At 38.3% G+C, this 109984-nt stretch overlaps 6 protein-coding genes across 8 annotated transcripts; 2 read left to right on the top strand and 4 right to left on the bottom strand.

Moving 5' to 3' along the window:
* Nucleotides 1–2721: 2721 nt before the first annotated feature.
* Nucleotides 2722–3968, bottom strand: anapc13 (anaphase promoting complex subunit 13). The gene is made up of 2 exons (XM_038293918.1): nt 3725–3968; nt 2722–3471 (listed from the first exon to the last, which is right to left on the bottom strand). The coding sequence occupies exons 1-2, from the start codon at nt 3821–3823 to the stop codon at nt 3346–3348; spliced, it is 225 nt and encodes a 74-aa protein (XP_038149846.1). The 5' UTR covers nt 3824–3968; the 3' UTR covers nt 2722–3345.
* Nucleotides 3969–11194: 7226 nt separating this feature from the next.
* rspry1 (ring finger and SPRY domain containing 1) lies at nt 11195–25801 on the top strand. The gene is made up of 15 exons (XM_038293962.1): nt 11195–11531; nt 12603–13216; nt 15023–15075; nt 16325–16437; nt 16835–16961; nt 17269–17327; nt 17644–17710; nt 18946–19077; nt 19171–19286; nt 19718–19861; nt 19941–20052; nt 20277–20379; nt 22980–23132; nt 23725–23829; nt 23952–25801. The coding sequence occupies exons 2-15, from the start codon at nt 12819–12821 to the stop codon at nt 24046–24048; spliced, it is 1779 nt and encodes a 592-aa protein (XP_038149890.1). The 5' UTR covers nt 11195–11531; nt 12603–12818; the 3' UTR covers nt 24049–25801.
* A 1078-nt stretch (nt 25802–26879) lies between these two features.
* LOC119789168 (ADP-ribosylation factor-like 2 binding protein) lies at nt 26880–30332 on the top strand. 2 transcript variants are annotated; one of them, XM_038293964.1, is made up of 7 exons: nt 26880–27003; nt 27134–27176; nt 28688–28749; nt 28939–29045; nt 29130–29215; nt 29603–29699; nt 29960–30332. In XM_038293964.1, the coding sequence occupies exons 2-7, from the start codon at nt 27148–27150 to the stop codon at nt 30041–30043; spliced, it is 465 nt and encodes a 154-aa protein (XP_038149892.1). In that variant the 5' UTR covers nt 26880–27003; nt 27134–27147; the 3' UTR covers nt 30044–30332. The 2 variants fall into 2 exon arrangements, with proteins under 2 accessions (XP_038149892.1, XP_038149893.1); XM_038293965.1 differs by having other exon boundaries at nt 26882–27003; nt 27137–27176.
* Nucleotides 29578–38876, bottom strand: LOC119789166 (plasmolipin). Its single transcript, XM_038293963.1, has 4 exons — nt 38426–38876; nt 33280–33453; nt 32931–33047; nt 29578–32033 (listed from the first exon to the last, which is right to left on the bottom strand). Exons 1-4 carry the CDS (start codon nt 38588–38590, stop codon nt 31926–31928), a joined length of 564 nt encoding a protein of 187 aa, XP_038149891.1. The 5' UTR covers nt 38591–38876; the 3' UTR covers nt 29578–31925.
* Nucleotides 38877–39876: 1000 nt separating this feature from the next.
* Nucleotides 39877–87320, bottom strand: plcg2 (phospholipase C, gamma 2). The gene is made up of 33 exons (XM_038293961.1): nt 87149–87320; nt 68846–69037; nt 66082–66231; nt 65131–65224; nt 65002–65049; nt 62727–62811; nt 62512–62592; nt 62375–62418; nt 62212–62284; nt 61381–61482; nt 61130–61248; nt 59857–59942; nt 59665–59782; nt 59344–59512; nt 59163–59258; nt 58714–58800; nt 58128–58297; nt 57819–58019; nt 56474–56596; nt 55815–55995; nt 55652–55717; nt 55459–55568; nt 53676–53772; nt 53512–53584; nt 51360–51532; nt 46446–46548; nt 44771–44974; nt 42814–42953; nt 42628–42736; nt 42368–42535; nt 41278–41366; nt 41056–41207; nt 39877–40478 (listed from the first exon to the last, which is right to left on the bottom strand). The coding sequence occupies exons 2-33, from the start codon at nt 69027–69029 to the stop codon at nt 40436–40438; spliced, it is 3738 nt and encodes a 1245-aa protein (XP_038149889.1). The 5' UTR covers nt 69030–69037; nt 87149–87320; the 3' UTR covers nt 39877–40435.
* A 2909-nt stretch (nt 87321–90229) lies between these two features.
* On the bottom strand, nt 90230–101739 carry meak7 (MTOR associated protein, eak-7 homolog). Of its 2 annotated transcripts, XM_038293931.1 has the most exons (9): nt 101584–101737; nt 100203–100372; nt 97392–97646; nt 97162–97306; nt 96874–97085; nt 95434–95620; nt 93634–93752; nt 92614–92793; nt 90230–91957 (listed from the first exon to the last, which is right to left on the bottom strand). In XM_038293931.1, exons 2-9 carry the CDS (start codon nt 100341–100343, stop codon nt 91832–91834), a joined length of 1365 nt encoding a protein of 454 aa, XP_038149859.1. In that variant the 5' UTR covers nt 100344–100372; nt 101584–101737; the 3' UTR covers nt 90230–91831. The 2 variants fall into 2 exon arrangements, with proteins under 2 accessions (XP_038149859.1, XP_038149860.1); XM_038293932.1 differs by lacking the exons at nt 90230–91957; nt 92614–92793; nt 93634–93752 and adding an exon at nt 94548–94915 and having other exon boundaries at nt 101584–101739.
* Between the last annotated feature and the right edge of the window lie 8245 nt (nt 101740–109984).

Raw genomic sequence — 109984 nt, 5'->3', positions numbered from 1 at the left:
AGTCCTACTGTGCACCATAATGATTACTTAAATCTAGTTAGTCATTAAAACGTCAAAATGTATTTATTTATTTTACAATAAACGTCTCATTGTTCGTCACCAGGAAGTTTACACCGTTTAAAACTGCTGGAAAATAAACTTTTAATTTCAAAGATTTTGAACAAAAAATACTGCTACATTTCTGGAATAGGTGACCGAGAACACGTTTATATTTGCGCAAAATATCAGTACCCTTTCTTATACATATTTATTTTTGATAATTTTCAATTTATTTAAAGCTTTGGAAGCTCGTGTTGCCCTTAAAGGCACCATTGTCACACATTTCGGGCTCTTTTGCTTGGGATGAGCTGAGTCATTGCTGGACATGATGACGGAAAGTAAAACACGAAGCATGACAAGACACATTAGCAGAGGACTGAACCAAAACAGACAGAAAAAAAAAAATCTGAAGTAGGCTACTTCTATGATTTCAATACTCTTTGGTTATATTAGTAGCTATATTTTTTTTAGGATGACGTCACTGATTAAAGAAATGTTAATGTTAGCTCATCATTTTGTGGACCTGGAAAGTTTAGAGAAACGTGTTTGAAAATGAAGATATTTCATGGTTATTTTCAAACTGTTTCCAGGACATTTTGAGGATTTAACATCAACTAATAAAATCAGTTAAAGATTTACCACTAAAAGACGCTAAAATGACTCGGACACTATCCCACATCTTGCATGTACTTCTCCATATCCTTCAGACTCTGGGAGAACGCCTCAGAGATCTTCCAGTTTCTTTTTCCTCCCAATATGAAATCCCTCTAAAGTTTCTCTGAATCTTTGCTTGAACTCATTCTGAGACAACTGACCATTGTAGGTTTCAGGTTCAGACCTAGCGGTATTTAAAACTGTTCAACACCCATCCACCTTAAGAAAAACCTCAGCTTCACTCTGAATGAAAGTAATCCCGCAGCATGACGATGCCACCACCATGACTATCTATGGGCTCAGTGATCTTGTTTACTATGTGATTATTCTGGGAGATTTCAGCCAGAAGAGGCTTCATTCTTGAGTTGTCTTCCCTTCAGAAAACTGTCCAGTTTCTCTAAGATACAGCTGTTTTCACTAAATCACATGTGCAGATCTTTGGCTGAAATAAACTGAAATCAATCCAATTACTTGGCGAGTTCACAGATTTATTCAAAATGTTAACATTTGCATCTTGCACTATTCACTTTGACTGAATATTGGTTTGCACTGCCGACTGTTTATTCACAGTACCAATTGTTTACATATACAGTTGCAATAACGTACTTTAACTGTAATATGCAATTACCTTTCACTGCACTTTAATTTAGATAGCTTCTGTCCAAACTTTATTCATTCATTTTATAGTAAAACCCATCAGTATATATGCTATTGCACATAACTGTAAAAACCCTTTTTATAGTAATATCCACCTGTATATTATATTCGGTACATATCCAGTTGTAAATTTAGTTCATAACACTAGTGATCTATATATTATATTCATTATTTATAATGGTATTCATCTCTATACCCATTCAGGAGAAACCAATGTGCTATATTTATGAAGCCATTATTTATCCTGCACTTGCTGCTATGGCACTTCTGGTTAGACCCAAACTGCATTTCGTTACCTTGTACCTGTACGTGTGTAATGACAATAAAGTTGAATCTAATCTAATATAATCTAAACACTTTCTCTCGTCACAGAAAATGATTCAAATGATCAACAAATATCAATAAAACAAAAATCTGTTTTCAATAGTGAGATACCATTTTTTTGCCCCGATACCTGTCTGTGCAGAATTGACCGATACCAATACCATCTGTTTCAAATTGATGTGTGTGTGTATATATGAAGAACTGCATACTACTTTGATGTAAAATTATTGCTATCATGGCTTTATCAAGCTGCTGCCTATCTTTGTGAAGCAGGAAAAAGACTAATACAAAGTGAATCCAGTAGAACTTTTTATTGCCTACCTGGAATGGGTGACAATAGTTGAATAAACTTCGGCTCTCAAAATGGTATCGATGCCCTATTTTGTTGATACTCGCCGATACAAATACCACCATTTTAGTGCAGTATCGGTATCGGTGCAACACTAGTTTTCAACTAATGATTTTATTTAAGACAATGATCAAAACCAAGTCGGTTCCATATGAAAAACCATTGACAACCCAAACTGGACCTGGTCTGCTTTGCTGACAGACCGCAGGGTTTTCTAGGAGGGAGCTGTCAGAAAGTCAGGCCAACATCTCAACCGTGGGTCATTTCTGTCCACTTTCTATCCCGTATTGCTAAATCATGAATTTGACCTTAACTTAGATGTTGTTCCCAGTTCATCTCCAACCACCTGCATGAGTCGTTGTTGACTGATGTTGGTAAATCAGTTTCTATTGGGAAGGTGTGGACTCTAGTTCTCAGGTGTCCAAAGCCTTAGAAATGGATCTGTAACCTTTTTCAGATTGACGGGATGTCAATGACTTCGTTTTTTCTGATGCATAATCCTTTTCTCCACTGTCTAATAGAAAAGAAAAAAAAAACACACCAGATGTCTGCAAGACAAACAGTAACCCACCCAGAGTCAAGGCACCAACACAAACTAGTCCATAGATGACATGACAGCAACCTCTGAAAGGATTACTGGACCAGAAAAAAGACCCATATGTTCAATCTTATGTCAGAAAGATTCATCACACAATGGGAAATATTTGGAGCTTTTATTTTACGTATAACAAAGAAAGAAAACACAAAATTCAGTGTCTCGTAAAATGAAGATGCTGTAAACAGTTCAAGATGGGAACCTCTTGATGTCCAATCAGCTGATTTTTAGAGGTTTCCAAAGTCCTCTTCCAAGATGAAAGTCCTTCCAGACAAATAAACAAGGTCAACCTGCTAGAATGGTCCGATTAAACGGAAGAACAGAAGACAAGCTAGAAAAAGAGGTGTTACGATGAAGACCTGAGGCACCCCACCCACCCTTACACAGTGGTCAGCCTTGGGTCTCCATCCCACTGATGAAGCCCTTATGATGCCCTGCACAGAGAAGGTCCGGGTGAGGAGCTTCAGCAAGTCTGATTTGTGTGAATATGGGACACATCTAAAAGCTGCAGGGCATCGGCTCTACAGGAAGGCTGAGTCTACAGTGACCCCTAGTGGTTGAAACCACGAAGGACATGTAAGCAGCCGTTTACATGAGGGCATTAAATGTAGAAATAAACTCCCCAAAATGTGACCATGCTACAGAAAGATGAAGGACATATAGATGTATTTGTTCTCACAGAGAAAACTATCCCCTCTCTGTCCTAGTGCAGTTCTGGATCGGTTTATCAGCTTCCTGAACTTGGAGTATTTTCATGCAGGCTCTGCAGAGCCAGGTCGGTCCACTTCATCTCCTGCTCTTTAACAGACTCGGTTGAGCCTCCATTGTCCTGCTCAGCCTCCGGCAGCTCGCTCTGGAACACAACAAGAACAAAGAGGTCTTTATATGAGAACATGGATGATCCTCAGCACAGCTCATCAGTTTTACTGGAGCAAATGGGCTCACTGCATGAACCAATAACAGTTAAAACTGACTGCTGCTATAAAGCTCCATATAAAAATCCACATTTTCTCCTTTCTATTCGGTACCTAGATCTGATCCAGAACACCCAGGCATTTAGGAGCCCAGTTTAACCCACTGAGGACATCAGTAAAGCAGCTGTTTACCAGAGGAATGGAGACATCTTCATACGGCAGTCTGTCTTCCCTCCAGGCATCATCGGTGAGATCCAGAACTCGTCCGTCCCGCTGGATTTCACTGTCCATCCCGAGTCCAACCACCGAAGCCGGTCAGAACCGCCCAGAACTTCCAATGAATGTCCTCGTAGTAGCTCAGAGAACAACCGTGGTTGACAGAAAGCTAAAGGCAGCTATTTTCTTCTTCTTCCACTTTGCTTCTTCTTCTTCTATATTTTTTTTGGCGGTTGGCAAAAACGTTAGGTGAGCATTAGCGCCACCAACTGGTAAGGGGTGTGGACCACATGACAAAAAAATAAAATAAAAACACAATATATTCTGTTATACAATTTAATCTGTTTCAAGAACCTAAAATATAACCTGATATCCTCTGCTTCCTGATTCAGTTTGTAGTAAATCAACAATGTCAAGATTCATTTTCATATTACTAAGTTTCCTAATTAACTTGTTTTTCTGACTCAAATATTTTCTACAACTCAAAATGACATGTTCCACTGTCTCACCTTCCCCACATTTCCCTGTCTGATGTTTCCCTATTAAAAATATTCAATTATTCAATCCTGTGTCTCTTTTCCTAAGTCGTGAAGTAATTATCTATTCTCTCCTGTTCCTTTCTGTTCTTCTCATTTGTCCAATTCTCTTTTGGATTTTATAGAACCGCCTTCCTTTCTTTTCTTCTTCCCATAACTTTTGCCACCTCTCTTTTTTTTTTTTTTTAATTAGACCCTTTATTTCTGTTATACTAAAACTAACATTAATATATATCCTTACCTTATTTGTACTCTCCTTAGCCATCCTGTCGACCATTTCATTTCCTTTAATGGTTTGGGCAATTTTTCATACCTGAGTACCTCTCTCAGTTAAAAGTATTGATGGTTATCCAAAAGTGGAACTTAACTTAAATAAAGACTATTTTATTCAATCTTTTAATTTGAGCATTTCATTTTTAGAAATGTATCCTTTCCATCTCAAATATAAAAAAAAAAATATTAGTATGCTGCCTGGAAGTTAGCAAGGAATCGAAATAAATACAAAATAAAATCATGTTATAAACCTATATTTATAAATCTGGAGCTTTTCTGAGTAACTACCTTGTAATAACATTTAAACTTGATGAATTGGGAACAAAATGCGAAAAAAAAGTTATAGTCAGACTGACTTAATTAGTTTTAGTTTATTTAGTTTATTTTTACTGTTCTCTACATCCAGTCTGTGCTTTGTGCTGTGATGTGTTTAGAAGCTAAAGTTGAACTAAAACATATAATAAAAACCTACTTTTTGGTTGATAAAAGCTTTTTTGATTTTTTTAGTTGGGTCCTCAGAAAGCTGTAATCTGGATGAATTGTCTCTGTAAAGTGCCTTGAGATTACATGTGCTGTGAATTGGCGCTATATAAATAAACTAAATTAATTTTTCAGAATTCTTACATTATTCTCAGAATTCTGATTTTTTTTACATCAGATTTCTGACATTATTCTCAGAATTCTGACTTTAATATCAGAATATTCAGAATTAAAACTTTATTTTCAGACTCCTAACATTATCCTCAGAATACTGACATTATTGTCAGAGCTTTTAAAGTAAACACACAAGTCGAGTTTTATTCTCAGATTTCTTACCCTAATCCCAGAATTCTTACTTAATTTAACTTTAATATCAGAATTATTCTTATAGAATACCGGCTACTTGTAATATTCCTACTTTATAAAGATCCTACTACAATAAACATTATTCCAAATGACAGCGATTAGTGATGAACTCAATGCATGTTAAATGAAATTAAGCAAGAAGAAAACCTAAAGAAGTAATTTCTCGAAGTTTGTGTAAAGACGTCCCAGACACAGGGGTGGAGCTAGATGGGGGGCCAGGGGTTGCCATGGCCACCCTTAGCCAATCATTTGCCACCCCTACCATTTATTTCCCTCTAATACAGCCGGTGGCAACAGTAATACTCTCAAGTAGAATATTCAAAACATTTAGATTGTTCATATATTAACAGTTACTTGACAACAAAAACAAAGTGGTTAATTATGCACATCAATATATTAACATTAAAGATGATAAACACAGAATTCAAGCAGAAACAGATCTTGTTTTATGAGGTAAAGAGAAGTTTTCTCTTCTCTGCAAGTCATCTAGGAGTCTTCAGTGAAATCAAAGATAAATAACTATTTTATTAAAAACTTATTAATCAATTTATGTAGCTAATAGTACTTGTAAACAACAATTTTTTTGCAGAACAATTACTGATAAAAGTTGGTAAGTACTAACAATGGAAAAGATGTTCGGCCAAAACCTTTTAGAAAGCACGGATGTTTTAATATATTCATCTATTTGTTAGCAAAGGCTGTGGGAAGATATAGTTTGACTTTATTTAGAAAATATGGATGTTTTGCTCATTAATTCTCCTGTTGGAACTGTGTAGATTGACCGTGATGTTTTGGTGCCTACACTGAAAAAAGTTTAACATGTAACTGTTCATTCAAACTAATGCTTTTCACTCTAAACTAGATAAAATTGTTGATTTGATTGTGTAACTCATTCTTTTTGGATTTTGAGACATCAAGTTTGATTTAACCTGACTAAATACACGTACAAAGAACCCAAAACAAAGTTTTTGATTTCTCTCAATATGTGTATATTTATTCATGCCCTGCAGGTAATGTTTTTTGTTTGAGTCAAATGTCAACTGCGATTTGAATGCATTCCAAGTCCAAGTCCCAGATCATGACAGTGTGGCTCAGTTGCTAGTGCTGCTGCCTTGCAGCAAGGAGGTTGTTGGTTCAATTCTTGGCCTGGGATATTAATGCATGGAGTTTGCATGTTCTCCCTGAGCATGCATGGGCTCTCTCCAGGTACTCCAGCTGACTCCCACAGTCCAAAAACATTACTGATAGGTTAATTGGCTTCTCTAAATTGTATTGCCCTGTGATGGACTGGTAACCTGTCCAGGATGTGTAGGGATTGTAAGATGCGAAATGGAAGTTATTTTGAAGTAAAGTCAAATGATATGTCAAAAATCTAATTTGTTTATATTTAATTTGACTGGTTTCTATACAAACATTAATTATTGTTAATTTAGTTAAAAGTAAGTATATTAGGTTGGTCCAATGTCAATATATTAGTTTGGTTCATCAACTGAAATGTTAAGAAAATCATTTGAAACAGGGCAAAGATTTTAAGTTGTGCAGTATTATTGTTTACATCAACATAATATGATATAAGTGATTAAATTCAGATTCTGTGAAGTCAAATATTTTAGATGTGATATCTGGACACCATTTTTTTAGTTTGAGCAACTTTATACTCTTTCCAGTGTATCTACTTTCAGCCACCCCTCAGTGTACATTGCTTATTGCCTGGCCACCCTCATAAAAAAATTTCTGGCTACGCCTCCACGCAGACTGTCCCTCAACGACTCATTTCTATACGGCCCTGTTTCCATGGAAACTGGTCGCTTCCATTAGGCATCCTGTGTAAAACAAGCGAACCGGCAGGTCAGGGAAACGCGGCTGTTAAGCGGAATTCTTGCAATTGCAGGTAATTACGACGACCTGGTCCCTAGTCCTCCATTCTTTTATAAATATGTATTATTAAAATGAAATAGCAACCAAAGGCAGAAGGTTAGGTTAGGAGCACTTCCGCTTTGAGGCTTTGACGCACTGAGCAACATTAGGGACCCACAGGGCTCTCATGAAAGGCATATTTTGTTTTTTTGGTATGCAATTTCTTTCTCTCCCTTTCTTTTTTGTTTTTGTTTTGAGAAAGTAAAACTTAACTAGTAATCTAGCATCACATATCAAATATCCTGCCAGGGTGATTTGTTGTTTCTCTTGTGGAGGTAATTTAACGTCTCTGGAACAAGCAGTTCTCCTCTAAACCAGGGAGTGGCAGCAGAGATACCACCAGGATCAACCCATTTAATGTGCATATTATGTAGAGCCTAACTTATTTAAACAGAGCCCATGTATAAATATGTGCTTAGCTTCATTAGCAAGGGCCTCATGAAAAATCTGATGTTAATGGATTTATCTGTGAGTTATAGATATTGCGTGCGTTGGTTCATTGGGATCAGCATAGATTGACCCTGAACTGGTTTTGGCATCCATCAGTTTTCAGCCACCCCTCATTGCACATTGGTCCCTGCCTGGTCACCACTATAAACATTTTATGGATGAACTAAAAAAAAAGGAGCATAAGCAACTGATCTGAATGATCGTTGATTCTGCTAAAAAACAAACAAACAAAAAAAAAAGTTATCACACACATACAGACAGTTACAGACAAAACATTTTAATAATTAGATCTTGGATTCTTTCATTATTAAACTGAGCTAATGTCACAAAGAACCACCTCTGGGAAGGAGTTGGATGACAGTGGTCATACCAGCCCTCCAAGCAAAAGTCATACTGCTGTATTTTTTTTTTTTTTAAAGAAAGAAGCTCTCCAATTAATCCGGTTAGGTTATTCTGTTTTTTCTCAACTTTTTTGTGTTGATTTTCTTTATTTGGTTTTCCCTTAACCTGGAGTCAATGATTTACTCACCAGCTACTGGGTGAAACTAAATCTCCCCTCTTAATTCCTATGGTTTTATCATTTTGATTCCGTCCATCCATCCATCCATCCATCCATCCATCCATCCATCCATCCATCCATCCATCCATCCATCCATCCATCCATCCATCCATCCATCCATATCCTCCAGCTTATTCTCAAGGCCTTCACTGCCATTTCTTTCAGCTGTGTTAATAAATAAATAAATAAATCAAATAATGATTAATAAGTAAGGTAAATCTCAAAAAATAGAAATTGTGCATGTTTACCTGTTTAATAAATCAAAAGGAGATCAAAAAAGGTTTGCTTTAAGCCTTTATTTTTTATCTAATTCTTTTAAAGGCACAGCAGAGATGTCAGCCCCTCAGCAGCAGATGGCTGAAAACCAAAGCACGTGCAACAACCCTGGAAACCCAGTTTTCTCCTGCATGATCAACTCGAATTTTAAAGGAGAATCCACAACGATGAAGCTCAAAAGTCTCCTTTTCAAGACAACTTCAAGTGACTACGGGCATCATCCTCCAACCTATGAGAGCTCACCATGTCGGTACTACCCAAGATACCAGACATTTTCTAAGCAGCTGAGCCTTGGAGGAAATTTTCGGGATAATTCCTTTAATACTTCACTGGACCACAGCCGCACCGGCTTAAAACGCACATTCTGAACAAGCCTGGCTCTAATTACAGCCTTTCTCTAATTATAAAGGTGTTGGAGGTGCTAATTCACTGAAATACACTTATTGAACTAAATATGAGGTTATCATAAGTTGTGTTTAATAAAGCTGGAACATAGAGCTGGACATGAACAGTGTGTGGTGTGGTATTCTCCAGGAATAACTTTAGATAGTACTGTCTCTGCCACTGCTAATACATTTATTATGTAATTTTTCCATGGATGATGTGATTAAAGACAAATCAAATTTGACTCTTACAGATTGGGTAAAGGATGTAGTTGTAATTCTGTTCATAACTTCATCTCAAATTTATTTGGTTTTGGAAAAAAATAATAGAAAGCTCCACAGAAATGAAAAAAAAAAATATTCCAAGTCCATGTTCGTCACCAACCTAAATATTTAAACCCAATATGGCAGCATGTTTAGAAAAGATCAACCCTTTTTGTAAATTCATTTAAAATAAAAATTAAAAAAAATACTACACTGATTCCAAATTCTAGGCAGTTGATACATGGAAAAAGAGTCTGATATACACTATATTGCCAAAAGTATTTGCTCACCTGCCTTGACTCACATATGAGCTTAAGTGACATCCCGTTCCTAATCCATAGGGTTCAATATGACGTCGGTCCACCCTTTGCAGCTAGAACAGCTTCAACTCTTCTGGGAAGGCTGTCCACAAGGTTTAGGAGTGTGTTTATGGGAATTTTTGACCATTCTTCCAGAAGCGCATTTGTGAGGTCGCACACTGATGTTGGACGAGAAGGCCTGGCTCTCAGTCTCCGCTCTAATTCATCCCAAAGGTGTTCTATCGGGTTGAGGTCAGGACTCTGTGCAGGCCAGTCAAGTTCATCCACACCAGACTCTGTCATCCATGTCTTTATGGACCTTGCTTTGTGCACTGGTGCACAGTCATGTTGGAAGAGGAAGGGGCCAGCTCCAAACTGTTCCCACAAAGTTGGGAGCATGGAATTGTCCAAAATGTCTTGGTATGCTGAAGCATTCAGAGTTCCTTTCACTGGAACTAAGGAGCCAAGCCCAGCTCCTGAAAAACAACCCCACACCATAATCCCCCCTCCACCAAACTTTACACTTGGCACAATGCAGTCAGACAAGTACCGTTCTCCTGGCAACCGCCAAACCCAGACCCGTCCATCAGATTGCCAGATGGAGAAGCGCGATTCGTCACTCCAGAGAACGCGTCTCCACTGCTCTAGAGTCCAGTGGCGGCGTGCTTTACACCACCGCATCCGACGCTTTGCATTGCACTTGGTGATGTATGGCTTGGATGCAGCTGCTCGACCATGGAAACCCATTCCATGAAGCTCTCTGCGCACTGTTCTTGAGCTAATCTGAAGGCCACATGAAGTTTGGAGGTCTGTAGTGATTGACTCTGCAGAAAGTTGGCGACCTCTTCGCACTATGCGCGTCAGCATCCGCTGACCCCGCTCCGTCAGTTTACGTGGCCTACCACTTCGTGGCTGAGTTGCTGTCGTTCCCAAACACTTCCATTTTCTTATAATACAGCTGACAGTTGACTGTGGAATATTTAGGAGCGAGGAAATTTCACGACTGGATTTGTTGCACAGGTGGCATCCTATCACAGTTCCACGCTGGAATTCACTGAGCTCCTGAGAGCGACCCATTCTTTCACAAATGTTTGTAAAAACAGTCTGCATGCCTAGGTGCTTGAATTTATACACCTGTGGCCATGGAAGTGATTGGAACACCCGATTCCAATAATTTGGATGGGTGAGCAAATACTTTTGGCAATATAGTGTATTTTGGTAAAAATCCATTCAGACATTTATAGAGAAACATGAAGATGAAGACAAAAAAATTAAATAAATGGGCATATGCTAAGGTTAAGGTGAGGTTAAGGTGAGGCTAAGGTTGTCCGATTAAAAGTAATTTGAATGAAAAATGAATGTCATAAAACCATGTTAGGTCATTAAGTCAAATTCATTGTTTGGGTTTTTTTTACACTGCAAAGCAAACCATCCAGCAGGTTCAAGATGCAGCAAATGAGGTTTCAGCACAAAAAACAGGGAAAACAAAAAACATTCTTAAATCAAAGACAGGTTTAACAGGCAGATAATGCAGTTCATGTTGATTAGGAGGAAAAAAGGCAGATCTGAGTAAGAAATTAATAGTATATATAAGAAGTCTTCCTGTATCTTCTCTCCTCCCTCAGCCTCACCTCCAAACTCACAACAGAAGAAGAAGAAGATGACGATGATGATGACCAACCTTTTACTGCTCAAGCTACGCGGAACTTACCAATCAGCTAGCTTAGCCGTGTCTAGTCTCTCCGTTGTTGTGTTATCTAGCCATGTTTGTTTTATATCAGAATATACAGCTGAGGTAGATTAGAGTTAGGAGGTGTAAAAGTGCGACTCTGCCCCAGCGGAGTTTGGTTAATTAGCTTAACTTTACAGTTTCTAACTGCTGTTAAGCTAGGCTAACAGTTAGCAGGCTAGCCACAGGACAACGTAGCTTTTCTGTTAGCTGCTTCGTTGTGGATTCACGTCGTTTCATATTTCACCTCAGTAAGTATACTTTCTTATATTTTGAATTCAATTCCATTGCTGTCACATTTAAAATTAGGAGTTGAACTGAGTTTTACTTGGTTCTACGTTATAGCGTTAGCTAAGGGCTAGCTTAAGTGAAAAAGCTGTTTGTTAACAAATGTGTGATGACAATTGACCATAATGCATATTAAAGACTAACTCAGATACATTATTGGTTTATATTCTGAATGTAAACTATCAATAACAGGAAAAAAATCCTCCAGTATATTTGTAACGATTCGTTTAGTAGTGGGTTTAATGACTTGCATAACATTACATTCTAAATATATTGATAAAGGTAAAACAATTATTTTAGGATATTAATCGCGTTAGCAGCTCAATATTTTTAATTAGTATGTTAACCTAGGGTTTAGATATCGAAACCAGAACACTTTGGGCTACTGCCTTCCATTACGTGTCAACGTTGTTCATTTGTACACATTCGGTCGCAGAAATGCCTCTTAAATTCCTCCTGTGCACGAGATATAATAATATTTAGTGAGTGTATCATCTATATGGGGGGAACCCGATGTTATTGTGGCTTTTCACTGTAAGATGTCACAGCTAACTTGTAAGCCAGAGGTTCTTAGATATATGGATTGCAGATGAATCACAACTTTCTTGGAGTGGACTTTTAATTTCAAAGTACATATGTCTTTCTTCCTCTGTAATCTTTTAAATGATATCGGCTCGGTTATATAGTCTTTAAAACTGATCCACATGAAGGAAATGGACTCCAACCATGTTTATAATTCAGAGATACTTTATTGACTGGCTTCTTGACTACCGTACACTGTTTAGAAAATGATATGATTGTATACATGGCCCAAAGCACTTTAAAAATAGTTAGGGTTAGAAACACTTTCATATTAAAATGTAAAACGATTGAAGGTCAAATACACGTGTAATTAATTTTATATAAAAGCACTTTTATTTATAGGTTTCCCATATCTGTTCTCAATTCATGCAGTTCTTGCAGTATGTTATTATGATCAAATTAACTTATGGAGATTCACATTTCCTTATCTGCTTTTTTTGTTGTTTTTACAGCCAGTCGAGACCAGATTAAGATTTTACCGGAACTTGGACCCATCAATGATGTCTGGAGCTTTTTTCGCTCTCTCATCTGTCTCCAGTTTTTCCACTCAACAAACCATGTGTTGTTAATCCCAAACGAACCTCATCTTGGCAGCAGAATGATACTTGACACTGACCCCACCCAGCCCACAGAGACAAGAGCCCCGAAAACAAAGTTCTGCAAATGATATGATAGTAGCTGCCTGGATCACTTTCTGTGCCTGCAGGAGCCTTGCTCAGGTTGTGCTCCTTCTCTCCTCTTCGAAACCCCTGCCTCCATCCTTGGAGACCCTTGCTAGTGTGGTCTCCAGCTTTGGAACCATGGGTAACAGCTGTGTGTGCAGAGATGACAGCGACTTAGAGGACCACCATCAGGGGTCATCATCACGAGGGACTCTAGCACAAGCCAGACGGGTGGATCACAGCACATCTGTTGGCGTGGATGCTGGAGACAGAAGCAGTCGGCCCAGAGATCCGGTCCGGCCGCCTCGCAGAGGCAGAGGGCCTCATGAGCCAAGACGGAAGAAGCAAAATGTGGATGGTCTGGTGCTGGACACCCTGGCTGTTATCAGGACACTTGTAGACAAGTAAGTCTAGTATGTTATAAAGATGGAAACAGATTTTTCTACTATTTTACGATTTCACTGATTATCTTTTTGTTTTTTCCCTGTATGCCATGCATTTTAAATGCAAATGCTTTCCTTTGGATGAGAATGTCTCTTCAGAGAAAAGAAAATCATCATACACAAAATAATCTAGCAAATGTGTTAATAAAAAAAAGGCCAATTTTCAATTAATAACTTGTGAGCTTATAAAGCATGAATAAACATGGCATTTGTATTCTACCAGCGTTCAGTGACAATAGACCAGAATAGGATGAAGACTTGGTGGCAGCTGTTTTGTTTGCTCTGCCTTGTTGTTATGATTACTTTCTGTAATGATTTAGCAAGATGAGCTAATGTGGAGATGATGAGGCACCGTTCTTCCTTCCTCTCCTGTTTCCTTAATCTGCTGCTGGCTTTCAAGGGGAGTACATTTGCTGGACTCTTATGTTGATCAGCTCCTCTAATCAAACATTTCCTGGGCTGATGGGCCAGTGTATAATCAGGGAGTTAGTTTTTTTTGTTTGAAACCAAACATGAAAAAAAAACACTAGAATTTTTGTTTTTTATTTATTAAACCAAAACGAGAAAACGGATAACAAACCATTAATTCTTTCATTTTGTTGCACAAAACCAAAAAAGGAAAAACAAGCTTTAGATTTCTTTCCCTTTTTTTCCATCTTCTCCATGAAAATCTAAAGGGAGAAAAAATATTCTACAGGAGAGCTTCATCTTTTTCCTGGGAAATAAATGGTTCACTCTGAAAGCAGAAGATGTAGCAACTGAAAATTGAGACGGTCCTCGCTGCGGGACTGAAGGAGTCTCAATTCTGCCCAACCAGCTTCATTTTCACCCACCCCACGTCAATCGCCTCACAGTAACATTTTGAATGCTGGGTGAATATGATCACCAGAGAGTTTACATCCGATGACATCAGATGCCATTGAGATCGGGTTGAAATGGTTTACCTCCTGTTTTGGCAAACTGGCCATCAGCATGTTTGTTTTTTGTTTTGGAGTTTTTGAAAGTATTTATTTTTTTCTATTTTGTAACTCCAGAGCCAGGCTATTTGTCCAAAATATAATAATTGAAATATTTATTTATTTTTTTTTTTTACATTTTTTACCCATTTTCTGGGTAAAAAAACAAAAAAACAACAACAGAAGAGCAATAAACAAAAAGAGCTTCAAAAATACTAGTTCAAAAAAACTCATTACAATGTAATGTAATGAAAAATGAAAATGGGGAATTTGGTTAAAGTAAACAAATGAAGTGGCATAAATCACATTAAGTTGAAAAAGTAAAAGCAAAACACTGCATCGTCCTTACAGGTTTTGGTTTTATTGGTACTGAATCAGTTAGGTTAGAAAGGCATTGAGTTTTGATTGGATCTTGTTTTATACTTTCAATCTTTTTTGTGATGGAAAGTGCTCCAATGCTTCTCTGATATTGAAACGGCAAATTCAGCCTTGAACATAATAACTATTCCCTAAGCGGGTTGAAGTGGAGGTTATTCGGCAGCTGTATTTTTTCTGTGAGCTCTATAGCTACAGTTATGCAGCTGTAGTACATGCAGGTTCCTCCAAACCTCCAGGTTTGCTCCGAATCAGTTCAGTATTAGGGAACTTGTTTAATTGACTGTAACCTGATGAAGTACCTGAATGCAACTGCCGGTTAGATACAGTATAAGGAACGTCTGAATGTTTTTACACAAAAGTCAGCAGGAATGCTGATAGTAATAAGCATTGCTTATATCAACATATTTTATATCATACCTGTTGTTTCTTTCAGTGACCAGGAGCCTCCTTATTCCATGATCACCCTGCATGAAATGGCAGAGACCGGTAAGACAAACAGCCGATTCTCCTCAGCAAATGCAAACAAGGGGCTGCAGACTCAAGTAAAACATGATCTTGAAACATGAATGCTCTGAAATGTGATCAGTAAGGGGGTCAGCATGGTAACTGTAATAAAACGTGTTTTTTTTTTTTTGAAAGCTTACACAGTAAAATGCTGTTTTAAAGTTAGGTTTGACCTGTTGGCAAGAGAGTTCATTAGCTCCTGGATCTCAGCAGAGCTCCAGTAAGTCAACAGGCCCCTTCTGGAGCAAACTGGTATGTAGGTTTAAAGAACCAGCAGTTGTCTTTGCTGAAACCTCTTCATGGGGTGATTTTGACCCATTTTTACTACCTTTAAAGGAAGTTGTCTGAGATGTGGCTGGTGTGGGAAGAGGCAGGGTGAGGAGCAACATGGACATCTAGGTTGTCCACATTGGATGCAAGTCTCCAAAGAACAACAGCCTTCTGTTGCTCTGAATCTTATTTTAATGTCACTAATACAACATGATTACAGTTATTTCTGCTAGTTGACACTTTATGATATGGCCTTATTTTCCTTTTGCTTCTGGTCATTTTCTGCTCGTCTGGTGTGTTTTTTGGATCCTGAATGTTTCTGTTCAGGTTGGGTTTGTTTCTAAGCCCCAGTCCCGTGTTGGTTATTAACTCTGATCCTGTACTGTGAAGCCAGCCTGATGAGGTGCATTGTTGCATTATTCATAAAGGAGATTGTGTTAATTACTGGCTCACGTACTGTTTCCTCAATCATCTTCCATCTGAAATCTTTTATGCTTGAGGAGGAACAATTAGTCTTTTAAATGTAGTTCAGCATAGAAGAAAACTGAACAAGTTTTAATAAATTAGATCCTTTATTATATTAAATGCATCAAGCTAAAACATTTGTAAGGATCTTAAACAACCGTATTTATAAATTTAGTTTACAATCTTAATAAAAAATTGTTATTTACATTATAATTCAGCAAGTCTGTGACTTCTTTTCAATTTGAATATAAATTTTCCTCTGTATTGTATTTTAATTTCCTTTTACCTCTGGTTTTTATCTGTTTTCGTTCTGTTTATTGTTGGTTGTTTTTTCATGTTGTATTTTGGTTTCTTTTATGGCCTTGTGGTTTTGTACTTTGGTCCTTTAGGGCAATAAAGTGTTTGATAAATGAAGCAGATTCTGTAGCCAGGCCCTGTGGATTTCCTTTCATGTGGCATGTTAAATGGGATTAATCCTAACGCTGTCTTCTCTCAGATGACGGTTGGCTCGAGGTGGTTCAGTCTCTGATACGTGTGATCCCATTGGACGATCCTCTTGGTCCTGCAGTTATCACCCTTCTCCTGGATGAGTGTCCTCTTCCTACAAAGGTTTGACCATAACCTTAGAGAATCATAACATAGTCTGAGTCATTCGGCTGTGTTTGAAACTATCACAAAGCTTCTGTCTTAACAGCCGTTGATTTATCTTCGGCTCCTTTTTGAATTGATAATAAACGATGCGTCTTTTCTGTTCTGTGCCATTTCCTTCCTCTTTTCAGTTAGGTCGTCTCGTTTACTAATGAGAGGAGAATAAAGAATCATCCCCTTTTATTGATAGTTTTCTGACCCTTTTCTTCTTTATCCAGAGCTCCCTGATAGATCTTCTAGAAATATTTTTTCCCACTTATTTGTGCTGAAATTTTGAGTCAAAATAATCTTTGTAATGGTCTCTTTGGGCCTTTATGTGCATGAGTGCTTTCAGACTAACTGTATACTCTTTCTCCAGGATGCTCTACAGAAGCTCTCTGACATGTTGAGTCTGAGTGCTTCAGTGGCCCAACAGGATGCTCTTAACCCTGCTAAACACAGAAACACCACGGCTGTACTGGGATGCCTGGCAGAAAAACTTGCAGGTAACGTCAGCAGCATATACAACTCCTGCACTGATTCTGAACATAATGAATTGTTATGCTCTTGGAATAAGAGACTGCAGATTTTTTTTTTTTTTACTTATTTTGCTTAGATTTACATTTTCTGCATTGTAAAGTCACATGTTAGCTTTGGGACTTTTTTCTTAGTACTTATCTTTGTTACTCGGCAATCTTGTGATGCAGAATCAGTTCCTCATGAATTCAGGGAAACAGCAGCAGCTGATCATTAACTCTTAAAACTGTTCTAAGTATTAATAACACCACTGTCCTTTTTTAACCTAACTTTCAGGCCCAGCCAGTATTGGGTTGTTGAGTCCTGGAACCCTGGAGTACCTTCTAGAGAGCTTGGTGAGCACTTCCGGCTGCTTGTGATTTATTACATATAGGAGGTTTGATTGGATGAAACTCCCTGTGAGCATGTGAATCTGCAGTGTGAATTACATGCATGCTGGGTAATCACGTGGGAGCGGTCTGGATGTCAGGCCTTCTCATGATGTTGGAAATAGGTTAGGGTTTTTTTATATTCAGAGGAGTCCTGAAAAGCTGGGAAGATAATTGTTTTAATTGGAGCCTTCATTTCAGTACTCTGAATCTTTGTCATAAAGGAGGTGTTTGTCAGACTGAACATTGTTTATTTTTGACATGTTTTTTTGTCTTCATTCAGAGCGCTGACTCCCACCCAACTGTCATGCTGTTTGCTCTCATCGCTCTGGAGAAGTTCTCTCAGACAAGTAGGTTTACTGTTCGCTCACCATCATCGTTGGTTATTAACATTTCTCATTAAAGGGAACATCATTTTCTTTAGAGCTACAAGCTCAACAGATGGCATGCCCATTTAACCTTCTTCCTCATATTTCTTGCCTCTTTGAGTTTCTTTTGCTTTACTTTTGTCATGATAGGATGTCAAATGTTTAAGAAGAAAACCACACCTTAGCCTTAAAGACTGTGTTCACAAATTAACTTGATAAATTAGCAAAACAACTTATAACAAGAACCCACAGAGAGGCAGATGTCTGCTAAGCAGTAAATGTTACCCCATATAGTGACTTATTCCTAAAGCTAAAACTTGCATATGATCTGGATTCTCATCAAAAAATAAAAGATGGCCCCATGGTACCTCTGTTGATAATTTCATTAAATCCCGTTCATAACTTTTTAGGTAATCCCTCTAACAACCCAACAAAAATGACCGAAAACATAACCTTCTTTGAGGAGGTAACTGCCTCAGAGAAAGAGAGGGAGAAATCCTAACATGATTATTTTTAAGAATTAATTGGAGACTTAAGGTCTGTATCTTTAAGCTGTGCCACCAGAAGTTGCACATTTGAAAGTATGGCTTTTGCGAGCTGTAGGTAATTCAAAAACGGGGACATTTGGTCATGTTATCAGGGTCGCTCATTTTGCAGCTAAAACTTATCATGGTGAAGCTGGGCCGCAGAGTACAGGCTTCCTGTCTGTGCTGTATGTCAGCTGTCATGCAGCCAATGTACTGTGGCTCTTCCTGTTCAGCTTGAATCGCCTGTTCCTGGGAAGCCAGTCAGTGACAAATGCCTTAACCACAGTCTAAAGTGTTGTATCACTGTTGGTGAATAAAATTATTTATTGCCCTAGGGGTGGGAGGTAACGCTAACCCATCGATGACATTCCAGGAAGCAATTTGTTCTGTTTTTCTTCCTGTTTTCTTGATACAAGATATTTAACTGGTTTGTCCGGGTCAGCTTCAGCGTGCTGCTCCATCATGGTGTATCTGGGTTCTACAGTTGCTATGGTCCTGCTTAGCACCACTTTAAATTCTTAGTTTCCAAACATAAACCTAACTGGACTCATGCAGCTACAAGCCTCCTGCAGCATAGTTTGCCTTATTGCTGAGCTATCATTAGCATGTGCACTCTGCTTTGATATGACTTGTTGATCGGAGCATATTGGACTACAGCCTAACAGAACAAAACCATTTTCTTGTTTTCAGGTGAGAACAAACTCACCGTCTCTGAGTCTTCCATCAGCGATCGACTTGCTGTCCTCGAGTCATGGGCCGACCACCCAGACTACCTGAAGAGGCAGGTCGGTTTCTGTTCACAGTGGAGTCTCGACAACCTGTGTGAGTAAACCTTTGCAACTGTTGCAGTCTGGACCTGACTGGTGAGGTACAACGGTACCAGACTGATGGTATTTTCTGGATTCTTCTCTCCAGTCCTAAAAGAGGGTCGTCAGTTCACTTACGAGAAAGTCAACCTCACCAATATCAATGCAATGCTCAACAGCAATGACGTCAGCGAGTATCTCAAGATTTCCCCCACGGGATTAGAGGTTAGTCTGTGTGTGTTCTTTGAAGAGGCTTAGATTAAGGAAAATATTGCGATTTTTATTGATACTGGAATGAAGATGTCAGTTTTTATTCACCCACTCTTCCTCATCATAATGTCCTGACCCATTAAGAAGGAGAATGATGTTCAAATCTAAATCAGCTCTGGACAGAAAAGGCAATTGCTGTTCATGTTATTACATCAGAAATATTATATAATACCAAATCCACGATTTGGTTCCAAGTACTTTGTGATTGCAGTATTGGACAAACTGATATTGATACCTGTGATTATACTGTGTAGCTGAAATATGTAGAGTTCAGCAGCAAAATCTTTGATAAAGCTTGAAGGTTTTTCTCCAAGAATATGAAGAAAAAGCTATCTTTTTTTCTGTTTGGTAATTAATTAAACTTTTTTGCCTTTACTCTTCTGCAGGCACGATGTGACGCCTCTTCTTTTGAGAGTGTGCGTTGTACATTCTGTGTGGATTCAGGAGTTTGGTACTATGAGGTGACGGTGATTACTTCAGGGGTGATGCAGATTGGATGGGCCACCAAAGACAGCAAGTTCCTGAACCATGTACTTCCCCACCAAGTTTTGTCCATATTGTTCTTTTGTGAAGATGCATTTGTATAAGTTATTGTATTTCTTTCCACAGGAAGGTTATGGGATTGGAGATGATGAATATTCATGTGCATATGATGGCTGCAGGCAGCTCATCTGGTACAATGCTCGGAGTAAACCTCATTCTCATCCTTGCTGGAAGGAGGGTATGCACTTAAATTTCTCTCTTTGCAAACTCTCTGATTAAGGATTAACATGGGGGAAAAAAAATCATTTCATAAATGAACATGACATTAAATAGACTTAAAACATTTGGTTGTTAAAATTATATACATGTCTGGATGTTATTCAGCTACTGACTCAGCTCTTATGCTCGGTGAAAACATTGATGCCATGTTTCTGATCTCTGTGCTTCATTTGTTCTACATAGGAGATGCCATTGGGTTCTTGTTGGATCTTAACAAAAAACAAATGATCTTTTATCTTAATGGACACCAGCTGCCGCCAGAGAAACAAGTCTTCACCTCAGCCACGTAAGTTCCTGGCAACTCTTATCTTTCTCAACTCAACTCAACCTTTATTTATAAAGCACATTTAAAACAACCGGGGTTGACCAAAGTGCTGTACATGAATCACAGTTAAAGGACATAAGATAAAAGCTGAAGGCTAAAATACATAAACACATAAAAATAGAATAAGATAAATGTTTCAATTAAAATACATTTTAGAATAAAATAAAATTTAATTTATTGTTTCTCTCAAATTGTACAAAACACAGTGAGGAAAAGGAACTATGAACAGAAGTGTTAATTTGGGAAAAGGGAGGAATTAAATGGATGCTCTCTGCAGTGTTTTTCTTATGATACACCATTGTCTATTTATGATTATGATGTTGAAATAAACTCAGCATTCAAGGAAATGGTGGGACACAGCTATAAAGACATACTACTATTTATTTACAATCAATGCCATATGTCAGCACAAGGTTTAAAGTACGAAGTTCAGAATGGTTAGGTCCACAGATGTTTTGTTTAAATTCCATGGTTACACTTTTAATTGGTTTTGGAGTAATCAATAAATCAGAGTGAAAAAAAAATGTTCTAGCTCCTAACCAAATATTTCTGTGAATGTAAAGATTTTAAAAGGAAAAAAATAATCTGATTAACACACATTAACCAGGGGTTGACGTTAAGGATTTTTTTCCACTTGCCCTTCGGGCAAGTGACTTTCACATTTCATTTGCCCAGAAACAATTTTTACTTGCCCAGTATAATGTTTGATAAATATAGTTCCTAATATTCATTTTTGTATATACATCAATGAAACATGTTTTTGTTTTGTAATGTTTTTTGTAATTCAGTTTTTTTTAAGTCTACAGGTTCCTAGTGTGTATATGCATTCGTCCGATAATGAACTCAAGCCTACATTACCGTGTTAACATGCTTTTTAATCCTTCCTGCACATTCTTTTCAAACTAAACTTTGCTTTAAACTGTTGCGTGCTTGGAAAAATATAAACTGTAATGATAAAAATCTAAAAAATAAAACTTGACAGGTTAAAAACTTTAGATAAATCACAAGACAGAAGTCAATGTCACAAATGAATAACTTTTATTTTAGAGTCACGTTATGTTTATACAAGATAATACTATTATTATAATGTGACCTTTCTAGAGAGTCATTATACATACGGTAGTTATTTTATTCAGGGTTTCCACAGTCTTACATAATTTTAGAATTCCCTGACTTTTAATTGACTCAGGATTAGTTTTTCCTGACAAAATAAATGCAGCAACAAGACAATAATAATAACTTAACAGGTCACCAATTTAACATGTTTAGCTCTATAACATTTAAATGCACCTCTCCAATGTCTAAGAGAAAAAAAATTAATGAACATTATTTAATGTATGACCTGCATCACTGTACAGAAGACTGCCATATTTACTCTGTGCGCATGGCATACAATTATGCCAATTTTCCTAATCCCTGATGGATAATTTTTAATCTGGGTTATCTGGGTGGTGGGTGAAATGGGTGAAGGGTAAAATAGGTGGTGGATGGTGTTACTGTACATACATTTTGCCTTGTAGTTGTTTTTTTAGCCCGCTAAGTAAAAAAAAATTTGAATTTGAAAATCTGATTCACACCAATTCCCGGACAAAAATCACGCCATCTGGCGGAAAATCACGCGAGAATGTGTACAAAACAACAAAAATGGCGGCGGCAACGCTTCTGGGTCATTTTCATCGAATGTCAGTGATTTTAAAGTAATTTTGAGTGATAAATAATTATTTGCCCGGTGGGCAAATGCAATGAAATTTGTACTCTGCCGACAATAAAAACTACTTGCCCCGGGCGAACAGGCAATGGTTAACATCGAGCCCTGTTGAAATAATTCATTCACAAAATCTTTAAATAAATATTTACTTTCAATAAACCACATTTAATTGTTTTCATTTTTTGCAAAGTCTGAGTTGTATTTACTTTTAATAGGTTTTCATAGTAAATGGCTGGTTCTTGTATAGCACTTTATCAAGTCTAAATTCCAAAATGCTTCCCTCACATTCAGTCATTCACCCTGATGGTAGTAAGATACAGACACAGCTGCTCTGGTGTAGATCAACAGAAGTGAGGCTGCCATACAATCTGCACCACCAGCAGGGTAAGGGGGTAGAAGTGTTTTGCCCAGGGACACAAAAATTGACAGTAGTAGGGGCTTGAATGAGCAGCCAGCTCATTATAGACACCTGATCTTTCCTCTTGATTTGGATTTTAATTGGTTTGATTTGGTTTTTGGTTTAAACACTGGGTTTCTGCTCAGAAGTGCTGCCTTCTCTACCTTCAGAGCAAACCACCTTTAATGCTCCTAGTATTTGACTGCATTGTTGAAGTTGTGCAAAGCCTTAACATTGTTTGCAGCCAAACTGTGCAGCAATGCTCAGGGAGGACAGAATACAACCTTACATGGGATTTAACCATTGAGTAATTCTCCCTGTTCTGAGAGCTAGATTGCACACACTGATAGTCATTTGTCTCCTTCAGCCAAAATTACTCCTCAACTCCCAGCATCTTTGCTTTCTCTAGATTCAGCCTATATTTTCTGAAAATGAAACCTTCTGCTTTTCTTCCAGGTCTGGTTTCTTTGCAGCAGCCAGCTTCATGTCGTACCAGCAGTGCGAGTTTAACTTTGGGGCCAAGCCGTTTCATCATCCTCCCTCTGTGAAGTTTAGCACCTTTAATGACTTCGCCTCCCTAAAACCCGGTGAAAAGATCATCCTGCCAAGGTAAGATATAGACATTGTTGCTTGTCTCATCTGGGCCGATGTGACTGCAGAAAACATTACATGCTTTCTATCACCAATTAAATTAAACCTGTCCAAGATCATTGAGAAATATTTGTGTTCATGGAGCTTCGACTCTAGTCCTTTCCTTCTTGTCTGACTTTCATTACGTTTTACTACCTTAGTATATTCCAAAGATATTTTAAGTATATATTATCTTTGTATAAAGCATAGTGATGGCAGCATCGTGATTATGGAACAGAGAAGCTGATCAGAGTTGTAGAAAAGGTGGAAGAATCCTTGACGGTCCTGAAGGAAAACTGATTAGAGGCTGCTGAAGACCTGATTTTTGGGGTGGAGATTCACCTTTTAGCAGGAGAACCATTTGTTAAACTATGAATAATTTTTATTCCAGCTTATAATGATGCTTCACTTTGTGCTATTTTACCATCAAACAATCCAATTGAAGTGGTTTTCGGTTTACACAGGTCAATGGAAGGTTTAGTCCGCAGATTATTTTTGGCCCTGAACTTACATGCGCCGTTGCCATGGAAACATTTGTCCTTATTCATGTGTATAATGTGTCTCCTTCCAGACACCGGCGTCTGGCCTTACTGAAGCAGGTTAGCATCCGAGACAACTGCTGCACGCTGTGTTGTGACGTGATGGCTGATACAGAACTGAGGCCTTGTGGACACGGGTACGTATGCAGACCTAAGCATCAACATGCCGCTATAAAGATCTGTGGCTGCAGCAGGTCCCAGTAATGTCTTTTTTTCAAATTTCATCTCATTTTGTGTCTTTGTCTTGCTTTTCTCTCAGTGGAATGTGCATGGAGTGTGCCTTACAGTTAGAGACGTGCCCCCTGTGTCGCCAGGAAATCCAGACACGAGTCAGACTCATTGCACATGTCTCCTGACAAGCTTCAAGCTCCTCCTCCTGCCAGGAGGAAATATACACAAAGCCTACAATTGCCTCCTCCTTCATTCTCATGAATCCAAGAAGAACGAAGGTGTGGCGGTTTTCTAATGTTGAAAGAACTGTAGGTCTATGTCCTTGGAGGCAGCGGTGAAGGGGACAATAGAAGAAGAAAGGAGGTAGAAGACGTGGAAATCAAACCACAGCTGGATTCCTCCTCACTTTCCTGAATCTCCTCCTGATATTGATCACAGGGATGAACCAGGCGCCTGCAGCTTTCTGCTGTTTTTGTTTTCGTCTTTTTTTTTTCCAGACTAAAAAGGGTTAATGCACGGAGCAGAGATTGTGTAATTCAATTACATAAATAACCAACTTCTCATTTACTGTAAATTTATCCAGAAATAATCCCCAGTCGTTTCTCTTGGACTCCACTTCTATTTAACCCCAGCAGTATATTGCACGTGACGCCAGTTTTAAGGGCTGGCCAGCAGAGGAGAAAGCATCCTTTAGTACAGTATTAAATCTAAGGTACAAGTAAATTAATTTCATGGATATGCTAAATATTGTGCTCTAAAGGTAGCATTTTATTATTTTCCAGCTCCTGTTGTACTTCTGTCTTTATGGATCGTATGCCCAAAAAACCGATTTATTTGGCTTAGTATCAGACTTTTGCCTTTGACGGATTATATTTTTAAATTCAGTTTAATGAATTGTTTAAAATCTGTCCAAAAGAAAGAAATGTCACGTAGTTTGTTAGATCTGAGGGATTTTCCTGATCCTGATGCTTCTGGTGTTTTCTTGTAAGCTCAGATGTGTACCCTGAAACTATAAGGGCCTCGATTCTGTAGAAACCGAGTGGGCTGTTCAGCTTTCACTGAGATCAAATGTCCGTAAAAGTGGTTATTTAGCTTCTCTGTGAGGATCGAATTCGTGTTTGTGATTGATAACATGTTTGTGCGTTCAGCAGGCAGTTTGCAGTCCTCGAGATGCGGTCTGTCTTCTCACCATAAATACAGTTTGTTGTTATTGTTGCTTAAAGCAAAACTAAAAGATCAGAATTTTCCCTCCCTTCCGCCTGACAGGGCCCTCCTGAAACATCATCCAAGATCTTAAGTGGAGTAAAGAAATCCAGATTGGATTATGGCAATCTTGTGTATTTCATAGGAAAACTGTTCTTTCATGCACAGCCCTAGGCAGGGTTTCTCTTCTACAAAACTCCAGATGTCTCTCGTATCGCTGTCAAGTAAACAACGTCCTTCATTTCCCTCTGTGCTCTAAACATGGCGGTTTTCAGTTTGTCTATCTTCTGCATACTTGATTCTTCTCTGGGTTTACTGAACTGATTTCAAAACGGGTTTCTAAATTATTGGACAGCCGAATGTCATTCAGGAAAAGAGAGAAAAAAAAAAAACTCACTAGCATTTCAGATAATACTAAATCACTTAAATTATTGTTAAACAAGACCCTGCGGAGCCCAAAAAGTAAAGAAATTTGAAAATATCCTGGGAAGAAGATGGAGAACTGATGGGTTTCAGAAGAGGGGTCGACATTTGTTTTTCCTGGAGCACCTTAAACGTGAATACGGAAGAGAAGGAGCCTTTTGTGGTTGGAAACCAAGTTCAGGATTGTAATTATTTGTGACTTGTATTTAAAATGTTTATAAAGGAATTATGATCTGGGGTTCCCAAAGATGTGATTTATTAAGAAATTGTTGTTTCTTGATTGATATTTGTAATAAATGTATGTTAGTGTGATCTCTTTGTATGATTGCCTCGGATGTCTGATGGTGTGCATAATTCTGAAAGGTTTCTCTCAATGATGGTGTTATTTTCTATAATGCTTTTTTTTTTTTTCTTTTTTTTTTTATCATCTTAAATATCAATTTATCCTAAATAAGACTGATTCAGTTTTGCAGTTCAGTGGTGATAACTGGTGTCCTGCAGAAGCCCATTTCTCATACAAAGGAATCATACCTGATTTTACTTTCACTATCACAAATACCTAAAGTAGGAGGGGTTTAGTACATATTGTATTAATACACACCGCTGCATCTTAGATCATTAAACTTGGAAATCCTTTATTTTGGTAATTCTCAAAAAGTTTATAGATTATATAGATTTATCCCAGCTGCTCACATTTCAGTTTAATTTTGATTTTATGGATGGTTCTTAATGAAAACCCTAAATACAGATTTTAAGTAGATTTAAACACACCAACAACTAGAACAAATTAATCATTTGGTATCCCACAGTGGGAAGATTCAGGCGTTTTTAGGATAATAAGACATGTTGGTTAAAAAATGCAGTGTATTAATCAGATATTGTGTACTCTGATTAACTCAGATCAAAAGCTTTTTATTCAGAAAGAAATCTGGATCTGCAGAACATTAAGATTATTATCTCCAGAATCTGCTTTTAGTTCTGGGTAAATATGCATAACTGAAAACCTCAGCCCCCTTCACTGAGTTTAGACCGCCCACAAGCTCCTATCTTTTCTTGTGTGATTGGCTGTCACTGTCACTCATGAAAGCTCACTTTACAGACATTTGATTCGCCTGAATCGGGTCTGTGATTGGAAGGTCAAACACGCTGAAGTTAGTTATATTAAAATATACTTAGCAGATATGGTTCTGAAGCGGTCTCTAAATAATTTTATCATTGTGGGCTTTTTGTTAACTGAATGCTATATTCCTGAAAAAAATTAACGCTCATATTTTATTGTGTCGATTTATTGTGAGTATCGCTTTTTAAAATAAAATAAAATATAAAAAACGACGAAAATTACACAGGAACTAAAAAGCGAGCAGACCAAGTTCTACCCGGTGGCATTTAAAGACGCACAAAATGTCGCTGTTACCCTGGCAACACGATTCCAAAGCTGTTGATGATCAACCGTTCAAACGATTTATTCAAATAAGCATCCGGGAAACAAGAGTTTTCATCTCAAACAGTTTAAGGTTTGTGTTTCTAACTAACATCTGAACATTAGCACCTTCCAGATGTTTGAAAGTAGATGGAAAAGTTTCGGTTTGTAGATTTATTCACCAACGATTTGTCTGTTTCTGCCCAATTATTTGAACGATTAAGAAGAACCGGTTCATATGGAGGAAGAACTGTTTGCTCCGTCAAGGTGAGCTGGGCCTTGGATTTCTGAGAAAATGAGACTGAACAGAACCAGGAGATCAGTGCACCAAACGTCCTTTCAGACACTTTTGTTTATATCCCAGAGTTCTTAAGTTTCTCTGAGAATCAACGAGTTGTTAAAACTTTATAATTTTTAATATAATTTAATATTTAATTTAATTATAATATTTAATTTCATATAAATATTAAAGTTAATTTATTATGACATCCAGCAAGCTTTGACGTCTGTTTATCCATCCAATCATTCATTTTTGTACCAAGTGCATTTTGTAAGTCTTACCGCTGTAGAAATATGCACAAAGTTTTTCATTCAGTCTTATTAATAAAAAATAAAATACAAAAATAGATAAAAAAAAAATAAATTAATGTTCTTGAATCACTGCAGAAGTTATGGCTCATAGCTGTGTCCTCATGGCTCACTGCCCTGCATGTTTTAGGTTATTCTTTACTGCCAGACTTGAATAAGTGAATGACTTTTCTGCAGCCCCTGATGGCTGCGTGGAGAGAATGCAATCATTTAATGCATGCGAGTTGCTTTGGGGTGTGTGTTGTAAAGTCATCTTGTCTAATACAATAGCAGTGGTTCCTACAGACGATGTAAAGTCCAAGCTTTTATTTTGGTAACCCACCCACGCTTGTCAGCAAGTAAATTTGCATATTAGTTAAATATTTAGGTCCACATTAAACATTTAGGTTGCTAGCTAAATGTTCAGTTTTTGGAAAAATTGGAGCAAAATATTTCGTATGGGAAACGAATATTTAATTGACAAATAAGTATTAACTTCACTTTAAAAGCTTAAAATAGTGGTTCCACCTGAAAAACATTCCTCAGTTTCCGTCATAAAAATACAAACAAGTGTATTTCCAATTTACAGCTTGGGAGCTGTACTTGCTTTAATTTACATATCTAATTTCAGGCTGAATTTGCCCCTAAGACCGTCAGGGCTTAAGGATTTAATATGTTGAGTTTGAAAAATGAATATTTAATTTGCAAAATAAATGTTTCACCTGGATTACAACATTTAGATTGGAACTAAATATTAGATTATACTAGCTTAATGTTTAAATTGTAAATTTAATACAAATGTTTTAGCTTGGAAATGTTGAAATTGTTTAAAAATGTATGAATAATATATTGATTATAAGAGTTTAAATATTAAGCTCAATTTTTTTTCTCATATTAAAGGCTAATTAACACCAATTTTTTCTGCGAATAATTGATAAGGTAATGTTACAAACTGCATCCCATAAGCTGAAGCAGTCACATCTAAAACATGCAGGACATTGGGTCATCATGTGGTCTCAGCTCTACAGTTCTCAGTAGTGGTTTTAGGCTACCAAAAGGAATTGGCTCAGTGTTGACACCTGAGCCTACCAGTATCCTTATATTGGTTAGATTGGTAAAGGTTATACTTTATGCAGTTGAACCTGTTTGGAGTCTTTCTGTTTTAAACTGTGAAGCGAAGCAACTTTTCTCTGTCCGCTTTCCTCCTCCAGTTCTTCAGCTGCTGAAGCAGCCTTCGATGCTGTTATTTGCTGCATATTGGAAATCATGATGGGTAATTTAACTGTCCTCATCTGTGAATACGTGAAGCTGGTGAATGTGGAGTTAGTAGGATCATTTTTGGTGACCTTTTGGGGTTTCTGGATTTTTTATTCTAATTTCTGAGAGACAAATCTGATAATTACTGATTATTATCAGTAGTTTAGCATTAACAGTTTTCTTTATTTTCATTACTTTATTTCAGAGGAGGACTTTCAACACCTTAAGCAGAGATTCATGGATCAGTATTACCAGGAATTTGATGAATCTGATGAGAACAAGCTCAGCTACACTTCAATCTTCAATGAATACGTCAGTAGAAGATAACTGCGTCCTTGTTTGGATCTGTTTTAGTTAATGACAACATCCTTTATCTCTGGCTCATTTGTCATGTAGGTGGACCTGTTGGAGAAGCCTCTGGAGCAGTATCTGATGACGAGGATTCCTGGATTCAACATGAACACCTTCACAAAGATGCTCATGTGAGGTGTACCGTCAGATCATAACTACGGAACCTCAGAGCTGCCATTCCAATAGAGCAAACTTATGTAACTGTTAAAGTTTTATTGTTCTAATGTGGACTTTCTTATTTATTACCTAATCATGTTTTAATGTTAAAATAACAATAAATAATATCATAAGTATGTGTCTTGTAGTATGATGAGAAAAGATGGTTCAAACCTGAAACAGAGGTTTGCCTCTGTGGTTCTAAGCCTTTGTTAGCAGCTCTGAGGCTCCTAAAGGGAGTCGGGTCTCATTCAAGCTCCTGATGCCTGGAGGCAGAGTTGTTCTGATGTCTGACCACTAGATGGTGGATTTGCACCTGGTGTGATTAGACTAAAAGGGTTTTTTTTTGCTTTTATTTGCAGGCAGCACAAAGAAGAAGTCCCAAATGATGTGTTGGACATGTTGTTGACATTCACAGACTTCCTGGGCTTCAAGGAGATGTTTTTAGAGTACAGAGCTGTGAGTAGACTGAAGGAGGGAGAACATGCAAAGAGCTTCTCTGGGCTTGTTTTTACCTTAGTAATGATATGCTTACATACTGTGGTGTAACCGATGTAAAAGTATTGCTGCTGTTCTACACCTTTAAAGAAAATCGGTTATCAGATGTTACATACTTGTGTCTGGCGCCGTCATTCTTGTTTCCCCAAATCTGCTCTAAAAGTCATTAAAGATGGACGCTCTGCATATGAACTACTCTGTCTGCTTTCATGTAATTTCAGACAAAAGAGGGCAGAGGCGTGGATTCGAGTCAGAGTCTGGTGGTGACGTGCCTGAATCCTGCAGACTCCAACCGACCCTGCTGAAGTGACTCTGGCTGCATTTTGAAGCTGAAAGGTCCAGAGATCTTCTGGATACATCTCCTGTGTGAATCATCATAGCTCTTGTTGTAAATGGACTTAGAAGGTCTGTGTGTAGCTATAATATTTCATAAACTTAGTCTGTCTGAGAGTCATGACCTTCCATTTGATATCATCCTCTGACTCACATGTTTTACATAATAAATAGTTTTTAATTCTAATTGGTCGATGAAGAGATTATCCTGATGGGTGAATAGATGTCACAAGCATTAAAAGTGATCTGTTTTTAAACTAAGAGCATTTAGTTCTTTTATTTTAAACTCATGTTTCAACGATAACCACAAACATCCTGTTTATCAACCAGTCTTTACAAAATCTCATTACAGCACAGAAGAAGTTCGGCATAAAACCACACAGATGTTGCTGCAAGCTTTCTCCTATGATGGGGTCGGGGACGGGCATTCCCTGTAAACATAAAGTAAACATTTTTCTCTGATAATTTGGATATTAAACTAGGGACAGAAGCAGCATGAACATAATGAGGATATATGAAACATTTTGTTTCTGCTGATTTCAGAAACATAGTGTTTTCAAACGTTAGATTTACTTCCTACATAAAAAGCTGCTCTCTGACATTCCTTCCCTTTTGCTGGGTTTATCCAAAACTGTTTTGTTTCATCTCAAAGTCTTCAATATGATCTCCTCATCAACCAGGGTGATCAAGAACCTCCGCAATTACATGAGGTCTGGTTATAAGGATTAAAAGATGGGAACACATCAGCGCGGATTAGCTGGGTCTCACCTTTTCAGTCCACATGGTTCCTAAGTTCAACAGCATTCCTTCACACGGTTCCTACAGTCAACAGCGTTCCTTCACACGATTCCTACAGTCAACAGCGTTCCTTCACACGGTTCCTACAGTCAACAGCGTTCCTTCACACGGTTCCTACAGTCAACAGCGTTCATGCACACGGTTCCTTCATTCAAAAGGGTTCCTGCACATGGTTCATACGTTCATTAGGGTTCCTACAGTGTTCTTACAGGCAGTTTCTACTTCCACCAGGGTTACTAGGTTCCACATGTTTTTTCTACATTCCACAGAGTTCTTACATAAGGTTTCTACAATTCACAGAAATCATATGTTTCCACAGAGTTCGTTCATATGATTCAATAGGGTATTTGAGAACCCTGAAACATATTTCTCTAAATAATAGCTGTCTTTGGGAATCAAGACTTTGAATTGCAGCTGTGTTTGTTAAACCGCTTCTGGGTCAGATGTCAGTCGCAGAGGCTAAATAGAATAAAGCTTTTAAGCTATTTACTGTAGGGTGACCCGGTCCGGAGTTTGTCATAGAACTAGTTGACTCAGTCCATGTGAAACAAACTGTGAAATAATGGTTTACCATTCAACCGATTCAGAAGACACTTAAGCACCATCTTTTTTCATGATCTGTGGGATACACTGAGGACAAACCGAACTGGTTTGATGTGTTCTGTGGTCAAATGGTTGAAATAATGAAGGAAAGATGAGAAAAATAATACTTAAACTGGGGAAATCTGTAGAAACATCTGATTTAAATGGGATGGATATGACTGCTGCAGGTCCGTTGTGCTTAAGTCTGTCAGTTCAAAATGTGTGGGTGCTGCTGGGAGAGTACCTGTCTGCCATCAGGTCAGCTCTTTACATTTAAGCTTTACCTCCAACTATTTCCTTGTTTTTCAAAGCAAAATTAAGAATTTTGTAAAAATCATGTTAGCCATTGCTCTGCCTGGGATGATTACTGGGCCCCGGGGCCTCTTTATATTGATGGTGTTAAAACCCGGCGCTGGTGATCTGCCATGAGCTCCAGTCAGATGTTTCAGGAGCAGTTTCTGAGTTCCCAGGGTCCTAGGTGGGCACCGTGCTGGTGGCTGCGTTTCCTCCATCGCCCCTCCAGTCCAGATAAGCCAGGTAAGCACTGGCACCGTACAGCAGGGTCAGCGCTGCCCCGAAGAACTGCAGACAGACACATAAGGAAAGAGATTAAACTCCTCAGCTGATCTATGATCCCTGACTTTCTGTAATAATACCTGGTCTGGTGGCAGAAAGTATCAACACCAACTTTTTATCTAGATGTTTCTTTATTTTTACTCAAGTGTTTTGGTGACATTTTTTACATTAAATTCTTTTTAATTTTTCTTTCTTTGCACCATTTTTCTTCTTTTCTAAGATGCCAGATCCATCTGTTCCTGCAGCAAAGGTTTAGAATTTAAAGTTTTTCTAACTTGAATCTAAAATTAATGAGCCATTGTTCCTGGAAGAATCCACTAAATACTAACTTGTGTGTCAGAGGAGCAGTAAAAAGGAGCTGATAAGATGATCTGAAGTAAAGCAGATCTGAGTTGAGTGGGTGAAAGGGTGTGAGGAATCAGATGGCTGTAAAACAAACCAGACTTTAGTCTTTGCTGGCTGTAATACCCTCAGCTGATCTGTAGATTTCCATCTGCTGCTTGTCACCTACAACATTTTAGATACTGAGATGTTCCAGAAATCATCTGAACAATCTCCAGTGGAGGCTCAGTCTCCCCTCAGGGCCTTTTGTCAAAGCTTACAGTGAGCAAAATAAGTATTTGAACTCCCTACTCTTTTACAAGTTCATCCACTTAGAAATCATGGAGGGGTCCAATATCAGCCGGGATGACACCACCAGCATGGATAGAGACAGTTCACCAAAGAAAGGGTTGGAGTATACATTACAACCTCTGTGTTCAGATCAAACCCACTACTAATTCTTCTGGTACAATGGAACTGCCTGCAGTCCAAAGTAGAATACTTCATGCGTCCACGTAGCTGATGAGTGGCTGTTAAGCTCTGAGCAGAACCATAATGTCAACAGAACCATGGAAATCTTACAGCAGCAGCTCCAATGTGTCCAAAGAAGTAGGAGCCTTTAAAGACATTCGCAGTGGCTGCGTTGGTGATGAAGGCCGTGAGGTAGAGGAGCGTGGCCACACCTGTGTACATCATCACCTATCAGAGACAGAAACCCAATTTATTAAAGCATGTCTTCCCTTTCACTTAAGAATCACTCTATCATTACATAACCAACATGAGCTTTTTAATAACATAATTAAGTCCTCTTGTTTGTTGTTGTTGATTTCAAGGGTTTGCAGAAACAGGAAACGGTATCACAATGTGTTACCGTTTCCTGTCTTAGTGCATGTCATGCACTAAGACATCTGTTAGATGGGACAGGCCTTACGGTTAAAGCCCAGGGAACGACTGTCAGTCTCTGTGGGACACTGAACAGGAGGACGAAGAAGAGGATGATGGTGAGAAGCCACAGAGTGACTTCCACGAACATCACCCAGCCGTATGCTGCATGAGGCATATATGGGGTGCTGGCGATCAGTGCCCAGGGGAACAGGCCCACCACCTAAAGATAAGAAAGGGAACAGAGCAGGGTGAGAAATGATTCAGGACCTGTGACCCAACTACACCCTAGAGCATAAACATAGGCCCCTAGATATGGGTCTCCATGGAAACAAATGAAGTGGTTCTTGATAGTTTTTCTGTGCTTAACCCTTTAGCTTTAGAACATATGGAAATGTATTCTAGAAAAAAAAAAAAAGCCATGCAATTCAAGATCAGCTCAATGACTGGAGGGCATCTAAGTCATGTGACCACAAAACAAGCCCACATCATCAGCCCTCCACCACCATGCTGGGTTGCTGGTAGAGATGTTGATGCTCATGTCGTATTTGGTTCTGTTCATCATGATCCAACATCTCTACTTTGTTCTGGTCTCTCTAGAGGGTGTTTTCCCAGAAGTTTTGTTCTTCATCCAGATGTAGCTTTGCTACCTAAGTCTTGCTGCCCTCTTTCACCTTCAACCCTCCCAGCGAACCAGTCTGGTTCAGGGTCATGACCTTTAACCTTTTACCTGCCAAGAGATCCCTATAGAGTCCAGGTTAGCTTAAATTTGGCAGCTGTCCTAGGGATGGAGATGACCTGAAACTTTTTTCCAGATTAGCAGCAGTTGCTAATCTAAGGTTATTCCTGATGTGTATTCAATGTACCAAACAGAGATGAATCCTGCTTTTATTGAACTGCTCACACTTGCGGGTGATGATTAATTTTAAGGTGTAGCATTTGTGTGCCCATTCTCTCTGAAATCAGCAGAGGAAGCAGGGAAGGATTTATTTTTTTCCAGTCTGGAAATGATCGATCCGTTCACCCTCATAGTCAGGAAGGTCTCACTGAGACCTTTCCTATAAGCAGGATATAACCTGCAAGTGTGAAGGGAAGCCAGTCTGGAGCCCAGATCAACCCCAACACTAAGCAGATCCCTAAAATCAAAAACATTGTGAGGTTTCTAATGCTGATGTTTAGGAGACAGCTTCATGAAAATGATTCTCCAGGTTTTCCTCCCCTTCCCGGGGTTCTTTTCTCTTAGGGTTCAGACATGACAGGATGGTCCATTATGCATGCAGAGATCATGTTTCTGTTTTTACACACCTGATACAACCCCAAACAATGCGTAGCTCTTCGGGTGACCTTTGCAAACCACCTGCCATAACTTCTGTTCTTTAAGGCAACAGAAAAGACCTAAGAATAAATATACTAAATTATCTTCAATAACAGCAGCAACAGGGTTTTTATAGGACTTTTAAATCAGATTAGTTCATTAATCTAGAGAAACTTCAGCATTATTTCTATAAAGACGTGCCCACCTGTGCTTCAAGGTATTAATAGCATGATAAATTCTGGATAAAGAGATGAAAGTTTGAACATTGCTCCACTAATGAGCAATGAAATTTATTCTGGAACTCTACATGCGTATTTTACTAGATTACGGTCGAGGTTAAAAATAAGACGTTTGACATCCTTTGTTTTCTCCAGCTGTTTGAACGACACACAGACCCATTTTGATATTTTTTTTGTAATTAAAACTGAGCAGAAAACCCCAGAAAAGACAAACAGAATGACCTCATTCCAAGGATTCTGTTTAGGGCTTGGCTCACAGTTATTCTGCTCAATATCATGTATTGATAACAAGGAAAGTTATTTATTATTTTTAATGAGCTATTTGCAGACTCGCCTTCTTTTAGTTAAGGACCTTGGACCCTGATTTGGTTCTCCCATTATTGCGGGGACTCATAAAGCAGTTAGGTGTGACGCAGATCGATCACTAACTGTTTGTTTTAAAGGCTGAGCTCCTCTCTGTGAGTCATTGGCCTCCTGGGGACAAAGATCCAATGAAACATTCAGTCACATGTCCTCATTGTGGACGGGGACTATAGTGAAATAGGAAGGACCTAAAGGGTCTCCTAGTCACATGATAATCATACCACAACATGGACACTTCCTGTCTTCATAAGACCTGAGTGTTTGTTGGAGACGTTTATGGTGCAGAAAGTAGAGCTTGTTAACATTGAAGTCTTCTGTTACCAAATGAACTGCGTGTAAACATATAAATGTTTAATCAGTCTCCTGTAAAGATAACAGCACTTTAAATGGTTCATAAAGTGTAGTCGCTGTTTAACTTATTGCTACTAATAACACGTAATTTGATCTAAGATTAACTCAAATGTTCTGCAGAGATACGGCTGCTGCTTTTTTTCACATCTTACATTTAAAAACTCAGAACTGACTCTGTGTGCAGCTTTCTAATATTTTCTTCACTCTCACTATTGGAGGTTAAAAACACACTTTTCCTCCTTTGACTTCGACTCATAGGAAGTGGTTTAAACCTCATTATTCTTGCCAGTGTTATTATTCCGCTTCATGAACAACCCTCCACTGCACAACAGCTCAGCTGTAGAGGTGGTCAGAAGCAGCAAATTCCTGGGGCTGCACATCACAGACAACCTCACCTGGAATGTAAGCAACACCTCACTAGTAAAAAGGGCACAAAAGCGTTGTACTTCCTGTGGAGTATGAGAAGAGCCCACCTGCCCCCACCCATCCTCACCACCTTCTACAGAAGCACCATAGAGAGCGTACTGACCATCTATCTTACTGTGTGGTCTGGAGGCTGCAGCGCCACAGACTGGAAGTAATTTATAAGAGTGTTGAAAACAGCAGAGAGGATCATTGGGGCTCCTCTTCCCTCCATTAAAGACATTTCATCCCAGCAATGCGTGTCCCGAGCCTGTAACATCATCAATGACCCCTCACACCCCCACCATGGACTGTTCTCCCTGTTGCCCTCTGGGAAGAGAAATGGCAGCATTCTATGCAGGTCCAACAGATTCTGCAACAGTTTCTTCCCCACCACCATCAGACAGCTGAATTGTTAAAAAAAAACTCTAAATCATGTCACAAACTCTGCAACACACTGATGCACAGTCACTTTATTCTGTTTCTTCTAATTGTTTATCATTTTGTCCAGATTTTTTTTTGACCATGTTGCTGTTTCATATGTGCTTTTTGAATAAAGTAGTATGGTATAGCAGAATATGGATATGGGGGAGGCCCTACCTGTGTGAAACATGGACTAAAAAAGAATGCTTTTATTTAAAAGTAGTGCTGAATGAAAACAAAACAAAAATATCTGACAGATCAGGTGGGCCTTATTGTTCTCTCAGACCTCTCCTGTTTCCCCCAGGAAGACCCTTAATGGTGCACTCCATTCAGCATATAAATAACCCTAAGTGATGATGATGACAATGGTGTAAAACAGGTTTTGATCATTGTCATCTGTCAATTACCAAAGCCTTTCCAATGGTAAAATGGTCCATAAAAAAAGATTTGGATAAACTAATCTTAGGTGTTTAAGTTTATAGAAGTTTATCTCAGCCTTGAATCTCAGCCTGAGAGTCGCAGGCAGCTGTCTGCTTCAAGGCCAGCTGGTAGCTTCATGCTAGCTGTTTAAGTGAGATCCTTTTATTTAAGGAAGTTTTGAGTCTGTCTAACAATACAGAAGCACAGTTACTGTGTCAACATATCAGTTATTTGATTTAGGAACTTTTTTGTCCTACGGTGATAATGTAATAAACTTGAACCATAATGTGTAGACTGTATTCAAACAGACAGTTCGTCTGTTTGGATGTCCTGCAGGTCCTTCAGATTAATATAAACATGTCAGACACAGAGGTTTACTAAATGGTTTGAATAAACATCAAATTAGTTTCTGCTTCAGTCTAAACAGTAACTTGATTTCAAGTATTAACAACAGAAGCTGACTTAAACGTTTCATTTAAAGGAGGCCCTAAAAGTGAGCCCAGTCTGCTTTCAACTGGACTAGAAACCTAATAATCACAGAATCCTTAATACCTTTAAAGGTTGTTCTGATTTACTTTTTTATGAAGACATCAGCGTCAGATCTTTTGAATCCAAATCAACTAATGGATTAATTTCTCTCAAAGTAGGAGATGGGCTCTAAATTCAGCAAGCTTAAGAATCATTTGATGTTTTTAGTCTGAGAGGGACAGATGAATCACATCCAGTCTTTTTGTTACAGTTCCAGATTTTTTACAATGTTCCTCTAAACATAAATATGAGCATTTTTAGTTGATCAGATAATATTTACATCTGCCTTTAACAGAAATCATGTTCTCTAGTCTTTCCTAATTTTTAAAATGGCTAAGCGAAATATTCCCATGACCTGTCCATGTCTGCCCTCTCTCACCAGCTGATAACTGGAGATCAGAACGGGTCCCTTCAGACTGTACGGTTTAAGCAGCTATAGGAAATGATTTGTGAAGCAGCTTCACAGCGTCTGCTGAAGGTGCAACAGCTTCTGCAACAGCTTTTTTCCCGCTCCCATCAGACTGTTGAACTGCTGAATTCTAAACTGGACTCCATCCCATTTTTTTGCACTAATGTTGCTGAATCCTTTAAAATAGGACAAAACTCAATGTTTAGTAGTTCATTTTGCACCATATTAATTTTTGTTCTGCACTGAATGTTTTCGGATTAATGCCCTTTTGCACCATTATTTAAACTGGTTTATTTTTCCTCCTACACCGTTTTACATTCTGATCACTGCTGCACTTTATATTGGTAATGTTTATCTTACTCCAACTGCAATACCATTTCCCTGTTGTAAGATGAATGCAATTAATTTCGTTTTGTATACAATCCGTGCATACAAAATGACAATAAAGTTTGGCTAAGTCTAACTATTGCTGCTCCAGTAAGTTTACTAAAGACTATTATTTATTCAGGATTTCACACATTTGCTAAACACATATATAGATATATATGAAGCATTTCCCTATTTTGTTCCTCCTTCAGTGAAGTACATTTTTAAAAACCTATCACAAAACATCTGTACAAGACTGGTTAATATTAGTAAGAGTACTGTGCTTAATAGATGATGATGAATTTGATCTTGCCTAGCAGCTTGTGGTGTTTTCTAGTGTTCCCTCACTATGAAGGAGAGCAATTAAAGTGGTTCTTACTATTTCAGTAATCATCAGTATGCCTTGGATGCTCCTCACAAATGAAACATCCATCTTAGTTGTGACCCTGGCTGTCATCCCGCTGAGCCTGTTACCCCCCTGATGGGTGTTCTGGTAGTTGGGAGTGCTGGTCTCTGTGGTAACCTTGGAGGGGAAGTCTGCCATGATGCCACAACCTGTCGCCTCCTTAGATATCAGTAACAAAATTATCCAGTCTGGGTTCAGCTACCAGTAGCAGCCTAGATTAGATCAGAAGTGACCAAAGCTGCAATGGGAAGTCCTCTTAAAAAAAAGTTAGAACATCAAAGCCTGGCAAACCAAAAAAGGAAAACTCAGGTGTCCACCTGTCAGCCTGGAGCCTGCTCTGATAGGTATGAAATGGTGGCATGAAGAGAGTTCCTCCTGTTCTTACACACCCACACACACACCATGTGTTTCGTCATCTTCCTCCTATCTGCTCGGCCTTTTATCACTACATCCTCCTCCCTGTCGCACCTCCCATATGGCTCTCAGGGGCCACTTACCTGGGTAACTCATTAATGTGTTGGAAGGACAAAAAAAAACACACCAAAACCGATTCAAAGGCGCCCTCTAGCTACAATATACAAAACTTGCAGCCTTACATGATTTGTCTACACAAAAATGTAGTCACATATTATCACTTGGTTGTTTTCAACCAGTATATAAATATCAAAACTACAAACACGTTTTCCTTTCAAAGTTACTTTTTCCCATGGTGCTTCACCATTTAGCCTTTTTTGAACAGTAAAAATTATTAAAACATTTGCACATATCCAGTGTCTAATGCTGCAGGTTTTTATACTGCATAAGGATTACTGTTACATTATTTTACTGAGCTGATTAGGAGTGTGATGCACTGCTATAGGCTCAGTGATGGTGCTGGAAGGAAAAGCAGCATAACAGGTGTTGCGCCAAGGAAGGTATCTCTAAGGAACATATTTCCCCTGCATTATTCACTACGGTTCAACTGGAAGTGGAAAACGGCAGAGGACCGAGCACACAGCTTTGAGGATTTACGGTGTTAACAGCATTAGTCCTGGAGGTTCAGCTGCTTAACAGGTCCTTTTCAAGTACTGCATAAATAAAGCTGGGCTAATATTTTTTTACATTAAAATAACAAAATATATTAATACATTTTATGTATAAGGTATGTGACCCCTTTCTACTTCTATGGATCACTTCTGTGGACTTGATGCGGTCCAACAAAGAATATTCTTCCAGAGAAAACTAACAAGGAGGAACATTTGATAATAGCTGCTGGTCATCTTTATTCATCCTTCAGTATTCAGTCGAGTGGGTTCATCCATCACCCTCCAAACTACTACAAAGAAATGGGTGTGCAGAGAGGCTCAATAAGGCTAGCATAGGTTATATAACTGTCATCGGCTCCATACATAGTGCATCTATACCAACAAAATACCATTTGCAGATCAAATTTTAATAATTTATTCAGCTATAAAAGGTAGCAACATTTTTAACACAGTGGAGCTTAGAAAGAATAAAATAAAAACAGGGGTAACGGCTAAAGTTGAAATAAGCAAACTTTATTAACCCGAAGATGTAAATTATAAGGCTTTAGAAACACAATCTAAAAACATTTTAACATTGAAAACAATCTTTTTTGCGTCGGACTCAATTTCAATTCATCTTAATTCAGATATTAAGGCAAAAAAGCATCAGAATGAGCGGCCATCAGTGAATCTGTCATTAAAATAAATACCATCTGAATAATATGAAGCAGTTTGATTCCAAACTCTGCACGCCACACCAGTAACATTCCCCGAACCTTTAAAAATTTTACATCCTCGAAGTGGTTTCATTTTGAATAAATAGTATTTCATAGGTAACATCATATCGTTGCCATTTGCTTGTTATAATCACTCAGTTCTGGCAGGAGAAGTTCAAACCGTTTCAATCCTGATCTGTATGGAAGCAATTAATAGCGTCAAGTTTCCAGTCCACAGCTGGGACAACTGGACAGACGTATCCTCAGGAGTAAAACTTGCTGTTGTTTATCTTCTTCTCCTTTGGCCTGAAGAAGAATCATGCATTAGTTTGACATCAGCTGACATCTCAGAGTTTGATGTTACATGTACTTAAAATCACTTCTATTTCATATGCAGAGTTACTCAACATATATTTATATCTATCTATATAAGATATATATAATATTTGTATTTTATTTTCTTTTCCTAAGGGATCATCAAAGTATTTTTGAATTTTAATAGAATTTATCTGATATTCTTTCTAATTTAGCTTCTCAGAGAGGGTAGGAATCAAGAATAAGAATTAAGATAAGGTTTTAAACAAAGAAAATAATTTTTTAGGATGAAATTTTATCTTTTAATATTTATCTATAATCTATCCTATTACATGCCCTCTAGTGGCAACATCTGGTCAAACAACATTAACAAAATTTGAAAGAAAAATGTATTTTTAAGTTTAGGAAATACATTAGAAAGCAGATATTTAGTCTTTAAATAAAACAGTAGATGTTTAATCTAAGCCACACCGTTAAACGTTAAAGCTAAAAAAAAAATGTATGATCTATAAATAAATAAAAAGTTTTATGTCATATTTGATTTTTATTAGACTTATTGCAGCCATACCTGTGCCTCTCGCTGGACTCCCGGACGAGCTGGTTCTGAGGAAGCGAGGCGCGCTGAAGGCTGCTGTGTGTGTCGTACAGGAAGGGCTCGCTGTGCTCGGCTTGCTTCTTCCTCAGCTGGTTGGAGGACGAGTACAGCTCCTCCTCTGCTCTCTAAACGGGATCAGAGGGTCATGAGGCCAAAGTAGCACAAGAAAAGCTCCCACTGAGCGCGTTCACTCACCCCAGCCTGCTGCACATTGATGTGGACGAGCAGAGAGGCCAGCTCCATGTTTTCACTGTAGCCGTTCTTCAGAGGTACGGAGCGGTAACCTTAGATAAATGAAAAAAGCCCCAATAAGGTGATGCTCTGAACCTCTTCACATTAAATGGACCAATAATAATCATCTGGTCAAGAAAAATGTCAAGATTTTATCTTTAAAGTTTCACTTTTGTTGATATTTTCATTTAAAAAAAATATAATGTCCTTCAAGGAATAAATGATGTTAAGTGTATAACAACCAAAAGTATAAAAATATTTTAAATACAATAAAAAAGATTTAAAAGAGATAAAGAGAATGCAGAGATTTCTGTTAACCTACTTCTGCAGGTTTTGCTTATTTTTCTGAATGCATTTTTCTGATTTAGTTTAATTATAATGTTTTATCTTCTCAGTTGATCTTAGTTCCCCTTCATCATGAAGGGGAATAAGTCCATTACTTCAGTCTTACTTTAGGATTTTCTCTCCTTTTTACCTAGGTCTGTCACTATGGCAACCCTAACTACAGAGCCTTCAGTATTTATTGGAATTCTTTCTGTTCTATTTAAAGCATGTCTTTTTTTGCACAAAGACAAGCGGTAAACATAAAATGTAATGAACACAGGAGTCTTCAATCCTGAGACCTTTGTCCTGCATGTTTTAGATGTGTCAGCTTCAGTTACCTTCTCAGCAGCAAACAAGGACCCCTGTTTATTTAGGACAGATGTATGGAGGGTGGAGACATTTAAAATATGCGGGACAATTCTTCCTGAGGACCAGGGCTGAAGACTCCTGGTGCCACACTTCTAGCCTTCATGTCTTAAGATGGATCTATGTGATCTGATAGTAGAGCTGAAACCAAATCCCTTTTAGTTTTGTCTCCTCTAATTTTGGATTTGATGCTTATTCAGTTTGCTATTCCTTTTTTTCCCCTGTTTTTTGTCACAATCAGCTGATCTAGTTTTCAACCAGTTCCCTGAGGTTGCAAAAAAAAATAAAGAGCAACCACTGAATGAAATGTCCTAAATGTTTTCTGTAAAGTGACTCTGCATGCTGTCACGTGTCCCCTCCTAACCTGAGCGGATGCCTTTGACAGGAAATGTGGCCTGAGCCAGGAAGTTTGGGTCTGAGAACATGTCCTCCTCATTGACCACAAAGCGGAGGAAGGTGAGCTCAGGCTCGTAGACTGTAAACTCCACAGGTTCTGCTGGGGCTTTCCACACTGGATTCAGCCCGTTATCACCTGCAGCCGTTAAAGGTGTGAGACAAAACCGTCAAACAGCTCTTAAAGGTTCAGATCTCACACTCAGACATCCCAGAACAGCTTTGTCTTACGGTAAACGATGGTCTTGAACTTCTCCTCTGAGTGTCCACACAGTTCGACCTCCACAAACGGGCTGGCGATGCTGCGGCCCGGTTTAGGCAGGTGTCTAGCAGCGATCACCTGCACTCAGATAAACATTTCTGAAGCTTTTGTTCAATGCAGGCAGCCTTGGGAAAATTCCAGTCTGTGGCTCTTACCTTGAGTTTAATGTTGTACTTGACTTTCTTCTTCTCCTGATGAGGATCGTAGCTGTCAGCGCGCATCATCTCAGGCTGCAGCACATACCCCGTGTGTCCGTTCAGGCTGAAGAGGGCGCTGTTCAGCTGGGTGTATCTATCTGGGTGCAAATGAGCACAAACACAGCTTCAGAGGCTTCATGTTCAAAGGAGCGCACAACTTTCATTCTGAAAGTCTGCGGTGGGGAGAAAATTCTGAAAATATGGTGCACAAAACCGTGCTTGGAGGGTACAGGTGAAAGTCAAAAGATGGAATGTTTGCAACACTTTATTTCTCTCTAATGAACAGAATCCCCTCACCCCCCAACCTCCCACACATAAAAAAAGGATCAGATTCTAGAGCTGCTCCGGGATCTATTTAAAAAAAAAATGCTTTTAGGGTATAATATATTTCTTTGCTTAAGCTTTTTGTTAGCCTAATAATATTTTCACTGTTTTTGTGATTTAACCTTATATATATCATGATCTGCCATTCTGGACTTTTTGGTTCTGTGTACGTTTTCATTTTGGGTTCTCAGTTATGCTTTAATTTATGTTATTCTATATAGATTTATATCATATTTGAATTCTTAGTTTTTCTCTTCCTTGTTTTCTTTTTAGCCTTTTTACTGTTATTTATTTCTTGGTCTAGTTTTAGGTAGTCATTCTTTCTCTTACCTTTAGTTATGTTTTCCATGGATCCAATAATCTCCAGTCCCTTCTCTTATCCTCTAGTTTTCCCCTCGGTCATTCCTTATGTTGGAGTCATTAGTTTTATTCCCCTTTAGACTTATTGAAATTATTTTCTAGCTATAGTTAAATCCTGGTTTCCATGGTTACTCTTTGTTGCCCACTAGTGCCCCTTTCCTTTCCGCTTAGCTCCTTTCTAGCTGCTTCAGTCAAACACCTGCTCCCACTTAACTGATTACTCCCCTCCTTGCCCTGTGTCCCATACATATTCCACTGCAGTACCTCAGTGCTTGATTCTCTTAATTTCTTCTTGTACATTTTTCCCGAGCTTCTCTAGTTTTTGGTTCCTGAGTTCCCAGCCTGTTATTTCTGGATTTATGTTGTTTTTTTAACCATCGATTTCACCATTGAAACTGGAAAACATATACTGTATCTGCCTACTCTACTCTGCATTTGAGTCCACAACAACATCCACCAACCCTGACACCATGGCTGCGTTCCAATTTATGGGATGCTTCCTCCGAAGGCCAGATTCAAAGGCCGATTACGTCATAGCATTGCGCCCAGGTTTGGTCAGATTCCAAAACTCCTCGTTATGCGGCGTACAAATACATCCTTCTTTTTGCCCGATTTGAAGGATGGGTCCATTGCATCCTGTCTAGCAGTGGTGATAGATTAGTGGTGATTTCCTGTACCACTGCAAAGAATGCCATTCTTTTGCAGTTACATACATATTAATTGACATGCGTAATTGTCTCCACCTGATGAATTAGTCAAACTTGTTAAGCGTGTGTTTTTGTGCATATGCAGGCTTTGTATACAAGGCCCCAGATCCCCTTTAAGCGGAAATCTGGGGATCTTCCTCAGTACGATCAAACTTTCATCAGATGGAAACAGGAAACAGGTCTGCAATAACTTAAGACTTGCAGAACAAATAAGTTTCTACTTATCGGCACCATAGAAAAGGATGGTGAAAAAAGGGAAATCCCAAGAAAACAATCCGGCTCCTGCTTACAAGTCAAAACGCTCCAAAAATGTCCAAATCAGTTCTTTTAACTCTTGACTCATTCTTAGGGTCCTCCTGCTCTATCTCACACTGTGGAGTGGAGCTGTCCGTCCTGATTGAGCTCCTCATCGACATGTTTTCTTTGTATCACTGACCTGATTTTGAGAAACTACATTTTGATCCGAGATAACAAATAGACAGCATGGAGAGGAGCTGAACGGACCAAAACACCAAGCTTCATACCTGCAGTCTGGTAGTTCAAAGCTACCATGTGGCAGCCCACCGCCCACAGAGGGTAGGGGTCGTAGTTGGAGGACTCCACTCGCTGGCCTTTTGGGTAGACGCGGGTCAGAGCTTTGCGGTTGTACTTCAGGAATTCCTTTGTACGGTGCTTTGCTGGAATTTTGTTCTCCACGAAGGAGCGGATCTCTTTGTAGTTGTAGCTGTCTATACAGAGAAAGGAGAAGGACGTTCAGAAGAACCTGATCAGTCTATATCATCTGAGCAACAAACTCTCTAGGTGATAAACGCAAGGGTGAAACAATATGAGGGGAAAAATCAGTAGAGCTTCGCGAAAATTTTAAAATGGAAAAAAAAACAAATTTTTTTTTATTTCATGTGGGGAAACTCCCTTGTTTATTTTCTGAATGTGTTTCTTTATGGAACATCTTTTTTTCATTACAGATTGTTTTGGACCAGTTTTCATGCTGGAAAAGATCTAAATAATAAGAATAATGTTTCTAGTTCATTTAGATGGGAATTTAATTCAAAAATACTATCCACAATGGTTCTTGAAGGTAAATAATAGAAGCATCTGAGAAATGTTTTAAACATAAGGAACTAAAGTCATTTTAATGATAATAATAACCAAGTTTATGAAATGATGGACGGGTTATAGAAAGGCCTTGCAGTTAGAAGACTTCTGGGCTTTTCATTTTGTTCTTTGGATTGACTAAGATTTATTGATCACCAGATTCAGCTTCCATCAACATTCAATAAGTCCTTCCTTCCTGTCTGAGCAGATCATAAGAAAACGTTGAACCATCTAGTTTCAGCAGCTGTTTACATTTGTTCCACTGGAACATCGAGACAGATGTGGTTTGAAGTCAGCAGCACAGGAAGTTGTTTGGTCTTCAGACTGTTTCCTTTGGTCACATCCTGTTTGCTTAACATTTCGTCGTTTTATGAAAGGTAAACAGGCTGAAAGATTTCAGGAGGTTGGAGTTTTTCTGTTACGTCACTGAGCAAAACCCATACAGCTTGAAACACAGCCCCTCTAAGGACCCACCAGAACGTCTGTCATTTGGACTAAGCTTCAATAAAAAACCGTTCCATATTAGTTTGGGCTATTGGCGCTCCGTGTCTGCATCTGCTACTCCTTTCGTCATCTTCACCTTGAAAAGAAAAACTGCCCCAAAAGATGTTTTCCAGTTTGGTTCTCATTCAGAGATCCAGTTACCAGCTGTGGGTTCTTGTCAAGACAGAAATGCAGGCAGTGGTAGCTGTCTCTGGACAGCATGGGGCAAGACGAGCTCCGTGCTGCACTAAAACAGCAGGAAAGTCAAGATGACAAATTCTATTCTTTTGTACAAACCAAAATACAAATATCTTGGAAAATTTAATTCATGAATTCAGGTATTGCAGCTTCTAACAAACTAAACAGCAGAGAGACGAGCTGCTTAACAGCTCACGTGGTTTCAAGTTATGTGGTTATATGAATGAATTCAGATGTTATCACTCTTATACAGTACTAGCTTGAATGTTAAGGGTTTAAGGTTAAGAGTAAGCATTCTTTGTTTGCTTGATCTATCAGAACTTTTTAGCCGGACTACATTCTTAGGTGATGTAAAATAATCGGTGGAGGAAATGCTGTTTGCGTTTTACTGTATGTGCAGTTTATGCTTCAGTGTGAGTTTACCGAAGCGGTCCTTCTCCTTGCTGCGCGGCTGACAGTAGACCACCAGGTCAGACATCTCCATGGCAACCTCTGCCTTCTTTTCCACTTCCTCCTGTTGTCGCATCTGAGTTTGGACAGAAAGAAAAACCACTTCCTGTTTGAAGAGTCAACAAGTGAGATCACAGGTGTTTTTTATCATCAAAGAGCAAGGATTTAGACTTAAACACAGGGGCTTAGTATCAAAATACATGTTGTTTGCGTATCGAAAGCTCAGACCTGTCAGGCTTTCAGATAAAGTCTACTCTGCATACCCAGAAGCAGCTTTTAGTTCTTATGTTTCTCGAATCTGGAACAAACTGAGAAACTGTAAAGGTGACCCCCAGGGGGGCTGCGGGTCCAACTTTGAAAACCACTGATCTAAACATGATCAGGTTAAGTTTAAAGTCCACCTTTCTTTCATTTGATCATCAACTGTTTAATTATTCTTTTTTTATAATCATTATATTTACTTTTTATTTCACATAAAGCTCTTTGAATTTTATAGCCACTGAAATGTGCTGTATGAACAAACTTGCCTTTCAGTTTCACTTTTCAAACTGCTTTGCGGTTCTTCTAATAGATTGGGGACATCTTTGAAACACATGATGCCCCTCCAGAAAAGTTTAGCACAAGGTTAACTTGTTTTTTTTGTTGTTCTGGTTCTAGAAATGGTCTTTACCTGGTTCTGTAAACTGGGGCTTGTTTTCTAGCTCTTGGTCTCTCCCTTATATAACTTTAATAGACTTTTAAAGTAGGTCTTTGAACTTTACATGCATTCTTATTTTATGCAAAGCATCACCTCACAAGAACACAGTTCACAAGGCCTTATCAAAGTATTAATAATCCTTTTACTTTTCAACAATCAAATATTTGTGTTTTATTAGTACTTTATGTGACTAAGTTCAGAGTCTCCAACTGGAAAGAAAAAACATACTTAGGTTTAATTTGTTTCTAAGGACTCATGGTTTGGGGTTTGATTTTAGTTTTGATTAATGTTACTCTGTGTATTCCTTAGTTTCTCTTTCTGTTAGTTCAGTATTTTCAAAGTTTATTTATTTATTATCTGTAATTGTTTTTGTTTTTTTTGGTAGATTCATTTTCCCAGTTTCTCTGTTTGCTTTGCCTCCAAAAAATGTGCCCCCTGCTGCCATTTTCTGTTAGGAATCCAGTTTGTGTGGGTTTTTTTTTTGTGTTTTCTTTTTCCACCACTAGTTGGTGCCCTGTCTTCGTTTGGGCCTCCTTGCACACCTGCGGCTCGTTGGGTCATCACCAGAGGAGTATTTGAGCAGCGGGCTGTCACTACCTCGACGCCAGAGTGTTTGCCAGTATTGGGTAATCTAGCCAAACTGAGATTAGCTGAGTCTAACCTTTAGCCTTGTCTTTCTGAGTTTAAGCCTGCTTTGTCTTTATTCTCTGGCAGAAAGCCTTCCTGATCCACTGCATAAGCCTGGACCTTCTACCCCCCTAGAAGGATAAACTGAGTCACAATTGAGCAAGGGGAAACCTCCACATGATCAGTTCAAGTCCTCTTAAGGAAAACCCGGTGACAGCCTGATCCATTGCTACTCTGGACCCAACGTTAGTCTGCCTGTCCGCCCTCCAACGAGTTCTTTCATCTCTGGATAAGACCCCACAAACTGGATCGAAAGATTAACCAAGAGTTCCCCAAACTTGAGAGCCTCTCCTGCAAATTACAAGCCTCAGTCATTTTTCCTATGGTCCCTGAACTGATTATTGTGATCTCCCCTTCAGTGTTTCCGGTTCCGGTTCACCAGTCCGCTGAGGTCCAACAGTGTTACCCAGCTGTATATCTCTCATTCTGTGTTTTTGTAAACCACAATAAACCTGTTAAATTTTTCCCTTGGCTTCTGAGTGTGTTTCTGCATGTGGGTCAGATCCTTAAAGCCCATCATGACATTTTCTCTCTCCTCAGTCTCTTCTCTGGGTAGATAGGTTTGGTTTTTCCCCCCACTAAATTAAACATCCAAAGACCATCTTCTTCCTCTTTGCATTTGGGCCTGCATTTAAACTGCATATACAATCAATTATTTATCTGTCTAAAGGTTGGTTAATGCTTGACGTGCTTGTGGGGTCCCCAAATTACATTTTTTTATTTTCCTCCACCATTTTGTTGCACCATGCACCTAAGAAAATGTATAACTACAAGGACAGTTTCATGTAGAATAAAATGGCTGACAAGTAACAGCTCCTTCAGAAAAAGGTTTGCAAATATAAAAAAATCTATAAATATTGTATGATTTGGCCTATGAATATCATCACTATCAACTTAATGTCAACAACAAAAATAATTGTTTTCACTTCTAAACATGGTGTTGTAAGCTTTTAGTCTGTCCTCCTACACTCTGACCAGAATATTAGGTACAGCACTGAAAAGCCACAAGGAGAATAAAACGTTGAAAACGCAGTGATGCCAACGTTCGATGTGGGACGATAGATGCATCAAGTGTATCACTTAACTTGGATTCATAGTTATACATATGCATATAATATATATATGCAGAAGTATATATATATATATATATATATATATATATATATATATATATATATATATGTGGAATTATTAAAGTATTTCTGATTCTGTTCTGATAAACCAGCCTTTAATGCTCAGTGGTAGCACCTATACAGTTTCCCTTTAATACACCCACCACTCAACTGTCATTGTGACACATAGTGTGGCTGTGAAGGCTTTGAGTTCAATAGAATACCCTTGAACCTTATTATGCGCAAGTATGAGGGAGCCTTTACAGGAAGAAAATTAAAAGAGTGATTGGGAATATTGAAAGATGAGAAGCTTTAAAAGTACCGTCACTGAATAAACTAGAATAATTTTAAAGCTTCAGCATTTGATTTAAACCAATTAACAGATATAGTGACATCATCCATCAGCCTCTTTGAAGACATGGGCACTGACCAAAACTTTTTGCACTTTCAACAACAATAAATTATTGTTCTGTTCACACCTGGGGAGCTGTGTTTGATTAAAAGGGAGGATTTTCACAATACAAATGAGGAACAAACAAAAAGTTTTGATTAGAACACCACATCTAGCCGATGCCAAGCTGAGGATACCTCACTCTTAACACAAAAAGGTATACCTGCCCCACTCACTTGCAAACATTCCAGAAACTCTTCTCCTTTGCGCCTCTGTCTTCATATAAGATAATAGAGGGAGAGGAAAATCAGGCCTTTCAGCATATGAAGGGGAAGACAGCTCAAGCACCTGGTGGTGTCTGTCCTCTCTGCCTGAAGACCCGTGTTGACCAATGGGCTTAATGCACAGCTCCACTACTTCCTGAATTTAAGGTAGCTCCTTTGTTTCCTGTCTTTCATTACTGGACGAACTGATTAATCCAGGTGTGTCTGGCCAGTTACATAGGTCATACACACTTAGATTAATCAGTGCATCCAATCATGAAAGACAGGAAACAAAGGAGCCTCCTGAAGTTCAGGAAGTGGTGGAGTTGTGCATAGAGCCTATTGACACCCATCTTCACATATGCAGCTTGTTGCGTACTCAACAAGAAGTGAGAAATGTTCTCAACACGTCTAGCCAGAACCTTTTTTTCACAGCATGTGTGAGAACAGTTGTGCTTTGTCAGAATCTGGGTGTATGTTGTTAAAAAAGCAGAGATGATTTTCCCCTCTTGTTTTTGGGTATGAAACTCGCCTTTATTTAGAGGCCAAAAAATGTACAGTGATCTGTTATGAGAGGGGTAGTTTGATGATCGACTGGCAGAGGAGGTCAGAAATATGACCATTTGAATAATACATCTTCTACTGTAAGTAAAATAAAGTATTTTTCTCTCCTCCTTCTTATTAATCAAAAAATGAGTCTTGACAATCTTCGACAAATCTACGTAATAGTGTTCAGTCGCCTCCTGTTATAAACACATCTTCACATGACCTAATGACTAAAGACCTGTCCTCATTAAGCGTGGAGGGCTGAAGCCTCTGAATGAAATTACAGGTCCCTTGCTGGGCCTGATGTAGGCATATCAGGCAAACAGGTCGACAGAGGATACCGCCAACCTGGAATTTCTGCTCATACAAACATTTCTGCAGACCTCACACATCCCAGTCAGTCAAAGTTTAGATTCTAGCTTTCGGGGTGGTGCCACAGAGCACTAATGGCATAAATTAACTGACACAGATACTTTATTTGTGAGTTCAAGCTCTAAATTAACCCCTTAACTTAACCTCTATCTGTTTTTTCATAGACAGAACCACTTGTGGGCTAGTGTATCATTACCTTTTCTAGCATGGAAAGTATTTGTGGATCTGCTTCTGTCTCCTTGACCCCCAATTTGCGATCAATGCGATCAGCTGTGTTTCCTTTAACAGAAACTTTAAAACCAATCTTATTTAATTGAATCGTCTCTGTAAAGAACTTTGAGATTATGTGTTGTGAATTAATGCTGTATAGATACCTGAATTGAATTCAAATGAAATCTTTTCCCCAAGGTGTGTCTGATGAACTCAATGAACACCTCACTGCCGGGGTATTCAGACACTGCTGGACAAACGGAGGCCTTTTGCACTATAACTTCCTTCCTTTCTTCCTCTTTATTTTTACCGAAAAGCACACTAGTATATGCTGCTATTATCCTGCTTTAAGTCTTCTTTTTACATAGAATATTTGTTGTTTTTACTGTTGATTATGTTATGTCTTTGTGTGTCATTTCATTCTTTGTTATCTCTGCTGATTAAAATGTTTTAACAGTTTGAAGGCAAAGCACTTCTCTCTTCTTAGGTGGAAGTCTTTCTCTGTTTAATTCCCTGGCCATCCATAATAAAATATTATACATCACTTTCAATGCTCTGACGTGAACAGCTATTAATGGATGACCCACTATCACAGCCTCACATTCTCACCTCTTGCTCCTTGTTGTACTGTTTGTTCATCTCTCTTGTGGTGATGTCCCAGGCCACCTGGTACCACTTGAACAGCTCCTCTGGGGTGCTAGTGGCCAGGTCGAACTGCAAATTGTCCTGCTCCTTGTTCTGCAGGGTCAACACATGTGGTTTCCCGTATTTACCGCCCTTCACTGCAGACAAACAAGAACAGATGAGCAAAAGGACAACAGCATGCAACATCTGTTTATCCATCCATCCTCTATACAGCTTTTCATTCTGGGTCATGGCGGGTAGGCTGATGCTAGAAGCCTTTGGGCCAAAGGCGAAGTATAAACTGGATAGGTAGCACATCCATTGCAGAACAACACAGCGACACACAACCATGTGCACACACAGTAATTGGAGAAAATTATTTCTAGTGTGGGACATATATGCTTGGCTTATTCCAGAGATAAGCAAAGCATGCACAATGAATAAACTCAGCAGAGAGACCCTAGGGAGGGTTTCAATCCTAAGAACTTCTGGAGGCCGGGGTTCTGTTTTGTTCTGTTCTGTTCTATTCTATTCCCTTCTACACAACTTAACTGAGTTAAATGTCTCTTATAAGGTTAGCAGAGAGTCTTTAAACATTTGTAACAGTCTCTGACGCAATATCTGACTGCTCCTCTAAAGAGAAATAATAATGTTAATTGAACTGGTGGGTTTTCTGACCCGTGAAAAGATTTTGAAAGGAGTCCACTATTTTTAGATTTCCATAAACTTCATGTAAACTGCTTTATTCGTTGCAAAACCAGTTTGGGACCAATGTCCCAAGGGAACATCCAGATTTTATGGTCCAGTTATTTATCCTGAGAAGGAGTTGAGGAATTTGAAAATATTGGATCTTCATCACTACATCTACTCTGTGCAATGAAGCAGTACCACAGACCTGCAGCAGGCTGCTGCCACCATCCTATTCAACAGCTGGTACCCATGGTCTAAGCTTCTATATTAATGTTGTTGTCATTGTGGGCAAACTGCTCATTATGTTTCCTTGGGTTGGAGTTTCATGGTCAAGGTCCTCTTAGGGTGATGGTAAACTGGGTTCCACCATTTTCCATTGGCTGCAGAGCTGCAATTGACTCCCTGTAATTCATGTGGAAAGGCTCGCTACCTCACTCTTCTCAAAAGAAGACCATCAAACTCAGAGCAAACAGTGTTTTTCATGTATTGCCACCAAAGTCTCCAATGACACAGAAAAAAGTCACTAGCTGCTAGTAATTTTCGGAGAAAAGATAAAAGTCACTAGAGTCACTAAATATAATATAACTAAGTCACTATATATGTCTATATATGTCAGAATTAGCGTTTAGGTCCAAGAATAGCCCCCAAAAAAGCCTTGTTTTGGCTTAGAAAACATGCAAATTGAACAGGAAGAACGGGCCTGCCCCTTAGGAATCGTTGAGATTTTTTTGTTAGACTGCATTACCTGATACTAGAATTGCAGGCTAACTATTGTTGCATTGTAGGTTTTTGAGAGCTGAAACCTTAATCCACCCCTCTGTTTAGGTTGGTTTTTCTCTATTAACATAAATGGCTTCTTTTACACCCCTTTCAATCAACCTATGACTATGACCTGAAGACTGAGATGCTTCACCAGCATGTGAGTATGCAACACTATGTCAGGGAGATGTATTGCTGCATACTCACTCATTTAGATTTTCTCATTATTTCAGATGACTTTTGAGAAAACCAAAATGAAAATAGTATATAGAATCCAGCCCATTAAAGTGGCTAGTAGGAGTGGCTGTGCGACTCGCCAAAAATGAAATTCACCCACATTTGTCAGGTTGGTGGGTGTTAATATAAAGCCTTGAGTGAATGTATATATCAGCACCTGTATGGATAAGAGCTACAAGAATAAAGTCCAAGTTTTGCTGCAGGTTCTAGATTTGAACATTTATGGAAGTTAGTGGTTTTATTACAATTGCAAAGGACCATCAACCCCCCCATCACACACCTATCCATAACACCCTATGGATGAGATTATCTGATTGTACCTCTCAATAAAAAAACACCTAAATATTGTACTTTTACATCAAGTGACAAGTTTATGTTAAACCCAGCAGCCTTGCTTTAAAGCAGAAAAGAGGGGAAAGAAAAAGTAAGAAAAAGGCATATGATCGCTTACTTCTTTGAATGTCGTAGCTGGATATGTCCACAATACCCTTGCAAAGTTCACCCAGAGGGTTGTCCTCCATTTCCTGTGTTATCAGATATCAAACACACATAATGTTTTCAGTTATTTTCAACACTGGTTTGAGCTCCAGTGACAACCTGAACTCTGATCTCCACCTGAGCTCTAGCGTCAGCCTGGGTGTTGTTGGAGATTTCCTCCACGTAATTTGCAGGAAAGAACAGCTGCATCCGTCCTCCGTGGTCACCTTTCCACCTGAAACAAGCAGAATAAGTCAGAAATGTCAAAGAAAGGCGACTTTGACCAAGAATATATACCATATAAAGGTCATATTTACAACTATTAAATGAAAAAAAATTATACATCCACGGGATATCTAGAGTTGTGCAGAATAGGATAATTAATTTCACTGTAAAAAATAATGGTATATACATTATTGTTTAATACATTTTGAAAGGCCCAGTGGGTAGCACTGCTGCCTAGCAGCAAGAAGGTTCTGGGTTTGATTCCCAGCCCGGGGTCTTTCTGCATGGAGTTTGCATGTTCTCCCTGAGCATGCGTGGGGTTCTCTCCAGGTACTCCGGCTTCCTCCCACAGTCCAAAAACATGACTGTTAGGTTAATTGGCTTCTCTAGATTCTCCTTAGGTGCGAGTGTGTGTGTGAATGGTTGTATGTCCTGTTTGTCTCTGTGTTGCCCTGTGATGGACTGGCGACCTGTCCAGGGTGTACCCAGCCTCTCGCTTATTGACAGCTGGAGATAGGCACCAGCATCCCTTGCGACCCCAATTGGGACAAGTGTGTCAGATAATGGATGGATGGAGGTCCAAAATATATAAATAGTTACTTGTTGTTAGGATGTCAATGTTGGTAAAAATTATTCTGCACCAAAAGGAATAGTAGGTTCAAGTCTTGTTGGGTGCTGCCAAGGAGCTCTGTGATAGCAGAGAAATTTAACATATAGAAGAAGCCATTTCTCAGATTCAAGCAAAACAAAAAAACGAAAAGAAACTAACTAAGGGTGAATATAATTCAAGCGTTTCAATGTTGGTGCTGACTAAGGGGAGCAAGATGGCTCAGAAGCCACACTGAGGGCAGATCTTTCCTTCTGGATAGGTAAGTTAGGGTTAACATTAGCATTGGTGGAGCTGGCAACCAACTTGTAAAGAGTACAACTGAAGACTGGAAACAGAGTGGGTGAGCCACTCACTGGCTGGGAGGAGTTAATTTTTCTGGTATCTCCTTTACCAGCAGGAAACACAAATTATAAAAAAGAACAACAAACACATGAAAAATAAATACAAAAAGTTAGTCATTCAGGCAACCCTGGGAAATTTTGCCTCTTCCCCAAATCATGTGATCTGTGCTCGAACCTCCTGCTAGCAGGTTATTTTATCTTACAATCTGCTTTACAAGGAGCACATTGTAGAAAATTGGTCTAAATAATCGGAAATGTTGGAAGAATGTGAAGTGTGAGCTCAACCTTGAGCTCTTCTGCATTGGTGGTCCTTCTGTCTCTGGTCTACCTCTTGAGAGCAGTTAATGAAACCTTTTGAATCTCCTCTAAATTCTTCAGTGCTCTATAATGCTCTCAAGGCTGCAGTTATCCATTTTACTTCTTCTATCAGACATTTTCCTTCCACTACACTTTCCATTAATATTGCTGGAACACTATGGGAACCACTAGCTCCTCTAGGGAAAAACCTTGAGACAACTTCCAGTCAGCAGTCTTCTATGTGGTTATGCAGGCCAGAACATGGACATATCAGAACATTCCTGGATTAAATTTATTATTTAGAGACTTAACTAACCAGGTCAGTTTATAACTGCAGCAAACAGTTAGGTCATCAGAGATCATTATTCAACCATTTTCCATCACGTCTGATCATATGTTTTTTAAAAGATGCCATTCTGTACATTGTATTAGTTGTGTTGTTACTCACCATCCATCGATTTCTTTGGAAACATTGTGTATTAAAGCCCCTTTAGTGAAGCTGAGCTCATCTGATCTCTTGGCTTGGTAGCTGTATAAAGCTCGGACTGTATTCTGGGGCTTAAAGAGACACAATAGTTTGATTAACAGCAGGATTAGAAAAGGTCACAGGTAATAATCAGAGATAAAAGCTGTTTACGTACCAATGAAGGCTCAATCTCATTGGGTTTGACATATGTTTCCATATATATAGTGGAACAGTTCTCGTTCTGTGTGGCAGAATCATTTGTTATAATCATAATATAACCTGTTAATAATTCCGGATGGAATATGGACATTTTCTCTCTCCTTTACACAGAAACTCACTGTGCTGAAGCGTTCCACCAGCTCAGGTGTGACCGGGTACCGCAGCTTGATTTTACGATACAGCGGCTTCTTCTTGAAGTAGTTCACCAGCTCCACCAGGCTCTCGAACTCTGTAGTGGTGCCCAGCAGATACACGCCCCCCTCTTTCTGTATCCGACAATGTTTTACCTTCCCGTCACCTCTGGAGGAGAGAGAACATCAAGAGAATGGCAGAAGAATTTGAATCTATATTCATAAAAATAGGTATCTGGTTGGAATAGCTCGATCACATTCCTGCTTATTTATTCATTTTCAATCAATTTTCTTACTTTCTTCGCTTTCCCCTTTTTAACCATCAAACAGTAATGTGTGAACATTGCAAACAGATACTTCAGCTATTTATCCTTTTACTAAAAATGGGGGCATCTTAAACAATGATTTAACTTTAACCTCAAAACCCACATTATTTTAAAATTTTAAAGAACAGACCAAAAAAGGCGTCTCAAACCATCTCCATTATCTCTATAATTGACAATGAGAGCTCTCTGATAAATAAACTTATATAGGCCTACTTCTATTGATCAACAATTTATTTTTGATCAGGAGGAGCAAATCCTTCTTAGGTTGAGCTCCAGCTGAGTTCCAACCTCAAATCAGGGACACACGCAGAGCAGTTTTACCTGAATGTGATGGCGTAAGAGTCTTGTTCTCCTTCCCTCTGCCGGATCAGGAAAGCTCCATCTCTGGGGATCCTGAGCAGATAATCCTCCGCCTCGCCTCTGCTCAGGTTTTTGTAAAACCATCTGTGAAGCACAGAAACAAGAATGCTACCATCACTTTTTTATTTAAAATGTCTATTTATGACAACTTTTTTTTTTTTTGGCACAAAAGAACACTTTTCACAGAGAAAGAGAAGCTACATGTCAATGTTGGAATGTAAATGACAAAAAATGGGTTAAAGTAAAAATTAGATTGTCATAATCTTGGCACTGATGACTGGCTTAATTGTTTACTCCATTCACCAGTTTCTCATCACTGTTCATCTGTGTCACCTGCTCTTGTCTCTATTTAATCTGCCTAATCCCAGTCATCAGTGCCAGGTTATTCAACCCTGCGATGAGAGTTCTCCAGTGTACCTGTTTGTTTTTTGATTGCGTGATCCTGACATGTTCTGCCTTCGGACCTTTGAACCTGCCTGTTCCTGTTTCGGATCTGTTTGCCTAACCTGTCTTTGGACTTCTGCTTGTTTCTGCCTGTGGTCTGAACCTGGATCTGCCTCCTGACTTTGACTTGGATAGCCTCTTAGTATGTCTTCGGATCTCTGATCTTCTGGTCTGGATTCCTGTGAACCTCTTCTACACCGGCTTTGATGCCTCATCTTCCAGATAGTCCAGGCTGAACTCTATGGACAGGTTAGTCACTCAGACGCTCCTCCATCAGATTTATTTGGTCACTAACCTGAGTTTTCCCTCTGAGAGATTCCGGCCTTTGACACCCTAGCTGCTGAAATACAGATCTGACATTTATTAATAAACGCTTTTGAGAATTACACCTGTCCGTTTGCCTAAAATCCTGGGTCCTCTGTTCTGAGCCATGACATAGATATCCTATATGTGAAATTCTGTTGAATTGTAGTTAAAAAAATAGCCTTTTGAAGATCTTAGAAATCATCAGTCAGAATGTTTCCGGGGTCACACTGTTAACTCTTTGAGTCATTATATTATATCAAAAATACAGAAATTCTATAAAATAAAAAAGGAAGAAGAGCTATTAGGAGCACGGAGATGCTTTAAACACAAGTGAGCTGCAATTATGTTATTTCTAAAAACGGTTCCAACTGCTTTAAGAAATATAATCATACTCATGTGTATCTCTACCTTGATGTAGAGATAACCTGCTTTTATCGGTGTTGTGTAACATGCTTTCTGTTTCCTCATGGACTTGCAAGGTCTCATGCCAACTGTCATAGCTAAAGTTTGGAATAAAATGATTTAAGTTAATAAGTTGTTGAGCTGTTGGACGAACCCCTCCTGCAGGTGAGGGTCAGGTTTGGGCACAGCTTCGGTAAGTCGCAGCTCAAAGTCCTGGCAGCGCAGCGGGTTTTCTCTGTAGTGCTGGATCAGAGCATAGATGCTTGAGAAGTGCAGGTTAGGGGTCAGGAAGAAGTAGGTGTGTCCTCCCTCTGAGGTGGAGCGAATTCGGCAGTGCTGGACCCTCCCACTGCGCCTGCAAGGCACACATCCAGCAGGATTGGTTGCATAGTTTAGTGTTTATACGTACATCTAAAGGAACTATTGGGGGAAAAAAAATCTGCCAATAATGTTCAGTCTGTACCAGAAAGAGAGGGTGTAGTCGTTGACATATCTGTCACTCTGTCGGGCCAAGAAGGTGCCATCTTGTACCCCGGTTTCAGCGCAGTAGTCATGGATCAGTCGCTCGGCCGTCAGCCTACCCTCCTGCATGCGACCATGAAACCATGGTTCTGCACAGTGCAATTCCTGGTACTGAGAAAACCAATGCTTTAATACTCATGTCAGGAAAAAAGCATTTCCTCCATGATCTTTAATTTACACAGTTGATAAGAACAAAACTAATAAACCCGTACAAGCAGAAAACTTAGACATGCTTTTATTTTCTGTTCCTCAGAATAACTGTAATATATGAGAACTAAAAGCCTCTTGGCTCCATGGAAACAGAAGATATGGACCTGATTTTGAGTCAACAGAACTGTCAAAATGGATGCACTGAAAACATTCAGCCATTCAAACCTAAACAGTTAAAACTCTGCTCTTAAATGAGCTTGTTTATACATTAATCATTGATTGAAAGCGAAAATTTAAACTTTATTGTCTGTAAAGTTTGTTCTCAGTCCATGTTTATTCCTGGTTTTTAAATCCATTTGTAAAAATGAGCTGTTTACCTTCCGGGGATCTTCCTCTTCCTCCTCGTACTCCTCTGCGTAGTAAAGCTTGTCATCAGAGATTACACAGTAGTGTCGGTTCCAGCGCTGAAAAAAACAAAAAAATTATATTTAAAAAAAATGATATTTAAAAAAAAATGATATTTAAATTTTTTTCATCAGCTAATGTCAAAGAGAGGATCTTGTAATTTTACTATTTTAAGCACAAAGCAACAGAAGCCAAAGATTTGAGGATTAACCTCTATCTGAAAGCTGAGGAAAGCCCAAGCTTCTCTAGATCTGAAATTGGAAATTAGAGAAGATTTTGTATAGAACCTAGGAATGGTGTTCTGAAGATCAAGCAAGAAGATAAAAGCTTAATGAAAACTAAGCCCCAGGAAGCAGAACTTCAAAAGTTAATAGATCTCCAGAGCGTTTCTTTAACTATGATGGTCTGTCTTTAACAGTACCTGATCCACTGGATCCCAGATCTCCAAGTCTCCCTGCCTCTGGCCTTTTCTAAAGTCTTTGGTTGTTGCTCCTCCCTCCACATTGAGCTTCTTATGCTGTGAGAGATCAAAATACGGGCCGGTTATTCCTCACTGGTGGAGATCGTCCATCAACCCCTGAGTCTGCTCCAGCTCTTGGTACCTTCAGTATGATCTTCCCCTTCAGCTGCGTAGGTGAGGGCAGCTGCTCGGCCATGTGCTCCACAGGTTCAATCAGGAGTTTGTCTCCGAAGACTTCCTTGAAGATGCGAGCCATCTGACGCTGCTGCTCTAAGGGGCAATGCTCCTCTATGGACAGGATGACTGGGAAGCTAAGAAGGAGAAGGTGGATGTGAGGAACCACTTAGAACAGATGAAGAGAAACTTCTGAGAAATCTTTTAATTTTCATCTGCCGTATTTAAAATTGCTGCACTTTTTTTAAGGCCCTGTTATACAGACTCGAGAATTTACAGTGAGCCTCACTCTGAAGTGACAAAAGCATGCTCATTTATGGCTTTGACCACATCCTCAAACTTGATCTTGGTGGTTCTGGTCCAGCCGTGGTAGATGATGGGCTCTCCGGGACCCTCCCAACAATCCACTGCAAGCATCAGACACACTCTGCTTATTATCAGCCTAAAGCTTAGTAAAAACTGCTTTTTTACTAATATTTACATTCAACACAGCGACATCCCAGACGCAGGCAGCGGACATAAGCCTCTGTGGATGACTCACTGCGAAGCTGATCACCTGTCAGGTACCTGTTCAAAACACAGCCAAGGTGGCAGATTAGATATATAATAAAACCCTTTCCTTCAAATTCAAAAAACATAAGAAAAGCACATGAATGTTGAAACATTTGGTATTATTTAACATTGCATTGTAATAGAAGACAATTGTGACTGAAACTTGGCATATTTCTTTGTCAGAATTGTACCGTACAAAGTTGATCGGTAGCTACGCTGAGAAGGAGCTCCAGCATGGTTCATTGTACAAACCTCAATTATAAACAATTCATGTAGACATCAGGTTGAACTGAGGACTTTTCACTTTTACTGTGGCAGTAGTTGTATTTTTGATTTTATAAGGGAAATGATGTCACAAGCACTTTAAAGTGACACATCTTTAAAATATAAGAGGATGTAGGGGGTTTCTATAGATTTTAATTCTTCTGAGGGGGCATGCTTTGGTGGCGCAGTGGTTAGTGCACATGACCCATGTATAGAGGCCTTTGTCCTCGACACGGGTGACCTGGGTTCGAATTTGACCTGTGGTCCTTTCCTGCATATCTCTCCCCTTCTCTCATACCCCCTCAGACTGCTGTCCATAAAACAAGCCACTAGTGCTGTAAAAGTAATAAATAATAATAATTCTTTGTTGAAGCACCTTTTATCTGAGTGCTCTGAAGATCACCTGGTATCTGATCCGCATTAGCATCATTTAGCTACAGCTAAGTTAGCTGGGAGGTTATAAAAGGTCACGATAATCTCTTTGTACAAAGGTAACAGTCAGGACAATGGCAACTGTTTTCCATCCATCCATCCATCCATCCATCCATCCATCCATCCATCCATCCATCCATCCATCCATCCACCCATCCTTGCATCCATCCCAGGCTGAACAAAGCAGGAAGAACATTTAGCTTCTGGGAAGCTTAGATCTAGTTCAGTCAGTAATGATCCATATTTCAGAACATCTGAGATGGATTGGAACATAAACAGACTTGTGAAGGAAGAGCTTTGAATTAAATGTCAAAAGCAGTTCCTTCATTACTAAAAAAGACGTGTTTATGCTCCTGCATTCAGTCATGAACATCAAACCAAGATACTAGAACTTATCTACCTCAGGCATAGGCTGAACTTGACCCAGGGGTCAATCTAATTTGTGGACAGACATGTCCTCAGCCTGAAAAGGACTTAGTTTCTCCCATACATTCACATGAACTTACGTGTTGTGTGAGGAGCTGATCCAGTAATGGGACAAAGGGTTGTTCATGTCCAGGTTGTTGATCTCAGAATACTTCTCATCCCAAATTGAATTCTCTTTGGAAAACAGGAAACTCAGGAACTGAAAAGGGAAACAGAGACCAGAGTTAAAACATGCAGTTACCATTTCTCCTTGTCAAAGATTCATGAGGCCTATTTCATCTATCGCTTAAACCAGACGTAAGTTAGTAGAAATCTCTGAACAATCAACCACCTCGCTGACGGTGAACTCAGGGTCGTTGGTTTTTCTCATGGTGTCATCAATGAAGATGGTCATCAGTTCTCTGACCTGGTTTAGATCATTGGCCCAGAGTTCCTGAACAGAAACACAGAGAATCAGAACAGAGACAGAACCATTTAGACCAGCAGAACAGAAGTGGCTTCCACTGTTTGCTGCAGGTCCCTAGGAGGTCTGGAAATGTTCATATGGGTCAGAACCTAGTACTGTTTCCCGGCTTCTAGAAGCTGATTTCTCTCAGTTATTTTATGTTTCATGCACATCAGTGCATTTCTGCCTTTTTAAATCACATGTTAACCTGTTTTTTCCAGTTTAAAAGCATGGCTGAAAAATGCCCAGTCCTGCCGTTTCACATTTTTATCTTGGGGAGGTGGAAGGTTATTACTTTAATACTTGACAGCCAAATGTTTTTTTTTAGTTTTTATACTTCTTGAGGGGAGCATGCTGAACACTTCCCCCCCCTTTTTTTTATTTCATGTTATGGGATATTTTTTGCAAAATTAATAATTTAAGTTGAAAAATAAGTAACTTTTTTTTATCAAGTTTACTGTCAGCTTGATGAAATAAAATCAGTTTTAAATCCTTCTTTTAGGCCTTTTTACACATTTTCAGCTCTATGCTTAAACTGATCCACACAACTACTGAGTCATTGGATTACTGGACATTTTAGATAAATAACTTTAAAATTATTAATTTTAATGAGTTCTCCATGCATTGATAAATTAGTCCATGTTTATTTTTGCTAAACTTTTGTTATGGTTGAACAAAGTTGATGCGTAATAGGTTAAACCAGCAATTGTGACTCACCTTCTGGTCATAAATGAGAAATCGTTGGAAATCATGCAGCAGAACAGCCGAAGCATCCAATTTATCAGTATTTCTGATGGGTTAAAGAGACAAATGGTCAAGAAAATTATTGGTCCAGAATACTTGATTAACATCATGAAACTACAAGGAAACATGACCTCACCCCAGAATAAAAGAACAAGCTTCCCTTTTGAACTCATCCAAGATCTGAATGCAAAATAATTACAGCAATAAACAAAATGCTGCACTGTAAAATCCACAATAAGGACATATTTACAAGAGAGAATCCCTCACACTGACCTCATTCTGCTCAAACATAATCAGGTTATAAAACTTGTGAAACTGTTCAAAGTCCAGGCGATCTTTCTTGGCTCCCACTTCCTGTGATAACAGAACAGAAAAGCTGTGAACGGTTTAACGAAACATCCTGGATTCTGCCTCCAAATTCAAGTTGAAGCAGCAGAACAGATTTGACTCATAAAGATCTTGAAATCCAAAGCTTAGAAGACACCAACCACTAGTTTGTCTTTGAGAGCTCTAGAGCTGGGGGCCTTGTAGTTCAGCATCGGTAGTAGAGACTTTAGCTCCTTCACTGAGAGGCTGCAAATTACACAGAAAGAAAAAGATGCTTCATCTGTTGGAAACCATGACTGCATCTCATGTGAGAATTAGCGTTTCAGGACAAAAAAGCTGTTATGGAAGGTTAGCAGAAAATTCAAGTCAAATTTTTTTTAACTTTTTTTAACCCTGTAATGCCAAATGTATCATATTAGATACATACGGTTTCTGAAATGTTTTGCGTCTGACACCTTTTGCATAATTTAATGGTAAAAACTTTGTTCAAAATCCTATTGTACACAATCAGATATACCTGATAACGGAGGGCAGAAGACTACACAAAAAATAATCTTGACTTATCGCATAGTAATAAATTATTAATATCAAAAGATTATTTCTGTTTTTTTCTTTTTACATATTTTGTTAAAAGGCCAAATAAGGACTTCAAACCAAAAAAAAGTAATTTTATGTTTTGTTTTATTCTTGGATCGGGCTTTAAAGGGTTAAATATACAGTTTAATGAACACACATTTCACACTAAAAAGATTTTATGTGAATATATTATAAATTAATTCCCCTTCTTGAACGGACACCTTGACTCAGTGGTTGGGTTTCGGGGCTTGGGTGCCCTTGCTAGGGGACTCTGGGATCATCCAAGCACCAGGGCCCCACCAACAAATAAAGGTGTTCCCTGTTACACAGCAAAAATGCCAGAGTTAATCTAACACCCACCGTGTTAACTTTAACAGCAAAAATGTATCCAGACAGTATGTGCATGAGCTAGTGTTAAAATAACTACTGGGTGTGGTGTTTGTGGTGTTTAGGGTTTGTGTTAAAATATAATGTTAAAATTAACACCAGTGTGTTGTCAATACCAACACCAAAGCTGTTTTATTTTATTGTTTGAGGATTTTACAGCACTAGTGGCTTGTTTTTTCTACAGTGGGCTAACAGGAAAGGAAACAGGAAAACATGTGTTAATGATTCAAACCATGGTCGGCCACATCGAGGACTCCACGCGCTAACCACTGCACCACTGAAGCACGCCCCTAAATATGTTTTTCTAATGCTAAAAAATTGACTACTAAGCATCTAAATACTAATGGGAAATTAGGTCATGCCGTTTGCAGCCATTACGTGAGGGCATGGCTTAAACTAAACAGCAGACAGTTAACATTCCAATCTAAGAAAGTAAATATGTCCCAGGTTACAATGGCAGTGTTATTTTACTGCTGTGTGTTTTTAATACAGCCCCCGCACTATTTAATTAACACTACACCTAAAATTTTTCCACTGGCAGTGTTGATATGTATGGATTTCAAAGGCAAAGAGTGGTTCAAAAGTCCTTATGATAGCCAATAAACTAGGCAAATGATGTCCGTAGTTTGGAGCTCAACCTGGAGCCATGCCTGGGTTCGGACATAATCTGCAAATGCCTGTTGCTAGGTTCCTCCTCACAGGACCTAAGTGGTCCCAGATGAAAAGCTTTCAGTGCAGTGAGCCAACCGCCTGCAGGGGGAACCATGAGTAAAGAGGAATTGGCATCGTGCAGTGGCGGATACCGAATCGAACTATATATACTGTAACTGGTTTTGGCGATGTGGAATGTCACCAAGCTGGGTGCGAGGCTGAGCCTGTGCAGGTGGCTAAAAGTGACAAGTGCTAGTAAAAGACTATTCATGAATACAAATATTAAAATCTATCTCTAGGTGAAAGTAGAAAAAAGCTTGACTGAACTAGCCAGAGCTCATCGAATTGAACATTAAATATCAGAAAATATTTATGGCTTCAGCAACTGTTTTAGATCTCATTTTTGTTTTTCTCCTGAACTAAAAATCAACCAAAGAAATTTTCAGAACAGTACTTTTCCATGTGAACAGAGAAGCATAAAACCTCCCACATATGTCTCAATGTTTAGTTCCTCACTAGAAACTAGAACGTTTGTGGCAAATCAATAAGTATTAGACATAATGTAGTAAATTATAAGAATAAAAAGTGGTTTGACCCATGAATTGGATTAAACATATTTATAAAAATACAAATGTCACACTTTTTTTTAGATTAATATTAATAAGAAATGTTTAAAGAGCTTTTAATCTTTTCCTTGTGCCTGCCCCTGTATTATGTTGCTGACAATCAACCAATAAAACGCACCCTGCAAAAAGATTAAACCTCACAGGGTCGAGATTTACTGTGAATCATGTAAAATCAGGGATAAAATCAGGTCCATACCTGTTGGTCTTGGTCTGGTTGACAGAGTACATCTGCTTCCTCAGCCAGCTGGAGGGAGAAAGACACAAACAGAGAGGAAGGATGAAAAGCTGCAGGAGCGTTTCTGAGCCCATGAGAACAGGACTTTACCTCTCAATCAGAACTGGGGTCGGAGCTGCCAGTGTCTCCTCTCTCAGCAGCTCGAGTCCTATCAGCCATTTCTGAGCCTCCTCCACAGAATCAGCTGGAGAGATTGTAGAAATACTGTTTTTCTGTCTGCTTTGTTAAAAGCTGAACCTTTGACTAACTCTGGAAGTAAAACAATGGACTGATGTTCATTGACCTGCTTCCTGGAAGACAACATTTATTTAACAAAACAGCAGCGCTTATGTCCTAAAATATATACTGTACTAAAACAGCTGATCAACATTTAAAAGAAACATGCAAATAGATAGGCAAATTTACTCAAATAGCCACCCAGAGCAGTGTTTCCCTTTCTGCTCCTCAGGGCACACTGTTTGGACCACTTTTGCTGTTTCCCAGTGTCAGTGCAACTGATTCAATGATTTTAGTTTTTAATGGATATCATTGATCAAATATTGTAAATGAATGGAGGAAAAGATCTGCCATACTGTTCAATGTTGATGTGTGTGTGACATTTTCTAAAGCTGAGTTGATATTCAAGCCAAACACTGCAAAAACAATCCAGAAATAAGTAAAAAATGGCTTAAATTAAGTATATTTAGCCTTAATTTGAGCAGGTAAATAAGATGATTTGCCAATGGAATGAGTATTTTCACTCTTAAAATAAGATAGTTAGATAATATTTACTTGAAATAAGACGATAAAATAGTTTTTTCTTATTTTAAAAGGAAATTGTCTTGTTCCATTGGCAAAGTGTCTTACTTACCTCCTCAAATCAAGGAAAAACACACTTATTTTAAGAAAAAATAACTTATTGAGATTTATATTTTTTGCAGTGAAGAAATGGAAAAGAGACCCGGTTCTCTTTGCTATGAGAGTGAAAAATGCAGAGCAGCTTTCAGCAAAACGAAGACCTTAATAAGGCTTCCATTAACAAAGATCAAAAGCAGCTTTCACCTCCCAGACTGAGGGTGTTGAGGACAAACTGGGAGCCGTAGAAGATGGTGAAGCAGGTGTTTTCGATGTGTTTGTCCTTCCCGTCTTTAAAGCGCTCAAAGTCTTTGGAGTTCCTGCCTGGTCGGATTTCTCTGATCTCAAACAGGTCCACTGAAACAGAACACAAAGGTTGGGTTGGATTATTACTGTCTCTATCAATGCAACATGGTCAATTATTTCTGATAAGGCAAGACTAAAAAAATTCTCATTTGGTTCCCACTGCTTGTTTTGAGGTTTCTTCTTTACAGGCAGAGCTTTCTGTTGGTCTTATTCCACTGTTTTGTTGAACTTTGCCATATTTCTGATTAATATTGTACTGATTGTAGGTTTTTCTTTCATCATTGAACTTTTTTTTTAAAGATGAAAAATCCCAAAGTGCTTCAGAGGAAACAATCAAGCATTAAAATATGAAGCTAAAGATGACTTTAGTTTAACGGGTGTATCTGAGTATCTGTAGTTCATCATCAAAGTCACTTGTAAAGATAAACTGAGGTGACAGTGACCACTTGTTACTTGCAAATCCTTTTTGGATTTGCTTTTTTAAATCTGGGTTATTGAGATGCATCACTTTATAATGTAAACAAATGTTCAAAAAAAAGTATGTAATTTAAAACTATTGAAAACTAATATATCACTTTAAATCACACTGAGAAGGTCTGGGGTCTATTTACAAACACAAGCTGCAGCATCTTCCCAAAATGCCATTTATAAACATAAAATAACAAAAACCTTGCTCAAATCGTTGGCATAGGATTTTGCCGGATATCCTTTTTTTGCATTAAAAATGATCAGATTTTGAGAAAAAATATTAGGTCTAGAGCAGAAGTTTAGTATGATGCTCTTTTACCATCAGTCCGGAGTGTAATGATACAGGGACTCGAAGATATACAACCTCCTATATATGCAAATAATACTACCTCTGAAAAAATGTGTTATAAGGACCTGATATACAACAATGAAAAGGTGAAATTCCCTTTTATATGATACCAAATATGACAGGTTTAAACAAAAGGATGGGTGTCAGAGTCAACCATGTCTGTGCTCTAGTGTTTAGATTGCTCTCACACGTAGGGATTTGTGCAAAAGGTATCTGTTGATTGTTTTAGAAACACTAAAGCCTCATCTTGTTTGGGATTTAATAATAAGAGTAAAAACAATGTTCAACCTTATTTTACAGATGGTGCTCATACTCTTACTGGAATTGGAGGGCTCAATAGGGTAAAAGCAGGACTAAGTATAAATCTGTGTTAATTAAGATCTTTTCACTTTTATGACCCTTTAAAGCATTTTAGACCGTCTGGTTTTTAGTCACTATGAGGTTTTGCAATCATGAGAGAAAATTCCTTTGCTATTAAACCACTTTATAAATGATTTGCCTCTGCTCTGCACATGAGCCAGTTTTCAGCTCTATTTGGAAGACGCAGGTTTTTTTGCAGCTGCTATGTGACCGTAGCAATCGGCAGAGGTACTATCCAACTGTATGTCTGACACCCAGATAGTTCTCCATCTGAAAAACAGTCCCTATGTGCTTCACTACTGGGAAACACTTTCAAGTTTCATAGGAGAGGTATATGCACCAAATGCAGAATATTGACCTACTGAATAAAAATATTGAAAACTAAATAATAAACTACCTCTCAAACAAAGCAAATAATTCACAATTATCGCCAAACTTAAAATTTTTAGCAAGTTAAATATATATTTCACAAACTACATACAATCAAGTGTTTATTTAGTTTGGCAAGCTAAATATTTAGTGCTAAACTAAATATTTATTTACCAAGCTTAATATTCTTTTTAAAACTAAATATTCAGCTTTCAAATATGTAAATATGCAGTTCCAATCTAACTGTTTCAGTCAAGCTAAGTATTTATATTCCAAATTAAATATTTAGTTTACAAATTCATATTTAGTTTCTAAAGAAAATATTCTGGAAATAAATATATAACTTGAGATATAAATACTTATTTAACAAGCTATATATTCAGCACTAAACGTAATATTTAGTCAGCAAGCAAAATATTCATTTTATAAACTTCATATTTAACTTTAACATATTTAGTTTCGATCTGAATGTTTAAGTCGAGCTTAAATAAATATTTCGATAGCTAACGAAATGTTTAGCTTTTGAAATGAAATATTTAGTTTGTGAAATTAGTATTGAATTTGAACCTAAATATTTGGTTAGTAAAAGAAACAAATAATTTGGAACAAAAGATTTTGTTTTAAAGCGAAATATTTACTTGTTATTTTGAAGGCTAATATTTAATTTACAAAATAAATCTTTAGCTTGGACCTAAACATTTAAATGATTACTTTGTTGTTTATTAATAAATAAATATCTAATTTGCTAATTGCTTGTTTAGTGTGGAAATGCATATAGTGACGTTAACACCCATCTTATTACATGTTAAATAACCCAAAATATTGATGTGAATGTCTAAATAGGTAAATTTACAAACAAAGCCCATGAATACTTTGGTATTAATTGCTTTTAAAATCCTTCTAAGGATGAGTTTTGCAAATTAGGCTTTGGCTTTAAACACTGCAATACAAGAATCAGATTGTTTTCCTAACAATAAATGTTGTATCTTTGTATCTCTCCCAATTATATAGACAATACATAAATAAATAAATAAATAAATAAAGCAAAGTGCCTCACTACAATATATTTGCGTTATAAGGAAAAATAAGTGATTGAATAAAGAGCTGAAATAAACTCACAGACACCATCGGTTCTATCTGCAGTGCGAGTCCAAGCCACCTGCCGGGTCTCCATGATGACCTGCACCGTAAGTCGCTCCGCCTTCTGCCGAAACACCGTCATGACAACGCCCATCTCCAGATCCCGTTTGATCAGGATCTTCTTGTACTCAGTCATCTCGCCCTGTGACCCTGAGCGAGCCATATCTGCAGCTGAGACAGCAAGAAAGAAAGTTTCTGATGTTACTTTTAATGATCCCATGGCTAATTTAATGTTCCAATACATAATGTTCCCATGGCTGGATGGGAGCTTTAGGATGCAGTGAACGTTAGTCAAAATACATTGTAAGTATGCAAAGTATTAATGTAAAGCACCTTGCATCCCAATGTCATGATCTTGGCACTGATGTCTGGCTTAATTACTCATTCCATTCACCTGTCTAACTCTGCCCGGTTACTCATTACCTCTCATCTGATCCACCTGCTCCTGCCTCTTGCCTCTTGCCGCTTGCATCCAGTCATCAGAGCCAGATTATTCTTGTTGTCTCTGGCCAGTGGTGAGAGTGTTTTTAGTGTACCTAAGTGTTTCTGATTACCCCTTAACCACTGAGCCTGCCTGTTCCCGTCTGAACGGATTGCCTGAACTGTCTTTGGACTCCTGGAGCTCTGAGCCTGCCTGGTCATGCTTTGATCTGTTTGCCTGAACTGGCTTCAGACTCATGCATATTCTCTGAGGCTGCGTCTGGAATACTCTGGGAGGCGCACCGGCTGGATCCTACCCAGGACAGGCTGAAATATTAAACCAGGTTAGAGACTCACGCGTTCACATCATCCTCCATTGGATTTACGTGGTCACTAACATGTGTTTCCTTTTACAAAGTTTCCTCTGATAGACATCCCAGCTGCTGTTACTCCAATCATCCATTGTTTTAATAAATACTTTTTCAACTATCCCACTGTCCGTCTTGTCTCGAATATTGGGTCCTCTTTTCTGAGTCATGACACCCAGCGATTCCCTGCAACATTTCAGACTCTAATCTTGTGATGTGCACAATCTGATTTAAAGCTGTGTGTGAGAACAAAAGGCATCTTTCATTGGAAAGGTTGTAAGTGCAATTCCTGCTTTATGGGTCCAAGTATCCTAGGTGAGGATGAAGAACCCAAGATCAGTCTAACGAAGGTACATTGGTGAATGAGGCTGAGTGTGAGTCTCTAACAGAATTAATGGGAGTCATAAATAAAGAGAGCACCGAGATGCACCCAGAGATGAACGTTCTTTCTCCAGGACCCAGAGTGACAGTCTGAGCTTTGCATCAGCGATTTTATCTCAAGGAACAGCCAGCTCTCTAACCACTGAGTCATCACTTCCTATAACAAGCAAAAGCCTGATAAAAGCTCGCCAAACCTTTTCAGAAAGCTCCTCAGAAAGATGTCTGTAAGCAGGTGACCTGAACAAGATGCTGGTGTTGATGGATCTGAGAGCTTCAACAATCCCCCAGAATGAAGCAGTGATGTTTAGGGCTGCACTAGAATATAAATATCTAATAAAATACATATATATGAATAAAAAAAAAAATGAATTGAGTAGATGTTTTTATTTGATATTTGATACATGATTAAAATATCAAACCTACAATTAAATTTGTATAATGCACAATTACATAATACATGTGCCATTAAATGATGCCACAGGCTGAAGTGTTTGGGAACACCTGCTCTACATGGCTCATTATGTCTCTGTTGGGTCTGGTTCTATGTTTTACTTATTTCTGTATTATTTCAGCAAAGAGGCTTCTAAAAAAGTGCAACTTAAATGCAGCAACACTTCAGTAGATTACCAATGTTAATTAGTTCTACCTGTATATGAGTTGTGATCTTAAGCTCCTCCCTCTGCCTGCATTAGAAGACATCTGCATGGCATTGGAACATTTTCCCTTCAAACCTTCCGAGCACTGTCCTTCTCCTGGAGGAACAGTCCAAGAATCAGTCCATGGTTCTACACTACTGGGTGCATTGGCTCCGGGTGGAGGTAACATGAGCAAACCTTCTGAGTGAGCATATCCCACACATGTAAATGTGTTTAGTTTCAATTTAGGCAGTTTTAATAATTGATCTGTTTTATCAGTTTGAGTTGAAACCTTCCACAGATGGGTCAACTAAATCATTCACAACCTCCACCAGGATCTGGATGATTTAGTTTTTCTCCTGATCCAACTCAGAGTTTTGTTTTAATTGACACTGAAACAAAAGCCCATCTGTCAAAGTGAAACCTCAGCCCAATAAAACAAACTCAGAAGAAGACTGTCAGCTTAACTGGGTAATCAGACAATCAGAACCTCTGTGGTTCTAAGTCTCCCATACAGAACCACATCTCAGCGGAAAGAAAATATCAGAACGTTTGTTCCCAGAGTAAAACTACCAGTTAAAAGGGAACAAAATAGGAGATGGTTGATTATAACAGCACATTTCTAAAGTGCTTTTTCATTTTCCTGCATAAACAGGTTCTGAAAAACTGCTTAGTAACATAAGAAGCTTGTTTCAAACGGCAGTTTGGTTGGTAAATAACAGAAAGAGAACCCGTTAGTCAGAAAACAGGATGGAAACATTCGCTGGAAGTTCTTTCAAATATGGACGTCATCATGTAGATATTCCGTTTCCATGAGACCTCATCATTTTACAGGTAATATAAACATTTTTCCTCTTTTGCATCAGAACTTGTTGGTTTTTATACATAAAGAAATGGTAAATGTTCTGCTTTTAGCTTCCAGGTGCAGCTGCCATGAAGGGATGCGCTTAAGATTAACCCTTTAACCCCAGAGGAACTGCTTAAACCATCATCACTCCCAGGGAGGCTCTGATCTTCTTAAATCAAGCAAACCTTCAGATATCAGTGCTTCTCAGAGCTCAAATCCAAATTAAAACTTATTCACTAATAACTAATTTTAGATTAAAAAAGTAAAGTGTTGGTTTGTTTGAATTTTTTTTCTGTGTATCTCAAACCAAAAATTTTTTACATTCATCACATTTATTTTTTACTAGATATATTTAAACTTCCTGTTTCCTGAAAACAAGAAGACAGAGTGAAATGAGAAATAATTTTACAGTCTATTTCTTACTGGGTGGATATGCATTAAAAAAAGAAAAGAAAAAGAAAGTTCAGAGGCAGGCATATACTTCCCTTTGAAACACAAAACTAAAGTTCTTCTCAACAGTATGAAGTACTGACCTAACATTAGAAAGATGAGAATCAACCCAGAGAGATATCAATATGTAACAGAATCGTTTGTTTGAGCTTTGCTATCTCCACCTGCCGCCTGCTGAGCTTTAACTCAAAAACCATAAAGGTTGAGACACACCAGCAGAAACAAGAGAGCGTTATGTAACGTAATGAGCTGGCCACTCAGCAACTTCCTCAAAAAGCCTCAGCGGGTCCCACAGCATGAATAAGACCAACAGCCAAAAATCAGACACTTTTAAAGCAGGCAGAAAGACTGAAAATTGGATTTACTGTCCTTATCTAGAATATACTGATCCCTTTTTATGTTTAGTATCTATAATTTTACAGGAAATTAAATAAGTAGGACCAAAAAAATTTGTGAAAAGTAAGACTGAGAATATGATCAGTTAATATTAATGAGTGTTTCATAGTAATTAGTTAAACTTAAGTTAAAAATCAGTTTTAATGTGGTTCTGTGGAGCTGTTACCAGCAGTCAGTAGCCTAACTTGCAGTGTTTAGTCTCTGTTTGGGGAAAGAGAATAAGGTTCTGACCAAAGAGTCAAGCTTAAAGCTATTCTACGAATTCAGAATTCTGCCAAAAAGGTAAATAAACAATAAATACTCATACGTATTAAATACATATGTACATAAATTACCCTCCATGCATATTTTAAATTATTTATATATGCTGAATTCATACATATGCGCTCATAGTACATTCTCTGAGCTCTCATGCTTTATTATTATTTAGACTATTATTTAGTCTCTCTCCTACTCGGGCATGAGCCTTTTTCTGGTTGCTCAGGTGAAAGGTTGTCATTATTTATATCAGTATTTATATTATTTATTGATCTGAGTAGTATGTATTCCTGTAGAAATAAACATAAATATTTTAAATTTGTATAGAGAGTTGGGATCCATGTTTGTCGTCTATGGTTAAATGTTTGTGCGTTGGTTTCTAACATGCTTTGCTACTGTTACTGGTACCAATAAGGAAGAAAGTCTGATGTCTAAAGAGGTGGGATTTCCTGTAGTAGCCGATCAAAGTCGTCTGCAAGACAACACTTAGAAGGAGCATGCTGCAGTGCGTGTGTTATACTGGAGTCACGTGGTACTAAGTCTGCACGTGTAACACACTGTAAAGTAGTTAATGTGTGTGTGGATCAAACAAATGTGCTGGCATCAGTATTTATTAGGCATACGTCCTTTTGGCAGAATACTGAATCAAAGATAGCTCAGATCCACAGTAGATTTCTGATAAGGGGACCAGAAATTCTAATATTAAACCCAGCTTAGTCACAAAAATAATTCAAGGTTATCAAAATGAGATTAAGGTATACTGTTTTATTGATTTTCACATATTTACTCATATTTTCAACAATAAAAGGCAAAGCAAGGTTATTACTAAAGCACATTTTGTGGCACAGCAATTTAAAGTGCTGTACATGAACAGAAAAGAAAAGTAGATGAAAGAAACACTAATAACTAAACAGAAAATTAATTGTTGAAACAAGAGGAATATAAAAAAAATAAAAGGATTTATAAAAAAGAATAAAGAAAAAATGAAAGGAAAATGTATGCTTTTCCAAAGATTATGATAAAAAAATAAGAGTAGTAGTTAAAGAGTAATTAATTAATTGTAATACTTAATATTGTATTCAATTTTTCCCAAATTTTTTTTCATTACTCTAATGCTCTTTGTCAACTTTTTTGCCTTAATATTTTTCTTCCTAGCTCCTCCTTTACACCTTTTTTTTGTCAGGCTATTTTTCTTTTCTTACTTAAACTTTTTTCAACTTTTCTTCCTATTTTTGTTTTCTTATCACTTCTTTTTTTTTTTTTTTTTTCAACTTTTCTATACAGCTTTATTCAGTCAGGTTAAAAATTTCCATAGCTCATTCAAAACGTTAACAAAATTCATTACTTGTGTAATGAATTTTTTTTTTGAAAAAGCACTGTCTAATGTTTTACATACTGGTGAAAATAATTTTGACCTTAATCTTATCACTTCTTCTATCAATATTCTAAAACAGAGATGTAATACAATCACAATACCCTTAAGAAAACATCAGAACACTTATAAATGTCCAACTAACAAAAAATGTTATTTAGAAGGTGGTTGTATTTATATGGAAAATTTGGTCCACCCTGTTATACTTATGTATAAATTATAATGTTTTTTTTTTGTTTGTTTTTTTATTTCGTTTTTATCCCTGAACTAGTTTGATAAAAGGTTGATAATAAAAATTCTATACTTTGCAAAAAAAAAAGGAAGCAAAAAAAAAAAAAAAGGATAAGCTGACACTACAAGCAAACATTTAACCGGGTGAAATTTACGCCCTCCTATTTCCTACTTTATGGGTTCTTGCCTCTTTCATTTCTCTCTCACTCTCTCCCTTATATTTTCCAGAGAAACTTTCATAAGTTCAAACCCAGCAGTCAAATACACCCAAGCCTTAAAGTCTATGTTCACAAATCACTTAAAAACTACATATAACAAACTGATCTTTAGACATTTTATTTCTAATTATCCTGGCATGTGCTGCCTTTTTGTTGTTCTGTTCGGTACAAAAATATTGTTTTATTTTAAACCCAACTATAGTAAAACAACTTAAACCCAAGCCCCATTTTCTTTACCACGGCACAATGAATGTAGATAACACTATTAACGAGAAACAAACCTTTATCACTGGATACGATAAGGATAAGCTCAGTGTAAACATCATCAATTAATGAAGACCATAAAATCACAGAATGGCTTCCTGTTGGTGATGACAAGCTCACACTGTTCTATTTTATTTATTTTTTTAAGGGTGGAGCCATCTGCTCTTCTTCTACCTGCATCATAGTGATAAGAGCAGCAGTTCTCTCACACCTTATAATGTTACAGAACAAAGGAACAAAAATACAACTCGAATTTGACATTTACAACAAAAAAATCCAATAGATAATAAAAATATACATTTCCAGATCTATTACATAACAAATTACTGTATTATCTATTCCAGACCATTCTGTAAAAGTTCAAAAAATATCCACTGGACTTGGTTTCCAAGATTTGAAGACGTTGGGTTCCATTGTTAGCCTGTAATATCTTAAACCTGTCTATGATTCAGATATTACAGGCTAACAATGGAACCAAACGACCCATTCATCGGTTACCATTTGCATGTTTCCAAGCGATACAAGGCTTTGTCTATATAAGACTCAAACTCACTGCGGATCCAGACATTTGAATTGAGAAAGCTTCCTGGAGAAGTGGCGAAACGTCTTCAAATCTTGGAAACCAAGTCCAGTGGATATTTTTTTAACTTTTATGGAATGACTATGACCTGGATGACTGAGGATCTTCATCAGCATTCCAGACCATGTTGGTCCTATCTCAGCGTAGGGTATGTTATGTGAGTAGGCGACACAGTGTTTCAGTATTTTGCGTGCTGCATGAATCAATGCATGATTCTTTAACTTTTCAGCAAAGCCTTATAGAGTCAATAGATAAATATGCACCTGATCCATACACTTCAGCGAGATAATTGGCATTAGAAATTAGTCAGAGTTGCACTCGAATATCTACTCAGTCACAGCGGTAAGCAATCATCAGAGATGTTTAGTAACAAAGTACAAATACTTCTTAAATTACTTAAGTAGAAATGTTGGCTATCTATACTTCACTGGAGTAAATAATGTTTAGACAACTATTTACTTTTACTTCTTACATTTCTTTGCAGTTATCCCTACTTTCTACTCCTTACGTTTTGAAAATAGACCCGTTAGTTTTGTTTCATTTAAGCTTATTTTTCTTATGGTCCGTTGGTATTTTAAAAAGTTAAAATAATTTGTTACATTCAGAAAATAAAAAAATTCTTTGTGGTTGGACTCGGTGCTGCACCATCTTATTGTGCGCCACAAACTAATATAAAAGTTTTTCAAGATGAAGCAGAGTAAAATTTAACACCGTTTCCATTAGTTGTAAAACTTAGAAAATGAAGCATAAGGATGTTATTATCCAGAAAATTCTCCTTTAATAGGGTAGTGCAGTAACCACTATAAGGTTTAAAGCAACTGTCCTTTACACTTTTTCCTGCATTACTTTTACACTTTTACTTGAGTAAAAAGCTTAAGTTGATACTACAAAAGAGTTTTAAAACAGTAGGATTTATAATTCTACTTGAGTAATAAGCATTCTGACACCTCTGCCAATCATAGCCTCATTCGTAATAGGTGAGTTATTGAACCAGCACAGTCACAGCCCTGTACAAATCCCTCACTGATTCATAGTGCACAAGTCAGGTCGGTGCTTTTACCAATTAGAACTACTTGGTGAATCACTCCTCTGCAATATTTCTCTGTATTTCTAGTGGGTAGGCTTGGCAAAGCCAGGCTGCTTTAGCTGTTAGTCAGCTTAGAGTAAGAGATGTGGTTTTGTGAGACGGCGAAGGTTCCACTCCTGACCAGCTCAAGCCAACTTTAATTGAACTTAGAACCTGATGAATCAGTTACGATAGTGAATGGATTTAATTTGTTCACACAACATATTCATTCATGTGAGCGACTCAGCTGCTTTAATAGCTGTTAATAGCATCACACTCGAAAGCTCTCTTCAGTGTGGCTACAGGGACAACTTTTGCTGAAACCAGGTTTTCCAAAATATAGACTGTCAGAGATGTCTGGTCACCCTCTGACATAAATACTTTAACATAATCAATTAGGACCAGTTCCTGTGAAAAATATTTGGAAATCCGTACTGCAGGAACTTGCATTGGCCTACTGCATCTTTTTAAAGAGAACCACATCGATATCCACCAAGTTCTCCTGGTACCAACATAATGATGCCTTTTGTACTTTTCTTTGTTAAAACATAATATAATTGCTAAGTAGCACTGCCTATTTTGATAAACTTTTGCTATATTTGTGATTACATTTTTTTTCCCTATAATCTGTGCTCTTCGTCTGCACTTTAAAACAAAAAAGCAAATAAATTAAAATAAAGCTAAAGTACAAATCTTTTTTCCCTAACTCCATTGTTCAGCTTATAACAGTTAATTAGCTTGTTTTTCAACCTTTAAACAGTTGAGAACAACATAAATACTGCCTGCCTGTAAAATGAGCAGCACCTATGCCCATGACAAACCGTTTAGTTTATGCTTTGTTCTGTAACATGTTAGAAAATAGTTTTATATCAGAAAATATTTTTTGCCATTGTATCTGTTTCGGATTTTGTTAGTCTGGAATCATCATCCCTTTCTGACTTTCATAGGTTAAAATTGCGTGGTGCTGTGGATCATTCTCTTTCTACTTCCCAGTTCTGTTCTAATTTGAGTTGGTATGTGAAAAAAAAAAAAAAAAACTTTACTGTCAGTGAAACTATAAATAAATGACCACATATCTGAACAATCGTAGTTGCTTGTTATTGCAACCTTTTTACATTGTAAAGAAATTGTGCCCTGAATTTAAATCCATCCCTTAGGCAGCAGCACCCAGAAACCAAACTGAGACTAGTACTTGTTCATCAATAGAATTTCTGATTTTCTTTGTTTAAATTATAACTTTTAGCTTTCTCTGTATAAATAAAAACTGCTAATTTTTTATATCCATCTCCATTTGTAAATATACATATTCAATACACTTTCTTACTATTTTTAATTGATTCTTTACTAAACATCCTAAGTACTTAGCACTTAATTGGCATTTACTTAATCGGATTTAGTAGCTTTAAAATAATTTTTTCATGTTAGCAGTTTAGGACATAAAACAGCGTTAAAGTAACTAAATATGATTAAGTAGATACCAAAAACAGTTGCATTATTTTTTTCAAAGTATTAATTCAGATGAATCCCTTCGAAACAATCACCATTTTAACAGTTTTACTAATAAAATAATTGTAAATGATAAGTTTTCTGTTAATTTAGGCCTTGTTAAGCTGAAAACAGGACAGAAAAAAACCTGGCATAAATACTGTAATAACATACCAACAATTTGTAACAGTCTAGTGAAAACGAGCTAAATAAAACAAACTGGACAGGATTTAAATCTCTGATTCGTACACTTAAGCGAGAATCAGCATCATGCATCCCTCAGTGGCAGCAGGAACCAATCACAGCCTCATTCATAGTAGGTGAGTTAATGATTATTTATTTAGCTAAGCAATATAAAAAAATCTAACAGCAGAACCGAATGAAAAGGAGTCTATTCTAAAATAACTATTAAGTAATAAATAATTTATACCTAAATCTTCCTAGAATACCTGTGTTTATGGAGTAAATGTGCAGCTATGGTGTTCCCACTCAACAAAGCAGTGACTGTTTTTAGGTTGATGATTAGCTGAGATCCTCCCTTCCTCAGTAATGGGACAGTCCCTCTGATGGAGCTCCACCGCTTTCCTCATACTGACGCAGCAGCCATTAGATCAGCTCGCACAATGTTCAGAACTAGATTAAGCTTTTTGGGGTGTTAAACCGGAGAGAAAGAGAATCTTGTTTTGGAATTTTACAAAAAAGTGTTTCCACATAAAATATTTGCAGATTTTCATAAAATATTCAGACCCCTTCCAGATTTTTACCTAATAATAATATTCAAGAATTGGTTTGGGTATTTTTAGTTTTCTCACAGAATACTCAAAAATCACTAGACAGCCTGTTAATCCCTAAAAAGTTGGTTCTGTCCAACTGGTTGAACAAAATGTGCACGTTCATAAGACCTGGAATATATAAGCTAGCAGTTAAACTTGGCAAAAAGTCTTTGTCGACATGAATAGTACACACTCTAAAATTAGGAGGATGGTATGATGGTTATACATTATGCAGCAGTAAAGACCACCATCTAACACACTCATCATTTTTTACCTTACCAGCCGTTGCTTTTTATGTGAACCAAGCAAGGCAAGTCATTAGATAAGGCTGATGCGTGTGCAGTACCTGGGAGGACTGGTCTCCTTCACGTATTCTTGTCATCAACATGTTGTATTGGTTTGAGTCTGTAGCAATTTATATTTTACTGATCTTTATGAAGATTTCAGGAGAAAGTTGTGAGAAAATCAAAGAAATATTCCTAATTGTGAACTGAATTCCATTTAATTCAAGAAGACGCCATCCTTTAATGTTCCCAATGCAGAGGTCAAATCAGGAATCCGTTTCTATGTTAGTTCCTTTAGTGCTACCTCAAGCCAACTGTGCAGTAAGCAGAATCATTACTGGATTGGTTCTCATGATTTCTCTACAAAATAAGTTGCTTCATGATTTTTTTTTTTCTTTCTCAGGCAGCGGCCTGCAGCTTAGGCTTAGGTTTAAATTATGTTTTTGTGTGTGCACGGGAAGGAAGGGTTCTAGATCCTAGAGGTTACACCATCTTAATTGTTTAAACAAAATAAGCCCTCATTATCAAGTAGAGGTGAAAGGTACTTTTTCCTCCTCAGCTTTCTCAGGAACAAAAAAAAAAACGCTGTTGGGTCTTTATAATAAAGTGGATTATGTTGATGGACCAGTTCAGGTTCTCTGAGGTGTTCAGTACTTTAAAGTTTGTGACCAGATTCAATTCTTCCCCACTGATTCTCAGGCTTGCTTACACCAAAGTCCTTGACTATCAGAAGTTGTGTATCAGTAGGGTAGCAGTATATTTAATCATTAGCAGTAGCCACCCACCTGGAACACAATGCGTGTAATATCAAACAAAGCCTCAAGGTGGATCATTTGCCTTGATGACTTTTAGTTATTAAGGTCCATGAGTCATTTGAAGAATTGTTACAGCCCTAAAACAAATTCTTTATGGATCAGTGCTTCTATGTTCCTTTTGCATGCTACCGCAAACCTCTAGTCGACTTCGGCAAAAAGCAGCTGAAGGTTTCTTCCTGCTAAGATTTATTTTTTCCTCTCCACTGTCACTACATGCATACTTGGTGTGGCACAATGCAAGTGAATATCTGCTGTCACTACATGCATACTTGGTGTGGCACAATGCAAGTGAATATCTGCTGTCACTACATGCATACTTGGTGTGGCACAATGCAAGTGAATATCTGCTGTCACTACATGCTCATCCAGGAGGAGCAAATCCAGCAAAGTCAATAACTGAATGCAATTAGCTGGTTTTCCAGATAGAATACTTTCCATCCATCTGACTGGATGATCTGATTGAATTGTCTTTATTAAGTGACTTGCTTGGGTTATGAATTAGTGCTACATAGATTAACTGAATTGAAGGATTGGGCAATCATGGAGGGCCACCATGTAGAGCATAAAGACCCCTGTTTATCTTTCCTGACCTCAAGCTCTACTTCAGACCTCCTCCGTCTCTGAGGACTTTCACCTTTGTCCACCATTTTGAGGTAAAGACAGCAGCTGTTGAAAGCAGCACGACCTGTATGAACACGAGCAAACAGTGCCGCTGCACTCATCAGTGTCAATAGAAAAACGACTCTTGATTAAAAACCCAAAATTATTGCAGAATAACAACAGTGATGTCAGTAGTTTACTAAGGTTCAAATCAGTGATGGTGGCGATTGAAGCCCTAATAATGATGATTAAGATGAAAAGCTCCTATATAGCACGGGTGAGTATTGGCATGTCAGTTGCAATACAATACATATCACGATATTTGCATTGCAATACAATATTATCACAATATTGCAATATCGATATATATTGTGATATTTACCCAACTATCAAAATTGAATGTATAGATAAAAAAGCAAGTGCTTTATATTTTCATCTGAATCTTGGTTGTTTCTGATTTGAGTCAGTCCACGTCTCTACTACTGTGACTGTCTCAAGTACAGAAATGGTGCTGCAGACTAAATAGGGGCTCCACAGCGCAATCTACCAGTGGCAGTGCAGAGTTAGCACATTTTCTCTCATTGTTTTAGGTAGAAATTAATAATATTTCTTTTAATAAATTGATATTAGGAACTGAAAGGTCAATATTAAATTGAGCAGCCGAGGATCATTATCGAATCGCCAAATAGTTTTTTTACCACAACCCTAATACATGGGTACACCCATATCCATACATGGACAAATGTTATTAATAGAAGAGCAGTAACACACCACTCTACCTATTATGCAAAATATTACAAACTAAAATTATATATTTTTTTACCCCAAAACCAGCTGAACAAACTCTCTGATTGTTATTTTTCATCGAGGATTTAATTTAGTTTTTGATTTGGTTTCTTTCTTCAAATATTGTAAAATAATTCACTTCATCAGTTTGTTCCGCGAATCTCTGAATCTCTGAATTTTAGTTCTGTCTCTGGGTTATTCACATGCAGCATGAAAACCCACTCAGTAGAAAGGAAAATGGCATGAAAGATGAGCTGCTTGGTATGTTTGGGCTGGATGTGTTCTGGGGATGAATCAGATATTTATTCATAAACCAGGTTTTTAGTTCAGACCAACAACTGGGCCACCTACTTCTGAGGACAGTAATGACTGTTCACTCAGAGGAACCGGACATGTCAGAGCAGAGAGCAGAACATGACATCTGATAACACCTGGTAACAGAAGTCCAAATAAAATCATTTCTTCCTTGATATTTAGAACCAGTGAGCAGCCAAAAGCTAACTAGTTCTACAGAGTCAGAAAAAAGAGAAAAAGTCCATGTACTTAATGAGGGTTAAATGTGGACTGAGAGGTTCCACAGTTAGTCTGTCATAAATGAGTTCCAAATTAATGAGTAGTTTGTGGAACCATGAGGTCTACATTTCATTTCCTTTGTCCACCAGGAATCCAGCTTAGAAATAATTTTTCATTTAGAAGTTAAAAATCAGTTAATCATGGAGTCTTGTTTTATAGATGGCTACAAGCCAGGAAGGCATGTCTATCAGATTATGCGGCCCCCATAACCACGTCCCTGAACCAGCAGCAAAGGCTCAAACAAGGCAGATCTGCTCAGTCTACATGGCAGTAGCCCTAACCTGACCCCGGCACGGTGAACAGACCGCAGCACACAGCTCAGCAATCTTTTGAATGATAGTCACTCATTAAACTGAAACCAGTGGACCATTAGAACGAAACCATCAGATAAGTAGATGCCAACATACAGCAGGAAAGGCCCGAGTGGAGGCAGGCAGCCGCAGTCCATTTAACACCAGTTTCAATTTGTTGCTTTTCTTATTTCCTCCCTCAGTGTTGTCATTTCTTTCTCTGTGGTTGTTTCATGTGGTTGTAATTGTTTTTCATTCCTTCTTGCCCCAGTTTTTCAGGTTAAATGGTTCACATTTACATTAAACCTCTTTAGTTTGCGTCGCACTGATATGCCAGGCCTCCCTGTCAGTGCATTAAATAAAGAGAAGGGATTGACTTTAAGCACAGAACAAAGATTTTTTTACGGCCTCACATTGGGGAAATTCGACTGTATTTGCGGCAAAGCAAAGAAAAAAAAACAAAAAACAGACTGAATTTCACATCATCAAAAACTTTAAAAGTCTGATTCCAAAACAGCAATCCTGAATTAGAAGAGGATGTGCAGTAAAGGAAAACCCCAAACTCCAAAAATAAACAGTTTGGCTAAGAAACAGCATCACAGATTAATTTAAATTAATTTGTGCAACATGCAAACCACAAAAAAAGTGCATCTCAGAGAAACGTTATACAGAGAAAAAAGGAAAAACTGTGAAAGATTCCACATAGATATAAAATGGTTCCAACAACCCAGCTAATAAAATAAAGGTTTTTTATTTTTATTTTAAAAAAGTGGACAGGAAGAACAGTTTATACTAGATAACCTATATACATATAAAGAAAATACTGTACAGTTATCAAAAATAGCATACTTATATTAAAGAACTGCCAGTTGGATTATTTCAGTTATGTAAATTTGAATGTCATCAGAACATTTAAAAACTCTTGATAATAAACGGCAGTACTGTAGAAGGGTTCATGTAGTTTATACAACGCAAAGAAAACAGCTCAGAACCCAGAAAGGTCCAGTTTCCAGCGAAGGACAGAAGGAAGCAGATTAACCAGCTCCCAGCTTGTTTCTTTTTTAATTGTTATTTTACTCTCACAAGTACAGTGCAACGAAATGAACTCTCTGCATTTAACCCATCCCCTGGGGGAGCAGTGGGCTGCCATTGTGCGGCGACTCGGGAGCAGTGTGAAGTTAACGGTCTTGCTCAGGGACCCAGAGTGCAGGCTGTGGGAGTGGAGCTTGAACTCGGAACCTCATGACATACTAGTCATTAGATTCTCCTTCTGGTATTTTCCATAAATATTTATATTTGTAATGGTGTAAATATTATGGCTTAACATACTCTAAAATAACTTCAAGTGGACCTCAGATTATTTTCTGTGTCGAATCCCTCACCTGTAGTGATGCAGTGTTAGCCCAGACTAGAAGCAATGATGCTTTTAATAAGGAAATGTTTGCTTTAGTCCTTAAAAAAGCTGAAACTGCTCTGATTTTCATCATATCTACTTCCAGTGATGACCTGTTCTTCAGCATCAAAGTCTGGAACCAGGAAAGCCAACTTCTCCCACTGAACTGCCTCTAGTTCAGTGAACCTGGCCGTTTGTTCAACCCCACCCATGTAAATTGTTCACATCATCAAACGTGTTAATATTATTTTCTCTCTTTCTGCAAAAATTGTAGACATGGATGGATTGTCTTAGATAAGCAGGTATCAACCTGGGTTCTCTGGCTGCTTAGTATTCATTAAAGAGAAAATCTGGAGAGGAAAACTGTCTATGCAATGCCCTGAAGGTAAAAATCTAAACAGTTTGTGTCCAGAAGGTGTGGGCTCTGCAGCGATATAAAGTTCTGTGTCCTTTTTCCTGACTTTATTTATTTATGCAAAAACAGTCAAGTCGTAAATTTATTGAGATTAACAAACAGTATCCAGACCCAAATTACTGCTAGACCCAGATGAAGAAATAAAAACCTGTCTGACATAAAGTAGGTTAAAAGGCCTAATCTAAAGAAGTGCAAGTAAAGACGTGAAGCAAGTTTACTGACATCTACAACAGCAAAAGTGTCGTGGGGTTATAAATGGCCTAGTCAAAGAAAGAGCTTAAATATTACTGGGGTGCTGTGGTCTGATCAGGCTGTTTAAGGAACCAACCACCCCCCACCCCCACCTCCCAAAATAAAAACCCCCAATTATAAATAAATAAATAAATAAATCCATGCTGGTGATGTTTCATTAAAAGCACTTAATCGTTCCTGTTCTACTTACATTGCAGTGTAAGTAAAACTCCCTGCACAAGTATAATAAAGCAATTTATATGTATAAATCAAGCAGAACACTATGGCGATAGCCGTACTGCTCCACTTGTGAAAGTAAAATTTGTTGGGCCTTTTTGGCATCAAGACAATTATTGTTATTGCCACATCGCCAGAGAGAACACTGTTTAAAAAAAAAAGAAAAGAAAAAAAAGAAAACACTTAATCTGAGAAACAACCAGTCGTTTTAGGGCTGGATTACTCTCTCACACAAAGCAAACTTCGCTTGGTAAATTTGCTTTTATACATCAAAAAGAATAACAGCAGTACTTTTTATTCTTTTAGCTTTTTGCAAACTTCTGTATTTCATAAAAACGTTTTTTTTTTTATTGAAACTGCTTTAATTTGAGAATATGGACCTCAGGCTCTACATTTTAAAAAGACTCCAAACAACAAGGAAATGCTAAAAAAAAAAAAAAAAAAAAAAGCCCAGGGAAAAGGTTCGAAGGTCTTCCAGAATCACAAGTGAACCAAAAAGCATCAAATGGGTCCAAAACAAAGAAAAATGTTCTGAAATCAGGAGCAGATCTACTCTGACACATCGGCGCTCCTGTATCCATAGATATTCTCTCATTGATTCTGCTGGCCTCTAATGCAGGGCCGGAAATAGATGGGGCCATGGCCACCCTTAGCCAATCATTGGCCACCCCTGTGGCCACCCCTACCATTTTTCCCTCTAATACAGACAGGGGCAGCAGTAATAATCTCAAGTGGAATATTCCTTTTATTTTTTCATATATTACTTACTATTTTTTCATGTATTCATAATTTCTTGACAACAAAAACACTGTGGTTCATAATCACACATCAATATAGTAACATTAAAGATGATAAGCACAGAATTCATGCTCTTTTCAGAACTAGATTTTGTGTTATATGGGCTAAAGAGAAAATTATGTAATAATAATAATAATAATTAATTTAATTAATTAATTAATTTATACTGCACTTTTCACCAAAAAGGCCTCAAAGTGCTACAAAAAAGCATAAAAAAAGAAATACATAGAAATAAAAGAAAAAAAATTATATATATATATATAGATATATATATATATATATAGATATATATATATATATAAAATGAAATAAAAAATATAAAATAAAATAATAAAAGCTGTTTTAAAAGAGAAAAAGAAACATCTAAGGGGGACCAAAAGTTTTGCTAAAAAAGGGAATTCCACAGATGTGGGGCAGCAGCACAAAATGCTCTATCTCCCATTGTCCTGAGTCTGGTTCTTATGTGTCTCTGCAAGTCATCTAGGAGTCTTCAGTGAAATCATAAATAACTATTTTGATTTAAATGTATTAAATAATCAATTTATGTAGATATTAGTACTTGCAAATATAAACTTTATGCAGAATGATTATTGATAAAAGTAGGTAAGTAATGACGATGGAAAAGATGTTCGCCCCAGAACTCACAGCTGAAAGAATTGAATCCACTATACCTTTCATCTAGAAAGCACAGATGTTTAAATATATACGTCTATTTGTTAGCAAGGGTTGTAGGAAAGTGTAGTTAGTCTCATCTCCGGCTTGACCTTGAGCAAGGGTGTAGGTTTGATTTCAACTTTGGTAGGGACACTATTGGTCTGATGTCATTGGTCCTATGCCAAAATATGCATACTTGTTTTTTTTATGCTTGACGTGAAAATCAGGGTGTAAAGCAGCATTTCTTGCTACATTTGTAAAAATTTTATAAGCGCTACACACACTAGATGCTGTTTATCAATGTTTGAAGCATCATCGGCTCTGATGAATGACAAATTAGGACTTTTTTCCACTTTGAAAAGGTTTGCATTTGAAATGACCAGTGACAATGACAGAAAGTAAATCTGTGCCTATTTAACTAAATATAGTCTAAATATGTCAGTTATATATGGATTTATCCTGCTGTTTCTTTTGAAGATATACAATTGTGCAGAGGTAAAACCCACTCTTATCTTTTAAATATTCTCTCTGTATCATGAAACAAAGCAAAATAATAGATTCAAAGGACACCAAATAAACGTATTGTATTTACATGAGCACTGGAACTGACACTGAGCATTTAGAATATTATTTTCACTCTACAAGTCATGCTGTAGTTACTCTATTTAACCCATATCATGTATTTTATCTTGGGCTGAAACAATTCATCGGAATAATCAATTATTAAAATTTCAACAAATTTAGTAATCGATTTATCATTAACTGGAGTATAGAGACTCTAAAACATGTCTTTAGCTCACAGAGCGACCCACTTAGAGCAGGGATTATAAAAAAAATTGTAAAAAAAACACACAAAAAACATATATAAACAAAAATGTTTTCGTCTGTCAATATTCTCCATCCCCTCTACTGCTGCATCAAAGCTGTATTGTCAATTATAAACATGTTATTCACATCTAATTGTTGGTAGCGGCCAGTAGGTCGGTCCAAAATGTTGGTAGGGACATGTCCCTATGGTCCCTATGCAAACCTACGCCCATGAGTCCCTGAGCTTCTGGCCCCTTTCCTATTTCGGACACCCCTCAGTGTTCCTTGGGTATTGCCAGGCCACCCTTATAAAAAATATCTGGCTACGTCTTTGCTCTAATGAAGGGGGTCTCAGAGGTGTCAGTGTTTAGGGGCCCATTTCCTCCTTGACCATCTGAGATGTTTCTCTGACTGTCACAGTAAGCGTTTTAGATTCTCACTAATTAAGAGGAAGAAACCCCATTAAGTTTCACGTGAGAGCACATTTCCATCATGGGAAACGGGACCGTGAACGCACCAGAGCAGCGGCTGGGTGAACCTGCAGCTTCCATCCTGAGAGCACCAAGAAGCGGACTTCCTCCGCCAATGCGCAGCCGCTCGACTTTCAACACAAAGCTTCAATATCTTCAGCTAAAAGCTCAGAAAGTGCGCTTACCTTCCCCTGAAAACTCTTCTTCGCGGCTCCTCTTAGTCGCTCTTTGTTTTCTATCTTCTCATGATTTAAACGTTACGAAATGAAGCAGGAGAGGATGTAGAGTGTTGACAGCAGGCCAGCCGCAGGGCGGTCAGTTCCTCTATCGGCTTTAGTACAAGGAAGTAAAAGTTCACTAGGATTATATGCACAGCATGTAACTTATGCAGCCTCAGAGTCCGGAAGCCAGGACGCTATCTATGCAAACTAGAGAAGCGCAGAGCTGCAGCTCTGACCTAAAGCTTTCAAAATAAACCTTCATTAAAGCAGCTGAAATGGGACTTTATAAACTCAGGGCTCTAAACTCAAGTACAGATTCGGTTTTAAAGATGTGCAAGATGGGAACCACATCAGTGCCTTTTGCACCATGTTTTTTCTTTCTTTCCCCAAACTGTTTAAATTTGATCACTTGTGCACTTTATGAAATGGTAATGTTCATTTTCACTGCTAAGCTGCTGCTCATTCACTGTCTGAAAGCTGTATAAAACAAATGTTTTGTTTTTTATACACCCCGTGTTTACAAAAAGACAATAGAGTTGACTAAGTCTAAAGTCTAGAGCATATCCAAACGTGTCTCACCTCCTAAAACTTTGACATTTATGCTTTAAATGCGATATTAACCAATCTTCAAGAAAAAGGAAAATAAAGAAGCGACTATAATCCAGATGCATAAACATAAAAAACCTGAAACTAAACTATTTTTTATTCAGATTTGGCACCTGGGATCCCATATCCTGACCTGCCCTCTCCTTAACTTTTTTCAACGTCTTGTGTGGACATCTCTTGTCCAATTGCCCAACATTTCTGTTTGGCTCAGTTCTGGGCTTTTGTTCTGTCCTTCCAGATCAAATTGTTTTAATTATGAGCTCTTTAATCATGAAAAAACCTCATTATCTACACCTTTCTTGCAAAAAAGGTAGATGTGGCATCTCAACTGTTCATAGCTTCATCCACTCTAGCCTTCAGCATGAAGGTGCCATCACCATACTTCACTGTAGCTTTGCTGCAACCAAAAGAGGCCCAATAAGTTTCAGTTTGGTTGATTCAGGCAAAAAACTAACTTTAAAAAAAAGGTTCTAGTATGTTTTGGTCAGAGCTGAGTGATTCTGTAAAAGAAATAGCTTCTGGACTAGCATCCAGTCCAGTGAACGCACCTACACCTAATTTATTCTGCAGGTCTGAAGAAGACTTTTCAGAATCACTGCAGAGTTTAGGGAGTTAAATCCTTTATAATGAATGAATAAAGTTTTAGGTCAGAAACATGATTAGAGCTTAGGGTGTCACATTGATCTGTTTTCATTCACATAGAAACTAATTATAAAGAAAGGGTAACATTTCAATTTGCATGTCTAAGATGAAAATCTTTGCAATATTTGGTCTTTCAAACCAATGGATGAGGTCCAGCAGAAATTAGCTCCACCTGCTGTTTTTTTCTCCTAGCGCTCGTGGTGTCATGTCGGGATAGCAGCTGGAAACACGCCTCTACAAGCAGCAAAATTAAAGAATGTATCCTATACATATATATAGGATTTTTTATTTCAAGCAAAAGTAAGGAGAAGAATAAGATCCGCATAAAATGCTTTGGGATTGTCAGGAAAGTTATCAAAACTCTGGGAATTTAACTAGCAGGCTTTCCTGGTCAAATAACTTGTAATACATTTTTTCTTAAGTTTGTTCCTTCCTGGTTAATTATTATTCAAAATATGTATTTATTTTTAAGGCTCTGTAGAGGGTGATTATCACTTGAGCTGACTTCTAGTGTTTTCATCAGACTTATTTTGATTTCTGAAAATAAAACCCTAAACTTCCAAAAACAAAAACCAAACAGATATTGTTCTCAGTTGAACCAGATCCAGAAAGTTGCTGACAGAAGATCACATGAGCTGTGAGACATTTGCATCAGTTACTCAGGTATTTGCATGATAGCAGAGCAGATGAGGAGGAGGGAGCATGAATACAAGGCAGCCTTTCAGCTTCTCACCACCTGTTTGTCTTCATCTAATATCAGCATTTACAGCCTGTATGCTGCAGTCAGGCAGCACTAAAGCTGCTGCCCCTTATATCTAAAACATGTTCATATGAAGAAATAAAGCTCAGTCCTGAAGGTTAAAAATCAAAGTTGACCCAAACTTTCTCAATTAGATAACAAACACAATCCAGGAAATAGCTTCTCTACGAATGGAGCAGATTTATCTGTGTAAAGGTTTTAAGCAAAGATTTCCCTCAGCATCTGCTTCATCCGGACCATTCAAAGTATCTTGTAACACAGTAAATGTAAATAATAACTGATCCACATAAAGACTGATGCCATGAATTCTACTCACAACACAGTCATTGTTTGCTCCCAAATAGATTGAGGTTGCATAGATAGCATTTTGATTCCAAAATGACTGAAATGGTTGTAATTTAATGAACAATATAGCATAATTATTTGGATAAAAATAATATTTGAGTGATATAGTGGTTAAAAAGGTGAGCATCAGAAAAAGTTATTTTTTCTGTCCTTTAATGAAAAAAAGTTATTTAAAAAAAAAAAAAGTCATGTTAATTGGTTTTTTCGTTGATTAATAAATTAGTTTGGTGTTCTGAAAGCTAAATGAAAGGGGGTAAAAACTTTTTCAAACAACTCTGTCTCTCATGGCTATCTCCACTTTCTCGTCATTACTATCCTAAATAAAGCTCATAGTTTATAAATCTGTTGTGCCTCGACTGAAGGTCCTTAAAATGACCAGAATGTTTGTATCATAAATGTCTCCATCCTGTGTAGTTTTTACACCAAAAAAAACCTTTTTGACTCTGAAAGCTGCTTTTATATATATATATATATATATATATATATATATATATATATATATATATATATATATAGTTGTATAGTGTTACTTTAACCAAAATTAAAATCAAGGTCAGAATTATAAATGTAACATTACTCACTTTCAAAGCTGTTTTACATTAAATAATTTTTTGGCAAGTTAGATTTAATGTGCTCCATCCAAAAATCACATCTTGTACATTTATTTAGAAAGCAAACTCCACAATTTCAGATTATTTTAATACTGTGTATTTTAATCAACAGAAGAGCAAATCATGACATAAAAATGTCGCTAAACTAGATTTTAAAACTATTTTAAATGGATCTTTGGTGATTATTGTTGCTAATTTTATACCAACTTTGTTAGTTTTCAGTGAAAGTTTGCATTTTACAGAGAAGCAGCCAAGAGGAGCATGGTTAGTGGAGGAGCTGCAGAGACCCACAGCTCAGGTGGGACCTTGTGTTAGCAGTTCTGTGATTTCTCAGCAATTGCATAAATGTATTGTTAATATGGAGCATCTGAGCTGCAAAACTCATGTTTTTAATTGTTTAAACATGTCCATAAAGGGTTAGAGGGTATCTTAGCTGCAGATCCAGAACCAGGTGCAGGGAAACAAAGCAGAACACAAAAGTTTGACCACTTAGGAAGAAAAATCTGCACAGAAACACAGAGACATATAGTTAATGTTATTTTACTACAGGTGAACATACTGATAATCACTACATATACACACGTCTCATGATTCACTACATGCACTGTAAAAATCAATGTGACACTCGACTGTAACAGAGTTTACAAACTAAAAAGAACCTGAGGTAGAGAAACATCTGCTAGATATGTGACATTTTTCAAGTTTCACTGACACCACATGCAGCGTGTGCTCGTCATCAACAGTCATCAGGTCCATTAAAACGGACCTCAGAGGGGGAAAAAAAGGTGATTCCCAAAGTTTTTTTTTTTTTTTGTTTAACAAACATCCAAACCAGATAAAACCCTAAAACACAGAAAGAATAATTCTGGTTAATCAGCTAACAGCAGGGATGGAACACAGAAATTAGAGATTAATAATCAGCTTAAGATTAATTACACTTTCCCGATGGTTTCATTTTGAATCTCACAAAGCTGCTCTGATTTGATGTCTACCTTAACTACTCGAAGAGGAGAGCAGGAGGATTTCAGAATGGATGCAAACATTAAAGAGATGCTGCTTCAGCTCCTCTACCATCATCATCTTCAGAGCAATAGAATAACCAGAGCGAGAGCGTGTCTCTGATCTGTAGCAACCATCAGGACACGCTCAGTCGGATCAGACCAGAGCACAAAGACCCGATAGGAAGAAAACTGGTCGGCTCAGGTTTGGCTGCAATCTGCAGAAAGAGAGCAGCAGTTGGACCATCAGGAAGGAATCATCTCTGTTAAACTTATCAAAGATTAAACCACTAAAAAAATTACTTTGTTCAGATTTTCATTAATCAACAACAATTAAACATGAATTTATTCTTTAAAAAATTCCCCAAAGGGCTTCACATGCAGGGAGATACTTTCTGTTACATATTTTTCTATCAGTGAAAATGAAGAGGTTTGATTCTGTTGAGAAGCAGCCGGTCCAAGTGTGAATTCACACCCAGAGATGGAGAAGTTGCTAGCTGGTATAAGCTCATAGTTTAATGAGAGCTCTGACCTGCAACTACTGAGAAATCAGCCTGGAAACCTGCATGGTTGTTCCCTTTTAAACAAGATGACAGTTTGTGGCTTAAAAAGCCGGAAGGATCCCCCGAGGCGGGAAATACTTCCATCTACTGATTACTTCAGGGAGGAAGATGGCTCCCTGTGGCTAATCGAAGTCTTCCTCCAGCTCATTGAACCCCTCGCTGTGCAGAGTTTTCCCTGTCAGCTCCATCATGGCCTGAACTTCTGGATCCACGTTCAGGATGCTCTTCTTACTATCCTCTTCCTCCCCCTGAAACAACAGACAGTCCAAGGATCAGTGGAAGGAAAGCCAAAGTTTCTCTGTTCTGTACTTCATCAGCCGACCCGGTACGTTCAATCAGATAAACAGTTCAGACCAAATGATTCCTATGAGTTAAATTTAGGACTGGTCACAGGAACCAGCAGATTGCATCATATTTCAACTGGGCCGTGATCCGTCATCCTTGGGAAGCTCTGAGGAAGCAAAGATCCAAGACGGGTCCTGGCAGCAGACATTTACCGCCCCTGTAAGGACAAGGAGATCTGGGCCTGACTCACAGTCTCCCCCTGGTGGTTTCTATACTGGTCGGCAGAACTGAGAAAATTTTCAGCTCTGCATGTTCATGGGATTTTTTTTCCAATCAGTCTAAACATTCATAGGGCTTCTTAAAGGTTTCCAAGAAGCTACGCAAAAAAGGTCTGGTAATAAAAATGAACAGAATCTGCCTAAAATATCATCATGGTTGGAATCTGCAGCAAAGGAAATAAATGCACGGAATAATGTTTGAAGATTGAAATGATAAGGAGAAATATTTGTAGCTACAAAAACAACCATCTGCATGGTTGTCATGGTAACAGAGGGGCTTTCTCAAGAGTACTTTAGAGAAACTCTTTGGTTCAGGTGTGCCACCCACCCCATCCCCGTACCTCAGGTGGCTGGGGGGGTTTCCCCACAGCCCACACCTCCACAGAGTCCAGGGTGAAGTCCTCCTCTCCAGACAGCTGGGGGCTGCCATAGGTGGTACATTTGGGTCGCGCTCGGCTGTGACCCTGCCCAAAGTCGCAGTCCAGCCACAAACCAAAGTAGTCGTGTTGACCTCCCATTCCCTGATGGGATGAGAAGACAGAGCAGAGGAAGCTTTTAGAGGCCATCAGTTACCTGATCAATCTGCTTTCATCATTCACAGCCAGATCTTGACTGGAAGGCGTCCTAATGTTCTGGAGCGGCTCGGCCCTGCAGACCTGAACCTGCTACTGGATCAATGGAGGGACCTAAAATTAGAGTGATGGTGAGGAGGACTTCTTGGAACTCATCACCAAACAAAACATCCAGAAAGCCAAAGATTTCTTTAATTCATTATCGAGACAAGAATAAATATTTGTTTTTTTTTTTTATTATATTTTATAAAACAAATGATTAAATTTAGGTTAACTTCAATGCTTCTGTAGGAAACTATGCTATTAAGCAGGAGCACCTGTTGACTGGCTCGTGTTGATAGAAGGAGTTAAAACTCAGCTCAAACCAGATCTGAAAGTGAAGAACTACGATGATGAGGGATGCCTGTGATACAGCCTTCTGTGACCAAGCAAACAGGTTTTCTCTCTGACTGAAGGTGACTTGTACCAATGTTTGTCTTCTTACCACTTTAAAGTCGTGCTATGTCAGCTGTACTGTAGGGTTCTGATGGAGACAGCATCAGACTGAAACCTGGTTCTAGATCAGACGGGGTGTTGGAATCAGATTGATCTTACTACGTTTCCTTTAGATTTCATTCAAATATTAAATGATGTTCCATCACTTGAGCCATTTCTGCTGATGTGTGGTTTGTTTCATGGCTAATTCTCTGCTAGGTTTTATGTAGGGAGGGGGGGTTGTGGGGTCTAAACAATCATAGAGCGTGAAGCAAAGCCGTAAGGTTCTGCTCTACTGGTCTCCTGCCTGCTCACCAGTCCGTTGGGCATTGTCTGCTGGTGCTGGTTGAGGTACATGAAGTGTTCGTTGTATCCTGTTGCCGTGTAGACTCTCAGCGTGGGGAACACAGAGAACAGGAAGCATCTGGAGTCCCCTGCACACAAATAAACAAATCACAGAGATCTGAGCCCAACGCCAGGTTCCAGTCCTCGGTATTCAAACAAGCGGTGACACTTCCTCCATGCTTTGCCTTTTTGGGGGCTTGATTGGCCCCCAGCTGCAGACGCCTTCGCAACGTTAACAAAGACCCTCAGAAATAAAAGCAAAAGATCCATTTTCTTTACCGCCTGAACATCCTAACCCAGTTTCACTAATGAGATCCGATGTGCAGTAAATATGCATGAATGACATCGATACATAAATAAAGAATTAAATATTCCAATATATAAATCAGAAATTGACTGATGGATTTTTTGTTGCTGATATCTAACCCTAGGGCAGCTAATATCTAATATTTTAGGCTGTTCTTGTTTTTTGTATTTAGCTGAATGGTTTTGATTTTGAGGCATTATTTGAATTTGGCCATTTTCTGTGAAATAATCGTTTTGAAGCAGACGCTTTTTTGTTCCTTTTTCTATTCAGCCCCCATACTTTTAAGACCCCACTTCTCTTTTGACTGATTTCTTCTTCAGAGAAACTGTATAGAAATCAGGGCAATCTTGTTTTAAAATCTAATCTCTGATTTTTTTTTCCTACCAAATCAAGTTCACTGATTTTTTTTTCCTCACTTGAGGTTTTATAATAAAAATGAAAAATGACCTAAAACTAACTAAATGTAAATAATGAAATTTTTGCTTGTTTGTAAAATCTGTTTCACAACAATTAAGATCAAACGTTTGCTGGTATCACACAGAGAGCTAGTTTAACAGTTATATAATTGATATCTAAGAGCAAAAATGATGAACTATGGAAGCAGGAGAGGATTAGTAAAAAAAAAAAAAACAGAAATCAAAAACAATGTTTTCCATTTTCCTCTTGGTAACATTTCTTCCAGGGACAACAGGTTATCAGAGACAGCTTTAACTTTTCCATACATTAAGTTATAGTAAACACTGTCCTCTAGCTCTATGTCGCCATGGAAACCATGGAGCCACAACCCATGCCTAGATTTATAACTCCTTAAGCTGTAAAGACAATGTCTGAGTCTTTTATTTTTAAAATTTAAAAAGTTTTGTCGTCCTTGGTTCCTGTAGGTTTTCATTTGGATTCCCTCCGCTGTGGGGCAACAGAAGGTGTTTCTGTTTAAAGGCGACCATCCTGATGGAAAGGAGATAAAAGGAGATAAAAACAGGCCTCTGCTGGGCCGAATAATCTGAGTCCACCTTACAAGAGATAAACTCAATATAAAGGAAGGAGATGGAGATAAACGGTAACGGTTAAAGACCTAAAGTGGTGTAGATGAAACATTTGTTTGGGATTTTTAACATAGCACCTGGACCTTTCCTTTCCATACATACAGACCCCATCGTATATGCAGCAGTACAGATTTTTTGCAGTACAAATGAAGTCAGTGCACAGCTGTGCGCACATTTTATTTGGTTGTTTATAATTCAGAATTAACTTTAATCTAAGCAAATCATTAACATAAAAATTTAATTAAAAAAAATATCTAGCTTCAACTAGTGTGCTGATTTAAAGTGCTGGACCCCTCTTCTTTTAATTAGAAGACTGATGGAGACGCTACACGGTTGATCATCATCATCATCATCCTCTCAGGATCAAATGATTTTTAGTTATAGAGCAGCGGTTAAGAGGACAACAGTTCCTGTTCTCACCCTGGAACTGAGGCTTCATCTCCCAGGCTTGCGATGCAAAGCCCCCAAAAACATGGCCCTTGGTGTCTTTGATGAGCAGCACGGTGGGGCCGTGGTGTGTCAGACCCGACACCATCTTGGTGAAGCTCTCCCCATGCAGGTGTGTGGAAAACACCAGCCTCCAGGGGGTGCTGTAGCTGTCCGGTAACTAAGGGAAAATAAGAGGAGAGAGAAAGTGGTTGTTGGTGAGGAACAGTTTGCATGGATGCTGCTGATCCTCCACAGGAAATAAAAGCGAGGATAGAGGCTGAACATCAGTGGTCCCCCACAGAAGAGAGTGGTTATCATCAGAAGGGGATTATCTGCCGAGAAGCAGGCCTGTTTGTAAATGAACCAACTGCAGCCGTTCTGGTTCTGGTCTCAGAGGTTCTCCAGAGAATAACCAGTATCATGGAGAAAGTTTTGGTGGTGTTTAAATCAGGGTTTCAACAGCTTTCAACATCTCCCAGATCAACCCATCATCTGAAGATGAACCACCTGCTGATCTACATCAATGCCAGGAGGACACAGGGATTCTGGAGGAGCTGCAGACATTCATAGCTCAGGTGGAACAAGGCATATTCTTCTGCTAAAATGGCCTAGTCAAAGTAAAGACCTAAATCCCACAATGATCTATGATTAGACTTTAAAAAAGATAATCTCAGATGTTCTGAAATGGGCAAATGTTCAGTCAGTAGAGTTGAAGCTGAAGGACACGGACCTCATTAGACCAGTAGCCAGAAGAGGTTTTACAGAGATCTGCATTAGATACAAAAAAGAGTAAAACCCATATATTTCCTCATCGTAGCCATGATCTACTCCTTGTTATCGGTCAGCTGATTAAGGCCACAGCAGATTCATATTAAAATGCTAAAAACTATAGCTCTAAAAGTGATTTATTTTGTTCTCATTTAAGACCTTCTACTCATTAAATTAAAGGTATAGTGGAGGATAATCTTTTTCCGGTTGGATCACCAAAATAAGTGGTCCTCCTAATTTTCAATCATTCTGTTTACGTAAGGCCGTCCTACATGCTTGTTCCCATTTTCACTTACCGGTGGTGAGTCTGACATGGTGGAAAAATTGCAAATCTTTTGTTAAGTATGTTTGTATGAGCGATGCAAACAGCAACTTTGAAACAGAGCGTGCATGAGGAGAAATTGGCTCGTGCATGCTCTTGTGCGTGTTTAATAGATTTTCCCTCTTGGGAGCGTGTACAGGGTTGTGCATGTGCATTTCTGGAGAATGGAGAGGGTGTTCTTTTCAAAAATTCACGAAAATCTCCACTAAACCTTTAAAATATCTTAAAAATGTAATCTGCAGAATTTTAAGGTGAGCCACAACTAAACTGGGAATAACTAAATCAAACAGATACAGTCTTGGCTTCTGATGAACCCAAAGTGAATACTTTGAACCCCAGACCTGTGGAGCAAGAAACATGAGGGTGGGGATGTCCAGCAGGCACTTCAGGTCCTTCCAGTGCGTCTCCTTGCATAGAGGCAGTAAAGTTGGGGCCGTCCAAGAACCCAGAGACACATTCAGGCCCTCTGCAACCAGGATCTCCAAGTATAGGGAAACCTGGGAGACCCTGAAGATCCAGTCCTCCAGACAGGAAACATCACAAGTTCCCTGATCTGAGGGGAGAAGACAGACGCAGTAAGTGGAGAGCATCCCTGGAGATGTCCACAAACTTGATAGTCACTGGTTTACCTGAAGCTTTGAGCTCAGAGCACATCTGCTCTGCCAGCAGTTTGATCCCCAGCTGGGTGTCACCCATCTGCTCTGGCTTCCAGCCCTGCAGGCGCCCCCTTTTGGTCAGAATCTGAACTATAGCAGAAATCAGGTCCTCCAAGAACTGAAGAAAAGCAAAAACCATGAAGCTGAGAACCGACCAGCAAATCAACACTAAAATTTCCTGTTAACTCCCCCGCCTCACTTACCGCTGCCACCTGTTCACAGGTGACAACATCTGGAACCCCCTCTGCATTGTGGGACATGACCAAGACGAGCGGGGCCCGTTCCTCTGCAGTCCCTCGGAGGGTGTCCGCCAGGAAGACGATCAGCTGCTCCCGGTCAACCCCTGCGGTGCCTTCCTTTGCTGAAGCCGACGGTGCCGCCTGTCCTGGGTCGATGCTGCACATGCATCGGTAGATCCTCTTCACCATGGTGTCTGAAGCCAGGTCACCCATGGAGGTCTGGCAGAGACATTGGCAGGAATTAGAGAAAGGAAAGGCAGAAAACACAAAGAAACTGACCTTTTAGAGTAACTTCTAAAATCATTTAGATAACTGAGTAGAAGAAGTGATCGGATGACACATGGTGTATTGTTTATTACCCAGGACTTGGGGTCAAAAGTAACCATGAACATTTATGAGCAAAAAAAGATTATTCTAACTCTGCCTGCCATTTTCACAACATCCAAGACTTCATACTAGGGATGCACGATATAATCGGCCCCCTATCGGTATCGGCCTTAAAACTGAATATCGGACATCGGCCACCCCACCGATATTTAACCCAATATTTGATCAGCTTCTAAGTTTCTAAAGTAAAAAAAAAAATTAAAAAATACTACTTCTTCTTCCTCAAAAACTTCTTTTTTACAGAGTTAAAAACTTCTAAAGACGAGGGAAAAAATATTGATACATTAAAATATCACAATATCTTCATATGCTGATATATTGCGATTTAAAAACACCATATCAATCTCTTTTACTAATGAAATATTGCTATATGTCATCGTTATGCTACAAAATCCCCGCAAAATTCACGAAATTTTGCCATATTTTTATATGTTGATATATTGACGTGCTATTTTACTAACAAAATCTCACAAGAATTTGCAAAATATCACGAGAGTTTGTAACAGAACGATGAAATTTCACGAGATTTTGAAAGTAAAATAGATAGATACTGAATTTTTAAAAATCAATTTGATATCAGCATATGAAAATATATTTGAGTATATTATATTTCAAAGTGTCAAAAATGGATAACAAAACTGCTATTTTCAATGACTACTTATTTTTGTCCAGCTTTAACATCAGTTTCGATATCGGTTATCGGCTATATGACTTTTGAAATATCGGCATATCGGATATCGGCCAAAATCCCAATATGGTGCATCCCTACTTCATGCTTTAATGTATAACTAACAATATTAGAAATTTCTAAATGAGGTGCAGCATGTAAGAAGCTCCTCCGCCTGGAAGCAGGCCATCTAACTCCTGCATGTCGACCAAAACTCAATTTTAGAGCATCCATGTGTAAGAAATATGAAGACATTAAGAATATGTTTAAACGTTCCCTTTTATTTCATATTTCAATCCATTTTGTCATCAGTGTGTGAGAGGGGAGGTAATTCTCCATCAGCCCATTTCATTTCTGGAGCAAGAGTCATCATACAGTTTTAAAAACCTCTGGATCTTCACATCACAAGAGAAATTCTACACACAGATTTTAGTATTGTCCTCAAAGGCTGTTGCCCCAAAGTTGGATTTTTGTAGAAACTATATTGTTAAAGTGGGACATCTGTAATTGGATGTGGGACAGTAGTTTTTCCAGCAAAAACACAGCAAAAAATGAGCAAAAAAAGGATTTATGACAGTCAAAATCATAAGTAAGAAAATAAAAATTATGTGTGATTTTGCAAACAAAAAAAAGTAGCACACATATCATGAATACCTTTGGCAGAATTCAAATGAGCGATTTTAATCTAGATTAATTCCAGTGAAATTAATCTAGTTTAAAAAAATAAATCTATGTCCACCACTTTCCAGTTGTTGTTTAGTTTATATTAGAGATGTCCCGATCCAGGTTTTTGGACTTCCGATCCGATACCGATATTGTTTTTGGACTTCCGATCCGATACCGATACTGGCCGATACCAGCCTATTCAAGCATGCATTTAAGTTTAAGTTAAAGTATTTAGCCTTAGTTGTAAGACTCATGTTGAAAAGGGTTTTAGTACTCTTGATAACATCTAGCCAGCTAAATTAGGTGAGATTGAATAAAACACAATGATTGGTAACAACAAACTTACCTGTTTATTAAGAGATAAACACAAACTGGACAAAATTATGAATAGCAATCTGAAATTGCACAGTGAGCAGTAAAACCGTAAACAGTTAAAGGTGCAAGTATTACTGTAAGTTTTAATAAAAATGCAAAACAGACAAGAGTGGAAAATATTCTATTAATTTAGAATCAGGACTCTACTCTTGAAAAAAGACACTGCTTAAAAAAAAAATCAGTGCAAATAACAGTGAACTATTACACAAAAATGCCTTATACTCCCCAATCTCCTCCACACCTAGTCTCCATCTACACATCGTGCAGGATAAAATAATCCCACACGGCTGACATTTTCCCCGCTATCTTCCAATTCACCTGTTTTAATGGTTAGGCCGGGAGACAGACCCAAAAAGACCTGTGAGTGTTTAAGGTGTTCTGGAAAATGCGGACCGGATTCGGGGAACACTGGCGCAAAATAGTGGAATGTATCGTTTCAATCTGCGAAACTGGAAAATACGGACCGGATTTTTTTTTTAAAACTGGATCGGCAGTCTGGATCGGCATTTTTACATTCTTTGCCGATACGCATTGTTTTGCCAATATCGGCGTCCCGATCCGATCCACGTATCGGATCGGGACAAGCCTAGTTTATATTATTCATAGAGTAGAGCCGACAGTCAGAGCTCCACCGTCAACTGAAGGATAATGATCTGGGAGCTTCTTTTGCATCCACTGACCTGCAGCGTCTCCAGCTGAAGAGTCTTCTCCGCTCTAGAACCACCCAGCAGTCTGTCAAAGACCCCATCTATGGTGGTCCGCTCCTCGGGCCGAAAACGGGCCATTCGCTTCTGCACCATCACACTATCACTGTTACCCATGATGCCCTGTAGTCCGATAACATGCACTCCTTAAAAGAGAAGTAAAAAACACAAAGGCATAGCCATTAAATCCAGTTTGAGCTGTTTTTCTCCTGGTGTTGCTTTGCTCTGCAGTACCGATCCAACTTGCTCCTTAAACGTTATTCTTTCCTGTTTTCAAACAGGTTGGATCCCATAAAATTTTTCAAAAAAACAGCTTGAACTACTGTACAAAATATTTTATTTTGGCTACATAAATAAACTAAATAACATTTATTACAACCTCTATTACAGGAAAGTTCATATATCTGTGAGGTACGTTTATTCCAACATTTTAATGTCGACATCTGCAGAACTTTTCGTGGCTTTTTTATTAATATTAACCTTTAATCTCAGTTTTTCAGCACTGCAACAGTCAGCAAGTATTTCATCAATTCTCCTGTACGGGGACGCCTTTTACAGTTGCTTTTGTATCTCTGCTTCTGTCTTCTTGAACCCGAGTCGGCTTCGGCAGAAGGCCGCTCACACTGAGCCTGAGTCTGATGGAGGTTTCTTCCTGTTAAAGGAAGTTTTTCCTCTCTACTGTCGCTTCAAGCATGCTTAGTGTGAGGGATTGCATGAGTTGCCTCGACACAATCAACTGGTTTTCCTTAGATAGAAAACTTTGAATCAATTTGACTGTATGATCTGGTGAACTATAAAGTGCCTCTAGATGACCTGTGTTGTGAATTGGCGCTGTATAAGTAAACTGAATTGAATTTCTACCACACCTCGGGGTTATTATAGAATGTGGAGGCTACTAAGGGCCACTCGCTCTGTAGGGGACACACCCACCGCGTTCCTTCGTTTCCATCCGTTTATAACTGCAGTAACCTTCTCCTTGTTTAGATCACCTGACTTCTCACGAGTTCCTGTTTACCACCAGAAACGCATTTAATCAGCCGCACGGGGTTCTAAACCAGCACAGAACAATCAAGTACCGAGTTTTATTATCAACTTCTTTCATCAAAGATTCCGTATAAAAAGCTACTGTTTTAAATAAGCAGGTATCTCTGTACGTGGTTGCCAACCGTTACTAAGCCCAAGCTGCGCGCGCATCCACACCTCCATTGTTTGCTCTGGAATCTGAGTTCATGCTAACACCCAACGAGCGGAGCTTCCCACACACAAAAGAAGCACTGCGGGGGTGTTATAACCCAACACCATCACCAGGAGAAAATGGGAAGAATGAAATAAAATATGTGTCAGTGTGTCAACTCACCCCTTAAAGAGCTGCAGCAGCTAAGCTTCCCAGATCCTGTATGAGGCGGGACTATTCAGTGGAGGCAGTCCTGCTGACACCAGCAGCAGCCAATCACATGACTCCGAGGTTCGTGTTCGTCGCTCTCATTGGGCGTTGATTCGGAGGGCGGTAACAGTTGGGTGGACTCACAGAGGCAGGGCCGGTTCTAGCCCTTTGGTTGCCCTAGGCGAGATTGAGTTTTGCGCCCCCCCCCCCTCACTTTTGCCGTGCGAAATACCAGTACTGTTTTCAGCATCTGTTTAGTGCTTCATTGAGTTGTGTTTACAGTTCCACAAAGAGTGCTGTGCGGTGAATTGCGCCTACAGTTGTGCAAAGTGTGTGTTACAAAATTGCAAATTGAGTGCAAAGCAGTGTTTGTTCTTTTAGTTTTGTGAACTCATTGAGTGGATTTGCTATAAGTATTAATAGTTTTAGAAATTGTGCTATAAGAATCAAGGTTGTGTTTAAGCATTCAGAAAAAACTGTAACTTAGCATGGAGTGATGCATAGACAAATACCAGAATAGGTTTCAGTACCTTTTCTTTTTTATTATTTTAAATAATTTATTACACACTCAAAGTTAGGACTGTGCAAAAACACTTTTAACCATCTGTAAGGACACTTAGGTAAAGTATAACTAAAAAACTGGATTGAATCATTGAATGAATTTATTTCAGACAATTAACAAATTTAACACACATTAAACAAATATTAAATAAATCAATTTCAGAAATTACCAAATAACAATAAAAAATAATAAATTTAAGAAATTCTTCAACCAAGGACTACATAAAAAAGTAATTGATAAATATTAAATTAAATTTTCTGTTCCAGTTCAATTAAATCATTTGAACATAAATAGAAATGAGATAAACAAAATTTTCCTCTAAATAAAATATATCAGGTATATTTACCATGATTTCTGACATTGATTAGTGATTAAAGAAAAGATTAACCCTCTACAAACAAAAGTGCTTTTATGAATACCATTACAAAATTAAATGTTTGAAGTTGTTGTTTTTTTTGTTGTTCACATATTCTATGATGAACAGCCATAACTTCATATATTTTGATGATTATTTGTACATCCCTTTTGAATACTCAATGCAGATAATCACTACAAAATATTTTATTTATATTAGTATCTTCTACCCATTCTCAAGCTAATAATATAGCACATAATTCTGCTGCATATATACTGAGGAAAAAAATTATGTCAACATTAGGGATGGGGATCGTTAATATTTATTGATATCGATACCTTTATCGATACTCCTTATCGATCCGAGTCTTTATTATTATTATTTATACCACTATCGATACTTTTCTGTTATTTGGTGGAAAGACGATGCAACAAAATTTTTTTAACAGAACTGGTATTGCTTCTATTGCTTAACACGTGAGCATAACAAAAACGTTTCTAGCCTTCAATAAACATGGCTAATGTAATAGGCCACTTTGAAATGACATAAAACTAACTAGAATATATTTTCACAATTGTTTGTTAATGTATTGTCTACTGTCACTTTTCATCATGTTTTTAGTGATTAGGAAAATATTTAACAAATAAATAATTGTATTTTAAATTAAATGTAATTTTTAATAAATGTTGGCATCAGTAGTTTAATTATATATAGAGCAATATACAACTGTATTACTCGTTTCTCGCCAAAAACAAAATTTCCCGTTTTCTTTACGTTACACTTGAACGCATCATGATAACCTAATTGTCATTTTACTGAGCCAATCTGAACACATCATCACGCAGCACGTCTGAAACTTTATTTACTTTTCAAGCTAACTAGCTTCTTTGCTTTCGATTACAAGACGTATTTCACAATTACTATTTTTAACTGACCGGACAAGCTACAAAGTCTGTGTGCGCGCTTACCAGTGGTACTCTGAGTGGATGATGAAGACGGGCCCGACTGCGGTGGCAGGAGGAGGAGGAGGAGTCTTTTCCGTTCAGCCATTCTCGAGTCGCGAGCTAAGTTAAGTGCAAGACTTCACTTGTTTTACTTTTAATATCTGTTTGCTTACAATTTCATTCCAAAATATTGGTGTACATGCTGCAGTGATTGACGTCACGACTTCCGGGTTGGAGGGCGCTTGAAAAGTAATCAGAATCTTTTCCGATTTTCTCTTAAATGTGAAAAAATAAATAAAAAAACGGTGGTATATTTATTTGTTCATATTTTGCTATTTATATATACGTAAGGTTAAGTCAAACTGACGGACGCTTCATAACCGGTTTAATTCGCTTTTTTTTCTAATTCTATGATTAATGGGAAGTAAGCCTAAGGGCGACGCTAGAGGGCGCCCCCAACACATTTGTCGCCCTAGGCAATTGCCTAGCTGGCCTATAGCAATCGCCGGCCCTGCACAGAGGCTACGTTCAAAACAACTCCTAGTTTTCCAACATGCTGCTAAAAATAGGTCACCCATCAAATATTTACTCATCTAATTATTTAATCTAAGGGAGAAAAGCCTTTATTAAAAAATTACAATAAAACGTTTAATTTTTATTTAGTGTAGACCTTTTACTAGTGTTTCATGTGTGACTTTAAAGACAGGATTTGTGCAGATTGTTAAATCCAGTTTATGCGTTGCTGTGCATTTTCATAAATAGCCTGCAGGGGGCATCGTTTCTTCGGAAATGAGTGGAAAGCATAAAATGCACAAGGAATGAAATTATGCCTGGGGGGCTCTGGTCTACGGAGCCCCCTAGGGGATTGCAAGAAAAAAAAACGTTGTTGTTCTAATTAGTGATATTTTAGCTAGAAATTAAAGGATTGAAAGAAGAACTTTTAAAGAAACACCGTCGTAAGTGTTACTAAATGAAACACAGTCTTACTTTAAACCCTTTTGTAAACAGCACAAAATCAGCACTATAATTACAGATATTTCACAATTATTTTAGATCTTTTCACAAATTGTCAGCACAGAAAGCCCTAACAAGCAGTTTATTTATTATTTCCCGCAAGGGGTTATGACAGTTATAAAGTAATTCTGATTGTGATTATTAGAAAAATACACAAGGTGCACTTTCTGTCTTTTACCAGTAGGTGGTGGTCGTGAGTCGCCAAGAGGAACAGAGAATCAACGCCAGAAGAGGCAGTAGTTGAAGAATGCCTTTTATGGACATGAGATTAGTGTGCTAGCGCTCTGAACTGGGTGTGTTGCATTGTAATGAGCTGTCTGAGTACTGTAGGCACTGATGAATGCAACAGTGACGCGCTACCATCTGCCCACGTTGAGTAAATAGGATGAGCAGAAAATGAGCAGCCTGAAAGGTGTCAGAGAAATCATCTGCAATTAAACACAGCTTGGCAAATAGTCTGAATGAATTAATAAAGGTGTTCCTCAGGGTCCATCATTTATACTGTGGTGACTGTGCTTTTGTTTCTTCATCGTTCCCATCATGTGTTTACCTTATTGGTCACCTGTCAGTGAAAGATCTGCCTTTTATTTCATTCAACAATAAAGTACATTATTTACATAATCCACCTGCCTCCACCTGCTCCCTGCATTTAGAATAAGAGTGGAGACAACTTTGTACCTCAATGGGGAAATTAAGTTGTCCAATCAGCATTCTTCTTACAGAGCCTTGCTAAGCTGTGACTTCAACATTCTCACTGTCTTATCTTGGTCTTTTGAAATCCGAAGTCTGGCTGCTGAGGATCTTTTGTAAATACAAGCCTGGCCTGTGACACTGCAGATGGACTTCATCTGGAGTTGCACAAGCAGAAAAGTTTCAGTGTGGTGTCTTAATCATCCAAGGCACAACAAAAACAGGCTTTGAGGAGTTTGAACAGGAACTGCGTTCCACCTTTGCACCGGTGCAAACTAGTTGTTGTGTAAAAGCAAAAGTTTCTGTGGGGGAATGTAGCCCTGATTAATCCAGATGTGCTTCACTTAACGCTTTGCTCTGGAACAGGCCGAGCCTTCTGAGTTGCTGCTTGTATGGGACCTTCCCAGCATCCCGAGGAGTATTACGGGACATTGTTTCTTCTGCAATTATAACTGTAAGAACAATGTCAGATTTTTCCAACATGAAGAAGATGTTGCTGATTTGATAGCTGAGTAAAGTATATTTATGTTACAAAGTTTATTTTGATAGAGAATTTGTTCCATTTCTTGCAAAGAACAAAGCCTGGGGCTGCCACCGCCATGCTCTGCAGCTCAACAGTGTTTTGGCTTTAAAGGCCTTACATTGACTCTTAGACATGGGTCTTGTAATTGTATTCCAGCTTGGAGAAATTTAGTTCTCAAGCCTGAAAATCAATTTGAGAGTCTCCACATCGATACTCAGGCGGATTTAAGCCAGGCATATACTGTATGAGTTTTTGCCCTTTTTGGGCTGATTCTACAGTCGTACAAGAATTTTTTGGATGAGGCCGAGTCTAAGCCTCATCATGCGTCCTGTGTCGTGCAGTATACAGGGGGTAAGGAGGGGCGATTAGCCACTCACAACCATCTACAGATCAGGAATCTGCAGCTTCTTCGGAGAATCTCTGAGGTAAAACCCAAATTGTCTACAGTTAAACTCAAGATTAGAAGCACTCCCACTGTTGATTAAGTGACCTCGAAGGGAATTTTATTCAGAGGCTTTAGGGTAAAGAGTGATGAATACAACTGCACACCACACATTTCAGATTTGTTTTGTAAATGTTTTGAAAATGAGGAATCTTTTTCCTTTCGTGTATGAACTTCCCTAATTGTAAAGATCCAGTTTATTGAAATCGATAGCTGTATTGCATATATTTTGATTCTGTTGCCAAAACATTTGAACTTTTTTGTCTGACAAACTTTACAAAAACTCAAGTTAACTAAAGGAATTTATAGCATTCTTAAACCAGTTTATTTGGAGCCCTCCAGTTGTTCTTTCCCCTGCTTCGAGCAGGTCCAGACAGAACTAGCAGAGTGAGGCACTGATATATGAAGAAGGCCTATTTGCACACGTTGTTTTGAAGCAGACTGGCTTGGCTTATCTCTTACCTCTGGCAGGTAGAGGGCTCACCAGTCTGAACTGCTTAAGCTGTCAGCAAGTTGGGACTTGAGCAGAGAGTCGTGTTACTTCTTCTTTTCTCTTCCTGTTGCCCTTCGACACCACACTGCATCCCTATATGGTAAAATGCTCACTGTCGAGTGACTGAACAGGAAATCCATCATTTGAATGTGAAGCTAAAAAGGAGAAGTTTCTCTTTGTACTTGTTGATAAAACTGATTTGTCATCTGACCTTAACGTATTTATTTCTAAAGATGGGACTCTGAACTTCCCTCATGTAACTGCAGAAGTGCTAAATGGTATTTGGTGAAGTTGCTGCAGGTGCAACACCATCTCACCACATTTACAGTCACATTTCTAACTGCAGTCCTTAAAAAAAGGGAACTTTTGAAGAAGATTTCTTATAATCTGTGAGAAAGGGATGCTTTTCTTCATGCTGTCGTCTCCTGCAGTCTGAGAGTTTTGAATGAAGACATTTGAATGACTCTGTTCTGATTTGTCATATTCTTTAAAGAAAACCTGGCCTCTTCCGTTGTGTATATTTACCACAAAGCACCCCTCAGATGATCTCAGAGACTGCTAGCAGGCACAAAATAGGTTTCAGTAGGTCTACATGGCTCTCTCTCAGCAGAAAAGGAAACAAGGGTTTCACAACTGCACTGTTTAACCTTTAAAATATTCTTCTAAATTAACTCTTCTCCAATAAAAGATCAAAATACTGGCAACAACACTTTTATTCAGATTTGTAACTCTTTCTAGCTGCTGGGGTTTAGCACAACTTCCTTATTATGGGCTTTTCTGTGACAGCAGCAGCCCATTGATCAGCTGACAACATCCTAATTATCAACATTTATTTGTGGCTGTTTGGACTTCTGCTCACTCGGTTACTGCCACTCAGCAAAAATAAAGTGAAATATCAATGCAAAAACAGCATCTGTAGTGTCACGCTGACATTCCAGAGGATAAAGTGCAAGAAACTTGTTTGAGTAATTATCATTGTAATAGCTTTAGCTAACATATGACCATGTGATTATGCAGATATGAAACCTTGATATATCAGGAAACCATGTTGTAATGAACCTGCTGCTAAGCATCAATTTCCTTTCCGTGCCACAAATGTTGAAGGGCTGCATGTGCATCTATGTGTGCCAGCCTCAACAGAGCCAACGTAGCTGAGTCCAGTTAAGAAAAGCAGGCTTGATTAACCTGTTTTACTGCTGCACAGAATAAACATATGCAAAAAAAAAAAAAAAAAAGAAAAGAAAAGAAATCAGGAAAAAGCCAGAACCAGTTGGTGGAACATTGCATTGTCTACTTTATTGATGTTTTGCAATAATAAGGGTCATGTTTTGCTTCTTTTGATTGAAACCCTGAATTTATAGAAAGCTCTACCAGATACGAAAACTCACAGATAAGTTGTTTTTCAGATCATAATCTGGGCTTTCATTTAGAGCGAATATAATATTGAGACTAAAATGAAAGATCAGGCCTTTTGCATGGTAACCTGTGATTAACAGTAATAAACAAACAAAATTTGAATACAATAATGAACCCTAATTAAGGGTCTTGGCTGCAGGTTACTCTAAATTTCCTTTATTTTGGATTGTGCCTAAATAAGCTTGACCTCCTGTCAGTCTCAGAACAACAGGATCCAGTATTTGAGGCAGGCAAGCAGTTAGATTTCTCAAAACGTTAATTGGAAAGAACCCAAATGAGCAAATGTTGGTGTCTAACGCAGGAACCCCTGCAGGAGGAGACAACAGGTTTGTGACCACATTTTCCGGAGTTGGATGATAATCAGTATTGGGCCCGTTACTTTGAAAAAGTAATTAGTTAAAGTTACTAGTTACTTCTCCCAAAAAGTAACTGAGTTACTAACTGAGTTACTCCACAATAAAAGTAACTAGTTACTAGTAAAAGTAACTATTGCGTTACTTTTGAGTTTCTCGCCCCTGTAACTTTCACCACCTGACCCCCACCTTCTAGCTGTGTATTTCAAAAGCCAGCTGAATAGAGTGGACGACAAAGACAAGTACCTGCAGAGAGTTTTGCATTTATTGCAACTCAATGTAAATGACATCAGGGGGGAACGCTATCTGACGGGCCTATAAACCCCATCAGATAGCGTTCCCCTCTTCTTAACATGGGGGCAGCTGTATCTGATGGGCTTCTGAAACCCGTCAGATAGCGTGTCCCCTGTTCAGCATGGGGGGAACGTTATCTGATGTTGTGTAAATATCATCAGGCTGTATTACCTCTACTCATGGGTTGGTTTATCTATCTATCTATCATCTATCTATCTATCTATCTATCTATCTATCTATCTATCCATCTATCCATCCATCTATCCATCCATCCATCCATCCATCCATCCATCCATCCATCCATCCATCCATCCATCCATCCATCCATCCATCCATCCATCCATCCATCCATCCATCCATCCATCTATCCATCTATCCATCTATCCATCTATCTATCTATCTATCTATCTATCTATCTATCTATCTATCTATCTATCTATCTATCCATCCATCCATATTTCTCCTTTTCTCCATATAGGCTAACCTTTGATTGTTCACGCTCTTCGTTGTTCCCCTGTGGTGTGAGCACATGGCGGCTGTAAACAGAGCACAGAGAGAAATAGGGAGAGCAGCAGATTTAAAGGGGAAACAGATTTACTGGGATATGCAACATGCAATCAAATATATCTCCAAGTTTACCAGAAAGTTTACAAGATAAAAATATGATATGCTTTATTTAAAGTAAAGCATATCCATATTTTTCTGGATGGATGGAATTAAAATTGTACTTCTAGGATGTATGATGTATCGATTGTGGCATTGGAATAGGCTGTTATTCGTTATTTTTTTTATAGATCAATGTTTTTGGGCCCTATATATATAATGCACTAAAAGGCATCTCTCTAACATCTATAAATATAAATATTAATGTATTATATATCTTTTGTGTTCTCAACAATGGAGAGCATTCAATAAATAAATGTTTGAGGTCATTTTTGGAAAATACAAAAACCTAATGAAACGTTTGGGTGGAGTAACTGTAGGTCCATCAGCCCCCACCCGTGTGTCCCCACCAATTTTAATCACTAAGTTACACCCTTGGTTGCATTGTAGGTTTTTGAAAGCTGGAACCTGAGTCCAACCCCTCTGTTTAAGGTTGGTTTTTCTTTCATAAGATAGATGGCTTCCTTCACGCCCCCCTCAAACCACCTATTTTCTTTATCAAAATGAGGATAATCATGCATTCAGGGAAGATTCTGGTGGGCCTGCTGTCACTGATTTGTTTCTCATCTGTTCCTGAATTTCTTCACATCATAGTGGATTAGGGTGCTTTCTAAGCCTACTTCAT

Source organism: Cyprinodon tularosa, unplaced genomic scaffold (genome assembly GCF_016077235.1).
Source record: "Cyprinodon tularosa strain WSP-4 unplaced genomic scaffold, ASM1607723v1 ctg332, whole genome shotgun sequence".
NCBI classification, from domain to species: Eukaryota; Metazoa; Chordata; class Actinopteri; order Cyprinodontiformes; family Cyprinodontidae; genus Cyprinodon; species Cyprinodon tularosa.
Note: the sequence above shows the minus strand (reverse complement) of the source record. Positions and strands in the feature narration are given on the sequence as shown.

Excerpts from the sequence above, each read along its gene's own strand:
- anapc13 (XM_038293918.1), bottom strand. The coding sequence starts at position 3,823 with ATGGACAGTGAAATCCAGCGGGACGGACGAGTTCTGGATCTCACCGAT. Across the intron at positions 3,472-3,724 it reads AAGATGTCTCCATTCCTCTG|AGCGAGCTGCCGGAGGCTGA; the intron begins GTAAACAGCTGC and ends GTTGTGTTCCAG.
- rspry1 (XM_038293962.1), top strand. The coding sequence starts at position 12,819 with ATGATAGTAGCTGCCTGGATCACTTTCTGTGCCTGCAGGAGCCTTGCT. Across the intron at positions 16,962-17,268 it reads CCTGGCAGAAAAACTTGCAG|GCCCAGCCAGTATTGGGTTG; the intron begins GTAACGTCAGCA and ends CCTAACTTTCAG. Across the intron at positions 19,078-19,170 it reads GTGGAGTCTCGACAACCTGT|TCCTAAAAGAGGGTCGTCAG; the intron begins GTGAGTAAACCT and ends TCTTCTCTCCAG.
- LOC119789168 (XM_038293964.1), top strand. The coding sequence starts at position 27,148 with ATGGAGGAAGAACTGTTTGCTCCGTCAAG. Across the intron at positions 27,177-28,687 it reads GAACTGTTTGCTCCGTCAAG|TTCTTCAGCTGCTGAAGCAG; the intron begins GTGAGCTGGGCC and ends TTCCTCCTCCAG. Across the intron at positions 29,046-29,129 it reads CTTCAATCTTCAATGAATAC|GTGGACCTGTTGGAGAAGCC; the intron begins GTCAGTAGAAGA and ends TTTGTCATGTAG.
- LOC119789166 (XM_038293963.1), bottom strand. The coding sequence starts at position 38,590 with ATGGCAGACTTCCCCTCCAAGGTTACCACAGAGACCAGCACTCCCAAC. Across the intron at positions 33,454-38,425 it reads TACTGATGATTACTGAAATA|GTGGTGGGCCTGTTCCCCTG; the intron begins GTAAGAACCACT and ends TCTTATCTTTAG. Across the intron at positions 33,048-33,279 it reads TCGTTCCCTGGGCTTTAACC|GTGATGATGTACACAGGTGT; the intron begins GTAAGGCCTGTC and ends TGTCTCTGATAG.
- plcg2 (XM_038293961.1), bottom strand. The coding sequence starts at position 69,029 with ATGGCTCGCTCAGGGTCACAGGGCGAGATGACTGAGTACAAGAAGATC. Across the intron at positions 66,232-68,845 it reads AGATAGAACCGATGGTGTCT|TGGACCTGTTTGAGATCAGA; the intron begins GTGAGTTTATTT and ends GTTCTGTTTCAG. Across the intron at positions 46,549-51,359 it reads AGTACAACAAGGAGCAAGAG|ATGCGACAACAGGAGGAAGT; the intron begins GTGAGAATGTGA and ends GTCCAAACTCAG.
- meak7 (XM_038293931.1), bottom strand. The coding sequence starts at position 100,343 with ATGGGTAACAGTGATAGTGTGATGGTGCAGAAGCGAATGGCCCGTTTT. Across the intron at positions 97,307-97,391 it reads CCTGTGAACAGGTGGCAGCG|TTCTTGGAGGACCTGATTTC; the intron begins GTAAGTGAGGCG and ends GCTTTTCTTCAG. Across the intron at positions 97,086-97,161 it reads CTCTGAGCTCAAAGCTTCAG|ATCAGGGAACTTGTGATGTT; the intron begins GTAAACCAGTGA and ends TTCTCCCCTCAG.